Below are 144179 nucleotides of genomic sequence, written 5' to 3'. Positions count from 1 at the left end.
GTTTCCTGTTGAATATGGGTTTCTACACAGTAAAAAGTGGGGACCCTGACTTGAAACTTTCCTATCTCACTTTACCTTCTCTCGTAATATCTTTCAAACAATATGGTGTTCAACAGCAAGCTTGAGGAGGGAAGTTCCATATGATTGGCTTGTTGACATACACTTAAGTGCATCACCCTGTGAAGATCACTGAATCTCAGATAGATGCTGAGGTTGACATAATTTCTACACCTAATACTAGGGAGATCAGGCAGATTGCTGATTGTAAATGATAATTCACAACATCATCTGAGATAGAGGTCAAGTTTCAAACTTGTGTGATAGTTGTTATTAATTATCAACTTCATAAGGACTTAGAACTACTTAAGAGAAAAACCTTTGGTCATATCTGTGACAGAGTTTCTAGATTGGGTTACTTAAGGAAAGGAAGCCCACCTTACATGTGAGTGGTATCACTCCATGGGCTGGGGTACCAGGCTGAAAATGAAAAAAAAAAAAGTAGACAAATGTTAACACTCATTGCACTCTAATTCCTTGCTGTGATAGAATGTGACAAATTACCTCAAGCTCCTGCCTACAGGACTTCCAACCATGATGCACTGTATCCAAAATAAGCCCTTTCTCACTTAAGATGCTCTCTGTCAAGAATTTGTAGCAATGAAAAAGGTAAAGAACATATACTTTTTTTTTCTCTTTGCTGCAGTTCTTCCAGACAGTTTACCAGACAGACACCTCCTCTCAAGGTCACATTCCAAGTGACATAGCTTATGTTCTCATTTTTTCCTGAAAACAAACACTTACTTGTCTTCAACAACCTCATAAACAGTTCACAGATTATTTATATTTTTGGAAATTTTTTGTTGTAAGAGAGATTCATTTTATAGAGGGGGTAACTAAAACAAAACCATCCCCCTCAGCATACTACCTCAGCATCCCCCCTCAGCATCCTACTTCAGCATCCCCCCTCATCATCCCTACCTCAGCATCCCCCCTCAGCATCCCACCTCAGCATCCCATCTCAGCATCCCACCTCAGAAGAACTGAATTTATGAAGAGGCATTTTTACTAGATATATTTTGTATTTACTGTTAATAACATATCTTATAAAATAAGATTGGAGCACTGTGACTTTCTAAAGGTCAGAAAATAATGCTCAAGAAAATAAAACACCAACCCAGAAGTCAAAGTTTTTATCAACCTCTCTGATTTGCTTGTCCTATTGTTATGGGTCTGGGGTCCTTCAGAGATTTACCGGTCTGACAATTAACAAATCTTCATCAAAGAAGAGACTTTATTCAGACACTGACATGGGATACTCACCGTGCTGGTCTGCACCCAGGGTGGTCTCAAGATGCAATACCAAATTACATTAGTTACGAGTTTAAAGGCAAAAATCATAAGTCAATGTACTTCCTGCCTTTGTACAATCAGGGGCAAGCACACATCCTGATACACTTCCTGTCAATGTGTAATCAGTCTCACATCCCCATCTACAAGTAGTCAAGCACACGTCCTGTCTACAAGCTGTCTGGGTCAAGCAAGCTTGTTTGCAGAGCAAAAATACATAGTTTATACACGACCAGGCAATTACAAGAACAGCCCCAAGCACTCTGGGAAGTTGTCTGTCCTTGGGCAAAAGGAGCAAGGTTAGACATTTTTGTTTTATAGGTGTCTTAAGCATGGGACTTTTAAACTTTAAACATAATGTTCACAATCACAGTATGATTCACACCACACAGGTCTGCGACACATTTATTTCAGTCTCTTGAATTGACACTCAAAGGAGAAACTTTTTGAGGTTTTAATTAATAATGGAAAATTCACTAGTTCATGGCCTCCTGTTCCTAATTGTCCCTATGCCAATTAAGCCATTAAAAAAAAAAACAATCTTCTCAAGATGTAAGTCGAAAGTAGAAACAGGGATTTATACAAACTTTAATTAGGCATATGGAAAACCATATCAGCATCTTAAAAAGAGAAACTTAAGAAATGTAGTGCTATTTCATTTGCATTTTTAATAAATAAAGCTGGCCTGAAGTTCAGAGAGTAAAACCTCATAAATCAATCAGCATTCCAGACCAGGCAGTGGTGACACACATCTTTAATCCCAGTAGCCACACGAGTTGCCATAGAAACCAGTTGGTGGTGGTGCACGCCTTTAATCCCAGCAGTAGAGAAGAATTTAAAGACAGGAGGAGACAGCTTTCACACACAATCTCTTTCTGAGTTTCCTGGAGGCAGAATTGCCACTTTGGACTGAGATAGAGGTAAGAGTCGACGGCTGGCTGTTTTGCTTTTCTGATCTTCAGGCTGAATCTGAATTTTTGTCTCTGGGTTTTTGTTAATCATGCTACAAAAAAACAAACACAAATTTCTTCTACTTACTCACATTGCCCTGCTAAGCAATGTCAAGGGAAAGTCAAAACAGTAACCCCTAGAAAATTGGTACAACCTAAAAGAGCAAGTCAGTGATGGTTAACAAAAACCATGCTTCAAGTGAATTTATGCCACAGTCATAATAATAATAATTACTCATTTTTATTATAATGCAAGCTGAATTTCTTCAGACCTCACTACTGTGTGGTTGCAAGGGAGATCACATTGTTAGTCATTATTCAGAAGACACAGTTTTTTTTACACCCTCCCCCCCTATACAGTAGGGTTCTCTGGTCATTCTTCCTAGGTTATTTCTCTTGTCTTGGTTGTGGTCAATAGCAAATATTTTGTTGATACATCTGTCTTCTACTTTATTTTGAAAGGCTATGGAAACTTCAACAGGCTTCAGGCTCTTCCATGGTCTTTGTTGCTGCTTTCCTAGGTGTTCAGAGTTGCCTTCACTGTTGCTTCTGTGTTCATGTCAGAGACACTGAACCAGCACAGCGCCATGGCCAAAGTCTCTTCATGCAATGATGAAGTGGAGGGAGAAGAGTGACTCTCCTCATGGATGATTCTCTGTCCACTGAGTTTGCTGTGACAAATCTCTACAGGATTCTGTTGGAGGAAGATTCAGGAAGCAAACTGAAGTAACAGCTGTCTTCATAGATAGTATTTTTATTTTTTAAAGTTATGTTTTCATACACTTGGTCTCCATATGTTCTGGAATTTTTTAAAAAAAAAAACAAAACTCTCATTTATTAATTCTTGACACAATTTGCCCTCCTTCCACTTTTCCCAGCCCTTCCCCTCACATCTCTTCTTCTTCAGATCTGGTATAGGAGAATGGTCCGTATTCTGTCAATTATGTTTTAAATATATGCTGATTGGCCAATAGCCAGGCAGGAAGTATAGGCAGGACAACCAGACAGGAAATAGGGATGGGTCAATGAGAATAGGAGAATTCTGGTAAGGAGAAAGCCCATTCCTCTGCAGTCCTGTCCCAACCACAGAAGAAGGAAGATGTGATTGCCCCGCTGAAAAAGGTATTGAGCCATGTGGCCAACACAGATAAGAATAATAGGCTAATGTAAGTTATAAGAGTTAATAAGAAGCCCGAGCTAGTGGGCCAATCAGTTTATGATTAATGTAGACCTCTGTGTGATTTCTTTGGGACTTAATGACTGTAGGAACCTGGCAGGACAGTAAACCTCAGACAACACAGACCTATTCCTCTTCATTTCTTCCTTCAAGAGCAGACCTCCTAGGGATATCAGCTGAACACAGCCTAACAAGAGTAAAACTAGACACATATGCTCATATAAAGCTGGATGAGGCCACCCAGTAGAAGGTAAAGGGTCCCAAGATCAGGCAAAAAACTCAAAGATAACCCCAACTTACACTGTTAGGAGTCCCAAAGAAAACCAAACTAGGGCTGGAGAGATGGCTCAGAGAATAAGAGCACTGATTGCTTTTCCAGAGGTCTTGAGTTCAATTCCCAGCAACCACATGGTGGCTTACAACCATCTGTAATGAGACCTGATGCCCTCTTCAGAGCTGCAGGCAGAATATAGGCAGAATACTGCATACATAATAAATAATAAATCTTGAAAAAAAGTAAAAAAAAATAATTAAAAAAACACCAAGCTACACAACTATAGCATATATGCAGAACTACCACAGACCCATACAGGCTTCATGATTGTGGCTTCTTGATTGTCACTCAAGTACATTGTGCTTCTTTTTCTTGCCCATGGTCATGGTCACAGAAGAAAGAAAATCTGCTAGGCATTTGGGATGCTCATGCATCATTCATATTATCCCTAAAGCATTGAAAGTAGGTAATTCTTATTAGTTCTACTTCTTCAGATGAGGCAAGTTGAGATGAAGACAGGTTCAGTCATATGTCCTAGGCTGAGGAATGAACCTGTGCTTTTGGGGGAAATCTGGATCTTAAATTTGAATAAAGATTAAAGAGTCCATCAGAGAAATAATGATTAATGAGGGTAGCTACTGCCACTCTGTGTGTGTGTGTGTGTGTGTGTGTGTGTGTGTGTGTGTGTGTGTGTGTGGTCATGTGCATATATAGAGGCCTGAGATCAATGTTAAGTGACTTCCTCAAAAGTTCTTCACCTTATTAATTAATTAAGTACATAATTTTTGAGACACGGTTTCTCTGTGTAATTCAGGCTGTCCTGAAACTCACTTTTTAGACCAGCCTGGCCTCAAAACCAGAGATCCACTTGCCCCTGCCTCTCAAGTGCTGGAATCAAAGCACATTCCACCATCACCAAGTTTACTGCACCTGGGGCTCACTAATTCATCTAGGTTGGCTAGTCAGTGAAATTCAGGGAGCCTCCTGTTTCTCCTAGAATTACAAGAACATTGGTTTTCATATGGGTTCTGGTGATTGTATATCTCAGCTGAAGCATCTCCCAAAGCCTGCATTATCCTTCCTGCATCTAACTACAAATTTTAATATATCAACCTACTGCTGTTTTTCTTGGATGAATTATTCAAGTTTCAAATTTTAACTTCTTTTTTGGTTGTTTCTTCATTCTTTTTCTTCCTTGTTTGCTTCCTTCCTTCCTTCCATCCTTCCTTCCTTCATTTCTTCCTTTATTTCTCTCCTTGTTCTGTACCTGGGATTGAAGCTAGGACCTCACGCACACCAGACAAGCACTCTGCCACTGAGCTACACCCCAAGAGAAACGTTTGTTGTTGAGTTTGGGAAGTAAGGGGAATAATAATAGACCTGACCTCACAGGTGTTTTTTTGAGGATCAAGTAAGACCATTCTTCTAAAAGACATGGTGGCACAGCTCCAATAGACCTGCACTTTAGAATGAGTTAGCTGTTGCTACTGTTAACAAAATAAGATTCTACCTGTGAGATGGAAAGGTGGCAGTACAGCTCCCAGTAACATCGAAACAAAGTATCCTGTAAGTGGTTAGTGAAATTTCAAAAACTTGAGGCTAACAAAAAACATCTTAAAAGGCAGTTTCTCTAAAAAAGTAAAATCAATGAGAAAGAATGTGAGCTCTTGTCTAAAGGGAGGACAGAGACAACAGGTCTGTGACACAGCCTGCAGTAAGGAAACTGCAATAAAATATTTTAAACAGACTGTAATACTGTGGACAAGGAGGTCAGGAGCTGAAAGGAAGACTTTGTAGATTAGATTTTGGCTAAATAAAGGGAGGCAGCACAGTTTCTATGATCTCAGAAGAGAAATTTTTAGCAATTCTGGCCTTTTTGATATTTGAGTCAGCTTGGAGAAATTCCTTACACTAGTATAGAAACCAAGTAGAAACATAAATGGAAAAAGACAAAGAAGAATTTCACCTTTTTCTTTTTGTCTTTTCTCTTTGACCCTCTATATTTACCTGTATAAATAAGGTTGGCAGTGACCTCTGCATCAATAAAACCATAAATATCAAAAGTGAAGATACTGTAAGGGTATACAGTACTGTGCAGTGTCAGTATTAGGAAAATAAATCTGTGGCTATAAAATGATACCATTGCAACTAAGCGTCTTACTGGATCTCATAAAAGTTCTCAGACTTCACTTAATGCTTGACTTCATTCTGGCTCTCATCTGCTCCCCCCGTCCCAATCTTTGTCCTTTACTGAAAATGTGCTCATGTTTGCCAGTCCGGGGTTCATCATCTCTCTGTCTCTCAGGGCTCATTTCAGGTAACCTTCTCTGGTTACTCTAGTCACTGTAGACTGCAGAGGCAGATTTGGAACAAACCTTGGTTTTACCAGTTGTGAAATACCTCACTTGACCTTTCAGTCCAATTCCTCATCTTGAGAATAATGATTTATAGAATCATAAAACCCTGCCATTATTAAACAAGATGATAACAACTACTATGTAATAGGTTTCTTATTATTTTAAGATCTTATGTTATCATGGATATATGTGAAGACCTAGGCTTTATGTTTTGACCAATATAAACAAAGTTTCAGAATTGGTATGCAAATATTATACAACCACTTAAATTGTATGAAAAGATATTTTAGTCTTTTAAAATTAGGTGACACAGGAGGATGCCCCTGACATGAAGAACATAGGGGTGCACTCCATTCACTTGTGTTTTTCTTTCTTTTCTTTTCTTTTTTTTAACTCATTTTACATACTAATCACAGTTCTCCTCCCCTCCCCATCTCCCTCTCCTTGCTTCCTCCCTACCTCCCATTCACTTTTCAGAGAGCGTAAGGTCTTTTATGGGGAGTCAACAAAGCCTGGCCTATCAAGGTGAGGCAGGACCAAGCCCCGCCCCCTGTATCAATGCTGATCATGGCATCCCATCATAGGGAATAGGCTCCAAAATCTCAGTTCAAAAACCAGGCATAAATCTTGGTCCCACTGCCAGGGGCCCCACAAAAGACCAAATCACACAACTGTCACCTGCAGAGGGCATAGTTTGGTCACATTCAGGCTCCCCAGCTGTTCTTCCACAGTCCTTCCACAGTGTAAGAACTCCCACTAGCTTGGGTCAGATATCTCTGCGGGTTCCCCCATTATGATCTTGATTACACTTCCTCATATAATCTCTCATCCCTCTCTTTGACTGAATTCTAGGAACTAGGTCCAATACTTGGCTGTGGATCTTTGCATCTGTTTCTATCAGTTAATGGATGCAGACTCTATGATGAAAATTAGGATAGTCACCAGTCTGATTCAGGCACCCTTTCCACTATTGCCAGAAGTCTTAGCTGGGATTATTCTTGTGGATTCCGGGGTGTTTCCCTAGCACCAGGTTTCCCCCTACTGCCATAATAATTCTCTATATAAAGATATCTCTTTCATTGATCTCCCTCTCTATCCCTCCTGAAAGTCAACCATCCAGTTCCCTCATGTTCTTATCTTCCTTCCCCTCCCTCCACGCCCAGTTTACCCGGAGATCCTATCTCCTTCCTAGGGAGATCAATTTATGTTCCTCTTAGGGTCTTCCTTGATACCTAGCTTCTCTGTAGCTCGGTTATCCTTTGCTTTATATCTAATATCCCCTTATAAGTGAGTGTCTTCTGCCTTATATTCTTCTCTCCACCCTGTCATATCTCTTCCTGTCTCAACCTGCCTAGTGTTGGTATTAAAGGCAGGTGACTCTCAAGTACAGGGATTAAAGGTGTAATTCACCACTTCCTGGTTCTGTTTCTCTTTGAGACTGGATCAATCTAGTGTAGGCCATGGTGGCCTTAAATTCATAGAAATCTGTCTGTCTCTGCCTCAAGGGTATTAAAGATGTGTGTCACCACTGTCTGGCCTCTGTGGCTAATTAATGGTTCTGCTCCACACTCTGATTTTCAGACAACCTTTATTTGTTATAGAACAAACAAAATATTATCACGAATGTTCATGAGGAAGATTGTTCTGTAATTCTCATTCTTTGTTGAGTCTTTGTGTCATTTAGGTATCAGGGTAACTGCAGCCTCATAAAAAGAGTTTAGTAATGTTCCTTCTGTTTCTATTGTATAGAACAATTTTAGAAGTATTGGTATTAGCTCTTCTTTGAAATTCTGGTAGAATTCTGTGCTGAAATTATCTGGACCTTTAATGATTGCTTCTATTTCTGTAGGGGTTATCAGTCTGTTTAAGTTGTTTATTTGTTCTGGATTTAATTTTGGTGTGTGGTTCCTGTAATTCCAGCCTTGGCCTCTATCTTTGGAGGCCCCTCTCCTGTGCCCCTCAAACCGTGACCCCTCCTCAAGGAGGGTCAAGGTAGCCTTCCAAACCTTGACTCCTCCACGGGAAAGGTCAAGATCACTCCCATAGGCTATTTAAACTGCTTCCCAGAAAATAAACATGTGGTTTTTCCCTTTTCTTTTCTGGTGGTATGTTGGCAGCTTCCTGTTCCCTTGGGGCCACCCTGGAGTGCAGGTGTCTAATTAAACCTGGATATCTTTTAATCTGGTCTTATTTGGCTTGATTGGGATTATTTTTTGTTTCCAGAGTGGCTCGGTTAGGAAACAATCCTAACAGTACCTATCAAGAAAATTGTCTATTTCTTCTATATTTTCCAATTTTGTGGAGTACGTTTTTTGAAGAATGACCTAATGATTCTATGGATTTCTTTGGTGTCTATTGTTATGTCCCCTTTTCATTTCTACATAACAAGTGACACTTTGGAGGCCTAGAGAATAAACAGAGAATACAAGTCTTAAGAAATTTGCAAACTTAGAAGATTCATAAGAGTGCTCCACAAGGTTATATAAACAGTCACAATTACTGTGCAGAAAAGGCTCTCCTTGGTGGCTGCTCAGCTGTCTGCAAGTTATGCAGGTAGCCCTGTGGGCACAGGTTTTCTGAGGTGTGACCCATGCTGTAGTGGCATGCAGTGTTTTTTTTTTTGTGTGTGTGTGTGTGTGTGTGAGTGAGTGAATGTGTGTATGTGTGATGCATCTGCCTTTCAGTCTTCTGTGCTTCTTGAAGTAACATACACTCCAGTGAACAATCCCAATTAACTCACAGTTGACTCAGCTAGACGTGGACGTGGGTGGAATCACCTTTTTTGGCTTATAATTCGCGCTTTATCTGGGATCAGTGGGTATTAGTTAGCACAAACTCTGCTTGAACGTCCTTTGTAGCTGACACTGGCCTTGAACTCCTTATCCTCCTGTCTCTACCTTGTAAGTGTTTAGGATTATAGGAATGTGCCACCATGCCTACAGAAAAACTATACTTGAGGAATTCAATGCATTCTTAGTCCAGCATACATGAAGAGACTTTTGAGCTGTAAGTTGATACTGTGGTGGGGAGAGTTTAGAGCTTCTGAGAGCAGTGAGGGGATTTTAGATTGGGGAGCAATTGAATTTGTTGCAGGCACAAGATAAATGTGATAGGCAGCCTCGAATATGCCCCTTAGTGTGATCCGCACTCTCTGGAATTCATATCCTTTTATGGTTTCTTCCTGTTGTGTGAGCTGAGCTTATCGTCTCACACCTAACAGACAGAACACGGCAGATGATAGAATGCTCTATTACTTTTCCCATCGCCATTACTGAGCATCAGACAAGAAGCAATCTAAGGAAACCAAATTTTTATTCTATGTCTTGGTGGAAGGGCAGAGAAGTTGGAGTAATTGAAAGCTACAGTAGAAGCTTATATCTGCCTGTCCACATCTGTGTGGGTCAAGAATGGGGTATAATAGGAATTGGGGACAAGCTATAAACATTCAGATCTTCCCTATATAGACCCACTTATTCCAGCTAGTCCTCATCATCCAAAGGTTTCACGGCTTCCCTGAGCAGCACCAGTAGCTGAGGACCAAGAGGTCCAATATGGTAGTCTATGGGGAATATTTTGCATGCAGTTTTGCTAATTTTGCTGTCTGTTTGCCTGGGGTTTTTGTCTAAGGGGGAAGTTCACTCTACCTCTTGAATAACTTACCCTAGGGGAAGTCAGCTGCCATGCCATAGGTAATGGCAGGCCCATTGGAGAGAGCCTGAAAGCTGATTTTTAGAAGGCTGCTAAGAGTTCTGAGAATAATCTCAGGAGCAAGTCCTCCCTGAGTCAATCCTTTAAATAACTTCAGCCCGGCAAAGCCTTGATTATAGCTCATGAGGGAACCGGATCCCACAGTACTCAGCTAAGCTGCTGGCCCACTTCCGCTGCACAGAGCCTGTTGGAAGATAAATGTTTTCTGTTTCAGCCTTTAAAGGATGAGACAATAATTCATGTAGAAATGGATAAAAAATACATTAGTGTTTTAGAGGATAGAATATACTATAATATTCTAATTGTTATTACGCAGTGTTCTGTGAGAAAGCAATTTCCATCTGCTCAGTAAGATGACATCGACGAGTTCATCATCCTCCAAAAAAGCTCATCTTTCAATTTGTTCTCTTTCAGCTTCCTGAAACTTTTGTCTTTCTGGTCTGATGCTTACAAAATGATAGCTAGAGGACTGAAAATGTAGCTCAGTTAGTAGAGGAACTCCCCAGTTATGTTTGATAGTCATAACTCCAGAAATCAGACAGTGGTATACATTGGCCTTCCCACTGGGGAAGCAGAGACAGGATCAGGAGTTCAAGGTCATCCTTGGCTATATAGTGACTTTGAGGCTGGTCTGGCCTACATGTGACTCTGGCTAAGAATGATAGAAAGAGGAAGAGGGAGAGAGGCATGAAAAAAGGAAAGGAAAAAGAAGGAAGGAAGGAAAAAAGGAATAAAGGATAGCTAAAAAGGTATGCATGGTCAGAATTGGCCCAAGTTGAATGGGCTGGGTTTTACACATAATTTTTTTAGCATGCTTTACCCTGTGCCAAGAACTGAGCATTGATTGCTGTGTGAGATCACCTTAGACAACTAATACCAACTTTCAAGGGGATTTCCAAGAGTCACACGTTAGTAAGCAGTGGAACATTTTACTATTGCGGTGTTGAGCATCCAACTTAGTGCCCTCAGAGCAAGTCCTTACTATGCGAACCTCCACTGCTGTGGGTCTGAGCTAGCTTCTTCTACTAAGGGTATGAACTCACCACCAATACTGAGGGTTTGAAATTTGAGCCCAGTACTGACAAGGAAGATGTGAGCTTGTCTGCACTGCAGGAATGGAGCAGAGAAGCAGAGTAGGTTGTTGTTCCTGCCCTTGATAAAGACAGCTGTAACTGAGTGACCTCAAATGCTGTTCTAAATGTTGGAGATGCCACTTGCTTTGATTGTCAAGATCCATAGCACCTGACCACAAGGCACAAATCAGAAGGCTGACAGAGGCATTCGACTGAATGTAACGGAAACTCCTGTGTGATGTCTGTAACCATGACAAGCTTGCCAAGGGACAGAGCCTGGCCATATGAGACACCATCATGTGCTGGACGTTTAGTCAATGCCTCACATATTCTGGGTCATCCTGACACCTTTCACAGCTTCTGCTATTTTTAGGAGGTGGAAGAATTCAAAAATGCAACAGGATCTCTGATTTGGTTCTATTTGAACAATAAGATTGTTTTGTTTGCTTGTTCTGTTCTCAAACCGTCATGTTTCAGTATCTTAATTGCTGATTGTAAATTAGAGGTGTACCCAACAAAATGATCTGCTGTTCCCTCCTCTACCTTCCCCCCTATTTTGTTTTGCAAAGTACAATTAATAAAAGTTCAGGGTCAGAAATTGGGGTTCAACCTGAAGATCCAAAAAGCAAAATAACCAGCCACTGGCTCTTACGCCAACATCAGTCTGAAATGGGGATCCTGCCTTCTGGCATCTCATGAGACTGCATCTGAAAGTTGTCTCACCCATCTTATATTCTCCTCTAGGACTGAGATCAAAAGTATATACCACTGGGATTAAAGGCATACACCACCCAGTGGCAATTATGAGGGGCTACTGGGATTAAAGGTGTGTTACCATAATCTGGTCTGTAAGGCTGACCAGTGGGACTGTTTTGCTCTCAGATCTTCAGGCAGTCTTTATTTATTAAAATACTTTTGAAATGCCACTACATTTCCCCTTTTGGTCTAAAAAAATAAAGAAGAAGGCTATAAGGCTATAACTATTATAAGAAAACTAAATACCATACATACAATGGCTATATACAATATATATAGGCAATAAATACATCAACAATGTCTAGTCCATTTGCATTTGACAACATCAAAGAAAATATTTCTTCTCTATCATATCTTGATGAGTCTGAAGTCTTCAACTTAATTTACCTTCTATCATAACTTGCTTTCTGTGTCTGGTAAACTATAATTATAGCTATCTAATCTTCACCTCTCTCAGAGACCCAAGAAGGAAGGAATATTAACTGAGTAAGTAGGAAGTGTAAACAAGTGACTGCCAAAAAATGTGAGTAAGGACAGAAACAGTTGGCTGCTTGGACAGTCACCCAAAGTTCCTCTGAAATGTTGGGGCATCCATCTTTGGACTACATGCCTATATTTGACAGACTTTTATGTGAAGCAGGATATTTTGTATCCTGCTTGTCTAATTAGGACATCATGATATCAGTAGTCAATGCAGGGGCATTTTCTTGCCCCGTGGATTACTTTTGCCATAAAGAAAATAAACTCCAAGTGGAGTTTCTTCTATGGCCATTATCTTCTCTGAAGTAGATTGGTGCTGCCTGGAGCAGACAATCTCATTGTCATAATAATGAATCTAGGTTATTAAATGCTATATTCTTCAGATCTCTAAAGTGTTTGAAGATGGCCTATCTATCTAAATTATAACTTTGTTTGACCTTGAAAACATACCTAATATGACTACAAATTCGATTATAAAATATTCCTTAGTTATCCTAAATAGTTGATAATAATGATTTTAAAGGATTAGAAATTTGCATTACATTGTTAAAAAAGTTGTATAGGTACAATACCTTGAACAAGAATTGGAAATGTATGTACAATACATTTTAACAATGTTAATCTCAAATTCGTATCAATAATACAAAATTTGTATATGATATACAAAGTAAAACCAATGTAAAACATTTAAAACTAATAGTTGGTCTTAAAAAAGTAGATTCAATAATTTATCTTTCTATCCTATTATATTCATATTTCCTTCCCTTTTTTCTTTTTCTTTCTTCCTTTCCTCCTCTTCCTTCCTTCCTTCCTTCCTTCCTTTCTTTCTTTCTTTCTTTCTTTCTTTCTTTCTTTCTTTCTTTCTTTCTTTCTTGAGACAGAGTTTCTCAGTAACTATGGAGCCCATCCTGGAATTTGCTCTGTAGACCAGGCCAACCTCAAACTTATAGAAATCCACCTGCTTCTGCCACCTGAGTCCTGGGACTAAAGGTGTGTGCCACCACCACAACCACCACCAGTCCTTTTTAAATTTTTTTAAACAAGAATCTTGAATCTAATTTTCTTTATTTAGCTTTTTTCCTGACCATTATCCATAACAACCTGTAACCAACACATTAAACAAAAACAAACACCCATAATCCAGTTTGGGGGAATGTGGGTATAGTTTTATAGACTACTTCTTGCTGATTGGAAGCACTAATATGGGGACCCAAAGGAAATTTAAGATTATGGTCAAGTCCTTACTGGAGTATTCTGTGAGGCTGGAGCATTTCAGTCAACAATCTTGAAGCTGTTCTAGATGTTGAACTCAGAGGAAACTGCAATAAATGTACTCTGAAATGCTTCATCATCTGGGTCATCTATTTCCACTGGAGATTTTCCAGGGGCTCTTTTTTGATCAAACTTTATTTTTCTTAACCCAGAATGAATCCACAGCTTCTCTATTCCTGTGGGAAAAGCAAAACCTTTTCTTCAAATTAACATATCTTTTGACTTATATTTTGAAGTCAAAACATTTTGATCAAAATATATATTGATCCTTCCTCAGCAGTCAAGCAATTCAAAGACAACACAGTAACATAGAATATCCAGATTCTCTGTGTATTTTCCATCTTTATATGGAAGCTAAGGTGGGCCGAATGGAAGCTGGGAGTGTTAGTTTTTCTCCCGAACTCAGGTAGCTAGGTTGGATCCAACTCCCAGAGCTGGAATTCCAATCTCAACTGTATCTTGGGCTGTTGGCTAAAAACCTCAGGCAAATGACATTTTTGTAAATTAGTGTCCCAAAACGTTTGACCCCAAATGAAGCATAATTAATAGAAGTTCAGGGTCAGAAATTAGAGTTCTACTTGGAGATCTGAAAAGCAAAACAGCCAGCCACTGGCTCTTACCTCAACCTCAGTCTGAAATGGCTATCCTTCCCCCTGGAATCTCATGAGACTGCATTTGAAAGCTGCCTCACCCCATCTTATATTCCTCTCTAGGGATGGGATCAAAGGTGTGTGTTACCATAATCTGGTCTGTAAGACTGACCAGTGGGATTATTTTACTCTCATATCTTCAGGCAGTCTTTATTTTTTTAAATACATTTGAAATGCCACTACAGTTTTGGTTTTGGTTTGGTTTATTTCATCTTTCCTTTTATTTTTTTTTCAGACAGGGTTTTTATTCAATAACACAGCTGAGTCTGGCCATCATCTGGCCGGAATTCTCTTTCTTTAGGCTCCTAGATTTACAGATGTACACAATAACATCTTTTTAAAAGACACTTTGCACTAATGTAATTTTGAAGTAGGATTTCAGTTTAGCTTTTTAACTAAATATTGATTTTTCATTGTTATTAATTTTACAACAGACTTAATTTCTTTAAAATTAAGTCTTTTATATTTCTTCCTTTTAAATTTGATCATAGTTTAAAAGAATTAACTTTGGAAAACACACGTTTATTATTAGTAGTAATCACTTTTTTATACCCAGGCTATACATTCAGTCACAGTGTGATGAAGAAGCCAAAATTTATCTTTCACACTGGAATCTGAGTTTTTTTTAAAGTTATTTCTAGTTTCCTCGTCTTTTTCTGTTTTCTACATGTAAAGAAAATTATTTATGTTAATATAGCTAAGAAAATAGCCCATGAAAGCATGAGGAAAAGAGTTTGATCTCTAGCAATACCACTTAAGGAAAGAGCCAGGCATGGTAGCATCATTGGAGATGCAGAGGCAAACAGATCCTAGTGCTTGCTGCCCAACCAGCCTAGCCTATTGAGCAAGACTCAGGCTACTGAAAGACCATTGTGGGTGGGAGGGAGAAGAGTGGGAAGAGGAGAAGGACAGAGAGAAAGAGAAAGCAGATCCTCAGACATAATACCAGGAGGAGATTTTTGATCTTCATAGACATGTACACAAACATACCTGAGTATTAGCACAAACAGAAGCTTTGCACACACAATAATACGTATGCATGGGTACACACATGCACACACGCACACACACAAACAAACACACATAGATAGGAAGGAAGGAAAAATTATTGGGAAGGAAATATGAGATATAATCAAGCTTGTCCCATTCCTTTTTCAACTGCTCAGCTCTCAACTGCTCAGCTCTTAACGACGACAAATCTTCATTCATTCTCTATTGACCTGTGCAAAAACACAGTGAAGAAGTGGCTGTTTGAGAGTAGGAAGTAGGTAGATAGAATTACAGAGATCCCTACCAATGTGAGTTGTGTGGAGTCTCTTAATTATGCATGGAAACCTCTTGAAGCTTGCTAGAGAGAATTACAGTTTGGAAGATTTGTGCCAGATTTTAATAGTAAAATTATTCAGGAAAAAGTGCTTCCCTGTAAATGGTCTCTAGATTCTCACAAATATGAGGCTTTGGTGGCAAAAATCAGGACAAAGTTTATATTAGTTACATACTAACACATATACATGACTCATGCATTTAACTATCTATCCACAGGTCCCTCAGATTTATTCTGATCCTGTCCGGACAGTTTCATTAAAATAACTCTACCATTTCTCAAAGCTTGTTACACAAACCATGAAAACAGTGCATGGAAACCCTGTGTTTGCAATAGGTGTTCTGTTACCATAGTAGAGTGACAACTGAAGTAACTCAGTTGGCATTCAGATAACTATATGTCCTTTAAGACTTATTTTATTTGTGAATGTAACACCACAAGTATTTTAGTTAGGGTTTCTATTGCTGTGAAGAAAAACCACGACCATGGAACTCTTATAAAGAGGTGACTCACTTACGGTTCAGAGATTTAGTCATTATTGTCATGATGGGACATGATGGTGTACCTGCAGACATGGTGCTGGAGAAGTAGCTGAGACTTCTACATCTTGTTCAGGCAACAGGAAGTGGTCCAAGACACTGGATACTATCTTGAGCATGCATGAGACCTCAAAGCCCACCTCCACAGTAACACTCTTTCTCTGGCAAGACCACACCTACTCCAAAAAGGCCACACATCCTAATACTGCTATTTCCTTTCGGGGCCATTTTCTTTCAAAGCACCACAGCAAGTAACCTAAATCACATAATATAAAGATAACGGGCATAAGTAAAATAATTTCTGAGGTAGCATGAGGACCTGAAATCAATCTGAACTACTCATATTAAAATCAGAGAACAAAGCTGTTCTCTAATGCAAGCTCTGGGAAGGCATCTAATGCAAGCTCTGGGAAGGCATAGACAGGAGGATCCATAAGGTACACCAGCCAGCCAGTTTACCTAAATTAGTGAGCTACTTTTAGTGAGCTACCCTGCTCAAAAGACAAGATAGAGAGACAAGGAAGACACTTGGAACTGACCTCTGGCCTACACACTCATGCATGTATACACATTGCATCCTTGAACATATGTGTATACACATGTATATGTACACACACACAACCTGTGAAAGCACATCTGAATAATTGTTTGTTTTCTTCAAAGTAAGACTTTGCACACTTCCTACTGAGTGGGATGTCTTTACCAACAAATTCCCTGAGAATATTTTAATCATTAATCTGAAGTATGGGTTGGGAGTTTTTGTTGCTTTATGGGTCTTTCTTCTTGGAAGTTCAAGTGTACTGTTGGAACATTAATTGGAAGAAATGTTATAAATTAGTTATATTTAATAAAAATTATGCTACTAAGCTTTAGCAGTCATAACGTCACAGCACTTGGGATGCTGAGACCAGAGAATTGCTATGGATTCTGAACTAGCTTAGAAAACTACATAGTGAATACTGACTAGCCACAGTTGAAAAGAAAGACCCTGTCTCAAAAATATTAACCAAACACTAGTAATAAAACTTACAAATGATTGGCTATGATTGACCATGACAACCAATGGGCAAAACATGATTGAAAATGCCACTGTCCCTGTCATGGTGGAATCCATGACAACAAATCTGACTCCAGAAACCAGCTCACTTTCTAAGTCAGTAGCCATGGTGTTATGGTACTCATGGCCTGAGAAAGCCACCAGTGTCCTTTATTGTCTCTATTTTAGTATTCAAGTCTTGAATAGTTTCTTTCATATGTTTGATTTCTTTTTCTTGGTTTTCTTTAAGGAATTTGCCGATGTTTTCCTATTCTTCATTTGTCTTTTCTTCCATTTATTTAAGGGAATTTCTCATTTCCTCTTTAAGAGTTTCAAACATTCTCTTGAAGTTATTTTTAGGTAATTTTCTTCTGCTTCAGGAAATTTGGTTGTTCAAGTCTTGCTGTTGTAGGGTCTCTAGATTTTACTGGTGTCATGTTGCTTTTTGTGGAGCTACATGTGTTCTTACCTTGTCTACTCATCTTTTCCTCTTAATTGGTGTGCTTGGGGCTGCCTGTGACTCTGGTGATTAATCTTCTAGGTGCCAGTGGATCCAAGGCTCAGGTGGTTGCTCCTCATGTTACAGTCAGGGCCACAGTTCTAGTTACCCTGTTGGTTACTCCATTCCTGGAGGTAGCTTAGCATTCCTGAGGTTTGTTCTGCTCTCATGGAGTTTACTGTCTCAGGCCTACTCTGGTCTAGGTTGACATCTCAGACTTGTTTCTGTAAATGTCCCTGGCTTGGATCCGCTCCTGCAGAGGTTCCTGGCTTTGGGTTGGTCCTGCAAATGTTTCTGACTATGATCTTCTCCATTGGAGTTCCCAGACTTGGGTGCACCAGGAACTACAAAGGACCTGGCTCAGGCCTACACCCTCAGAGGTCCAAGACTCATGCCCAGTCCCACAGAGGTCCTGGCTCTGGTCTTCTCCCTTGATGGCCCATTTGCTCAGTAGTTGCTATCCTGTACCTGATCCTGTGGAGTTTGCTGTCTCAGGTCGCTGGTTCAGTTCTGCCTCCACAAATGTCCCTTGTCTGGGTTTGTTTCCACTCCCATGGAACTTCCCATGAAACTTCTCAGGCCCACTCCAGCCTAGGTCATTGGCTCAGTCCCACTCCCATGAAGCTCACTGCCTCAAGCCTGTTCTGGCCTAGGTAGTTGGCCCAGTGCTGCTTCCACAAATGTCCCTGGTCTGGATCTGCTCCTGGTCTCATGGAGTTCACTGTCCCAGGCCTGCTTCTGCCCAGGTCACTGGCTCAGTCCTGCTCCTGTGGAGTTTGCTGTCTCAGGCCTGTTCTACAATTCCCATTCTGATAGCCCTCTTTCCCAGTTTTCTCCTCCCAATATGTATCAGAGACTTAGTGGCTATTCATTTGTATTTTAATAATTACCATTTGCCTGGAGATCAGAGAGTAAAACAGCCCCACTGGTCCCTTACAGGCCAAGCACCTTTAATCCCACTAGCCACACTAGCTGCCATAGAAACTGGATGGTGCATGTTTTAATCCCAGCCCTTGAGAGGATTATAAAACGGGAGGAGACAGCTCACAGTCTCAGTCTTAGTCTGAGATTCCTGGAAGAATAATCGTCATTTCAGCCTGAGGTCGAGGTAAGAGCCAGTCACTGACTATTTTGCTTTTCAGATCTTCAGATTGAACCCCAGTATCTGTCCCTGAGATTTCATTAATCATGCTTCATGAAGTAGGAGGAACTCAGCACCAATTGTGTAGTGCTTGCCAGAAAATCTTTAGGTAATGTCTTTTACGAGAACATAAAAGTTGTTAATGTGGCTGGGAGGGGAATAGGCAAGAGAGAGAGAGTCAGTGGAGTGGTGAAAAGAGCAGGGATATCCTGAACTATTCCTATGGCATTCCTGAAATTCCTGAAAATTCTTGACTTCTGTGTCATCTCCATAAAAGGCATACATAGGATGATGCTTGGCACTCTCAGTAGCACTAAATAAACCAGTTTAGAACACGGTGTCTGGAGTCATTTGTTTTTCATGGTCTTTTCAGTGATGGTACTTGAAATTTCTAAAGCTTTGCAGTGGTCTGGATCAGTGACCTTACTTACATTAAGAGTCCTAATTCCTCACTGGCAGGTCTCTATGGTGTGTATGTGTGTTCACCAGATGATAAACAAATAAAAACCTCAAACACAGCACATACTTGTGTTTGAAGACATGAATAAACAGAGTGAGTGTTAAGAATTTTATTTGGCCTGGTAAGCCTCTCTGCCAATATTCTAAATTAGACTAAATCATACCTAATTTAAAGGATGCCAGCAGTCCCAGGTGGCAGTCCGGCAAAACATGGAGAAGGGGAAAGGAGAACTGAAATGTCTACCGGAGAGGGAAAAAGGGAGAATATGTGTTCATTCCCTGGTGGACAGTTTAAATAGCCTATGGGAGTGGTCTTGACCCTCTCTGGGGAGGGGTCACCATTTGGCAGGCTTTCTTGGAGGTGGAGTTTGGACAGAGGCAACTCCCAAAGGAGGGAGATTTGAAACGGAACTTTCCACCCAACATTCCAAAATGGATGCCAGGGGGTTGGGGTGATGCTTCCAACCAAACATTCCAGACTCTTTTTGGATAAGGATGATAGGGGCTGGGTGATTCTTCTAACCAAACAGTGAGGACTTGCTAAAATTTAATCTTTTTTTTTTTCAAGACAGGGTTTCTCTGTAGCTTTGGTGCCTATCCTGGAACTAGCTCTTGTAGACCAGGCTGGCCTCGAACTCCCAGAGATCCACTTGCCTCTGCCTCCCGAGTGCTGGGATTAAAAGCATGTGCCACCACCGCCTGGTTTAAAATTTAATCTTAAAACATTGAGAATGTTTCAAGTTTACAGTTTAATGTACAGGATATACAAGACATTAAGAAGTAGATTCATTACTGTCTTGGCAGCTCCTAGGTTTGGATTTCTCATCATGAAAGACCACTTGAGAAGAGCAAAGGCAGCAAGACAGGGGCTTCGCTTTGCCGGCTGATTCTTTGATAATATTGATACCTGTCTCCTTTCACAATCTGATGCTTTGGCTCCTCATAATATACCACATCTCTTTCTTAGGGTTATTTCATGCAGAAGCCTAGAACGGTGAAGAAAAGACTATTAATCACAAGCTTTCATTGGATATCAAATATGACCCTGGTTGACCTCTTATCTACCCAAAATTGCCTGATTTAATCTCTATGCTAGCTGCTTCTCCTGGCTGGGAGTTTATCTACAAGCAGTACATCAGCAAGGGGGAACTTCTCAAAATACACATTAATTGAAGCTTTTGTGTGAGTACATTTGAGGAGTTTGGAAAACCATTAAAAATGGTATGAAAATGGAATTGATCTTGACTCTACTGGTAGAGTCTCTACTGTCCCTCAGTCTCTGCATCACTCTTACTGTCTCCATTTCTAGCAACCACATGCTAAAGGAGAAAATTTTATAAATTTCCTAGTTTCCTTAGAAATAGTACCTTTTAGAAAATCCATAATTTTTTATAGTCTGCATAGTAATTAAGTTACTGAAAACAGAGAGTTGCTAGACTTGTGCAGTTCTTTGCTTAACACCATTGGATAGATGGAGCAATCTACCTTTTAAAAAATTAAAAATCAGTCAAATTCAAAGTTTTGGGAGTATTTTATGTCCATGATAATACACTAATATAGTATAAATCTGTACATCCTTAATCAATTTCACTTTTCTCTGCAGAAGATTCACTCAGGCTAGGCACATATTCTACCATCAAGTTAAACTTCCTGTCTAAAGTTCTGCTCTAAAAATGTCCATTGGCTTTTTAATAGGAGTAACTATGCTAGCAACCAAGTAAAAGATTGATTCTTTAGATATTTGTTATCAAATAAACTCAGAATAAAACAAAACAAAACATGTGTTATTTGCTAGAGGTGACCCTATGCTATGGGACTGAGTCTTCATTAGACTTCAGTGTGGTGAGGAGTCACCTGTGCTTGCTCCTGTGTCATCATCTACTTAAGCAGCTGTGTGTTTATAATCTCATGCCTGCATTGGATGGTATCCTGGTAGGAAGGTCTTCTCCATTATCTGACATTGAAAAAGAATCAACCGGCATAGATAAGGAGAAAGGAAGGGAAGAGGGGGAAAAAGGGATGGAGAATAACGGATACTTAAAACAAATTGGCCAGCAGTAGCAATCTTGAATCCCTTAGTGATGTGCTATTCTATTTGTATTTATACTCTGATTTTACATGTGAATTTGTACTGGTTCTACTTGATAATGGAGCACATATTTCACTGCTGTGGTTGTCGGATTGTTTTTAATCTAAAGAGTACCCTCTTACGTGGAAGTGATTGTTTCAGCTTGATAGTATTATAACAACTCAGGTTCTTTTAGCCTATTTAAATTATTACAAATTTTATTATGTAAACTACCTTATGACTTCATTTTCTTCAAATTCATCAATTCTGAGGAAAAATATTTTAAATTTTTATATGTAGTCCAAAACTGTTGTTTTCTTCTATACTCTTTTATTTGAGTACCCACGTGGAAATAACTTTCTTAAATTACCATTTGCTTTTCCTTTAATTTGTATTTTTACTTGTCTTATATGTAATATATACACTAAGATGAATGCATGATAATGTTATTTCTTGATTAAACTGCTTTGGAGGCTTAGAGAAAGTGTTACCTTTATGATCACACAGAGAGAAAGTTCTTAGCACCAGAATCCTTTCCAGAATGCTGCTGGAGCATCAAGTTTTCCAAGAAGGTAAGTGAAACAGAAGCTTTGGTCTAATTTTCCATTACAACTCTCTGCACATCCATCAACTACTATTGTAGGCTGAACATGCTGAAAATCTGAAATCAATGTGTTAATTCACTCCCCACCATGGTAAGTAGGAAGCAGTCCTAGTGCTTTGATGCCACACTTGGCAATAGGATTTTTTTTACTGATCAAGGACTGCTGTAATTTATTAGTAGGTAGGGTTTGCTGCTCAAGCATGAAGACCTAAGTGTCTACATCAAACCTGCATGTGTACATATATGGTTGTTACCTCAGTGCTGGGACCAGAGACTTATTGGCCCTGGAGACTTATTGGCCAGCCAGCCAGCCAAAACTGTGGAGGTCAATGAGAGTTTATCTCAATAAATGGTGTAGATAAGTGTTTCAGCTCTCTACCTCTGGCTTCCACCTGCACAGATCTGCTAACCTTCCATTCACAATAATGGCTACTGGTTCTTTATGACAACTGAACACATGAATGTGGCTCCTGTGATTCATCAACTGACCACTAAAACTTTTATATAGTTAAAATTGAAATTCATTGCCACTCACAGCTGGTGGCTGTCATATTGGAGAATACAGCCTTCTAAGTTTTGTCACTATCAGAAACACCTTAGCACTTTGTGAGGCAGAGTGTTGATTTTTGTTTGAAGTTCATTTTATTGAAGACTAAATATTAGACTGCAAAGAATTCATAGTCTTAAGATATAGTACTAGAAAAGATACTAATAAATGACTTGTGTATTGACTTAGACGTTATAGTTTCTTTCAGAGAAAGAGGACTGAAAACTTCAATCATGCAACAGTGGTCTTTGTGGAACCATCTTAACCAAGTGGATGAGTTAGCAAAGGTCAGAATTGTTTGGGCTCTATAATTTGTTTTGATGCCAATAACTACCTAGTAGCATGCAGTATCTTTCCTTGCCATTATCACAGTTATTTGATGTTCACACTAAAGAGTATGGAATAGATAAATTTGACTTTATCGAATATAAATTGTATAACTTTATCCTTGTATTATTGGAATCAAATGTAACTTTTTACTACTTCAGTAATGCGTACAGACACCACTCAAATATTCACTGCCAGGGTATCTTTTATGAAGTCCCTATTTGTTGGGTGAATGAATGCATTTGTTGTCTACTTGGATATACAACTCTATTAGCCCTCCAGTTCTTTTAAAATTACTTTTATTTTCATGTTATTCTTATATTTGAATGTCATTTTCATCCTGCATACATATGTATCACATGTATGTATGTCAGTGCCCATGGATGTAAGAACAGGCTGTTGAATTCCCTGGAATAGGGATTACAGGCTGTTGTAAGCTACTCAACATGGGTGCTGGGAACTGAAGTCAGGTTTCTGTAAGAGGAATAGGCTGCTCCAGTGTTAACTCTCTAATCTTAAAGCTATGTATTTCCTGTACCTGAACTTAAACAGGAGTTTTAAATATGGGTGGTTTGGATGCAGGAGAAGCATTTTGCTTTTGAGTAAGAGATTGGTGAACAGAAAGTTCTTGCTTTGATTTGCTAGAGGTCTACTGCCAGAGATGGCCAGAGATGTGTGGTACTATAGACCTTGGCTAACCTTGAATAAAGCCCTGAGGGTGGTCTCACAGATCTGGAGATCGTGAAAAAGCAAGAAAAAGTCCAAAATGTATCAGAAGCTACATTTCCTAGATAATATCCCGTCCGAAATATACCTTCCACACTTCAGTAGTATTCTCTACTTTGATCACTCCTGTTCATTACTGGAATGAGAGGGGTGGAAATATTCATGTGAAAGCCAGAAATGTTCCATTTTACACTACTGCATATGTTTTGGGGAAGTATCATCCAGAAAATATAATACAGATATCCAAGTCCTGTGCTCAAATGAATCCACAATTGAACATAGCTTAAGAAACAAACATCCTGGGACAGGGATGTAGTTCTATTGGTAGACTGTTAGTTTAGGATGCTCTGGGCTTGATCCCCAGTACTAAGTAAATGAGGTATGGTGGTGCATGTCTACAATACAGCCTGTGGGAGGTAGAGGCAGGAAATCAGAATTTCAAGGTCATCCTCCGTAATATGATAAGTTCTATCTATGAGTTCCAGGCCACCCTGGGGCTGGAGACCTACCAAAAGAAAGAAGGAAAGAGAATGGGAGAGGGTAGAAAAGGAGAGAAGGGTAAGGGAGATAAAGAAATTAATATCTTTGTGCACATGTATGTAGGTAAATATATATGTATATATTTATGTCTGTCGTAAAAAAGCTAGAAAGAATTAACATGAGCAACATTAGAGAAATTTGTTATGAATTCTAACAAGGAGCACATAGAGAATGTGGTATTGAGCACTATAGAGCACATACACAGAAAGATGATTCTGCCATAACACTAGGCTGATGAGGAAAGCAGAGCATAGTACCTGTGTACTGTTGAAGTGTGCGACATGTGCATGTATGTACACAGGAACATTCCCAAACGATTCCTTCATTTCTAAAAATTGATGCTTGTAAAGACTCTAGTCTTGAGATCAGAAATGGGTTTTAATCTCAGTACTTCCACTAGATGTGTGACACTGGCTAGTCAGCAATTTTGTCTGAGAATTCAATTTCTTTTCAGGTCAGCTGCTGTGTGTAGAGGGAGGGGTAAAGTATATAAAGCAGGGTTTCTTCTTGTTGTTTGCTTTTAGTTTTGTTTATTTGAGATGGGGTCTCATGTAGCTCAGGCTGGCCTCAAACTGAAGGTAGTCAAGGATGGCCTTGATCTATGATTCTCCTTCCTCTATTTTCCTGCCTGCTGGGATTACAGGTATAGATTACCAAAAGTGGTTTGGATGGCACTGGGGATAAAATCCAGGACTTCATCCATGCTAAGCAAGTTATCGGCAGGCTGAGTTATGTCTTTAGCCTAAGCAATCCAGGGTTAAAAATCCACGGTGCCTAATGGTTAGTGTGATAAATCTCTTTTAATTGTACAGTAATCTTTCTCCCTGCGTAGACTTCAGAATGATATGAAACACCTCCTCCTACTGAGGGTCAGGTCAGTGTCAATCCACGGCCTAAGCAGGATGTTGTATGGTCTTATCTTAACCAAGAACAAGTACAGTTTGCTCATTACTCTGAATATTTTCTGCCAGGATTTGAGGGAGATGGAATGTCTCCCAAATATACAGCAATTTGAGGGTATCCAGAAATTTACTACACAGCACATGAGTATGTAAAATAAATTACCTTTCTGAATGAAAAACAAAAAGCTAACATTAGAAAATGTAACCTTGCCACTTAGTTGTAGAAACCATAGAGAGCTTGAGAAAATCAAATGAGATTAAAAGGCTTTGTGATGTATGTAGATCTTAAATTACTGAAGTAAATTAGTAACTTGTCCCTGTGTATTACTGCATGTGTAATGGATATTTTAATTGCCTTGGTGTTGAAATGGATGCTTGCATTATTTCTGCCAATTTTTCATAATTCGTATAATCTAAATTGTTTTCTTGAAAATGGTGGATAAAAACATTTTAATTTACATGTTGCTTTGTGAGACACTCACCCCTTATTCTCAAATGGATGAGAATTACCTAGCAAAATGTTTTAAAATTAGAAACGTAGACTAGCTTCACAGAAAGATAATGCTTTCCTTCCCCACTCCCTCCCAAGAAATTCCAAGGCACAAGGACACTTAGCCAGCCACCTGGTGATAAAGAAAAACAACAAGCTATGGGAAAGAGCAGAACACCTTGCACCCATGCCAAGGGGCTCTGAGAAACCGCTTTGTAGTTTCACCTTTAAAAATCTAACCCTGCAGAGGAACTTTAACTTCTCTCTCTGCCTTGCTACCTTGCAGTTTTGGGGTACAGAAGTTCCTGGCTAGCCTGTACAATAAAGAAGTTAACCTTGCATTTTGCAGTGCAATCAGCTCTGTTTGGTGGTCTCCCTCTGAGGGTTGTGATCTGGGCACAACAGCTTTTGGAATTGATTTGTGAGAATATAAAATCTATTGAAATGTTTTTTATCTCAGATGGTTCTAAGTTCTGTTTTGTGTGCTATTTTAATAAAATGCTTATAATAAAGATATTTTCAGTATAGTTGGAAGAGCTGAAATTGCTAGTTGCACATTGTTTATCTTATTGGCAAACCATAGGTACCCTAGAAATAAAAGACACAACTTTTAGAGCTCTTGTGGTCCAGTGCCAGCCTGGATCATAAATTGTTTCTCGGGACCATAGCGGAGGCATGGATTAAAGACACAACTCACATGGCTTTTTTGGGAGGGAGATTCTCAGTGGTCCCTCATGAAATCCTGAGTTCACATCCTGAAAATTCCTTGTGTTTATTCTCCAAACAGCCCTTATATCAAAATGTAAACTGAGGGTAAATTTATTAATATTCTGTTTCCTAGGTAACCAGGAATGTTCACATCTTTCTATGCCCTTTCTGTCATGGCTTCCTTTCTTTCTGCTCTGTATGCAAGCTCTGTCACCTAGGTCAAATTAGCATCCTACAAATTACAAAGAAGAAGCAAAACAGCATTAGCATATCCTGACCCTAGTGACAGCCTGTCTGTAAGTGCTAGGTGACCACCTCCTGTGCTGCAGGGGAAAACTGTGTCCTGAGATTCTGGTCACCATGGAGAAATATAGGCCTACAAACTCTCTTCTTTTATCCAAGATGGAAAAAAGCATATGGAATTAAGAAGTGTTATGATACAAAACTTTGACAAATTAGCAAATACTTGTTTCCAATAGGCCAGGAAGTCTCCAGGAGATGACTGCATGGGAAGAGGGCTTGCTGTGCTGGTAGCATGACCTGAGTTAGAATCCCAGCACCTCAGTATGTTTTGTTTAACCTGGAAAAATGCAAGTGTGGCGGTGTGCATTTCTGTAGCGCCAGTGCAGACGGAGTTTTGCTAAGCTTGCTGCCCATCTTTCGTGTTTGTCTAATGGTATCCTCTCTTCTCACTGATAAAACAAATTCTTTAAAATACTTTATTATACTGAGTAGTAAGTTTCTATGTGTCCTGTAAATGCCTTATATGTTGAGATGATTCACCTCTGAGCCCTGGGGAAGATCTCCCAGATTTACTGAGGGACTCTATTTCAAGTAGAAAGCAATAAAGCAGGACAACCTTTCTTCCTCTGGCATATAAATGTGCTCACTTGTCACAGCCACCCTCGTCCCGCAAGGATGACGCGACCACCGGAGCTCTTCTCACTGCAGTCTTATTCCAGGACTTTTTACACTTCTCTCTCTCTTCCCCTCTCTCCCCGGGCAAACTTCTCCCAGCCCTTAAGTAGGCATGGGCTGCCAACCCCGAACTGCCAGGTGGGCACTGCCCATAGGCTCACACATATGCAGGCAGCTGATAATCATTGCGTGATCATAGCATAGGTCAGGCCTTAGCCATAGGAGTTGATTATCATAAAGAGCACTCGCTTTCGGGATCGCAGAGGGCGGGAGCCAGTACCATCAGGTGGCTCCACGCAGCTCTCTATATTGCCTTCAGGTGTGGCTCTCTACATTCACTGGTACATATTTGCATGAAATCTACACACTCATACACACATGCACACACAAACACATGCATATACACATACACACACACACACACAGGCACACACATACATGCATCTATACATGTACAAAGAAACCAAGACACAGGTATCTGAAGCACGAAGAAAAAGTTCCCTGAGTTTTCTGTGCATCTGTGCTATTGGAAGAAAGAATTACATCTGGCAGACTGACAAAAACAATGCCACGAGCATTCATCAAGAAAGATAACTCAAAGGTGTTTATTAACACCTTCATTTAAGACCTGTGAGCATTGTTTTTCTCTTCTGCCAATATTCATTCTCTGACTTAAGGAAATTTGAAACAGAACGGGACTGAGTCTTCTGTTTCTGGGCTTGATGATGGCATTGGGTCTTTCCTTCCTCAATACCTGAGTATTTGAGTCTTCTCAGGCGTCTTTTGTACTGCCTATCTGGTTTCACTCAGTTCCTCCACTCTCTTTTGTAGAGTCTTCTGAGATGGATTAGGTAGTAGTTAGACTTTAAAATGTCCTTTCTCCACCTCAAAATAATCTATCATGTCACTGCTGACAGGACATTATAACCCTTGTGATTTTCTTTTGACTATCTTATATTTTATGAACCAATTTTCCTGGTGCTAATCAAGTCCTGGTAATTCCCTCCTGTTTGGGGGAAGCCCTTGCCCTACTTGGCTTCCATTAATTCTCCTTAGGTGTGCACATCTGTAGTAGATCCCTTCACATTACATATTGCAATTTTACAAGTTCAGATTTGATTCTGCCATTAGTAAGGAAGCTCTTTAAAAACCTCTTTAGTCATCTATGTGTATTTGGAATGTTGGAGAGCACCTTGAACTTTATCAGCAGACATTTATACCGTTCTCCTCTAAACTACTTTTGATTTTCTTAAAAAAAAGAAAAAAGAAAATCACAAGTCCTTGTACTCTTTCTAAAACTGGCCCAAAATGCAGTGTTTTGATGCTATTTTTGCCTCAAAATTTTGCTAAATGAACCTCTTAACATTTATCTCATCATTTACAAGTGAAAAGCATTAATTTTCAATTCTCATATTTAGCTTAAAAACAGGCTTTCCTCAGATACCTTTTCTTCCTCATTTTATAGAGGAAAACAAAACTCTAGTTCATGGCTGTTTCTCCTTCCATTTTCTTCCCTTTTCTTTTGTGCTTTCTCTTTTTTTTGTCTGTGTGTATGTGTGTGTGTGTGTGTGTATTTGTAAGGTGCATACATATATTTCAGGAGTTTTTTATGATCACACACATGTTCACATGTATCTCTATTTCTACCTTAATACACACAAATGTATGTGCATGCATGTGTGTGTGTGTGTGTGTGTCTGTGTAAAGAGAGAAAGAGAGAAAGAGATGGGGGTTGTTTCACGAGCTCACCAACCAATTTTGCTAGACTGACCCTAGGATTTTGCTGACCCTAGGATTGAAGGCACAAAGTAGTCATACATTTTTACGTGAATGCTAGCAACCATATCTGGGTCCTTATACCTGCACAAGAAGTGCTCTTACACACTGAGTCACCTTTGAAGCCCTAAAGAAATGTCACAGTAGTGATTACTGATGGCCCCAGCTAACGCTTCTCAACGTGTATCATGATAAATGTATGAAAGCACCAAGAAACAGCTCAGATAGGCATGGAAACAGCATTAATGTTCAAAGCAATTAACAAAGGTAGTTAATCATTATAATATAAAGCTATAGACCCTTAGTTAATCAAAAGTTTTATCCAAATTTATGCTAATTTTCTGAAATGCTTTGGTAATCTAATTCTCGTCTCTGGCTAGAAATAAAAATGAACAGGGATATTATTTAGAAACAGCACAGGTTTCTAGGTCAGCATAGGATTTTCCAATGAGTTCTTCCAGGGAGGGATTTCAAGGCTGTATGGAAAATGGCCTCAGTGTCCAGCTAAACTGGAATTTGACAACTTCTGTCATATCTGCTCATTTCTTTAAGTGAACCCTGGGAAGTTTTTCTATTCACAAATGTGACATCAGCAGAACAGAAGTCACCATAACAGAGTTGGGAAGAATGACCAGTTGGCTTCTCTATAACCACAGCCCCACAGGCATCCACATCCCATTCTTCTTTGACTCTCTTTGCGATCTTTTCAGATCTTAGAATCAGGCCACCTGATGCAGTTTGAGAAGAAAGAGAACAGCTCTATATTAAAAATCTGTGCTGATTTCTGAGGACATAGCTATATTGCACATGGCCTTCAGACTATTCCAGAGATAGAAGATGGAGAATCACTGAGGAACAGGAGCTGGTCAAGCACTGTTTATACACGTACCTGTGGCCTCAGGACCGTTGACTATTCTGACCTTGGTTGGGAACTAGGATTGAGCCTTACTCAGACTCTGTGGTGTGATTTTCCCGATTGCTCCTGACACTGTGGCCTAGCTCTGATAATTACCTCTACATAATAAAGCCTGGCATTTTAGCCTTTCCTGATTAGTGTAGTATAGGACATTCTTCACCTGGAGAGTTTACAGGTACTTCTAAAACTTGTAGATGATGGACTCCATTCAGGACCATTGTATCACAATATCTAAGCTAGTATTAAAAAAACATTTGACTCATTGTAGTTTTCATTTCCAACATCATCCAGTTTTGGGTTCTCTTCAGAAATTCTCTCTACTTTTATATCTTGGAACAATGTCCTTATTTTATTTACCTTGGATTTTATTTTTTTTTCACATGTCTTCTTAGGATTGCTTAAACAAACTTAGAGTCATTCCTTTGGAATCCTTGCCTAGTTCTTCCAATTAATTTTCATTAGGTACAGTTATTATGGGGATTAGTGACTTGAAGACCAAGACATGCTATCTTGGTTTTTCAGGTTCTTTCTGTTTCTGTGCTATTATTTGCACATGTGGAGTTAGTTTTTCTTCTTTTGTGTTTTTTTTAAAAATTGTAATTATCTCTTTTCTTTCAGTGATGGTACTTGAAGTGTTCAACTTGGGGTGTAAGTCCTATTAGGGTTGAACTGCCCTTTCCCTCTATGGAATTGGTATTTAGCACTGGGGCTCTTCCTCTGAGGGTCAGGTATTGCCTCATATCACCTAGTATCACCTTGTTGAATCTTTCTCAGTGAGTTGTGGATCTCTCCATATGCCTGTGAGACTCTACCACAGTCAGATCCGGTCCCCATCCTGGATACAAAGCTTTCTCCAAATCTACTGCAAACTGTGAATTTCCCCTGGCATCCATAAATCTTAGCCTGTTCTGGACTCGTCCACTCTGTGTCCTCAGCAGCTGCTGGCGCTGCTGAGAAGTGTGGGGCTTGCAGCACCTCTGTGGGGTGATTGTTGATTGATAATTGATGTAGTAGAGCATGGCACACTGTGAACAGTGCCATCTCTGGGCAAGTGGGCCTGGGCTATATAAGCAAGGTAGCTAAAGGTGAGCCTGGGAGAAGTCAGTAAGCATAGTGTCTCTGTTGCTTTCTATTTTAAGATCATGCCTTGACTTCTCTTGATAATGGAGTGTAATCTGTAAGATGGAAGAGATACTTTTCTCCCCCAAGTTGCTTCATTCATTATGTTTATTACAGCAACAGATAAGGAAACTAGAACAACTATACATTTGAGATAATTTTACAAAACCATCTAATATTCTAACTGGAAATATATTTTGCACTGCATGTTGACAAAATTTAATCATGTTATTAATTATACCCACACATAAGCATTGCTAAATGCAACACCATTGTAGGGCAATTAATTTTCACCATTATAATAATAATTAGTTATTTTTCTCAGTAGGAGTAATTAGTATGATACATACTAATAGCAACTTAAATGACAACAGTAATAATAGTGATTGCAAGATCTGGAATTTTCAAGGTATCTTTCTCTAAAGAGCCTAAATATGATGAAATAACTGAGTGATGTTTTGAAAAACATTTACTTTCCATCAAATGACAACCATATTTATAAGAAACATATATTTGGCCGGGTGATGGTGGTGCACACCTTTAATCCCAGCACTCGGGAGGCAGAGGCAGGCGGATCTCTGTGTGTTCGAGACCAGCCTGGTCTACAGAGCTAGTTCCAGGACAGGCTCCAAAGCCACAGAGAAACCCTGTCTCGAAAAACCAAAAAAAAGAAAAGAAAGAAACATATATTTGCCTATAAGATGCCTCTGTGATGAAGAAACTGTTTACTCCAAACTGAATGAAAATTGGAAAATTAGCATGGGCTTTACCTTATGTCAAATCATATAGTTGTAATATAGTTTGATAAACAGAAGTAAGAGCAAATGAAATTATGTTCATTGTGCAATAGTCAGAGCTGATTCTAGCAAATCCATTTGCAATGCTGTGGAGGTTAGGCTGCAATGTTGTGGAGGTTAGTCTGCAATGCTGTAGAGGTTATGCTGCAATGCTTTGGAGGTTAGGCTGCCATGCTGTGGAGGCTAGGCTGCAATGCTGCGGAGGTTAGTCCGCAATGCTGTAGAGGTTAGGCTGCAGTGCTGTGGAGGCTAGGTTGCAATGCTGCGGAGGTTAGGCTGCAATGTGGTAAAGGTTAGGCTGCAATGCTGCAGAGGTTAGGCTGCAATGCTGTAGAGGTTAGGCTGCAATGCTGTAGAGGTTAGGCTGCAATGCTGCAGAGGTTAGGCTGCAATGCTGTGGAGGTTAGGCTGCAATGCTGTGGAGGTTAGGCTGCAATGCTGCAGAGGTTAGGCTGCAATGCTGTGGAGGTTAGGCTGCAATGCTGTGGAGGTTAGGCTGCAATGCTGTGGAGGTTAGGCTGTACAACTACAGATGAAATTGCTGCAAATGTTCTTGTGCCAAGACTGACATGAATTTGGACTGTGGAGTAACAATATACATTCAACAAAAAGACAGATTGGAAAAAAACTTTCTTTGTGGCTCTAAATCTGAAGAGGAGTTTATTTTTCCTTTTATTGAAAACAGATTTTTTTCTCACATAATTTATCACGATTATGATTTCCTTTCCCTCTACTCTTCCCAGTTCCTCTCCACTTCCCCTCTGATCCAGATCAACTGATTTTCTCTCTGTCATTAGAAGAATACAAGTTTCTATGAAATAATATTAAATCATGACAAGAGAAAATATAAGATAAAAAAACTATGACATAAAAGTAGGTTGGGACAAACCAGCAGAAGGAAAAGAGTCCAAGAGAAGACACACGAAATCAGAGACCCATTCATTTGCTTGCTCAGCAGTTTCAGAAAAACATTAAACTGAAGGACCTGATGGAGATCTCTGCAGGCCCTGTGCATGTGGCTTCAGATTCTGTGAGTTCATAGGAGCTTTGTTCACGTTGATTGAGAGAGCCCTGTTTTCTTGTCCTCATCTCCTCTAACACTCACTCCCTTTTTGTCTTCTCTTCTGAAGGGCTTCCTGATCTCTGCAGGAGAGATTTAATGGAGAAATTCCATTTAGGGCTGAGTATTGCATGACCTCTTTCACTTTTTGTGTAAAGTTTATGGGTTTCTATATTTGTTCCCATCTGCTGGATGCAGAAGCAAAAATTAATTTTATACCTTTATTATATGTAAAGGATGTTTCTGTTTTCGTAAATGATACTTACTAAAAATATCATAACTCACATGTATTATCACTGAACTGCTTAGAGAAATGTATGAAGTTTTCTCACTCAAATACTATAGTAGTGTAAAATGCAGCAATACTAAGAGTCCCTACTAAGATCTATTCCTCACATTGAAAACTTCCGATATCAACACACACACACACACACACACACACACACACACACACGGAAAAAGGTAACTAGAATTTTTAAATAAAAGTACAAAAGAAAGGGAAATTCAACCAATGAAGTAAGTCCACTTCTGGGTCATCAAAGCTCTAGTGAAACGTAGCTTTGTATTCTGAAAATTTCAAATATCTCCCTATTAAATATTTCTTTATAGGTAGATTATATTGTTTGTGAACACATTACTATTCTCTAGACACACTTTAATGGCTGGGTATAGTTGTAGATAGGACATACAAATTTGTTTTTAGAAGTTACAATTCAGGATTAGAGAAACAGATCAATGTTTAAGAATACCTACTGCTGAGTTTTATCTCTAGCTTCCATAGTCTTTGCCACCATCTTCTGGCTTTTCTAAGCATCCACACACTCTTGATCCACTCACATACTCATAAAAATAAAAGCAAATCTTTATAAAACAAAGTGGAAATTATTTTTATTATAACAATAGTATTTAATTTATAATATTTGTATGCATAATTTTCCTATCCTTGAGATTTACTTTTTAAAATGTCTTGAGCAGTATGATTTTCTTCAGCACTGCAGTTCTGAGATTCCTGCTTCTATTGATCATTGAGTATCCTTGTTACAATAATCAATGGTTTAACATAAGAGAAGATTTTCAGAAAACCTGCTATGTGGTTGAAAATCAACAAATGTGTCTAGACTGAAAATGCACAACTGTGGTCCTTCAAAGCACAATTGAAATTTCTGGGTTAGAGATGTTTTCATTCACTCACTTGCTCATTCCTCCAGTATTAGTCATCAGCTTCCATGAGAAAGGTACTATATATACAAGGTGCATGAGTCAAACAGGAAAGCAGCCTTAGAAGACCTCAATGAGTACATAGCGTCAAGAAAGATGCATTCTACACCAGTACCAGGAGGTATCTGTAATAAGACATCATAACCAAGAAGATGCTATCCAACTGACCCTTTAGCATATGTTCCTGGTGCTAAGTGCAGCATCACACTGTGACTGACCATGAACTTTAGAGTCAGGTATTTCCATTAGGCATACTGTGTGGTTTATAAAAACTATGACCTAGGGAAGCTATTTTGTCTCCTTTTTCTTGTTTTCAACAGCTGTGAAATAATGGTGTTGATCATTGTGACAAATCTCAAACAGGTTAACCTATCATTAGGTTGAGCCATCCAATATTGCTGACTTTATGATTTTTGATTGAACAAATGACATTTAAAATTCTCTTGCTGTTGTAATTAGACTTCATTAAAGTTTTTCAGGAAAAAAAGCTATTAATGTGCCAAAATCAAGTCACAGAAAAAGGGTCAGTAGGAACAAGGCTCCAGTTACAATATCAGAAGAGCCTTGAACTTCCCATGTCTACCAGGTATGAACAGGCACAACAATAACCCATTCAACGTTGTCTCTTACCCATGATGAGAATGAAAGCTTTTAAGAGTTCACAGTCAAACACGCAGTGGGAACCTCTGTATCAGAACAATCATCTCCTTTGTGCTCCTCTGAGATGATGGATATATTTCTGTGGCCAGTGTAATAAGGCTTAAGAGGCAGTTCTATCAAGAGGGGTATTACTGCCTTAATCATCAAATTGAATCCAGACAAGTGCTTATTATGGGCACCAACATGAAGGACCTGGAAAGTCGATCAGCAATCATGATTCATGTCCAGAGTTTTCAGTCTCAAAGAGAGGTGTCCTTTACCTGTCAGTCTCAGTTGTCCAAATGGCAGGTGAAATGCCCAGACAACTGACAATGAAAGCAGTCAAGGAAAATGTAACAAGGGTCATCAAGGGCAGTCAGTCCAGAGTGACTGCAATGGCCATGTTCACTTTCACATCTACATAGCTGGAATGGAGTTTGAGCAGTCCAAGTGATGGCAGAGCAATCAGATGCTTAAAAGAAATCTCCACACTAGCTCAGAACTGAGAGATAGATAGTTATTTAGGGGGGAAACTTACAAATCGGGATTATCTGCTTGAACGGTGGATGGAGATGGGATCCAAACAACCAGAATAAACAAACAGAAATCAGGGGGAAGGAGAGAAAAGATGGCCTCTGCAGTGACATCCTGGTATATAGTGTAAGAGGCCATGCCCCAGTAGAAAGGTAATTACAAACTATAAACCTTCCTATGGCACCTCCCCCTTTTGTTTAAATAAGAGAGTTCTAGACCTAATACAAAATTATATACAATAAGAACAAATATCTATTCTAACTAGCTTAAGTCTCGTATAATAAATAACTTGGTCAAGTCATGAGAGGAAAGTAACTACACGCTTATCTAGTCTTCAGCCCCATTGAAGATCCAAGAAGGGAAGTAATGTTACCTGAGTGAGTAGGAAGTGCAATCAAACAACTTCCAAAACATGCAACAAATCACAGAGACAACTGGCTACCTGGACATTTTAGCTTAAACCTAAATTTTAGAGAAACTTCTTTTTCCAAAGGGAAAGATGCCTGGTTTCTTTTTTATTTATTTTTTTCATTTATTTTACATACCAACCACAGTTTCCCCTCCCCCTGTTCCTCCCATTCCAACACCTACCTCCCTTCCACCATCCCTCTCCATCAATCTCCATTTTAAAAAAAGTACAAACTACCCATGGTCATGGGAGTCAACAAAACATGGTACCTCAGGTTGAGACAGGGCAAACCTCCTCTCCCTGCATCAAGATCAATACTGAGTGAGGCTTGCCAACACAGGGAATAAGTTCCCAAAAGTCAGTTCAAGTACCAGGAACAGGTCCTTATTCCACTGCTAGAAGCCCATAAAAAAGATTGAGCTACACAACTGTCACACACTTTTAGAGGGTCCAGGCTGGTCCCAAGCAGGCTCCCTAGCTGTCAGTCCAGAGTTCCTGAGCACCCAGGAGCTCAGGTCAACTGTCTCTATGGGTTCTCTTCTTATGACCTTGACCTCCACCCTGTCTAGTTCAATCTTCTCTCTCTCTCTCTCTCTCTCTCTCTCTCTCTCTCTCTCTCTCTCTCTCTCTCTCTGTGTGTGTGTGTGTCTGTCTGTCTGTCTGTCTGTCTGTCTGTCTGTCTTTCTCCCTGTGTCTCCTACAGGACTCCAGGAACTCCCCCAGTTCTTGATTGTGGATCTCTGTATCTGTTTCCATTAGTTACTGGATAAATGCTCTCAGATGACAATTAGGATAGTCATCAATCTGATTACAGGAGAAGGTCAGTGCAGGCACCCTCTGCACAGAGCTCAGTGACTCCTTTTCATATAAAGCAAGGATGTCACTGGAACCATTTCAATTGTACAAAAAGCTTACTTAGCCCTTCCTTCTCTTCTTTGTCGTGCCTGAGTTCAACTTTAACTAAAGAGGAATATCAAATTGCAAATAGTTGCTTTTGAAAACCATTTCCTGGTTGCCATGTCTGGGAGGCAATTCCATGAGAACCCTCCATGAGGAGTCTCCTAGTGCATGAAGCTTGAACTGGTGACATCACCAGTTTCAGAGACTGCTTTCTTGAGTGGGTCATTAGGGCTGTTGGAACTCTAAATAGACAGCTTGCCACAGCTTCTTTCCACTAATCCTTTTGAATTCAGATTAGGTCATATTAAAAACCAAGCAGAATTACCAGGTGAGTAAGACATGTTCTGGGTTTCATACCTGGTAAGTTGCAGAAACATGCTTAGCTTCTCTTTTGATAATGGAGATCCCCATTCCATAACACTTGCTTGCAATTATTTAGGAAGATGTAGGTCATGGTAAGGCAAACAGCCTGGGAAGCTTAGAATTCAGTGACTTGAATAGCTTTATAGAATAGCTTTGGTTCTGAGGGTGATTAGGAGCCAAGAAAACATATTTGAAAATTATGAGCCCCACTTTCACCCCAAGGAATCCAGGCAGAATTCTGGCTTGGGGGGCTGTTACTTTGCTAACAAAAGGAATGTTCCTGTGTTCTTTTCCATTTCTGAAAATTCAAACTACTCACTGTAGGACAGGGCTTCCTTGCTAGTCAGCCAGATCCAGATATAAGAACATGAGAAAAGGAAACCAGGAAAGATGCCAATTAATCCAGTGTTTCTATGAACTTTTGTGAATTTTATATTCATATGTGTATATCAGTTGAACATTCAGTTTTATGTTATCAAACTATTTCCAAAGTCCTGGAACACTTTGCTACTAACTCCAGTCATGCAAGGGTGATTCAGTTTACTTAGCCCTGGGGATTTTATATAGTGTATTTCAGGGAGAAATGCTCACTAGATTATTAGCATTTTAATCTTTCAGAAAAAAAATGTTCCTCTTTTTCTTTAGTATAATCTTCAGTTCATTGAACTAGGACTACAGGATTCAAAAGGGGCAACAGAAAGATAATTTTACTCAAGGACTTCCAATTTCCTAGTTGAAACAGACCTATAAAGGATAAGCATAAAAGAATAAAATTAGGCAATCTATTCTCTTTTTGTAAATGTATAGTGTAGGAGTTGCACAAAAGGAGGAATCTGTGAGTCATCTTGGTTCAGTATTCCCACACTAAATGCATCACATGGTCCCCCATAAACATATGTGTGTGTGTGTGTGTATAGCCATAATTTATCAAAAGTCAATGTAAATTTAGCAATAAATTAATTCAAAGTGCTGAAAGCAATTTTATGAGCTGCTTTTTTTTTTTAAAAAAGAGTAAGTACAATTAAAAAATAAATAAAATAGAAGTTAAAAATGTTCAAGATGTCTGGCATAAGAAAAGTTTTGTGTGTGGGACTTTCATGGTAGCACACAACTGAAAGTCAGCATTTGGGTGGTAGCAATAAGAGGATAGAAATTAAAAAAGATACTAGCGTACATGAGATTCTGTTTCAAAAATAAACAAATGAATGAACAGCGAAAATAAAAATTAAAAAAAGTGTGTGCTAAGCATAACAAGGATATTTTGATGAGATTAAATCCCTGGAGGAGTTGAAGCAAGAACCCACAAAGAAGAGTCAATAATTTATTAAGGGGGTACAAAGGAAAAAGAGAATCATGAATTCAGAGCAAGATAGATGCCATTACTGATCTAGTTGCCATTTTCCTGGCATTCTGCTCAAGGGCAATGAGGACAAATTACAAGGCTTGTTCCTGCTCTGACTACCCAAGAGAGAGAGAGCACGTGTCCCCTTCTCAGTTTTATCCAGCCATGTAGTTAGAGAAAACCATGCCCATAAGGCTAATCATCTCAAACACCACTAGCCGAAATGGATCGAATTTCCATGATACATTTATGTTTAATTAAGAAGGTTCCAGTCTTAATATAAGGCTATATACAATAAAAACAACTAATAAGCAGTTTCCAAAAGAAAGTAAAGGTAATAACAAACAAAAATAAAACTATAACCAGCAAGAACAATATCAAGCAAGAAACACATTCTAAATGTCCAGACCATGGGTAATCAGCAAATTAAAGATATTAATCCAATTGTTGTCTTTTCCTAAAGAGTCTAAGACTTATATATGTAATTAGCTTATATATATATATATATATATATATATATATATATATATATATATATATATATATAACTATCTAGCCATGGTATACAGAGGAGTCTCCAAGCCTTGTACAGTGGATTTACTTTTGCTAATACAGACAAGAAAGGCTAAAAGATACGCAGTAAAAGTGGTCGGATAGAAAAACCTTTTAAGAGATTCCAGTGTGTTTTACAATGTGTGTAGGCTTAGGAAAGAAAGAAAGAAAGAAAGAAAGAAAGAAAGAAAGAAAGAAAGAAAGAAAGAGTAGTCAATTATAGAAATAAAGAAATAATTTAAAAACAACAGTCCTTAAAGAGACAGTAAAAGTGTACATAAATATGTAAAATACACAGGTATTCTGAACCCTATATGTTATTGTGTTGATATTAAATTTTTTGATGGCTGATGGGCAAGAGACAGCTGCTTGGAGACATGGAATTGAATGAGAGACTGATGGAATGTAACAACCTAAATATTTTAAAAATGCCTTACCTTTAAAAAAGAAGTCAAAAATATATTTGTAAAATGGAACTGAAAAGATGCATTACTTTGGAGAAGAGATTTTGTTTTTGTTTCCATAAGAAACAGGCTATGGAGTTGGTCCAGGTTAAGATGGATGAGATTTGATCAAGGGAGACCACTTGAACTTTGACAGGTAATATCTTTCTACAAAGGTTATAACTGGTCTTCCCAGGATTGGGCCATTATATCAAATTTTCTCAGAGTCCCCATAAGATTGCCAGTGTCCCCAGTCAGCAAGAAGTAGTCTAGAAAACAACACCCAAGTTCCCAAAATATTGTTTATGCATGTTTGGCTTCATATATTGGGGATTTCTTAAAAATAACTAATGGTCACAGTCTATTTCCTTCTACTTCTTAAAACATTTTAGTTTTCATATTTTGTATGTCTTTGAAGTATTTGAAGATTATCTATCTAATGGAAATATGTTTTGTATACCTAAAAACATCCTCCCTAATATGACTATAAGTTTGACTCCTATAGATGACTATTAATCTGTATTGATAAGAAGAAAGGAAGATATGATATAAAAAATGATGGGGAAAAGGGTAGATTATTATGATAAAAAGGGGGTTCAATCATTGAATCTATTTTAATTCTACTTTAAATCACTAGCTGTTAATCTTAAAGTACTTCACATTGGTTTGAATTTTGGTTCATTGATACAAATTTAAGGTAAATTTTATTATAGTGAATGTATATTTCTACTCTTGTCTAAGTATCATATTTATGCAGTTCTTTTAATATATAAGTAAGAAATATAGATTGTCATCTATAGGAGTCAAAGTTACAGTCATATTAGATAGGATTTTTGGGTATACAAAAACATATTTCCACTAGATAAATAATCTTCAAACACTTCAAAGACATACAGAATATGACAGCTAAAATATTTTAAGAATTTAGACTTTTCTTGAGTGGCACATGTCTGCTCTTGGCAACACCAATTACTTCAAAGACAATGATGGACATTGAGGAAGCTCCTTACGGAGCTTTTGGTCAAAAAACTACTGTTGCTTGGACTGCTTGACGGTATGCTGCATAAACTGGACATGCAGGATCCAAAGGAAAATGACTACTAAACTTTGCCAAAGCAAGGCAGGATGGTCCTTCAGGTTCCTGCTTCACAGCAGACACTACCAGACATTCTTCAGGACATATGAGAAAGCAATTGTTTCACTTTGTCAAACTAGGCATGACAGTCCTTCACATTTCATGCTTTAATGAAAAGTCTTCCAGATATTGTAGGCTGAAGATGAATGCCCCAATGTTACAGAAGAACACTAGGCAATGTTTAAGTAACCAGATGTCTCTCTCATTTCTAGAGCTAGGGAAGTTGCTTGCAATACACTCCTGTCTTTTCAGGTAATACTATCTGCTTCTGGGGTCTTTGGTAGAGCTGAGAATTAGATAATTACAATTATAGTTTTCTTAGTTATAATAAAAGATAAATTAGATATGAAAATTTAGACTCACAAAGATAGGAAAGATGGTGGAATGTTGTCAAACACAAATGGACTAAATATTATAACTGTAATTCTTGCTTGATAACTGTTTTGCTATATGCAATTTTATCATGTTCAAGTTAAAACTTTCATTTTTGATTAGACAGAAAGGGGAAATGATGTGGGATATTCTTCTGTACAGTGTAAATATGTATTGTTCTCACTGGTTAATAAATAAAGCTGCTTTGGCTTACGTCTAGGCAGGATAGAAATAGGCTTAAAATCCAATCAGAGATACAGGTGAAAAGGGGGGTAGTCTGGGAGACTCCAGACAGCTGCTGAGGAAGGAAGATGTGTATCAAATGAGGTAACGCCACAGCCACATGACAATACATAGATTAATAGAAGTGGGTTAACTTAAATGTAAGAGCTGGCCTGAGCCATCAATCAAACATTTGTAATTAATATTAAGTCTCTGAACTGTTATTTGAAAAATTGCAAGTGGAATAGAAGCTTCCAGTTACAAGAAGTAGATGATTAAGTAGAAGGATAAAAAAAAGAGCTAGAATTGAAGAAAGATCATGAGCTGTTGGAAGATTCCATGAAGGAGCAAAACTTTGCTACGTTTATAACATGACATCATTGCATTTTAAGCCACTGACAAAACTGGAATGAAAACTCAAGTGATCAAAAATGAAGAGACTTGTGCTGAAGCAACTGGTATAAAGGAAGCATGGGATGCTGAGAACAGGGCTCCCTGCAACAAATAATACAAGCTGCAAAGATGGGCAACAAATTTGTATAACAAAAATTTTACAAATGTTATTTGTAGTTATTTCTAAGAAAGATGACTAAAGGCTACTTTTGTTTCTTATTTTTTGTTTTTTTTTTCTACTCACAAGCAGCTTGCTATATAAAGCTGTAATGTTCACCTTTTAATTTATCTGTAGCCTATTAAGGCATCTTTTATGTATGTATATGACTGATCTGCTACTTGACCATTTGTGGTTTCCACCTACTACTGTAAAAATAAAGCTTCTTTGGTGAGGGGTGAAAGCCACACTTACTTGTAGAATAAGGATGAGTATTTAGATTGCAATTAGAAATTACACTAGTTTAAGAAAGTGAAATGTTGGGTTTTATGGCCTCACTAATCATGGGTAGTTGGCTGATTCTACCATACCAGTCATATTCACTGTACTGACAAGCAGATATCTATAATCATCTACAACTAGTATAGATCTGTTGCAACTTTGCTTTGCCCTATTCTGCCAGTTCTTGCTGATGATTCTATGAGAATCACCAATAGTCTGGTCCTTCTTACCTTCACTTGCCTAAGGAAAGTTCACCATGGAAAATAGCCATATAAGCTTTTTAACAATTTCATCACAAGATTTGAAGAGTTCTTCCTCTTGTCTGTGTAAAGAGAGCAGAGCGTTAGACATGCCCTGCCCCATCAACTTTAAGAAAATAGCTGGACATAGTTTGACTTTTCCAGTTTGAAGAGAAAAATTGCTACAATGTTACCAATTTTAAATATCATCTTGAAAGCATACATGTTTTCAAAATTGTTAGCTATATTTTAAGTAATAGAAAAGGACCAGTGATAACAATATTCATTTCATACACTATGACAGTTATTTTTTTTAAAAAGGGATGTTAACAAGAGCATAACAATATGTCCTGCTAAACTATGTGACTCTTTCTCACCTTTCATCATGTGTAAACTAAAATGTCTAAGCTGTCTCAAGTAAGACATAAACCTTGAGTTCTCTGCTTGAGGATTTGAGTTGGTATAAGTGTAGAGAGCTGCGTGGAGCCGCACCTGATGGTGCTGGCTCCCACCCTCCGCGATCCCGAAAGCGAGTGCTCTCTGTGATAATCAACTCCTAATTATGGCTAAGGCCTGACTCATGCTATTAACACGCAATGATCATCAGCTGCTTGCATATGTGTGGACCTATGGGCAGTGCCCACCTGGCAATCCGGGTTTGGCACCCTGTGCCTTTTTAAGGGCTGGGAGAGGTTTGCCTAGAGAGGAGGGGGAGAGAGAAAGAGAACAAGGTCCTGAATAAACTGCTTGCAAGAAGAGCTCCGGTGTTGCGTCTTCCTTGCTGGTCGAGGCGGGCGCAACACAAGAACTACATTTATTCATTACTGCCCCTGCATAGGTATTACAATTGCATCACTCTTACTAACTCTACAAAATTTCCTAATGGGAAAAATATCATCCCTCATCTTACAGTGGACCAGTTCTCAAAGAGACTTTTCAGTGGCAAGCAACACTAACTGGGTGTTTCTACAAGGCTCATGAATTTTCACAGCATGCTATAGAATTTCAACTAGCACTCCTCTCACATTTATATCCTTTTCTTCTATTTTTCATTTTGTTTTTTTTTTTGAACCATTGTGCCTTGCCAGTGTTTCCAGAGCAGGTATTGGTGTCAATCAACCCTTGAAATAAACTCACTGTGAGTCATTCACTATGAGTGATTCTCCTGAAGTCAATGAATTTCTCTTTTTTGGTAGCCCTCCATTTCTAATAGCTCTCCTGGGAGGAATAGATCCCAAAGACTTCCTTCACTATCTATGACTGACTGTAGATGGATCTGGTCATATGCAGGTCACTGTAGGTCACCACAGCTGCTATAAATTCATGACCTTAGTTATAAAGCTATGCCCTTATGATAGCATTTCCCACATTCTTCCCCAACCTTTGACTTTTGCATTCTTTCTACCTCCTCTTCCATGTTTCTTGACTATTAGAAGAGGTGATAATAAATGGTCCTATCGAAGGCTGAGCACTCAACAGTTACAATTACTTTTTCTAGCACCACAAACAGTCATGAATCTATATTAATCACTCTTCACTACACAGAGTTCTTTGAAGAAGGTGTGGTATGTACTATTAACTAATTTTTCTTGACAGATTTTCTTTTCATTGGCTCCATTAATTTTTTCTGTACATCTTTTCGACAATTTATAATTTATATTTTGATTTTATTTAATAAAATGTTTGGATATACTAAATAACTAAATGCAAAAGAGTTGAATCAGGACAACCCTAAACACATTATGAACTAGTATTGGTTGTTGGAGAATTTTGTAAACATGAATCAACAAAAGAAACAATGAAGAAGAAGCATAGACTGAGGTACAGCCTCATTTGAGCCTTTAGCTTCTCAAAACATTTCCCAAATATAGTTGCATAAGCAGCAATTATGGAACAGAAAATAAAGTAGTTATCATTCTGAAAAACAAACCCATAATGTCATTCCCCCCAATTACTTTTGCTATTTTATATTTCTTCTTCTCAAGAAATAATTGTCAGAGTAACTCACCAGCATATGCCAGAGCCTTTGTAGAAGCAGGATTTAGAGAAGTTAAAATAAAAAAATAAATAAACTTTAAAACTTATTTAATCTCTTTAATAAGGGAGTAGATTATTTGTGTGTTACCATAGGCTGGGGCACTTTACTATTTTTGTTTTTCTTTTGGATATGAAGGTGTATGTTGTACATGTGCTTGTTGTATGTGGTTGTACATGTATGTGTGGGTGTGTACATGTGGAGACTGGTGATCTTTAATGGTGTATTCTATCACTTTTATTTTTAGAATTTCATGCATGCATATTATCTTCATTAGGGTTCTATTGCTGTGAAAAGACACCATGACCTTGAGAACTCCTATAAATGAAAACATTTAATTGGGAGGGAGGTTTAGTTCATTATCTTCACTGTGGGACAAGACTGCAGGCAGGTTCACATGGTGTTGGAGAAGGAAGACGGAGTTACATCATGATCTCCCAGGCAACAGGAAGTGATCTGAGACACTGGGTGTGTCTTGAGCATATATACGACCTCAAAAGCCCACCTCCATAGTGACACACTTCCTTCAGAAAGGCCACACTTCCTAACAGTGCCACTCCCTTTGAGCTTATAGGGGCCAATTACACTTAATCTACTACACATATATAATGTCTGTTTTGATTAAATGCACTCCTATTTCCTTCCCTACAGCTCCTCTCTTATCCCTCTTCACAGTTTTTCACACAACTTCAAGTTTCTTTTCTCAAAATCCACAGAGCCCTTATTACTGTAACGTTCATGGATGTAGGGCTCTCTATTGAAGCATGGGTAGCCTTTCAGGGGATCACATCCTGAAGAAGCTGACTATCCCTCTTGCCCCAGTAAATACCAATTGCCAGTAGCATCTAAGGTAAGAGTGGATGGAAGTTCATGAGCCCCTCCACAAACTATGCTGGAATCTTGTCTGACTTGACCTTTCACAGTCACAACTCTGTGCATTTGTGTGTACACTTGCCCTGTTAGTTGAAAGCACTGTTTATCTGCATCCATTCACCCCTTCAGTGCCTTAAAGTCTTTTCACTCCCTTGGGGGAAGGATCCAGCTCAGTTTTTGAGACAGTGTCTCATAGAACATGGAGCTTATCATTTCTTATAGACTGACTTGTCAGCAAATCTCCAGACTCTCCTGTCTCTGCTTCCCTCCACTATGGCTATGGACACATGCCACTACACACATTTTTATTTTTATATGGCTGCTGCAGATCAGAACTCAGGTCCTCCAGCTTGCTCAAGCAGGAAGCATTTTCTCAACTAAGTCATCTCTCCAGCCCCATGCTAGAACATTTTAAAGTGCAAATGAATGAGGCAGACATTATCTGTGATCATATATCTCACAAACATGATCTGTTATCAAATAGATGAGCTGCTGTAAGAGTTAAAGCTAACCTGTAAACCCCACTTGCCCAAGATAATTTCTTGGAGTGCAGGTGCTGGGGAGAGGGCTATTGTTTATGTAAGATAACAAGTCACATATTTTCACTTTAATAAACAAGGTTAGCTGCTCCAACCCCACAGGATGTGTTTGTTAACATGTAGGCAAGAGATATATTGGCAGGAGCTAGGTCAGAATATGTGCTTGCTCTGAATTGGACTAAGGCAGAAAGTACGTAGTTTGTGGATTTGGTCTTTATAGGCACCTGACTGACCTAATTTGGTATCATTTCTCTGGGAATCCTGGGTATGCAGGTCAGGGTCCAACTTCCGGGCTATATTAAATAAAACTTGCTTTAGTTGGACAATCATGAATTTATTCTTTCTCCTAGCAATTTCCAGGTTTAACAATACGTAAAGTCTATCCAGTAGGATTTAATTTGTGTAAAGTCCACACACCTTGAACAGTAATGTGCTGGAGACATGCATACATGTCTTAACGCTATACGGAAGGCTGAAATTAGAAACACACAGAACAATGTTGTTCAGATTACTTCTCCTCAACCCTCACTGCACATTAGAAGGACATGGGGAGCTTTTAAAAATATATTGATGTGCAGAACCCAGCCCAAAACAATTAATTTAGAATCACTTTGCTCAGTGGCTTAGCTAAGACTTAACAGTAAATAGACACTTACAGTTTCATTGAGGAAATTGGGGTCACCCTTTCTCAGTACCTCAAAGTCTCTTCTGCAATCATTCACTCCCTCTCCTCAGCATTTATTTTCCCCCTCATCCCAGGGTTACTCTTTTTGTAATCCATGTGCCTTAATAATATGGAGGAATAAAAGACAATCCCTGGATATGGTATCTTCCATCCTTGTCTACTAACCTATTTTTCACTGCTCTTAAAACCATCATCCTACAGCCAGTCCGAGGCAACAGGCCTGACCAGGTGATGGGCATGATTACAATGCAAGTATGAGGTAGAGAGACGGGAAAGACAAAGAAGCAGAGCAGGCCAGGTGTTGTGGAAAGAGGCAGAACTGGAGGTTTGGTGGAGGTGAGGCTGATATGAGAGGCCTGCACTAAGGTTGTGTGATGTCTAGGCCTATACCATGTCTGAGCCCATGACCCTACTGCAGCCGGGGTCTGTATTCATGTCCACGGCTTTTGTTTTCACGTAAGGTCATATGGATGTCCATGTTCTATGTTGCCACCTGGGATCATGTTGATGTCTGAAGTCCATGCTGTCTCTGGGGACATACTGATCGGAGTGACCTGCACTGCCGCCAAAGGCTTTGGTGACATCTGGACCCATGCTGCAGCCAAGGGCCATGTTTCGGTCAGTGGTTATATTGCAGGCAGGTCAGTGTTCATGTCCATGTCCCATGTTACCACTAAAAGTCATATGGATGCTCATGGTCTGTTCTGCCACCTGAGATCATGTTGATGGCTGGCAGTTGTGCTGAGGTGGCCCTGTACCTTGCTTGTCCTAGGAGAGCTGGCCCAGTCCTTCATTGGAGAGCTGGGCTCAGTGGTGTAGGTTGGGAAAAGCCTGCCCTGTCTGTCATGGGGCGGGGCATGACCTAGTGGCTTACCAACCCAGCTACCCCAAGCCCACATCTAGGACGTTAAGTTTGCCTATCCAAACGTATATCCCATCTAAAAGGATGAGTTTTGTGGAATTATAGCTGTATGATCTCCATGAGTCCAGGCAACAACAAGAAACTAGAAAGGAGAAAGGTGAGCGTATAGTATTACATAGCAGAAACCAGGGGCTTTGATCCATACCCACGCATGACTCACAGCAATGAACATTTACAAGTAAAGCTGTTTGGACAAAAGGGTTTACTGCTTGACACACTAGGAGAAGAAGGAAAGATGGAAAAGTTTTGTGTTTTATTTATAATTTTATTTTTATTTTCTTCGGGATTCAGACATGAAAAAACTGGAAAATGAGTGGAATTGGGATACATGATGTAAATTTCCTAAAGAATCAAAAAAAAATCTGAAAGCCAACATTTAAGACAAACAAAATGAGTAAAGAAACAACTCATTGTTCTGGAAATGACTGCTTTTGCCTCCTCTTTCAGCTTGCTATTCTACTGTTCTCTCAGTCCATTCAGGCTTCTGGGATCTTTCCACATTGACTTCAAACTATGGGTGTATATCCATTCTTAGTTATCAGTGAGGCTGATTTCCTTCTGTTCAGGGATGAGCAAATTTTTTGTGTGTCTTTCTTCCCACATACTGTTTATCTGTAGTTCTGATGCCTCTTCTCAACTTGGTCTTAAATTCCCAACTATAAACACAGACAATCTACTGTTTAATCCTTCCTTGCTTCTTTTATTTCTCTATTTCCTTCTCACTATTGTAGCCCAGACAAGCTTCAAATTTTGATTGCTTCTACCTCATCCACTAAAATGCTACATATATTTGGATATACTTGACTAGAATTTCATTCTAACCCTAAACTAAGTCCTATTATTCTCTCAGTTGCTAAAGATACATGTAAATGGCATCAACTCATGCACAAATATTCAATTAACCTTCACTTTAAGCAGGGCAGTGCCTCCACTATCTCTCCTGCTGCCACCTCAATTCTCTTTCATCTGAACCAAGTCAGTAGCTCCAGAATATATTTTTTCCTCCTTCTTGTTGTTGCTGCTGGTGTTTTGTTTTGTTTTGCTTATTCTCTTCATTTACCTCTAATTTTCCTAAAGTGGTCCTTACTAGTTGTCTTTCTTGTATAAAATAAAAACAACAAAATAAATACTTTTTGGCTCTGTCTCAAGGTTGAGCTCCTCATTTTTAACCTATAGAGATATCTGACCACTCACACTTTGGAGGTAAGGTTGCAAACCAACAGTCCCCTGACCCCTAGGCATGTCTGGTCATGTCTGGACGTTCTCATCTTGGTGTCTAGAAATCAATTTTTTCTTTTCTGTTTCTATTCTGAACTGCTGACATATCTAGCTTCTATCCTGTGAGTAACTGAGGTCTCAGTTTCTCAAGTGTATCTCCTTCCTCTCCATAGTAGCTCACAGGACTCCTGCTCCAGTATACACTCGCACCACACCCAGAACTCCGACCTTTTTCTGTTGCGATGACTGTACTGCAGCACACAATTATGATTTCAGAAATAAATGTACTCATTTTTATCTCATTAGACTACCAGCTCCCAAGAGGGAAGGATTTGTCTTCATTCCTAATATACGCTTAATACTTACAGCAGAGCTTAGCAATCATTAGGGTCACGATAATGTTTTGATTGGATAAAATACACTAAATCAAATGAAACTTCTTATTCCTTAATGTACGAGCTCTTTGAGAATCCATGTTTTATTTCTATACTGGGTTAAGTTTCTTTTCTCATTTTATTTTATTTGCAAACTTTCGTGATGATTTCATAAATCACTAGAGTCACATCTCATTTCCTGAATACTAAACATTCAATTTACTGTAATGTTGCTCCTTTGTGGAAAACCATAACTGAAGATATGTTTCTGAAGCCTTTTCTCCCATCTTTGAGGTCACAATCATTAATTAATTATAGGTACCCATTATGTAGGGTTTTTTTTGTTTCTGGTTTCTACCACAAAGCCCTATTAGACTTTTCCTGGGGTGCCCTGATGCTCTTTCTCATTTACTGCCATTTTTGCTCTCTCACTTTCCTATCTTCTCCAGTGGTCACTTTTGTTTTCTTCAGCCTTCAGGACTCATATTCTGTATAAACACTCATTCTTTTTGACACTCTAAAATCAGGAAATAGGATATTCTGCTAGATGTGTGCTCCTTTCCCAGTGTTTGAAAGCATGGACTCATCTTTTGAAAGAAAGTATAGGTATCCTGGAGACACCCCCATGAGATATTTTATTGTATGTAGTTCTGGGATCAATGAAGATATTAGCATATCTGCACACCTGCATGCAGATATCTGTATGTGCATGTTTATGTGCAAATGAAGGCCAGTGTTCCAGGTCTGCCACCTTATTTTGGGGGACAGCATCTCTCACTGAATCTAAAACTCACTAACTCAGCTGGTATGGCTGGCCAGCGTGTGCCAGATATCTCTCTTGTCCCTGTTTCTCTAGAACCGAGACTACAGGTTTGCAATGTGATCTCAGAGCTTTCTGTGTGTGGTAGAAATCTGACCTAAGGTCCTTGTACTTGCATTGTAAGCACTTGAGCAGTGGAGTTGTATCAACAACCCAGCCACCACGGTTGTTCTAACTATCACACAAGATCCATCACATGGTTTGGAGATTTGAATATGATGTCTCCCATTGCCTAAAGCATTTGAATATTTGGTCTCCAGTTTGTGGTACTGTCTGTGGTGACCTAGGAGGTGCAGATATTTTGGAGGAGGTATGCCACTGGAGGTGGACTTGTGACACTTCAGTTTTACTCTGTTTGGGGTTTCTGTTAAAGATGTGAGTCATCAGCTTTTGTTCCAGTTACCATGCCTGCTGCCTGCTGCTTCTTCTCCACAATCATGAATTCTAACCTCTTAGAATCATAAAGCCAAATACACTCTCTTATAAGTTGCTTTAGTCATGGTGGTTTATCACAGTATTAGAATAAAAGTAACCAATTATACATGGCAGTCCGCTAATGAGACTTTATACACAGGCAGTGCTTTGGGTGAACAGCATTCTAACTTGAGCAGAATACCAAGTGTTATTTTAAGACATAAATGTTCCTAATTTAAATGTTCCCAAGTGAGCCAAGTGGTAATTGTGTGTTCCTCTTAGAGAAAGGATTTACACCTATGTTGCAAATTATGAATGAAACATGCAGCAATGTTCTTATCACTTACTTCCTACTGCTTCTGTTAAAAGTTCCCAGAGAACCACTTAGAAAATACAAGCAATGGACTTATAGTACATATAAAAGATATAAAAAGATCACATAGAAATAAAAATAAAATGCAATATATATTTAAATTATAAAAATGTTATTTCAAAGATTATAGTTAATACATATTTGATAGCTATTTTTTATATTAATGTAAGATTTCTTCCCACATTTCATAGTGACATGTTAAAAGGCAGTGTTTAATATCACAAATATTTTTTTCTGGGTGATTGAACCTAAAATGTCAAAAAGCCAAATGTCACCCTTGATTTCAGGATTGTGATATTTAGAAACAAAGAAATTACTGAGACTGCCATTAAGTTGAAAATATTAATATGTTGTAATGAAATACAGCGAATTATGCTAGAAGTAACAAATTACCCCAATTTTCTGCATTTGAAAAGTAGATGTGAGAAAGAGTAATGCTTTGTGCTGAGTACAGTGTTTCTCTATAACCATCTTGAGTGGCCTAACAAGCAAGCTTTTGCTCAGGAACTAAAGTCCCACTCATCACCCAAGCTCAGAAAGAGTGAAGTTGTTGACTCCATTTGTCTTAAGCTGATGCCTTCTAACTTTGTCCTTTGGATTATCTTACTCTTTTTCCCCCTACTCCACCCTTGTTTTGGATAGCTTTTTTATTGGACTCTTCCAGGATATCATTACGTTGAGCTCATATTCTTCATAATTTAAAGGGATCCAATAGGGAAGTGACTACCTGATTTGTCTGGTATGAAATACTTGCTGATAGCTAGGGCCCCTTGAAAGTTAGGGGTGAATTGCATTGATTCATCTAACATTGCCTGTTAACGAGGGATCTCATGCTGGTCAAGTGGCTCTATAATTCTTTTTTTTTTTTTTTTTTTGATTTTCGAGACTGGGTTTCTCTGTAGCTTTTTGGTTTCTGCCCTGGAACTAGCTCTTGTAGACCAGGCTGGCCTCGAACTCACAGAGATCCTCCTGCCTCTGCCTCCCGAGTGCTGGGATTAAAGGTGTGCGCCACCACCGCCCGGTTATAATTCTTGATTAGAATAAAAAGTTAAACAGTGATGGTCACAGAATGTTTTTTAATGCTCAATGCATTACCTCTGTGGAATAGCAAGGAATTCCAATAACTGATGGAGTCATTGGTAATAATAGAGAAAGAAACAAATTTTATTTTTATTATTAATTGTATCATGATCATCATCATCATGAGAGACAGGGTCTCACTGTATAGCCATGGGTGGCTTGGGACTCACTATGTAGACCAGGTTTTGCTTGAATTAACATAGATCCTCTTGCTTCTGTATTCCTAGTGCTGCGATAAAAAAATGAACCACCATGCCCAGACTACTTTTGAATTATTTTTAAAATTTAAATATGCCATTAGAATATTAAAACCATTGAAAATAATTTATCATGGTGTCTCAAAATCCCCTATCAATGTATAACATAATGTTTGTTTGGTTTAATAAAGATTCACATGCATGAAGTGTCTCTTTTAGTCTGTGTTTTTGCAGCATGATATCTGTGTAGGAGTCTTCAGGAAAGGGCTAGAGATTATTTTGAATTTACATTATCAGAAAAAAAAGAGGTCAGGTGGGAGGATAAAAAGGAATGGGCAACTCAGCCAAGATGGGGCATTGAGTTCATGCAGGGCCGGGTATGGGAGTCTAAGATTTCTGCCTTTGATTTCTTCAACTCTGATTCTTCTGACTTATTGACTCGAGGAGCCTGGGTGATATTAAACAATCTCTGTCAAAATATTCTGTTTTTCTTCAACTGCTTCTAAATGAATTCCTCAGCATCCTCTAATCCACTTCTAAGCTAGTTTAAACACTTCCTAGATGCTTGCAGAGTTCTTTGCCTAAATTAACCAGAGATGGCAGATCTACAGATATCACTGGTACATTTGATGGAGCAGACTGAGAGTTAATATCTTCTGAAGTTTCCCATGTCTTGGTGTATGGGTTCATTCTACTGTTTCTTTCCATAATATATCTTTGATGACAAAAAGAATGTTTGTTCTACAAAGATACCCAATGATCTTGTCTTTCTTCCTGTGTCTCTACAGTGTTGTCTAATATGTCTCCTATATTTTCTATAAGTTGGGTTATAAACTCTAGAAGCTTGACCAGATTCAGATTTCAGACTTGGGCCTTATGCAGCACTCATATTTTATTTTATACCAATTGTCAGAGAACACAGGATGTGTCTCAAATTTCTCTCTCTCTCTCTCTCTCTCTCTCTCTCTCTCTCTCTCTCTCTCTCTCTCTCTCTCTTTTCCTCTCTCTCTCTCTCTCTGTCTCTCTCTCTCAGTGCATTGTTATATGTATTGATAACTTCTTGACTACAGCTGACAGTCATTGGGCCTTATACAGCACTCATATTGTAATTCTTTATGTTCTAGCTTTGGTTGAAGTGACAATCCGTTATCAATTGAAACCATTATCTGAATCAAATTTTCATTCATCTATTATTTGTTTATAGAAAAGACAGGAAAAAGACATCTTTTCCTTTTTATTTATTGTAATAAAAAACTAGATTTGCTTTATAGAATTTTCCAGAGTTGACTGATGAAAATTTTGCTAATTTCTTTATGAACATGCAGATTTAGATAAGGTATAGTTGATCCACACCACAGAATCATTGATCATTATAACATAACTACTTATATGTTTCATCTTTGCAAGTAGAAGCTTCTGCAACTAGTTTTCTTTTTAATGGTTTACTTAATTTTAAAAATGTGTTTGTGTGTCTATGTAGGGGTATGTACCCATGAGTGCAGGTATCTGCAAAGGACAGAAGAGGGCATCAGACCATCTGTATGTGGAGTAGCACGTCTTAGTGGGCCATATGATGTGGGTTCTGGAAAATTCTGGAAAAATAAGATGTGCTCTTACACAAAGTGTCTTTCTAGTCTTGATTTTTAAGGGCTATTAAAGGCTATTACATATTTTTATCATGACAACAATGGGATTCTTGGTTTCTCTCCTAATAGGATGGCTTGGGCATCACATATTTTTCTAAAACAGGAGTCATTCCTCACCTTCATAGAGCATGAGCATTAAGGTGTTGTACTCAGCATTTTGTTTATAGTATTCACTTCATGGCAAACAACTTGTCATTACTTGACTAACAAATGTTCAAAAGTTAAAATTAAGGCTAAAAAGCAATTAAAATGTCAGATTTCTACATTCTGCCAAATAAACAAGGAAAATGCTTATATTTATATAAAAAATTGCTAAAGCACAAACAAAAGCAGGATATATAGACAAAATAATATGGGAAACAGTGCTTCTTGGTTATAGACAGAAGTTTCCATCCTGCCTGGTTCCACAGTTGTTCAGTCCCAAATAAACACCCAGAGGTTTATATTAATTATAAACTGCTTGGCTTATTAGGCCCTTTCGAAATTCTTTTTAAGTGTGAGCTTATTTTTCCATTTTAAATTGCCTAGGGAAAATTAAAGAACTTTCTCAAGGAGGCATTTTTACAAGAAGAGTATCTTTCAAAATGTAATTTCCATAGCAATTTAAGGCAATGGTGTGGAGGCGGAACTAACAGCTAAGTAGTGGAATAATTGCTTTATTCTGACAGGCTGTGAGAAAGCTGAACAGCTGCACATGCACATTCTTAACGTCCACATGCTTCCAAAATGGCGTCTTTATTCAGTAAAAATATTCTAAACATCCATGAATAGTTACTTTGGAAGTGAGAACTGTCATTACAGTTCAGAAAAAGCCACAGAGCACAGCAATACACAAGCATACATATATACATACACTAATACTTACATACTTAAATATGAACATATATACATACAAACATAATTTATAGGCTCCATGACTAAAGTTTCTTGTAACATCAAAGCAGTTTTAAGTCACTCAAAGATCACAAGTTTCTTATTTCATTAAAACTTCAAGATGTCACAATAAAATCAGATCATAACCATTCACCAAATTTGGTTTTTGTTTTGTCTTAAATGCTGGAACTCTGACATGCGAAATACAGTAAACATTGAAAATGTTTCTGGATTACAGTCTTCTGTACACTCATCTAGGTTTGGGAAAGAAATTCTATGCCTTACACAGAAAGAATGAGGCAGAAAATACTTCCACAATGACAGCCTTAAGACTGGATGAGAAAGCAACAGAAGCATGTCATTTGAAATCAGATCCCGTGGGTGGGGAATCTGCCAAAGATTCAAAAGGGATGGAAGAGCTCCAGGGGTCTTTCTCCTTTTCTTTGTTTTTATACTAATAATGACCTCACTTCACAGGATTGCCATGGAAACCAGTATCAACACTGGTACAGCTTTTCCCACAGGACCCCACTATGTGACAATTTTGATAAAAACTTACAATTGGTTATTATCCACAAAGAAACACACTTTGTTTTCATTTTGTCTTCCTTGTAAAGTAGATGATAGTAACTTATTTGATAATAAAACAAAGTGGATCACGTGGTGGCTGATGCTTCCTGACCAAAACAAACAAACATAACCAAAACAACAACAGAAAACTAATCAACTTTATGGAAAACAATATTAACCAAATTACAGTTTTTGGTTGACTGGACAACCTGTCTCAGTAGTTTCTATATGAGAATAGCCTGAAATTTAAATTCGGAACTAAATATGTGCTAATCTTGAGATCTGCCAGAGATAAACCAACTCCAGACTTTTGGGTCAAATTCGAAACAAGATTTACCAGAATGGACTTTAGTCAGGACCACTCCCTGGAATTCCCAGCTGACTCACCCCAGGACGTGTCTTATAGAACATTTTTAAAGACAAATCCATGAGGCACTATGGCTTGGGTGTTATTTTCCAAGAACTCCTAGCATTCTGGAAGATTACCTGGTCCTTGGAGACTTAGGCATAGGAAGTATAAAAAGAGATTTCCTAAGTAAATTAGGAATGTAGGGATCATGTGAGAGGTTAGAGAGGGGAGGGGGGAAGAAAAAGGGGGAGCAGAGAAAAATGCATAGCTCAATAAAAACAATTTTAATATACTATAAAACAAATGCGAGAGAGAGAGAGAGAGAGAGAGAGAGAGAGAGAGAGAGAGAGAGAGAGAGAGAGAGAGAACACTATAAGGCCCAGAGGACCAGGACGCCTCATGTGAAATTGTGTCCTTTAGACATGACAGGAAAGTTGTACTCATGAAACCTCAACAATATAGTTGCCTAAAATGACACCAATTGACATTTCAATTTCACAAGGCTGAGTCCTAGACAAAGAGGTACACTCTATTAATAGCTGTTGAAGGTGGAAGAATCAGTTTTCTCCAAGGACAAGCCCCCTGATGGGTTATCCAATTTCAAGTCATCAGCCCTAGACACATGTAGGTAAGAACAAAATTAAATGTACTCAGTCAGGGATGTGTGTGTGTGTGTGTGTGTGTGTGTGTGTGTGTGTGTGTACTATGCGCATGTATGTTTATATGTGTTATGTATTGTGTGCATATATATGTATGTATGTGTGTATGTGTGTGTATGTATGTGCATGTATGTGGGGGTAAGGTCATGAATCTAAGAGGGATAGAAGAAAGGTTGGATATGATATAATATACTTGTGTAAGAAATTCACAAAAAATATAAAAGTTTATATGTTTGGAAAAGATCAAAAGAGAAACCCATTTTCTAGCATGTGAAAAATCACATGAAGGTCATCAGAATTATTGGAATGTTGCCACCTAGACTTTTTTGATGTTATCACTGTCTGCTTCTGCAGCAGCAACCAGCTGCATGATGGCACATGCCAAGCAAGGCAACAGAAGCAAAGTAAATAACCCTCTTTGTAAATCAACTTAATACCAGCTCAGAAAATACATTTTTATCCCTTACTGTTATGAAACAATTTTTTCACCATTATAATAACAAATAGCCTGATATTATTTTTAAGATGTAAGAATCTCAAAAGTCCACAAATAGTGAGTACATTGGCACGATTCACTATAATATATTATATCACAGCAGCCAAACTCAGTCATTTAATTTATCTGAGAATGTTCAAGTAAACATACAACACAACTAATACCAATTAGTACCAACCTTAAAAACAAAGTACAACACTGATACATGTACTGTGCTTAGTGATATATATTATCTTATAAAGACTTGTATTTGAGGCTCAAATTCTAATACAGGTGGGGTATAGAAAAATATGCCTGTTGTGCTGGGCCAGCTTTATCTGTTGTTGCTATGAAACCACTGAAGACTATTAGATATTGGAGTGATGAGATCTGGCATAAGCAAGGACTCAGCCAGTGAATAGCAGAGGTGTACACAGGAAGAATAAGGGGAATGTCTGCAAGGAAAGGAAAGTTCAGGGTGAAGTGCCAAATGCAAAAGGATAATTCCTACAATTCTGGAATTTAAAAGATCCACTGAATTGTTCATTTAGGGGAAAGGTCTTTTAAGACTCAGTGAAGGCCAAGTTCAGTGAGTGTAGAGGTCAAGCTAAAATGTGGTAAAGAGTAAACTAACAAAATAATAAATTATTTTTATTAGAGATGTGGGGAAGAAGAAGAGAGAGATTAGGTAATTGCTTAATAAAAATGCGAAGTTAATTTTTTTTCTATCTTAAGGAAGATATAAGCAGAAACACTCAAATATATTTAAAAGGCTGGGAACAAGCCTGTGGAAGTGTGAGGGAGTGGTAAGAGGTGAAAGGTGAGAAGCTAAGCAAGCAAGCCTTGGCAAAAGTGAGTGAGAATGGAGCCTTCAAGACAGAGTTTGGGTTCCAGCTAATAGAAAGGAAGTATGTCAATGAAGCCTAGCTTGGAGGACCTCAAGTAACAGGATCTTGGTGGGGGTCCAACCAGCATCCCTGCTTCTCTGGAGGAGGGTGGCAGGACTGCAAACTAAAGTAGATGAATAGGAATGAAATGAAGCAGAGAAGAAAGATTATTTTCACAAAGTGTAGATGCCCCAAATGAAAATTCAGAAACTTCCTTTTTCTGCCTCCTCTACCACCTAAACATCATGGAGTTACCTCTAAAATCTGCAAAGTGATGCTCTCAGAAGGACCAGTCTTAAAACATCTACACCCACCATATAGAGAGTATCATCATTGTGGTATTTGTTTTGTCCTTTCTCTCTCTTTTTCCCCATTACCTTCCTTTTATATGTTTTTATAAGTGTTATGTAACTTTGGGAAGATTTTCCTTTTTTCATGTACCTAGCTCAGCTTCCACTTTCAATGGCTGCCTAATTCCCCCTGGGCTTTCTGTTTGGGATTGTCATTCTGTCACAAGCACCTTTCTGTGATTAGATTTCCCTCTGCCCCCACCCCCCCCTTCCCTCTGCCCCCCCCACACACACACTGTTTTTTTTTTTTTTCTACTTTTATAGGAGGATTGGATCTAAGGACTTTATATTAAAGCTCTAATCATGGAAACAATCTTCCATTTCTAACACTCTATTGCCCTCTAGAGTACAAGAAGATAAATAGCAACAAATGTTGGAAAGTTGCAAGATAATAATGGAAAGACTTACTCTGAAATGGCAGTGATCCTGATTTAGTAAAATATCCATTAATAGGAGTGCAATTTTATTAAAGTCATAATTGAAATAAATAACTAAAATTTCATAATAGCCACATGGGAAACTGAAAAGTCTCTTGTCACAGACTTAACTATAATAAAAATTTCCTGAAATAAGTTGGGCTCAGAAATAAATGGCCATTGTATTGTTTCAAGTTTACATAGTGATATTTCCCTGAAAAACTGAAATATCTAAAGCAACAAAAACTGCTTTATAGATTTCTATACATGTCAAGAAAAGCAGAAAGTGATGAGTTAGGAAGGCAAGTGCTATTAATATTGTAGCAGAAAGTTAAATAACTGGAGCTCCTTTCTCTAGGCATTCCTCCCTGTTCTTTATGCCTGGAATTTACAGATGAGATCAGTGTCTACAAACTGAGATTTTTCTGATTCTCAGTTCAGGGTTTCCATTGCTGGATGCAGTCTTTCTAACCAGGGCAATAACTGTAGAAAGACTTACACAAGGCCGGAGTGACAATTGGCTGTGGTCCCCAAGACGATATGAGGGAGCTCTGGAATCCATCAGGGAATTCCACGTACCATTTTTCTGAAACATTAAGTCTCTATGGGGGCCACTCTCATTCAAGCCACCACATTTTCCAGAGTCAATGAAAGTGCAAGTATTAAAATTTTAAATTAAAAATAATAACTAATTTATTCCTGCCCTTAAGGTTTATTCTTCACCTCAGAGTTTGCTGGGTTAGTTATAGAAACATGTATGCCTAACAAGAGGAAAAATATCTTTACCCAGAAGATAAATTACTCTCAGTCTCATGATGTAAAGGTCTGCATTGACAGAACCTGGAAAAATAAGGGAAGCTAGAAATTTTCTCATGAGCAAATTTCAAGAAAATTTTATTTAAAAGGATTCAATGATAAACTGACATATTTGAGTGTCACAACACCGAGAAGACTCTCTTTTTAGTTACTGTTTTTGCTTGTTCTATGAGACTAGAGGAAAAGAAATTGCTTCATGCAGATTGTCATTCATTCTTTCCACTGTATGTGTTCACATAGAGGAGAGAGATGTCAAGCTGTAGGCTGAGACTCAAGAGAGAAAAATACAAAATAATAGAAAGATACAGAGATAATTCATCTGCGGAAAGACTGCACACATACTCCTGAAATTGAACTTTGTACAAAAAATATCAAAGAAAGGTTTGAAGTATGGCATAAGCCTCATAATGCAGACATGTATACACAACATTTCATTAACAGGAAAGCTGCTGGCAAAGCTAAGTGCTTCTTTTATACGGATGAAACAAAATGCCAAAGTCTGGATAATTCACAAATAACAGGAGGTAATTTCCTACCATTTTAGAGGATGAAAATCCCAAGATCCAGGTCCTAGCATCAACTACCTTCTGGTAGTGTCATCTCTGCAGGATAGCAAAGTGGTTTAAAATAGAGGAAAGAAGACCCACTTTCAAAAACCAATTCTGTAACGTGGCATTTCCTGAGGATATATAATCAAATGCTTATTCACCTCAGATATGATACCAATGACAGACCTAAGAAATGATGACACTTGAGCCTTCCTTGGCAAATCAATGCTGTTTACCGGAGTTACTGATGGGAGCACAGATAGTCACTTACTAAATTGTGGGTGATTTAAGGGAAGTGATGTCACTGAAAAATCCCATTTCAGCATGGGGTGTGGCTCCCCGAAGTTGTATTCCTTGAGTTCCTGCCCTATTTGAGACAATTCTACTGAAGAGTCCTCTCTTTCCTAGTAGATATTACTGGTGTAAAACCTGTGTGAGGACAAGAATCTTTTAACTTTCTAAAGTTCCAGAGTCATGTAATCTTATGAGTCTCCCTCCTGCCCCCCAGGACAGAATGTACCATTTCAAAGGAGATGGCACAGCTAGTAAGGAACTCAAAGCCTAAATTACCTAAAGACATCCCAAGAGACTGATCTAACACTCTTGTGCTAGAAGTTACATGAATTGGGGGAGATACCTTAAGATTATATCTTGGGAAAGATGTTTTGCACAAAATCCAGGTCTTGGAGAGAAGGTTCAGTATTGAAAGCACTTGGTCCTTCTGCAATGGACTGAAGTTTGGTTCTCAGTACCCATATCTGGTGGCTCACAACCACATATAACTTGAGCTTCAGGGGATCAAAGGCACTTTTCTGGCCTCCATGGTCACATGTGCACATATTGACAATCTCTCACACACCTGCAACTAATTAAAATTCAATCAGTAATTTTCAGGGGCTGGAAAGATAGCTCGGGGATTAAGAGCTCTTGTTCCTCTTTGAGAATGGATCGGTTCAGTTCCCAGCACCCACACAATGACTCCAAACTACCTATAACTCCAGTTCCAGGGGAGGGAATGCCCTCTTCTGGCCTCTACAGGCATCAGACATGCAACTGGAGCACATACAGCAAAATACAGGTAAAAAATCATGCCCATGATCTAAAAGCAAGTAAATCTTAAACCAATAAATATAAATAAAAATACATAATTTTTTGATTTTTATTGAGCTCTACATTTTTCTCTGCTTCCGTCCCTACCTCTCCCCTTCTTCCTTCAACCCTCCCACGGTCCCCATGCTCCCATTTACTCAGGAGATCTTATCTTTTTCTACTTCCCATGTAGAGTAGATCTATGTAAGTCTCTCTTAATGTCCTAATTGTTGTCTAAGTTCTCTGGGATTTTGATTGCAGGCTGCTTTTCTTTGCTTTATATTTAAAAACCACCTATGAGTGAATATATGTGATACTTTTCTTTCTGTGTCTGGGTTACCTCACTCAAAATGATGTTTTCTAGCTCCATCCATTTTCCTGCAAGATTCAAGATGTCACTATTTTTTTCTGCTGTTTAGTACGCCATTGTGTAAATGCACCACATTTTCCTTATCCATTCTTCAGTTGAGGGGCATTTAGGTTGTTTTCAGGTTCTGGGTATGGCAAACAAAACTGCTATAAACATAGATGAGAACATGTTCCTGTGGCATGATTGAGCATCCTTTGGATATATACTGAAAATTGGCATTACTGGGTATTGAGAAAGGTGGTTTCCTAATTTTCTGAGAAATCACCACACTGACATCCAAAGCGGCTGTACCAGCTGCATTCTGACCAGCAATGCAGAAGTGTTCCCTTTCCCCACAACCTCTCCAGCATAAGTTGTCATCAGTGTTTTTGATCTTGACCATTCTTACAGGTATAAGATGGGATCTCAGAGTTGTTTTGATTTGCATTTCTCTGATGACTAAGGATGTTGAACATTTCCTTAAGTGTCTTTCAGCCATTTAAGATTCCTCTGTGAAGAGTTCTCTGTTTGGATCTGTACTCCATTTTTTTACTGGATTATTTGTTCTTTTGATGACCAATTTCTTGAGTTCTTTGTATATTTTGGAGATCAGACCTCTGTCTGATGTGGGCTTAGTGAAGATCTTTTCCCATTTTGTATGCTGTCGTTTTGTCTTGTTGATTGTGTCCTTTGCTTTACAGAAGCCAAGTTTTCGTATTATGTCTATGACTGGAATATTTTGTGGTACACTTTGAGAGCTCCTGGTATAATACTGTAGGAACATGATATGTGAATATAAAATAGCCACTACTTATTAACTTTTTATGGCTTGTAGTACATTCCACACATTCTTGTGCATTTAGTTCTCTCAATTACCCTATAAGGTCAGTGTTACAATATGCATTTCAGAGATGTAGAAAGACAAACTTAGTGGGGTTAAATAACCTCCCTCAAAGACTTGTAAACAGAACAGAACTATAACAGAAACAGGACTCAGACTAGAACTTTAGACTTTAGTTTTAGATTCTATGATGTTTCCAGTAGGAAGGTAATCATTAAGAAGAAAAAAATTAAGTTTAGGGCATTTGTAATAACTTTCTAAGGAGTTTAAATAAGTTCTGAGCACAGTCTCATTAATCACTCAGGATTTCATGGGTTAGCAAGAGTTCTTGCTTTTCCATTTTGTAGAAATTTTTTTTCTGTTTCTGTTTTTGTTAGACCCCAAACAACATTTTCAGGAATACACACAACTGTTGTAACTGATAGCTTTGTTGTCTGATCTGCATTGCTTATCCTGAATGTCCCTGAATGGCCTGAGTGAGAAATGGACATATTGGTTACCAATGACAATTACTCACTGAAGGGATTCCTCATTGGCCCACTGTCCTCAATGGGAATCAGAGCCTGCATCTATAGTCAAAATTCTCCTCAGAGAGAGGAATAGCCAGATCAAAATGTAAGTAAATAAAGAACATAAAATAATCTTTATTAAGAAGAATGATGGTGGGCTGGGAAGATGATTAAGTCAGTAAAATGTTTTCCTTAAAATCACTAGGAACTTAGTTCAAATACACAAAATATACATTGAAAAAATAATCTTGTAATTGTAGTACACATTTGTAACCCCAGAGCTGGGGATATGGAGACATCAGATCCCTAGGGCCTGTTGCTTAACTGAATCAAGTACATGAGAGACCCTGCTCAAAGTAACAATCAGATGGTACCTGAGAAATCACACTCATGTTTATCCTCTGACCTTCATACACACACACACACACACACACACACACACACACACACAAATAAATAAATCTTTAGTCTTAATATCAGCAAAAAATTAACGTTCTTAGAAATGTAAGAACCTACCCTTTGCTTTGTTTTCACCTCAGAGATTGCCAGGTTAGTTTTAGAAACATGAATGCCTAAAAAGAGCAAAAATATCTTTACCCAGAGGATAAATTACACTCAGTCTTGTGTTGTAAAGATCTTTCATTGACATAACCTGGAAAAATAAGGGAAGATAGAAATTTCCTCATAAGTAAATTTGGATAAAATTCTATTAAAAATGATTTATGTGTTCATCTCATGAATTATGATGAAAAGAAAGCATTGCGATCCCCTGGAAACATTAGAACTCAGGGGATCTGTACTTCTCCAACCCTGGGCTCATCACTGGGGAAGATCAACACTAAGACACAGCTACAGCTGCAATGAGCATATCTTTTGTTTGCAGCAGAAATTAAATGTGAAAAACACTGCACACTGGTGCAGTGAAATGAGGAGTTGGTAATGGGATTCTTTGATACAATTTTCCAGTAGACCCAAAATTCAAAAAGGTTGTCTAAATGCTCAGCACCTCCCAAGACTCTTTGGGTCTTTGTAGGTTACCAGTGTTTAAAATTCAAAAGGAATATGGAGTTAGCCACGAGGTTCTAAAGTTTAGGAATCTGATTCCTTCTGCTTAGTTTTCAGAGGAAGCAGATAGAAAGCATTTACAGAACGTTCCAGACCAGATTTGAAAAAGGCAGATAAATAAGCAATATCATCCTAAACCTGATCCATGACCTCCTGCAGAAAAAGGGTCATTATTGAACAGCAGCAGCCACACCAGCACTGGCAACGTTGAGCTATGATGGTTCTTGTAGGGGAATGTGTGATAGTAGTGGTGCAGGGATAGCCTTATCAGGAAGCCAAGATAGACATAGAGCCGCAATAGGACAGCTCTAGAGGCTGGAGTTTCAATGGGACAGCTCAGCCCTGGAGGAAAGGAGTCCTGTCTATCAGGAATCCAGGCTACCTGAAGCTGGGGCTCAGTGAGGGATTCCAGAATCTTTGGGTATAGGGGTGCTGTTTCATGCAGGACATGGGACGATGTGGGGGAGAGGAAGGGTTAGGAGTTGGTAGGTTCATGCTCAGTGGGATGTGTGGTTAGAGAGGCATCCAGTTAACTGCCATTCTGGAGAATTCAGGCATCTGTTCCTTGAGAAAGCTGAGAAGGCCAGTTGCTAGGAGAAAAAATAGAGTGTTATTATTGGCCCTATGAATGGGGGTAGCTATGGGAAGAGTGATTAACTGCCAGAAAGAATGGGATGGAGATGTTCCCTGGTATAGGAGAAGCACGGGTAAATAATTGAGACATGAGTGTAGATATGCCCCTTAAAATCAGATTTTAAGTAGGTGTCCATTTGAACGTGAAGTGTTGGTACCAATGGAGAAGTCCCAGGACCTGGTGCAGGTGCTGGCACTATCTAAAGAACCCTCTGTAGGTTGGTCTTATCCCAGACAGCACGAGTGATCTGTAAAATATGCCCAAAAATGGGTGGGGTCAAAACAGACTCTGGAGATAGTTGTTACCAGACCAGATTTCTTGATACAACAGCAAACATTTTTCAGGAATTTGAAGGTATCTGTAGGACAGCTGAAAGAGATTTACATCTTGGTATCATAGCAAAAAGTTATGGCTTTAGGCATGAACATTTTAGAAGACAAAGGAAATTAGAAACTTTGAACCTCTGTGGAAGAGGCACACCTGTCTGTATTTTTAGCAGGAAACTTAAATATTGAACACCAAATGCCTTCAGACATATCTGAGAGGGATAAATAAATGAGCAGAACTGAGACCATTTTTTTTTCAGCTATGCAAGCAATCCCAGGTCTCTCCATAGTCTTTGGCACACACCAATCTTAGAAGCAGTACTTGCTTTAGCTCCTGAGCCCAGGAGGCCTGATGGATTTTCCTGTGGGTGTAGCGTTCAGTCTATCTGTCTTGGCAGAATGAGATGATTGATCACCTGGTATAGTATCCAGGAAGCTGATGAGGTGGAAGGCAGCTTTTTACTGTGTGCATGGTTTTCCCATATCCAAAGGCAAGTCTCCAGTTGGAGGAACTGTAGAATCCTGCAGGAGCTGTCATGACTCTCTTTAAGAAGCTCTTTTGTTAAATGGCATACTCCCAGATCTGTAATGGCACTTGAGAGTTAGGGTACCATAACCTATCAGGTATACTTAAATTAGACATACGTTAAATTTGGACATATATTTTACCTAGTCATTTGCAGCTTACCAATGTCAGTAGAGGCAAGAAGATAAGAAGGAATATTTTAGTAAGTACTGTAGGGTTAAGCCAGCCCCTTAGGGGGCGGGCTTGCCTTGGGCAAATGTTTACTTATAAATAGGGCGCATGGTTCCCACACGCCTCTTCTGCTTCCTGTTTCTCCGTGGGAACCGTGGTACTGTAAGTCTATTTCTACATTAAAGCTGTATATATTTTTTTACAATCTGCCTGCATTCATTTTACGTCAGTACAAAGTACATTGGAGGTGCAATGTCTCTGGTAGGTCAAGCACACATGGGTACTCTTACCAAAGATGATTGAGGTTTCTGCTTTGACCTTAACCAACAATGTCATCTGTTCATTTTTTGTATTTGTATTTTTTCAGAGCTGTTGTAATCTGGAGTTACAAGTTTTACAGATCTTAAAACAAACACACATACACACACAGACATAAAACAAGCATACTATGGCCACATTATTTATACATATATATTAACAGACAGATGAGCAAAACATTTTCTAGGTAACTGTGTCAGCTGACAAACTTAAAAATTTTGGAGTAGGCTGCAGAAGCCAGGCAAGCACCCAGGTTATCCCATTGAGGATAAGGACAGAACACCTATTCAGCTTAGAGTAAGAGGGCAGGGGGAATGGATCTATTGTAGAGAGAATTTCAGCATGACCATATTACATTCCAGAAATGCAGGCAAACAGCAAACAATGAGAGACGTGAGAAGAGGTTGTTAGGTAGGGAGAGTGGGAGCACAGTATCCAGAAACCATGGGCATATGGGAGGTTTGTTTCCTAGTTCCCAGGCTAGTAAAAAAAAAAATAGGCATTAAGGGATGTATAGTGTCAGATAGCCCCAAATTAAAAAGATTTTGTAAAGGGTAGCCCAAGGGCATATGAGGATTAGGCCTCAAATTGTAGGTACCCAATTAGCAAGTCTATACCAGGACCCATAGCCTAGTGCAATGCATCTATTGTGGTAGACTTTGGGGGGAAAAACCCAAAAGAACAGTGTGTGAGGGACAGAGGAGGAGAACAATGATGACAAAGCCAAAAATTACTCAAGCTACCTGTGTCCTACCCTGGAAGCTTTCTGGCTCTTGCTGCTTTCCATGGCTTTGTGGGAAAAGAGACTTTCACTCTGCATTAAAGAATTAAAGAAACTAGAAAAAGAGTGATAGTTTTTATTGTTGTTGTTTTTCTTTTGCTTTGGTTGATTTTATGATATCAAGACTCTATGGGGCATCAGCCTACAAAAAAGATAGACACACCAATTTGGCAGAAAAAAAATGTCTTTTTTTTAAATTCCTAATTTCATGTCTCTGCCTCTTGAATTCTCCAACCTACTGGTTCAGGATGCAAAGCTTCATCTTATGTCTATTCTGGGACTCCAGATTCCTTCCTTTTCTACTATGAGTACTCAGTTATGTAGCAGATTGTCTGTAACTTTTCAAACCTAAGATGAGCTAAGAGCACCTGGACAAGCAGGTGTTAGCTATCAACTAGGGAAGAAAGGGACCTAGGGCCTCATTTTTCTCTGCGACTTCCTGATAAGATTGGTGTTAATCCCGCCAGTGAGAGTTTATAGACAACCAGCAGGGATGACTCCTAAAAGTACCTGTATCACCAGAAAGCTCACCCCAAGACCCTGGAAGTTTCAAAAATGCTGCAACACTGGATCTCTCTGCACAGCTTGCAGACTGCTCCATGTCCCAAACTGTTCTCTCTGCTATTTTCAGGGTCAGTCTCCCTTCCCCCATTTCTTTGTTTCTTTGTGTACTGTTGGAGAGAAACCCTCAAGAATCCTCCTGGATTTCCTCCTCCCAGTTATGTGACCTTTTGTTTACCTACTGAGTTGCTGGAGTTGCTTGTTCACTCCTAAAGGAAATGTATCAGTTCCAAGGAAGCTGCCCTAAACAGGGTTTTACAGATGCCTAACTTTATTTTTCCCTGAGGGGAGATGTGGCACTGTTTTTCTGCTCTGTATAATACATAGTACATTAGATTATATATTACATTTTACATGTTAATTTCAGAATATTCTACAATTATAATTATGCTTGGTTTACTCTTTAATCTAAGAACAACTTAGAGTGTTTTTTTTAATAATTTTTAAACTCAACTAAAACACACAAATCAGTTTCAGTGTGTGATGAAGTTTGAGAATAGATTCTTCCTGTTCAGGCCTCTTTAACTGATAACTATACCCAATGGGCATGAGAAGTGAGATTACACTCTAGGAGCAAATTACATCATTTTAGTTAATTGATGTGATGGTCAGTTTTAAAAGTCAACTTGACACATCCTAGAATTACTTGGAAAGGGAGTCTTAGCAATTATTTAGATCAGTTTAGCCTATGAGCAAATCTGTGGGGAAACAGTTTTGGTTGTTAACTGTTAACTGATGTAGAAGACCCTACGGCAGAGGATCCTGTAATATGTAATATGTAGCACAAGAAAAAGCTTGAAGAGAGCAAGCAACAAGCAGGCAGCATTGATCCATCCATTTCTCACAACTCTTGACTTTAGGTATGGTGCAATTAGCTAGAGTTCTGGTCTTAATATTCCTGAAATAAAGTGTGACATGGAGTAGTAAGCCAAATAAACCCTTTCTCCCCAAGGTTGTCTATGGTCATGGAAATTCATCACAGCCATAGAAATGGCAGAGAAAAAGTGCACAGTAGGAAATGATCTGGAAAACCTCTCCCTGGTGGATTTGAAAGTGCTAATGAGATTTTACACAAACGCCCTCCACCACAATCTTATCATATAAATTCAGTGAAAGCTGAGATTCTTTGTGTTAAATTCTTAGGATAAACCAGGTGGGCATAGAGACAGTTGACTGGGACAGGAAGTTCAGTAGCAGGGTGTAAATCAGTCAGCAAAGAACTCAGGGAAGTGTGAAGGTGGTGAAATCGCCTGGTTTTGTCCTTGTAGAGACTTGCTTCGAGGTTATGCTAAGGGACAGCTGACTCAATTTTCTTCTTAAACAATGTTAGACTTTGACCATGTCCTCAGCTAAAGATCAACTTTTTGTCTGACTCTTCTTCAATAATTTTCTGTTTTACATTTTAAATCGTTTCCATTGTTCTGTGAAATGACTGACTGTAAGATGTTTCATGGTATGTTAAATGATCACAAACCAATAACATATGCCTTTCCTGTGGTCATTTAAAAAACTGTAAAATTCTACTTTTAATCATTGCTCACTTGGTATAGACTACTTTGCCTTTTTGGGGTGGGAGGGGTGTTTTCATTCCCCTATACTATGGTAGAAAGCATCAGCTGACTGAATTGTGCAGTGACTTCCCCCGTGCTTTCCATTAGACCCATGTTTCCAGATTATATTCTGATTTGATCCAGTTACTTGACTGAAGGCAAGGTATTCTCTTGTTTGCGCAATTTCTCTCTCAGCTATCAGTCACCATTAGAGGAGGTATCATTTTCCACACAGGTCCATCTTTCTCAGTCCTGTCCTCTCCTTTTTCTTTCTGTTTATTCACTCAGCTCCAAGTCATCATTTCACTGTAGCTCATTTACAGGGCCTTTTTAAAAATATGACTGAGAGTTTCCTTGTCTTTCTTTCCTCATTCTTTTCACTTGGCAAATATGGAACTTTAGACATCATTGGTAAAAGCGCCTAAGCAAGAGAGGAAAGCTTTCCCCAGGTAGCTCAGAGGGCCATACTCTATTCCAGAGTTCCCAGGCTTTGAACATGATGATCCTGTAGCTGAGCTCTGTTTTATATATTATATACACATAAGATTGCTTATATATCACACAGTGTTTACCTGTGGTATTAGTTTTCATCTTAAATACAATTATGACTTTCTACACTTCTGGGTAAGATCAAGGGTAAATAAAATTATGAATGTACTTTTAAAAGAGTCTGGAATACAATAAAGTCTCAATGAGTAACAACCACTCCTCCCCTCAAAAAATATAAAGTTGATTGGGTTGGGTGTGTTGAGGTGGTTTAGTGGATAAAGTGCTTGTGGTAAAAGCATGGCATTCTGAGTTCAGATTCTTAGTACCCTCATAAAAACTAGGTGTGCTCATAAATACACATATCCCCAGTGCTGGGTCCCAGGTATGGAAACAGGAGGATCATCATCTTGACTGAAAAATGACAACAAATGAGTTTAACTTTCAGTGAGAGTCCCTGTCTCAAGGGAATAAGGCAGACAGTAATAGAGAAAGACAATGAACTTTTTTGGTCTCTATGAACATGAATTTTATAATTTTTAAATAATTACTTAGATATTCAGAAAAGAACTTTAACTTTCAAGGTCACAAATATGTAAGAAATAATAGTCTTTTTAATAGACACAATTAAAATACAATCCAAAAATAACCTTTTATTTAATACCTACTTTTATTAAGATTTACATCGTAGTCATTACATAGGAAGAGAGATGATATACAATGATGGATACATAAATAACAGTATACAGAATAACAGGATTTATAAAGTAAGAAACAGACCTTCTATATAAACAGTGGCTGCAGTCCTTAGGATCCCAGATGAAGTGACTGGGATGAAGTGAATTTATGAGAACATGATTTCCTCACGTTCACTCTTGTTTTGTTTGCCCTACACCAGCCGGTATTGTGTAGACATTCCCACAGAGTCCTACAGTCTCACACACTTCATCTCAGACTTAGAATTCTACAAGATCTGATAAATCTTGTCTTTAGCTGATATTGAAGGAAATGTTGAAAAATTGGGTTATTCACCTGCAATTGCACAAATATTTATCAGAGAGGCAGGTTTCCTACTTGAGTCTCAGTTCCATGTATAATAAACTATACTGTAATTGCTGGAGAAAGCCTCTTGAGTATTTTTGTATGGGCTTGTTCTATCAAGAAAAAGCAATATTAAAGAATGTTCAGCAAAATTGAAACAAAGGAATACAATCATATTACCTAGCATAACTTTTTCTGTTTCCCTGTGTATTCCCCAATGGTATTTATCCAAAAGATGCTGACTTTATTCAGTTTTAACCCCATTATTTGCTCATATTCATAATCTTGAGCTATTGAAAATGTTACCAAGTATTTATGAAGACATTTTATTTTAATGATTGCATGATAGTTAATCCTCATAGGACAATAACTTTTTATTTCATTAATATTAGAAGTTTAAGATTTTTAAAAACAATTTAGTACATAAAGGTTTTCTTTTTTCATTTTGTTTGAATAATTCTTTGAAACACATTACATTCCTATTAATGAGACACTTGAATTAAGAATGGGAATTTCACAAGAAATGTAGCACACTTATTAAAATTGACCTACTAATTTAATAATATGATGTTTTCCCTCAAATCCTAGTTTTTTTGAAGATGTCCATCTTATATTCAAATACAATAAATATTTAGATAATTTAAACTATGTTATTCTTTATTCATTCATTCTTCCATTGAAGGGCATCTAGGTTGTTTCCAGGTTCTGGCTATTGCAAACAATGCTGCTATGAACATAGTTGAGCATATACTTTTGTTGTATGATAGGGCATCTCTTGGGTATATTCCCAAGAGTGATATTGCTGGGTCCAGGGGTAGGTTGATCCCGAATTTCCTGAGAAACCGCCACCCTGCTTTCCAAAGTGGTTGCACAAGTTTGCATTCCCACCAGCAATGGATGAGTGTACCCCTTTCTCCACAAACTCTCCAGCAAAGGCTATCATTGGTGTTTTTTATTTTAGCCATTCTGACAGGTGTAAGATGGTATCTTAAAGTTGTCTTGATTTGCATTGGACTCCCCACAGGGCAGGGAACCAGGTCTGCTCTTCAGGCTGATGAGAGAGGGGGTGTTGATTGGGGGAGGGGGAGGGATATGGGAGGCAGTGGCGGGGAAAAGACAGAAATCTTTAATAAATTAATTAATTAAAAAATAAACTATGCTATTATAACATTTCATATTATTTCCAAAAATTTTAATTAAGCACAAAATAGAGAGAGAGAGAGAGAAAGAGAGGGGAAAGCTTACTCTAAATGGTATCTCTCTATATATTTTACCCATTATCTTTTTTTCTACCATTTTCTTTCCATTGTTTTTTGGTTCTTGTACCTTCCTTGAGCTATACATGATCATCCTTCTTCTTGGTGAATTTTATGATTTTTAAAATTTTTCACCTGTAATTTTTTATTCTGGGTGTGCACAAAAATATCTTAATGTTTATTTTTGAAATATTGATTGCTTTGTTAAGAAAATCATAAACTGTTAAGAAAAAAAGTAGACATTGTTTTATCATTAAAATCTATACATCTGACAGAAGGTTTAAATGAAAATGGACCTCATAGGTTTATAGATTTGAATCTTAGTCCTCAAGTGATAAATTGTTTGAGAAGGTGTTTTAATTAGGTTTTCTATGCTGTAATGAAACACCATGACCAACATGCAAGTTGGGGAAGAAAAGATTTATTTGGTTTACACTTCAACATTGCTGTTCATCACTGAAGGAAGGAAGTACAGGATCTCGAACATGGCAGGATCTTGGAGTCAGGAGTTGATACAGATACCGTAGAGAGGAGCTGCTTGCCGGCTTGCTTCTCATAGCTTTCTGTGCCTCCCTTCTTATAGAACCCAGGTTCAGCAGTTCAGGGTTGGCACCACTGACCAAGAACTATGCCCTCCCCATTGATCAATAAAGAAGACATTGCCTTACAGCTGGATCTCAATAATGCATTTTCTAACCTAATTCACAGTCCTCTGATGATTCTAACTTATGACAAGTTAATACAGAAAACTAGCTAGTGCAGAAGGATTATCAGGTGTGGCCTTGTTGGGGGAGGTATGTTACTGGGAGTGGCTTTGGGAGCTGCAGATATAAAGCTCTCAGTTACTGCTCCAGCTTCATGCCTGTCTTCCTGCTGCCGTGATCATAATCATAATGAGCTAATCATTTGAAACTGTAAGCAAGTCCCCAATTAAAATGCTTTCTTTTATAAAAGTTACTTTGGTCATGATGTCTTTTCACAGTAATAGAACACTAAGATAGAAGTTGGCACCAAGGGTGTACTGTTGCTATGACAGGCCTGATTGTTGCTTGGAGGAATATGGAAGATTTTGAAATTTTGGACTAGAAAAACAGTTCAATGCTTTAAGTGGGACTTCATGGGCCATCCTAATTGGAACATGAAAGACGGTGATGCTGAAGGCAATGTGAATTGTGGGGCCCAAACCAAGAGGTTTCAGGGAAGAATATTATAGACTGGCCTAGACTCCTTTCTTGTGATATTTTGGAAATGATTGTAGCTTCTTTGTGCCCTTGTTCTAAAAGTATGCTTGATGCTAAATTGAAGTTATGGAGAAATGGTATAGGCAGAGGAAATTTCAAGGCAGCCTAGTAACGATTTTACAACATAGTTATTATTGATCACTATTATGCATATCTACAATGAAAAGCATCAAGCTGGATGAAGAAATTCATAGTTTGAGTAGAATAGGAATACCAGGAAATGTAGTGTTGAAGCCAAGTCCTGTTCTGAAGGAGATAGAAAATTTATAGAAAGAACTGATGCTAAATGAAGTGACGATGTTCACCATGCTTAGACAACACAGAAACACAAATTAAAACTACTATGAGATGTCATCTTGCCCAGTCAAATGGATAAAATTAAAAGAAAATTATGATGACAGATAAATGCTGGTGTGGGACAGGGGAAACCTGTGATCACTGAATGAGTACAAACTGGTGCAGGAACTCTGAAAGTTGGTATGGAAATCCTTCAAAAAATCTAGAAATAGGTTTATTATATGTTAAGACCCATTATTAGATACTTATTTATTGGGTGATTTATATGAATCATTGTTTGTATTGCTTATTTCAAAGCAACTCTTCATTTGTTTCCTGGAACTGAATGACCTAGAAAAATTGATGAAACAATGAGATATTGCCCTTAACTACTTGACCAATCTCTGTTTCTTGCTCCTCCCACCTTCTAATTTTCAAAAACAAAAGGAGAATACAAATTGAACCCAATAACAACACCTTTTAGGAACTATCATAGTTTGGGGCTACTGCTGACATCACCTCTCTTCTGCTTACAGTGGTGTCAGAATGCTTATTTCTAAAAGATTTCTGAAACTCATTATCCAGCTTTATCACCCTTGGGCATAATTATAGATATACTTGTTCCTCCATCTTTGTTGTTATGCTATTTGCATTAGCCAGGAAATGGAAACAACCTAGATGCTCAATTAACAGAAAGTAAGATAATAAAAGTGTGTCACAATTATATAATTGAACATTATTCAACTTTTAAGAAAAAATAAATTTATGACTAGATAGAGTTGGAAATAATCATTCTAGGTGAAATAATCCAGATCAAAATGATATATTTTATGCCCTCTCTCATATGTAGATACTTGCTTTGAACCTTTAAGTATGTGTATTAAATTGGAGTACACATAGAAATGAGAAGCTAGTTGTAGTACAATTAATAAAAACCCAGGGACAGAATTTGGGGTTCAATCTGAAGGTCAGAAAAGCAAAACAGTCAGTCACTGGTTCTTACCACAACCTCAGTCCAAAATGAAAATCATCCCTTCAGGGATAATAAGACTATATCTGTGAACTGTCTCCTTTCATCATATATTCCTCTCTAGGTTGGGGATTAAAGACATGTACCACTGGGACTAAAAGCATGCACTGTCCAGTTTCTATGGCAAACTAGTGTGTCTACTGGGATTAATAGTGTGTGTTACTACTACCTGTTCTGTAAGGCTGACTAGTGGGGCTGTTTTATTCTCTGATCTTCAGGAAAGCTTTATTTATTAAAATATCAATGAAATATCACCTCATTTCCCTGTTTTGTCTAAAATAAAAAGAAGACTACAACTAATATAAACAAATTATATACTCCTGCCAACAATATGTAAGTGTTTACTGTTCCCCCACTTCCTCACCAGCATTGATCAGTTGTTTTCTGAATCTTAGTCTTCCTGACTGGAACAAAATGAAATCTTGAAATAGTTATAATTGGCATTTCCTTCATGGCTAAGGATGATGGACATTTAAAAAATAATTCCTAGCTATTTGTGTTTCTTCTTCTAATACCTCTCTGTTCATATCCATAGCATTCTTTCCTATTATTCTTTGAAACTGATATAATATAAAAATACACTCTAAATTTATATCTCTTTACCCATAGATTAGTGTAGCACTAAACCTCCTTAGAGTAACAGTCAAAATCTAGAGACCATGAATGAAAACAGATGATCCTGTGCTTATTAAAGGTTTGAGGAATCATTATCCTGAAAAATGTACTTAAAAGTAGATCATTAATCCTACCCCTGAACTCAGTTTCAATTTAATTTGAGAAATTATTATAGTTTTAGGGACTTGAATTTTCCGAGAGAGTTAATACTGTGTTAGTTGAAATCTCTCAGAAGTGTGAGGTTTGATTCTATCAGAAACAAGCAGAAGGGAAAGAGTCATTCCAAGAACCACACCTTGAACTCACAGTGATCTGTCTGCCCCTGCATCTCAGGTATTGGGATTAAAGGCGTACATTTTTCAGGATAATGTTACTCACTTTCAGCTTCTGTACAAAGGACTTCCAAATGAAAAACAACTCCAAACTCATGACACTCCATGACAAGCCTCCTGAAAGGTCCTACTGAAAAACACCTAAGTGAATGGCTGGGAAAGATACAGGATTAGATTCTGTTTCTCCTTTTACCCCACAAACTTGTGCTTGGATCACTCTGGTATTTCCAGGCTACTCCTCTAATCCACCCCTACTACAAGAACTACATCTCTTTCCATGACTTAGCACAGCACCAACTATAAAGATGTCCAGTAAATATCTTTCCAATAAACAATACAGGAAGAACAAGTGAAAGCAATATTCACAGGAAAGTATGGCCTAAATAAAAATATTTTCAGTGTAGAGGGGGAATGTCACACAAAAGATAACATACATATATAATTTTATGAGATATATTAAGTTTGAAACTAACACTGTAAGAGAGAATCATTCCAAGATTTATATATGTATATACATATATAGGTTTATATATGAATATATACATAAATATGTGTATATATGTATATTCTTGAAAACTTCAGAATGTAACATGGCCCCAGACCTTAGTAGACTCCAAGATGGTAGCACAACTAACTCTATTCAGGTCATAAAATTCAGCATGTAGACAATGCTACCTCTCAAGACTAAAACAAAGGACTAATCCACCAAAGGTCGTAGTTCTGGGAAAGTTGCTAAATATGCTAACCTTGTTTTTGCCTTCTGTAGTTCTGCTTCTGTCTAACTGTTCTTGTTAACTGAAGTATGTTAATCCAGTATGTAAACCCAGAATATGGTGTTTGTGTTTAAATGCTCACCCTGAGAAAGGTTCAATGCTACATTGGGATCCTGAAGACCCAATGTAGTCACTGGCCAAGTAATAAAGACGTTCTATTGGCTTAAACCCACATCTGCACAGACTTTTCAGGTGAATGTCCCACATCAAGAATTACCTTCTAGTTATCTCAAACTATTATCTCTAAAGAACTACTTCCTCACATCCTCATGTCCTGGGCAACATACTCCAACTGTGTTTTTTACCCTACGACATTTACCCTCTCCTCTTGCCCTCCTCCACTTTTTCACAATCCTTTGCTTGCTCTATTCTTACTACCTGCTGTCTAACCCCTCTCTGTTTATGCTTCTCTGCATTTTACATTCAGAACATTATGTCCCCTGATTGCATCACATTGTCTCTCCACAGCTCAACCTCTTGGAATTTGGGTTTCTGCAGCTTCCATTCCCTTCATCATGTTTCTGATGCCAGTGCTCTGGCTTCCACACAACTTTGGGTCTCACTTATATTCACATTAATCTTGAAAATGTGGCAAGTCTTTAAAAGCCATTGAAACCCATTAACAACTTTCCAGCAATCTGAAGCAAAACTCACCATTCCCTCCCAGAGAAAAACATAGTAAAAAATCTAAAAAGTCTTGCCACCTACCACACCACACAAACACACACCTTCTACCATACACCACCGCCACACGTACTCATAACATACACACACATAACACCACATCACACACATACCCATCATATAACATACCCATCACATATACACCATCTCACCTATCATACTACACCACACACACACACACACACATGCTACCACCACAACCACCACCAGCCCACACACAAGGAGATGTCAGAGCATAAACTCCAGCAGCTGCCTCTCCTAATTAGCTTAATGCACTCTCAACAGCTTCTAGTGCCTTCTCTAATTGTTTTTACTATCCCTTGATGTTTCTAGAGGCAACTGATTTCATTTTTATGTGTTCCTTACGTTGTATTTCTAGTCTATTCCACTACATTTATTTTCTACTTACTCATTTCTGCTTACAAATATCCATATATTTACAAATATCAAATCCACTCTACACATCAGGCCCATTCTTACTGGAAAAAAAAAGTTGATTCCTAAGCATTCGTATTCTCTTGACTAATGGTAAATGAGATTGTTGTCTTAATTTAATTTTATAGAAAGTTGGATTGAACCAGAGTTACACTCTCTAGACAGTGCTGGCCTAGAACTCAGGATGCATTCCTGTCTGCCCTCAAACTTGCCTCACTCAGCATTCTGAATGCTAAGATTACAAACTTGAGTTACAACACCCAACTTTAATTTTTGTTTGTTCATTGCTAGTTTTTTAAAATACAAAAGCTTTTTTTTATAATGATTGCATTTGAAGACACTTTGTTCAACTCTTTCTTAGCTCTGATGGCTTGATTGATACCTTAGAGCTTTGTAAACACAAAATTGTGTCCACTACAGGTAGAAAAAGTTTGAGGGTTATTTTTCTTTAGACATTTAAAATTCCTTTTTTTCCCCCCGAGTACAAAATTGGGTACAAGCTGAGAGACCAAGGGTCCTTGTCTTGTTCCTGATCTTAGGCACAAATCATTCAACATTAAGTGTGACGTTAGTGACTTTTCAATACACTCATAAAAATAATTTTAACGAGTGAAAGTCAACGAACATATAAAATAGATGAAAATCCACTCTTTTATTTTGTGCTACCATGGAATTAATTCATATCATCTATGACCCACAGCGGCTCTGTCAAATTTTTATTTAGTTCCATAAAAGACAAGGAAGTGCCCTGATTCTTCCTTTAGAAAGAAGGGAATGGGTGGAGGAAAAAAGAAACAATTAAAACAAAAGAAAAGAAAGAATTTTTGTCTGTGCAGTAAATAATGTTGTTTGAGCTCACCCAGCGCTCTCCTTCTTCAGGACCCTCTCTCAGGGATGCTGGGTTCCAGGCCAGGTGAGCCTGCTTCTGGTAGGTGACACTGAGGGACAGTGGCGTCTTGTTTTCTCGGTCAGAATCTACCAAATATTTACTAGGGGCGGGCTTAGAGGGAAGGCAAATCCGGCCTCAGAAACAAGGGAGCGGCAACGCCCCTTTGCTGTAAAATTTGAACTGTCTCGGCTTAGATTCCAGCTGCAGGCAGCCTGAATCCCAGGCAGCGGTGAGGGACAGAGACCTGACAGGACTGCACGCAGCTCTCAGCTCCACCTCGCCGACGGTGCTGAAAGTGGATGGAGAGCAGCTAAGAGAGACAGAGACTTGAAAGAAACCCGGAGCTGGACCACTGCGACGGTGAGTCATAGCCGATATCCTCCCACCTTGGAAAGATCGCTGGCAGGAAGCAACTTGATTGCAAGGGTCCTGGGAACTGAGGGGCTCCAGCACATTTCTTTCAGTACCCTCTCTAGAACTGGTCACCTTCCTCAGAGGAGAAGAGGGACTTGGAGGATGGTGTGCGTTTCTTTGAAGTCTACTCCAAATTGCAATGTTTAAGAAACAAGCCAGCATTTTTTCTCCTCCACCCAAGTGAGTCTAAACTGTAACATAAAGCTTGTGTAGACACAGGACTGCCATGTGAAAGTGATGCTGCTTTTAGGTAAAGTTAAGGAAAGCTTCGTCCTCGTCCCTTGCTTTTCAGATATGCCTCTCCTCTCCCTTAGCTCTCTGGGTCCTTGGCATCAGACCCTGGAAGTGCCTGGGACAAAATTAGGCCCTCTGAAGTATTTCCAGAAGCCCTTTGATTCACTGACAGAGATAAAGAAGCACAGATACTAAACCCAATTGATGCAAGGTTGGCCTTTGCACATCTGCTATTGAGGTGAAATTTTAGTCAAGGTCCATTTCATCTAGCATCCCATTTTCAGTTCTTTGTCTGAACAGCCAGCCAGCTGTGGTCTCCAGGCTCCAGCCAATTTTCCCCAAGGGCTTTCTTGTCTTACTGTCTTTGAACAAGTATTAGAGACCTGAACATTGACTTCTTGTTTGCTATCCCCTCATTGAGTCTCAATATCCCGCAAGCCACACATCCCTTCTGTCCCCTATAATAATATGCAGGAAGTTAACTATATTTAGTTTAATTACAGGAAGAGAAAGTAACAGAGGGGAAGGCAAGAAGCCTCCCCCCCCCCCCCCCGACCCTTTTTATAACCTTTCGGCCACTTGTGTCACCTTTAGAAGATACTTCAGCCCCCAAATGATTCTCCTAGTAGTTGCCTCTGGAGAGGCTCCTTGGTGAAGGTGTTAGTTTTCCTCCCATTTTCTGGGTTTTAAAACAAACAAGCAAGTAAAACAAAAACCACTTGCCATGCCTGCCATGGTGTTTTCCTAGCTATAAATACCTCATCCATCTCCTTCTCAGCAGGGCAATGCGGGGAAGCAAAGGGGTGAGAGAAAGAAGTCCTCTGAACCAGCTGTGTGATGGGAAAGATGCTTTTTTCAGCAACTCAGCCCCTTTCTCTGCTCTTAAGATCTCTTTTTAATTTTTAGTAATTAATAATTTTTAATAATTAATTTTAACAATTTAATTTTTAAAAATTACTCTGTTAGGCAGTCCAGATTTGGAATCTTCAAAACTCTCTAGTTCTGGTGCTATATTGTCTACTCTGGGTAAACATTCAGTTTTCTAGTGCTGGGTATAAATATCCATACCCAAATTATGAATGGTAGTTCCTATGATGCAGCTTATGGTCCAGGCGGTAACCCAGATATGGAGGTGTCAGCATTGGCTAAAGTGTCATGACTTTAAGTTTTAAGTCTACAACCTTGTCGACTTGAACTGCATCCTTCTTTGATCCCTTCGTGGTGTCTTGATTTCTAGTTCTGCTCACTTTAAACTGAGGAAATGCCTCATGAACTCCCAACTCAGAAGATCGTCTACTCTAGGCAAGGCTGTTTTACAGTCTAAACTCTAGTTTCTAGAGTGTCATTCCGCCACTATTGCAGTCTTTTCTCTGTCTTAAACTGGATAATTGCTCAAAGAATAAACTAATTTATGAATCACACAGCTCTCTCCTTTTGCTTTTCTACATTGGAGTCAGGCTGTACTTATGTGTCCATGTGAATTTGTGCTACAGGGGCTCACCACTCTGTTACTACTATGAACAGTTAGTAGCAATAACTTATCTGTGTTGTGTTTGAGGGACAGTAGAAAGGAAATGGTTAATCCGCTACTTGCAAAAGCCAGGGTGAAACATTTAGCCAAGAAGGAATCTGAATCAGTTTCACTGCCACCCATTAGTCTGCTCTGTGTTCTCACTGTGTACTTTTCAAGAAAACAGCAGAGAGGTGTTCTATTTTACATCCAACCTTGTACTATCACCAGAAATTTAACCTCTCCTTCATTTGTATTTTTGGCTGCCAAGTGCATGCTCCAGTCTTCATGCCTCATGGTTACCACTGAATCTAGTCCTTTTGTTGCTTAATCCCAGCTGGTGAATATCAAAGAAGTTCCCAAGCAAGCTAGTAACTTAAACTTTTTAAGTATATATATTGCCATAATTAAAAAGCTGACTTCAAGGCACATAATGAGGAAAAACAATAAACACAATGAAAATATCAAAGATCTGTTTAGAAGTGTTTTATTCATTTTAATGAATTATTATTACTATTATTAATTTTATTTACATCCCAACCATAATTTCCCCTCCCTCCTCTTCTTCCACCAACCCCTATACCCCTATCTGCCAGCCTCCCTCCCTCATCCCCCATCTTGATCCACTCCTTTGTTTCTATTCAGAAAAGGGCAGGCCTCCCATGGATGCCAAACTGCAATGAGAATAGGCACCTTCTCTCCTATTAAGGCTAGACTAGGCAACCTGGTAGGAGGAAAGGGTCCCAGAAGCAGGCCACAGAATCAGAGACTGCCTCTGCTCCCACTGTTAGGAGGCCCACAAGAAGATCAAGCTATACAACTGTCACATATATGCATAGGGCCTAGGTTAGTCTCATGTAGGCTTCCTGGTTGTTGTGTCAGTCTCTGTGAAACTTTATGAACACAGGTTAGTTGATTCTGAAGATTTCCTTGTTGTATCCTTGAACCCTCTGGCTCCTCCTCCTTTTCTTAGAATTCCCCCAAGCTCTGCTTAATGTTTGTCTTTGGGCCTTTGCTCCTGTTTTCTTCAGTTGCTGGGTGAAGCCTCACTGATGACAACTAGACTAGGCAACAATCTATGAGCATAGTAGGCATAAAAGAATATCAGTAAGCATCATTACATTGACTTTTTTTTTTGCCAGTGGTGTTTGGTTTTATCCTTCTTAGGTCTCTGGGTTGTCCATCTTCTGAATCCTGGTGCTCTAGGCAATGTCAGAGGTTGGCTCCCTCTGGTGACATGGGTCTCAGGCTAGACCAGTCATTGTTTGACTTCTCCCAGAATTTCTGCAGTTGCTTTGCCCCAGGACTTCTTGTAGGCAGGACAAATTGTAGGTTGAAGGTTGTAAGGCTAGGTTAATATCCAAATCCCTTCACTGAAAATCTTGCCTGATTACAGGAGATTGCCAGATTAGATTACACATCTTCTACTGCTAGGATTCTTAGCTAGGGTCACCTTTGTAGATTCCTGGGAGTTTAAATTGCACTAGGTTTTTACCTCATGCCCCAAATGCCCTCCTTTTCCTCCTCTCTTCTGGTACTGCCCCCATCGCTCCTGTTGTCCTTCTCGTCCAACTCCAGTCCACTCAAGAAATCAGGGAGAGCCAAGCATCTGCCCCTTGAGCCCCTTTGGAATGTTTTGATTCCTTGCTATTTTGCAAGATGGACGCATGGACATTTCAATGCTTCACTGCTGGAAAGCACTATCACTTTTCTCCAAAATAGTTTAAAAGGTATTCTTAAAATTATCTGAAGTCATTGGGTGAGACGGCCCGCATTTTATCTCACATATTAAAGCAGTGCACTAAAGCTCTCATAAACCAAAGTAAGCTGTGTTTAATTTCTATCATATATTTACCTATGTGTACAATTTCTATTGCAATCATGGTTTGAATATTAGCTTGTTAAAATAACTTTTTAATTAATTACTGTGTAACACTGCTTTAACTCATTTCTGTCTACAAAAATCTAAAGTAATATTCAATTTGACAAATAAATTCAATTAGCTTACCCTTGTTCTAAAATACATAATTCTGTTATGGTTACCCATAAAGAATCATAAACATTTCAGATATTTCATTAAAACATTGTTCCTTTAATGCCAGTTTTGAGAGTTGTTGAAAAAAATAAAAAAAAAGAAAGTGAGATAAGAACAGTTATTGGTATGCCAAATCGATATTGCATTAAAATTACACGTTTTCATTTCTCATCAGATGTTCATAAGGGAGAATGCTCATTTGCATATGAAAACTAAAGAAAATGTTGTGTGATTGCTTATTTTAGATTTTTTTATAAATCAATTAAGAAGAATTTACTTTTGTTTTGGTTTTATTTGCTCAGTTCCTAAGTAGGCCAAAGAGTCTCACAGGCAGGCTAGTAAATTTAGAATTTTGTTTAGAAGTTTAAGTCTAAATATTTCAAAGATTAAATAGCTGTCTTGAGGACAGCATCTTGAGTCAGAGTCGATGTCTAGAATCTGCTGGTACTGGTCAAGCTTTCTTCCCATATGCGAGAAAATGCTACGTTGCTTGTCCAGTCTGCCTTTTAAATCCCTGAGGTTGCTCCAGCTGCAGTGTAAACGTCTTAGCTCTACTGGCAATGTCTTCTAATTTTAAATTGCAGAATTAATAATTCTTCATTTTGGGTCAACTTCATGATTTCTTATGCATTTTATGTACATAAAATATACTTTGATCTTTACTAAACTATTGTAAATATTCTTTGGATCAATCAGTTTAAGAATCAATGACTAACTAAAAGGTAAGAATGGTTGTGCGCTCATTCAGAGTTCATGATTGCTATTGTGTCCATGCTGATTTGAGTTTTCTCATTTTATATTAATCAGAGTTCATTTTCTCTGTTTTGCAAAATTGAAGAGTTATGCATGTGAGATCTATGTGGTACCCAATTCTTACAAAGGGAATAGTATAGATCAGATGACAAGATGGCTCTTAAAGGAGAAGAGTGGTTACACAGTTGTTGGTCAAGCTAAGAATACATTTAGAAAGAAAAGTTTTTAAAAACCACCACTTCTCTTGTCCTACCTGACCTAAAGCCAGAATGAATGTGTACTATGGTTGTATTGTTTAGTTCCCACCACTTTTGTAATAACCATTGCTTCTTTTATATCTAAGATTGCCACTCCTTCAGTAACAGAGAGCACAGCAATATATCTTCATATCACCCTCACAAAGTTACTGCTTTGCCTTTTGTTTGTATGTTGATTATTTTCAGTGGCAGTCTGAAAAGCGTTCAATGCATTTCCAGAAGATAAATGTTACAGTAAAACTACCTTTCTAGGGTCATCTGGGTAGATTGTCCTGTTATGAACAATAAAATTGCTTAAAGCTGTTGCTTCAATCTTACCCAAAGGGAAATTAGACATCATTTATATTTTTCAGTATGAAGAAATAATAGCAAAAGAAAAGCAAAAATAATACATTTTCAAGGGGTATAGAGAATGTCTCAACAGTTAAGAGCACTAACTGAACCTCCAGAGGGACTAAATTTGGTTCCAAGCACCCATGTCAGGTGGCTTCCAACTGCCTGTAATCCAGGGGATCTGGCACTCTTTTCTGGGTTCTGTAAGCACTATACTTGTGTGCATATGAACACACAGGCATACACATACCTATGAATAATAATAATAAATTGTATTTTAAAGAATTAAACCTTGAAACCTAAATCAGTGATTCTTTATATTGAGAGGCAAGTGGAGCAAGAATAACATAGTCTGGAAAGATATTAAATCTCAACTTATCATGAACACCTTCCTTTCTATCAAGGTTTTGTTTGTTAATCATGGTGCAATATCACTGGTATAAACTTTGTACTAAAAATGATTAACTATAAATGTGTAAGTATAACTTTGATCTATTGCCATATTCTTTTTTAATTTAGTGTCCATGTCTCCAGAGAGCGTTTAGAATAAAATGACATTGCTTCACAAAGGAACATTCATTTTTTTTCCAGTTCTGTGTGAATATTTGGAAGAATGCTAACCAGGAAAAGAACGAGAGTCCCATGACAGCCATTGAAAATATCTTAACTCTATATAAGGAAAAAAAAACATGTTCTTAGAGTGTCATCAGTGATTTTATTCTTTTGCAAAATGTTCTTACCATGCAGTGATAAGACATTAGAAAACCACGACCCCTCTTGTCCTACCTTTCAAACCAGATGGAATGTGTACCATGTTTGCTTTTTCAGTTCCTACCACTTTTATAATAATCACTGCTTTTTTCCATATCTCCTAAGCCATCTACTCCTTCAGTATTAGGGATCATAACAATGTAGTATTAACACAGCACAAAAGCAAATCCCTTACCTTTCGATCTGTGGGTTGGTTGTTTTCAGTAGCAGCGTGGAAAGCATTCAATACATGTTCACATCCTTGTGTTAAAGAATACAAATGTGATAGTGAAACTGCATTGCACATGTCATCTAGTTAAATTGTCAGTCAGGATGTGTTGCTACACTTGCTGTCAACAATTTTGAGCAACCTCCAAACTCTATGACCATCAGACAATGTGGGAATAGGTTCACATTTTTGAACCTTTATAACATTTTTAAGTATTTCAAAACTTTTTATGAAGTAGCAGATTTCTTTCTGGCATTTTTATATATACTTGATTTGGGGCACTTGCCCCTACTTCCTGTCTGGTAGCTCCCTGTCTTCTCATCCCTGATTGAGTCTTTTATGCCAAGATCTTCCTTTTCCCCTTCATATCGAATGTGTTCTAGTATTCTCCCCTCTCCTCTTCCTTTAAGTCTGTTTACTCCCTTCTTTATGGGTCCCTTTCTACTTTCTTGACCTCTACACACACTCACTCCCACATACATCAACAGGAATAAGAATCAAAAGCTAGGATCTACATATTTGAGAGACCATGTATGTTTGTCTTTCTAGGCCAGGGCTACCCCATATTATATGGTACTGTATCAGGAGGGCATGTGTTCTTTTCCTGGCTGCCCAGACTCCCCTAATAATCTTTCAGAAACTAGATTATATAAACCACTGCTTGGCTAATCACTTAAGTGTATTGCTAGCTAGCTCTTATATCTTTGGATAACCCATTTCTATTATTTTATATTTTACCATGAGGATTGTGGCCAACCAGTAAGGTTCCAGCTACCAGCTCACATATTTCCCCTCTTGGTGCTCCATGGTTTCTCTCTGACTTCACCTTCTTTCTCCCAGCATTCAGTTTAGTATTTCCCCCAGCTCTATTCTGCTAAGCCACTGGCCAAACCAGGTTTATTTATTAACCAAAAAAAGCAACAAAAGGACTTTCCACATCATCGTACTTCCAGTTTCATTTATTTTCCCCCAACTTTAAGTTTTATTTATCTTTATGCTTCAATAAAATCTCATTGTGTCTATGTATTGTATTTCATTATCTGTTTGTCTTTTGATGGACATCTAGGCTGATTCCATTTCCTGTCTCTTGTACATAAGAAAGCAACAATCATGGATAAGCAAGTGTTTCTGTAGAAGTATTTGTGTCCTTTGGATTATACACTCAGGGGTGGAGTGGTTGGGTCATATGACCCTTCCACTTTTAGATTTTTGAGACACTGTCATACTGGTTTGCATAATGTCTGTATCAGCTCATAGTCCCACCAACAGCAAATAAGGGTAAAATTATTCATGGATTTAAGACACTCCTCGACAAAATCCTGATACTATTCTTCATAGAAACCAATTCATATTTTGATAAAATTAAAATTAGCTGAACTGATGTTGACTTTTACTTAATCTTCCTAAAAACTCTCTGTCTCTACTTTGTACTCATTTTATTATCTGAATACTGAAAATAAAATAAATAGTTTTCCTATGCATAAGAACTGATAAAGTCAAAATTTATACAATAATTCTAATCCCAAACTCTGTATTCTTGGCTTCCGCCCACTGTCTATTCTGTACGTAGGCAACCTTTGTTTTAATGGAAGCTAAATATTTGAATACTGAAAGCTAAAATTTGAAATCAAGTTCTATTTTACTTATTTGGAAAAAGAATAACACAAGATCTACTGTATTTTATTTAAAATATGTGACCTTATGTACACTAATAAAAATTTGTTTTATTTGGAAAAATACTAAAATTATACAAATCCATTCAAATTCATTGGTGGCTGTACACTTAATACATTGGTCAGGTTGCAGGGAGAAGGAGGAATGTGTGTACAATAGTTTACCTTAGTTTGGCTTTTTGAAAAGAAATGGTAGGTGGCCCCAGCATCACATGTCTAGCTTACCTACATGGGAAATGGAGACAGGAAGATACCTTTAGTTCAGCAATTAAAGATAACCCTGGGCAACTAAGAACAATATTCTAAAACTGTTAAAGGAAAATAAATGATGACATAGTTTAAACATTTTTATTATCTCAACTAAAATTTACTATTTAACTTTTAGGGATCTGAGGTTATAAATTTTCCTCTTGGGCAAGTCACATAAACTGTTGACTATGCCGATTTAAATTAACAATTGCTTTTTTAAGTTGTTACTATAAATGCTCATTTACCTCATGCATGATTTTATAATAAATAAATAAGCCATAGTTGGTTACAGCTCCTCAAGCAAGTGATGTCTTATTTAAGTTCAAGCCTTCCCAATGTTCAGTCTCTGAACTCTTTTTCCTAGTACAAGCAAGGTTTCTGGAAACTTTCAGATGGGCCTGATTAAATGGTTCTCATTTTGAAATAGACTCCTTGGTAATTGTCAAAATACTAAATTGTACCTAGATCCCTGTAGATCATTGCTGAGGAGAGAGGTGTGCCTTCACACTAATTACTTATCATTTTCTGAAAGATAAACTTTAGCAGGTATTGGATCTGGGACATTGGTATTCTGGAATCACTCACAGGTATGTAACAGCTAAAACTTAAAGGAAATCATGTTTTATAGGGAAATGTTGAAGGGAAATAGCATCAAGGAGAGTCTGTGGACAACAGGCAAAGTATTAACAAAATGAGAAAGTACAAATGATCATCCTTGCTTTGGCCATTTAGAATATCACTGGACTCACTGAGCCCAATTGGTCATCATAGATAAACACAACCTGTAGAAAGTTTATTTACCCCAACCAGGTTGAAAATAAATTCATGTAGAAGTGATTCTTCCAGCAACTGCCATATACTTACAATATTTTTATAATATTTTTTTATTTTTCTCTCAAATACTTCTTGATATTAAATTTCAGTGTGCTATTACATGCTTCTAAGTCAATGTTGTATTTCTCTAGTGATGGAGGTGGGTCTTGTATCTATCTGTTGCTTTCATTGGTTAATTAATAAAGAAACTGCCTTGGCCCTTTAATAGGACAGAAAATTATGTAGGCAGAGTAAACAAAACAGGATGCTGGGAGAAAGAAAGCCAAATCAGGCAGTCACCATAGCTCTCCTCTCCAAGATGGATGCAGGTTAAGATCCCTTCTGGTAAGCCATCACCTTGTGGTGCTACACAGATTATTAGATATGGGTTAATCAAGATGTGAGAGTTAGCCAGTAAGAGGCTAGAGCTAGTGGGCCAAGCAGTGTTTAAAAAAATACAGTTTCCATGTAATTATTTCGAGGCATAAGCTAGCCAGGCAGCCAAGAGCCAGGGTGGCAGGAACGCAGCCTGCCACTCCATACTACAGAGTGTCGCCCAATGTGGTAAACTGGATCCATGTAAAACCTGAGAGAGATTAATTTTAAACACAGAAAAAAGCAGAGTTTACCACAGCCTTTTGCTATTTGCTAGGGCATGCTGTAGAGAGATTTTCCTGATTCAGCGACAGCAGCAAAAAAAAAAAAAGCTGCATCATTTTAAAGCACGACTTCCTGGGGCTGTGCCTCCTCCAGTGCAAACTCTGGTTTTAAAGCATTTCAATGGCATTTATGGGATTGGATGTTTGTGTTCCCACTTGGGATTGGAAGGAGAGTGCTCTGAGACCGTGATGATGGCTCAGCGCTCCCCACCTGCACCTGAGCAGAAGGCAGAATCAGGCTTAGGCAGGCGTACAAGCATGGTGGATTCCTGCCACCATACAGAGACATGTTTCCAGGCTGTGCAGTGCTCTGCATGTCAGATTTGGCTGAACTTGGATGAAACTTGGATGAAAAGGTTTTCTGTGCCTCACGCTCAGTCTCAGAGTTAAAGTGCTGAGTGCAGCTCCTACCTGGCAGCCCCAGAGCTACTAGAAAATGGTATGTCCTCCATTTTGATATTGGAGAGAGGTAGAGCCAACATCCACAGCAGATTGTATTGTATACCAAAGTTGGAGGCAGAGAGATTGGCTAGGTTTGGCATGCACTTATGAAACCTCAAAGCCCACACCCACTGACACATCTCCTTCAACAGGGCCATACTTCTTAATCGTTCTCAAAATAGTTCTACCAATTAGGGACCAAGCACTGTGTGAGCCTCTGGGGGCCATTCTCATTCAAATAACTACAATATTTACTGGGAAGATAAGCATAAGTGACTAGAGCAGCATACAAAATAGAAGTCACAAGCAACACTCTGTTTTTATGTGTCTTATAGATTCTTTTTTTGTTATTTATTTATTAAAGATTTGTGCCTTCTCCCCGCCACTGCCTCCCATTTTCCTCCCCCTTCCCCAATCAAGTCCCCCTCCCTCATCAGCCCAAAGAGCAATCAGGGTTCCCTGCCCTGTGGGAAGCCCAAGGACCACCCACCTCCATCCAGGTCTAGTAAGGTGAGCATCCAAAGTGCCTAGGCTCCCACAAAGCCAGTACGTGCAGTAGCAGAGTGATGTCTTATTGATTCTTATCCAAGGCCTATTAGACTCTGACTTGGTATTTTAGTGAAAGGAACTGAGTCATTTTTTCAATGACTTATGACCTAAATCATTGATTAAATTTTTAAATGTTCAAATAAAAGAAAGATTAAAACAAATATAAAATAACTGTGAAACTTCTGAATATTATAATTTCAGATCAGAATTTCTAGGTTTTTCTATATGTCTTTAGTAATTTCTTATTTTTCCTTTATCTTTCTCACTTTTCATTTATCTTGAGATTACTAAAGTATGTGCATCTATGTACTAATGGCAAACCACACGAGAGATCTACAGCACTTTGACAGAAACTCTTTATGGTAGCAGGTCATTGCTCTGAGCCACATTTATGTTGCTATGTAAAGTTTGGAAAGACCTTCCAGAAAGTGACTGTGTTCCTCCAACAAACACAAACCAGAATTTAAGTTTTGGACAACAAACACTTGAAGAATAGTACTACAAATCTAATCCTTCTATATTTTGTTTTCCTGACGTTTGGTAACACCCAGAGCCTTATTATATTACTATTTTATAAGAGAATCCACCTTATGGGAAATACCATTTGATAATAGGTGTAAATGTCAAGGTTATTTTACAACACAACATTGTGATAAGAGTAACAATATATAGTAATATATGTGAATGTAATGTTTCACTTACCTGTGTGTTATTCCCTTTAAAACTCTTTTTTTGAACACCTGATTTTTTTAATTTCTCCTTTGATTAAAAGAACTATCTTTTTTCATTTTACCTATCAATCCCATTTCCCACTCCTTCCCCTCCTCTCATTCCCTTCAACTTCCCCCTTCCACCCCATCCTCCATCCACTCCTCAGATATAGTAAAGCACATTATTTTCATGGAAGAACAAAGGTTCTCCCTACTTTATCTAGGCTGAGCAAGGTATCCCTTTGAAGAGCTTCCTTTGGTGAGCTCCCATTAGATCAGCCCCACCGTCTTAGTGAGTGGAAGCACCCCTCGGGGTCCTGACTTCCTTGCTGATGTTCTCTCTCCTTCTGCTCCTCATTTGGACCTTGGGAGCTCAGTCAAGTGCTCCAATGTGGGTCTCTGTCTTTATCTCCATCATTGCCAGATGAAGGTTCTATGGTGATATGAAAGATATTCATCAGTGTGGCTATAGGATAGGGCCAGTTCAGGCACCCTCTCCTCAGCTGCCCAAGGAACAAGCTGGGGACATCCCCTTGGACACCTGGGAACCCCTCTAGAGTCAAGTCTCTTGCCAACCCTAAAATGGCTCCCTTAATTAAGATATCTGCTTTCCTGCTCCCATTTCCACCCTTCCTCCATCCCAATCATCCCATTTCCCCAAGCTCTCCCCATCCTCCCTTCTCATTTTTCTCTCCCCATTTCCCCTTACCCCCACACCACCCCACCCGCAAGTTTCCAATTTTTGCCTGGCAATCTTGTCTACGTCCAATATCCAGGAGGATAACTGTATGATTTCCTTTGGGTTTACCTTCTTATTTAGCTTCTCTAGAATCACGAATTATAGGCTCAATGTCCTTTATTTATGGCTAGAATTCACTGAGTGAGTACATACCATATTCATTCTTTTTGGATCTGGATCTGGGTTACCTCACTCAGGATAGTGTTTTCTATTTCCATCAGTTTGCATGCAAAATTCAAGATGTCATTGTTTTTTTTACCACTGAGTAGTACTCTAATGTGTATATATTCCACACTTTCTTTACCCATTCTTCCATTGAGGGGCATCTAGGTTGTCCAGGTTCTGGCTATTACAAATAATGCTGCTATGAACATAGTTGAACAAATGCTTTTGTTGTATGATAGGGCATCACTTGGGTATATTCCCAAGAGTGGTATTGCTGGATCCTGGGGTAGGTTGATCCTAAATTTCCTGAGAAACCGCCACACTGCTTTCCAAAGTGGTTGCACAAGTTTGCATTCCCACCAGCAATGGATGAGTGTTCCCCTTACTCCACATCCTCTCGCGCAAGACTATCATTTGTGTTTTTGATTTTAGCCATTCTGACAGGTGTAAGTACCAGGCTGTTTTCAGGACTGTACCTCTGTAGTAGAGTTTGAAGTCAGGGATTGTGATTCCTTCAGAAGTTTCCTTATTGTACAGGATTGTTTTGACTATTCTGGGTTTTTTGATTTTCCATATGAAGTTGAGTACTGTTCTTCAACAGAATATTCGTTCCTCCCTCCTCAAAAAAAATCCCACTTTTTATTGGAGTTGGAAAAGAAGAGAAATGCTATCTGTTGATTTAGATTTTTCCTGAAAGTACCAGTTTGTACCTCAGCATTTGTCACAGTTTTAATGAACAAATTATACAATTTTCGCCATCCACATGTCAGTCATCTTTAATTAAAAATATTATTATAATTCTTACAACCAGTCTGGTGAGATGTCTTAGTTAGTAAAGGTACTTACTGCAAAGCTTGGTTATATGAGTTCAGTTCCTGGAGCCCACATGGTGGAAGGAGAAAACTGACTCCTGTAAGTTTTCCTCTGATGTTTTCGCGCATGTGTTATGAATGCAAAAATTTAATATAGGTAATATAAACACCAATAAACCCATAAATAATAAGACAATAATTATTAAGATACTTAAAATTATAATAACAAATTCTACTGAGTTTAAAAATTAAAAATTTACCCAATCTTTAAAGTGCAAAGCTGACTTTTCTTCATTTGACATGACATGCCCTTGAATAACCTTATAAAGGGTTGGTTGTATTTTCAATGTGTATTTGTCTTCCATCCTTCTCACTTTTTACCTGAAGTAAATATGAAGCAGAAGTGAGAACAGATGGTGACATTCCCAACCATCTCAGCACCTTGTAATGATTAAGGAATGACAAAGCAGGAGATTGAATTGCTGCTTAGAGGTGGCTAATGAGTAAGTAAAAGAACAGACTCTTTTCTGGAACTCCAGTCTGGTCAGACTTTACTTGAGCCCTACAACTTCCACACCATTTTAATATCTAAAAACAAAAGCAAAACTTGGGGCTAGAGAGAAGTCTCAGCAGTTAAGAGTACTTGCTGCCCTTGCAGAGGACTGGTCCAATTCTGAGCACTCCTATGTCAGCTCACAAACCTCAATAACTCCAGTCTAGGAGATCTAACTCCCTCATTTGACTACAAGGGCTTGCACAAAAGTGATGCAAGTATATTTGTGCAGGCAAAGCATTCATATAATAAAATAAATAAAATAAGTCTAAAAATTTAAAATTTTATAAAAAGAACAATGTATGCAAGAGCTTGATTCAAAAAAATGTATCTATGATAAAATTATATAAGCTGAATGTCCTTCATGACATTCATTCTTTGAGGACAGCAGGTCATGAAGTTCTCAAAATACTGCTGGTTGAGTCCTTCAGAAGCCTCATGTTGTTGTGAAGATCCCTACTCATCACTCACCTCTGTTTTCAACAAGGCAACTGAGCCATATTTACTAATTGTAAAACTAAGAAGTTGTACTTTGCCACAAAGAATCCATGACTGTGTTCCTTTTCCTATGAGTTATTTTAATATCACAATGTGCCCAGCTTTTGTGGGATAATGTAATCTTGACTCTCTCTTGCAGGCCATGCTTTTAATTTTCTTTGTCAATCATAAACCATTATTTTCACACCCTTTCACCTTGTAGCAATATTAAATAAACAGGTGCTCCAGAGAGCCTCCAAATTTTGAGCTATAAATGGAATAAAACAAGCTAATCCAGGTAGGACATACTTGTCAACTCAACTTCATTATCTTAGGATCTCGACATAGAAAGAGCTTTTTTTTTAGTGTAATTTTATAAAAAAAGGAATGAAACTATTACTATATAGATTATATGTAGAACTTCTTTATTTATCCTGAAAGTCTTTTGATGTTTATAATTAAAATTTTGATGTCTTGTCTTCAAGCAAGGTTAGAATTTAAAATTATAAATGAAGAACTGACTTGATAATGTATTCTGCTTTCCAAGCCAAGCTGATTTCATCTTCAAAAGATGCATATCCTTTAAAAACAAATCCAAGGAATCTCGTAAGTGTATAATCTCCCTTGAGGATACAGAAGCCTAGAGAATTGAATTCTGAATTAAGTTCACCCACCTATCAAATGGGAAAGCCACAATCTGAACTTCCCTTTTGTCCAGAGTTGGTCTGAAAACTGTGGTTAAAAGAATATTCCTTTTGTAATTTTTAAAAAATTGAGCAATGTGGGGAAATGTATGCAGTATATTATATATTTTCTGCTTTTAGACTTAAGCGTTATAGCTATGTGGTTTGTGTGTTGAAAGCATTAACCTAAAATTATTGTCATGCAGACAATAAAATGTCTAGCAGAAAACTCGTGATGCATATACATTCTATAGTTTCAGCAGGGTCTAAATCATCACTGTCTTGCCTGATTAGTCATGTCTTTCTTTTAAAATGAGGTTTTGTTTTAACTTCCATTAAGAAATTTTAATGTAATCATTTCTTATTTTACATAGCTATCCCTGTTCTCACTCCCTCCCCTCTTCCCACCTCACCCTTCTCACCCCCATTCACTCCTCAGAAAGCAGAAGGTTTCCCATGGAGAGACAACAAAGACTGACACTTCATTTTGAATCAAGACCCAGGCCCTCCCTCCTTATCTAGGCTGATTAAGGTATTGCTCCATAGAGAATGTGCTCCAATGTGCTTCCATAACTAGGGCTAAATCCTGGTCCCACTGCCAGTGGCCCCACAAACTGCCCAAGCCTCACAACTGTTCCTCACATTCAGTGGACCTAGGTTGTTCCTATGCAGGTTCCCCTGTTATCACTCCAAAGTCAGTGAGCTCTCACGGGCTCAAGTAAACTGTTTTTGTGGGTATCACCATCATTGTCTTGTTTCCTTTGCTCATATTATAGCTCCTCCCTTTCTTGAACTGGTAACAAGTAGCTTTGCCCAGTGCTTCACTGTGGATTTCTGTATCTTATTCCATCAGTTGCTGGACGAGGGTTTTATGATGATAATTAAGATATTCATCAATCTAATTCACAAGGGAAGGCCAGTTTAGGCGCCCTCTATACTGTTGCTTAGAGATTTAGCTGGGATTATCTTTGTGGATTCCTGGGAATTTCCCTAGTGACAATGTTCTCGCTAACCCATTGATGGCTCCCTCAATTAAGATATTTCTTTCCCTGATTTCTCTCTGTTCTTCCATCTTCTTTAGAATCCTATTCTCTCAAGTTCTCCTCTTCCCTCCCCTTTTCCTCTTCCCCTCCTCTTGCACCCTACCTTCTCCCTCTCTTGTTTTTTTTCAGAAGACCTTGTCTCTTTTCCCTTCCCAGGGAAATTTACACATGTCTCTCTTAGGGGTCTCCTTGTTATCTAACTTCTCTGGAATCATGGACTATAGGCTGATTATCCTTTGCTTTACATGTAATATCCACTTATGAGTGGTCTTGAACCCTTTGCTCGTATTATCACTACTCCCTCTTTGGTCTCCAAAAGCTCAGCCCAGTACTTTACTGTAGATCTCTGCATCTACTTTCATCCACTGCTGTATGAAGGTTCTATGATGAAAATTAAGGTAGTCATCAATTTGATTACACTGAAGGCCAGTCCAGGTACCTTCTCAACTATTGCATAGATTTTTAGCTGGGGTGATCCTTGTGGAATAAGGGGAATTTCCCTGGTGCCAGGTTTCATACTCAATGAATAATGGCTCTCTCAATTGAGATCTCTCTCTCTCTCTCTCTCTCTCTCTTTTTTTTTGCTCTACATTTCTGTCCTTCCCCATCTTGACTATCCCATTTCCTCAGATTTTCCTGCTCCTTCTCCCCTCGCCTTTTCTCTGCCCTTCCTCCCCCCCACAAAGCTCCCAATTTTTTCAGGAGATCTTGTCTATTTTCCCTTCCCAAGGCAATCAATGTGTGTCTCTCTTAGGCTACTCCTTGTTACTTAGCTTCCCTCGGGTCATTAACTATAGCCTAATTATCCCCTGCTTTACATCTAATATCCACTTAAGAGTGAGTACATACCATGTCTGTCTATCTGGGTCTGAGTTACCTCACTCAGATTTTTTTTCTAGTTTTATCCATTAGCATGCAAATTTCAAGATAATATTGTTTTTTGTACTGCTGTAAAGTAGTCTATTCTGTAAATGTACCACAGTTTCTTTATCTATTCTTCAGTTGTTTCTAGGCACCTAAGTTGTTTCCAGATTCTGGCTTTTACAAATAGTGCTACTATGAACACAGTTGAGCAAATGTCCTGGTATAAGTATGCATCCTTTGTGTATATGCCCAAGAGTGGTACTGCCGGGTCATGAGGTAAATTGATTCCCAATTTTCTAAGAAACCACCACACTCATTTCCAAAGTGACTGTACATGTTTGCTCTCCCACCAACAATGAAGGAATGTTCCCCTTTTTCTGCATCCTCTCCAGAATAAGCTATCGTCAGTGTTTTTGATATTAGCCATTTTGACTGGTGTAGGATGGGTCATTTTGATGTCTATTTCCATGATGGCTAAAGATTTTTAATAATCTCCTAAGTATCTTTTGGCAATTTGCAATTTTTCTGTTGGGAATTCTGTTTAGATCTGTACCCCATTTTAAAAGAAATTACTTGGTAATTTGATGTCTAGTATCTTGAGTTCCTTGTATATTTTTGAGATTAGTCCTTTGTCTAATGTAGGGTTAGTGAAGATTGTTTACAATTCTGTAGGCTGCCATTTTATCTTAGTGACTATGTTTTTTGACTTACAGAAGCTTCTCAGTTTCAAGCAGTCCCACTTATTAATTGTTGACTCAGGATCTGTGCTACTGGTATTATATTTAGGAAGAGATCTGAAGAAGGATGATAAAAGAAATCCCACACTAGCTTAGTATTAGTAAAGTAGAGGGTTATTTATTTAGTGGTGGACTCATAAGTCACAATCCTCTGCTGGAATAAACAGCAACTGAATCCCATGCCAAAAAAAGAGGCTGGACACATGCTTTACATTGCTATAAATGGTATAAGAGGCCACACCCAAGTGGGCAGGTAACTTAAAGGCTTTATCTATAGCACCTCCTTTTGTTTAAATAAGAGAGTTTTAAGCCTACTAAAAAAATTATATGAAATAAAAACAAATATATCAAGCAAGAAACATGTGATAAATGTTTCAATAATTATCTTATCCTAATGAGTTTAAGTCTTGTATAGTAAATAACTTGGCCAAGTCAAGTGAGGAAAGTAACTACAACTATCTAGTCTTCAACATCATCAAAAATCTGAGAAGGGAAGTAATATTACTTGAGTAAGCAAGGAGTGCAATCAAGCAACTTCTAAATATGTACAACAAATGACAAAGACAATTGACTACCTGGACAATCACCCGAAGTCTCATTTGCAGTATTGAAGCAACCAACTTTGGCTAAGGCCTAATGTAACTGACAGACTTTTCAGAGGCAGAAAAATTTTCAAAACCATCTTACCCTGTCTTGGCAAGATTTGACAGTCTGTTTTCCTTGTGTCCTGATTATCTATTTCTGGATACCATGTACCTTGTCAGTGGTTGAGGCATGGACAGTTCCTTGCCCAAAGGCTAATTGTACCAAGAAGAAAACAAACTCTGACTGGAGTGTCTTTGGTGTTCAACATTTTCCCAGGAATAGATTGGTGCTGTCAGGAGCAATCGCGTATCATGTCAACAGAATCCTAAGTTATTTAAATGCCATATTCTACAAGTCTTTGAAGTGGTTGAAAATTACCTCTCTATAGAGAATATAAACTCTATGTATCTAAAGAACCTTATTAGTCTAAGTATGACAAACATAGATGATTGTTGATCTAAAATTCTTAATACTGATATAATTTAAAGACTAAGACTTCATATTAGAATATTAGACAATAATCAACTGTGCAACAAATGAGGACAATGACCTCAAAATGTAAACAATGTATAAGTATCTTGATCAGAGGTAGAAATGTACATTGCAATATGATAAATATATCCTAAAATTGTATCAATATAGAAAAATGTTTTAAGCAGAGGTAGAAGCGTGCATAAAATATGACAAAATAACTTTGCCTAGATATACAAATATTGTAAACAAAATAGGAACATATTCAATATAATCTAAGTTTGTATCAATATACAAGAATCCATACCAATGTACATTGCCTATAAATAATAGCTCATGGGTATTCAGTTTATTACTCACTATTATTATTTGTGTGAGTAAGCTCATACTAATCTATTATCCCATTTAATTCCCTCCTTTTTATTTCTAAGAGATCCCTGATCCTACATAATTTCCACCCCAATCCTGAACCCTACACTAATTATAATCAACCCCTAAATCATGTCCCTAACCCTGAGGACACACTTTGTTGGGAGAGGGCACATTGTTTTCTAGAATTACCTCCAGCTGTCATAGGGGCAGTTTTCTTTCTATGGGGTCCAGTGAAAGTAAAATGATGATTAAGTTAGAAGATTATTGTCTGGTATAATTGCAAATAGTCTCTGAGTATTTGGTAGGGTTTTTCTGAGGTTCTGATTTGAAGTTATGGCTAGAACATTGTAAAAGATGTGCATCATTTCAGCTAACCAAGTTGGAACCCACCTTGAGCAGCTGTACCCAAAACAGGTCTTATAGTAGAGCTATCAGCATCATGACATCATATCAACCAGGTGGAGTTGTTATTGTGGGGCCCCATCCTATTCCTGTAAACTTCAAAGATTACTGAAGGAAAATTAATTGTTCATTGTGGAAAACTTAAACATCATTTATATAGACATATACAGAAATACATATTCAATGAAAGTATGATAGAAACAAAAATAGGTATGAAGAAAGTAATTTTTTTCTAAATTCTTTTTCTGTCCCATATCATAGCTCCTGACATGAAGCAGAAACTCTGAATTTTTATTTTAACAGCATGCTTGGATTTGGAGAAGGACAGAGCCAGTGTCCAACTCCAAAATTGCTTTGATTTTTAAGTGAATCATGTTTAATATTCTTGCTTGTGTTTTTGAGATTCTTACCCTCAGATGACCTTTCCTAATAAGTCAAAATTCTCTTTGCTTGGTGCTCCTATATGGATAATTATATTTTCCACTTTAGAATAGCTAGATGTCCATGGTCTTTTGACTTTTTGAAGATGAGTATGTTCTGACAAGAACCCTGCCTAACACCTATGAGATTTCCTTACCGCCTGTATTATTGTCATTTCTCTTTCTCCAGAGCTTTGTCTTTTTCAAACAGAATCTTAATTAATTTTGATGGTACCATAGTTTTTGTTCTCCTGTGGCAACAAACCTCTTTCCCAATGTTGCACATCTCCTGGCTTCCATTGTGAGATTAACACAACCTTGAAATACACTGGCTGATTTAATCCAGCAGACTTTTATATTATCCAATGTCTCTTTACTGCTGGTCTCCCTTTCTCATTAGCATTAAGAAAATTCAAGGTCAATAAAACATTATGTAATTTATTTTTGGGGGTATTTTCCACCCCTTTCTGTTTGTTTAGCATATCCTTTATAGTTTGATTTGATCTTTCTATAACGGCCTGATCTGTAGGATTGTGTGGTATACCTGTAATATGCATAATATTATAATAAGCAAAAAACTGTTTCATTTTCTTAGGGATATATGCCAGGCAATTTTCTTTCTTTATTCATGCAGGTATACCCATGATGGCCATAACTTCTAATAAATGTGTGATTACTGAATCAGCTTTTTCTGAGGTGAAAGCAGTTGCCCACTGAAAACCTGAATAAGTGTCAATGGTTTACATATTTTAATTTCCCAAATTCTGCAAAGTGGAACACATCTATCTTCCAGATTTCATTCCTTTTGAGTACCCTTTGGGCTAGCCCCAGCAGGTAGCAGTGTTTGGTTTATAGAAAGACCGAGTAGGACCCCTCTTTATAATCTCCTTAGCTTGTTGCCATGTAATAGGAAACTTTTTTTTAAAACTTTGCATCCAATCAATAATTGATTAATTTCTACATTACTTAGCACTGGGGGATGTGGCAGCCCCATGTGGGATCAGCTGTGTGTTGTGCATATAGGACAAAGCCTATTCGTGGTTATGTCTTGCACTTGGATAAATAATAAAGTCAATTCTGTATCATCTGGAATAAATTCAGTGGTTTCAATATGCAGGACAACTCTTTCTGCATATAATGAATCAATCACTATATTAAGAGGTTCTTTGAAATCACTTAACACCATGAGAATAGCATGTAATTCTGCCTTCTGGGCAGAATTATAAGGGCTTTGTTCCACCTTACATAATTCTGCTGATATGTAACTTGCCTTCCCTGATTTATCTGCATCAGTGAAAAATGCACAGTTTCCAGTTACTGGAGCATCTCATAAAATTCAGGCAAGAATCCAAGAAGTTCTTTTTATAAGGTTAAGTCTATTGCTTTTGTGATAATTGCTATTTATTTCTCCCCCCAAAATAGCACAAGCTCTTTCCCAGGGTTCATTGTCTTGCATAACTTTTTTTTTATTTTATCAGTCGTAAAGGCATTATAATCTCTTCTGTGTCTATACCTGCTAATTGATGAATTCTCAATTTACCTTTTATAATTAATTCAGAGACTTCTTCTGCATAAGTTTTTAATTTTTACTTGGTTAATGTGGTAAAACAATCCATTCGAAGATAATATCATCCCAATGTATTAAAATTCCTGTAGAAGAAATTTTGTAGGGCAATATGACTAGAATATAATTAAGATTTGGGTCACCCTAACCACATGTGCCTCCCGTAATTTCTCCTCAACAGTTGTCAATTCCTTTTCTGCTTCAGCTGTTAATACTCTGGGACTATTCAAGTCTTTATCATCATCTGAGGTTTGTTTAAATGAATTATTAAATCAGGTGATATCCCAATATCTGGTCATAGACTGGAACTGTCACCTAAAAATCTTTAAAAGTCATTAAGAATCCATAATTGGTCTCTCCTAACTTGTGCCTTTTGTGTTCTAATTTTCTGTAAACCTATATATCCATTCATCCTCTGGTCCTCATTCTGCACATGTATGTGATCCCAAAGTCTGAAGTTTAAGTTTCTCCTTTAAAGACAACACCTCATCCTTAGACATTATTTGGATAGTGTGCAGATTGCCATCTAGGAGAGATATTCTATCTGCTAACTTATCATAACTTTTTAACAAGTTTTGATTATCAAATCCAACAGTATGAATTCTTTTAGATAATTTCTCAATATCCCTTAAACATGGATTCAATTTTGTCTGTCAAATTAACATTACTCTTTTCAATAGTATTTTTCCATGTGATTTTTGATTTTCAATGGTATTAATCCTGTCAACTAGCTATTCATTATTAGCCTGTAAAGACGGTATCATTTCTAACAGTTTCACATTCTTTCTTAAGGTTATAATATGAACTCAAAAACTGAGTCCCAATATCGATTAAATGGATGTATAACCATATAAGCCTTGCAGAATATAATCCATAGTATTAGCAAAAAGTTCATTAACAGTTTCAATATTAATGTAGTCTTCCCTATTGATTTATTAATTACCTGTTATGAGATCTGGTAAATTGTTTTAGGTGTAATAATCTTTATTGTCAAGCAGGTGTCATGGTTGCAGAGTCGCTACAAGCAGGAATGCAGCCGGTGACCACCAGAATGGTCCTGATCTGCTTTAGATTTCCACCTTGGTACTTGTTAAACCCTGAGAAATATGTTTTGATTGACAAATTAAAAGCATTTAAATCAATTTCACACACAGAGCAAGAAGCCCAGAACTCATGGGCAGGGAACACAAACTGGAAGCTGCACAAGAGATGCCATGCAGCAAGGAATGTGATAGTGGGGGTGGGGGACGTGCATGTGTTTGGGAAGTTTCCAAGTCGCCACATGCAGTTAGCAATGCTGTGGCAGGGGTTCTACAAAAGACCACTGGGGTAAAGCAAGCTAAGTGGGCAGGCTTGGAATACTTTCTGGGCTTTAGGCTGTCCACACAGTAGATGTGAAGTCTGAATCCACGTGGGGTGCCAGATGAAGAAGGATGCTTAAAGAAATCCCACACTATCTCAGAATTGAGAATAAAAGAGAGTTATTTATTTATGGGTAGACTCACAAGTCACAGTCCTCTGCTGGAACATAGAACAGCAACCGAATCCCACACCAGAAAAGTCATTGGATGTGTGCTTTACATTGGCATAAATAGTATAAGAGGCCACTCCCAAGTGGGCGGGTAACTTTTAGGCTACTGGTTATAGAAATTCCCACTTTCTCTTTAATGAGGGTTGGTGTAGCGGGATTTATGCTAAGGTCTTTTACCCATTCTGAACTCTCACTTCTCCTCACTGCTTAACATACAGACACTATTTTATGCCAAAAACAAAATAGTGTGACAGAGGAAAAGTTTCTTTAAGCACAATATTTAGACTTCATCACATATATTTGATTGCTGACATTATCTTTTTCTTTTTTAAATAAAAGATAAGCAAAATGCAACCAAAAATGTGGAATATGCTATGTGGTAGTGGTGCATCCCTTTAATATCAGCACTCTGGAGGAAGAGACAGATGGATCTTTGAGTTCAAGCCCAGTTTGGTCTACAAGAGCTAGTTCTAAGGAGGAAAAAAAAGGCTGTTACACAGAGAACCCTGTCTCGAGAAACAAGAAAAAGAAAAAGAAAAAAAGAAAGACAAAAGGAAAGAAAGGAAGGAAGGGAGGGAGGGAGGAAGGAAGGAAGGAAGAAAGGAAGAAAGAAAGAAAGAAAGAAAGAAAGAAAGAAAGAAAGAAAGAAAAGAAAAGAAAAGAAAAAAGGGGGAGTTGGATAATTGTGAGGAGGCACTTGAGACACGTTTTATTTTGACTATAGTTCAAAGTAACTAGGGTTTTCCAGATAAAGGGATTTATCTTATTTCTGAGAAACTAAGATATGGGATTAATATTTTACTATTATCAATATTTATATCCCAGATTGAAAGTCACTCCTGCATTTCCTTCCGTAGAGTCTGAGCCAATGAGATAGTTTAGTGGATAAAGCTCTTGGCACCAAGCCCAATGATCCAAGTTAGATCATCAGGATTTACATAGAATGGAGTTTCTTAGGTTGTTCTCTGACCTCCACTTGCATGCTATGCATGTACACGCACATGCACACATAAACACACACACAAATGCAAAGCTTGAAGCATTCAGATAGGTATTCTTAATACATAGTCAGTATGCTTGAGGTCTCTCTCTCTCTCTCTCTCTCTCTCACACACACACACACACACACACACACATACACACACACATGCACACCCATAAAGCTTGAAGCTTTCAGACATACACAGTCAGCATGCTTAGGAAAATAATGAAGGCACAGCAGCATTATTTTGCTTTTCTTTTTTCATTTTTGCTTTTGTTTGAGACAAGGTTTCTCTGTAGCTTTGGAGCCTGTCCTGGAACTAACCCTTGTAGACCATGCTGGCCTCAAACTAAGAGATCTGCCAGCCTCTGCTCCTAAGTGCTGGGGTTAAAGGCATGTGCCACCACCACACAGGCTTGTTTTCTTTTTTAAATAAACTAATAGAGACAAAAATTTAGTGCCAACTTCTATGAGTTAGTGAACTCACAAAGAATAATTACTGTCGGTTGTTCCTTGAAATGTTGTTGGAGAAGACGGACACATAGAAACAGAAAGGGCTGCTTTCTAATGTCTGATTTGTAAAACAGACACAGGACAGAAACTGGGTTTTGAATAGGATGGTTTATTGAACTGTCTAAACTGCAAATTACTTGTAAACAGCTATATTTCTCTTATATATGAGCTATTCCAAAAGAAGAAGAATTGAAAATCCAACTGTTGGATCTTTAACCTCAATCATTATTAGCATAGGGAACTATGGAGTATGTTTTCTCTTTAGAATGTAAACTCAATAAAAATAAAGCAGCACACTATTTAGACAGGTGTTGGATTCCTAAAAATTTAAAGTATTAACAGTCTGATCAGAAGTATTAGAGACTTTTTTATATTAAAATAAAAGAATATTCTTTTGTCTTCTGCTTGCTTCAGAGAAGCAAGGAAAATGTGAAGAAATACAAATACATACAAGAACAAGCAGACTGAAGGTCCCCTCTGACTCATAGCAAATTTGTTCAGCTGCTTCCAATTACATTTTACCCATACTCCTTGAAAAACAGCTTGGAGTTTTTAAACCTTTTACAGGAAACATGAGAAATTTACCACTGATAAACCTGTTTTGTGTTCTCTCATGTTTCCTTACTGATAGGTGTTCTGAGTCAATTCTTGCCTTGCATTAAAAAAAAACAGTATATAGTTTCAAGTAAAATATTTATTAAACACCATTTGAAATTAATGCCCAGAACTTTCACACAATCTCATTTAATTGTATGTTTTGTGTTCAGAGAGGATCATTTTCTGTCTTACAGATGATGAGATGAAGGCTAACATCCAGAGAAATTGTATGACATAACCAGAGTCTCACTGTTCTTGAAGGGACAAAGGTTGATCTATTTCTGGTCCAAACCCTTCTTCCCCAGACTACTGAAAAATGGCATATAAAATTCCTGTATACATCAAAGGCAATAACATGACCTAAAATTAAACAGGCTTTCCTTTGACTCTTTAATCCTTATTGAAAAATTTAGCTGCCACATAAATCCAAAAATTATACATATGACTGTATCCATGGTGCCATAGTATTTCAATATGTGTACCCATTGTGTAATGATTAAATGGGGTTAAATGTTTCTCTCTCCTCAAATATTTTTCATTCTCATTTCTGTATGAGAAAAATTTGCAGAGTCCTTTCTTCCAGCTTCATGAGATGTACCATACTCAATCATCATCCAAGTGACCCTACTTCTGCCTGACTGTCCCTTAATACACAGTTGGTTATTACTATTGTCAGCATTCTTAATTTTCAGAAACCAGCTCAGAGGGTGAGAACAGAAATGTAACTGTTTTCTGTGTCTTACAGTTTTCATTTTCTTAATAATGTCTTTCCTCCTTGAGATTCTTGCCCAAATAGCTTTCTTTTTGCTTCAAAGTAAAAAGAGCCCAACACTGCTCTAGGTACCTATCACACGAGTTCCGTATAAACCGTTGTTCTGTGGCATGGTTAACAGGTTTTTATTGTGGATAATGAAAGAGATAATAACCAGAGGTATATAAGAGAGTCTAGAGCAGAGAGAGACAGAGAAACAGAGAGACAGAGAGAGACTGAACATGGCCAAGCAGACTGGACCTGGTCATGAAAGAAGCAGGAGAAAAGCAGAAATAGTGATAAAGAATAATAGAGAAATGAGGGAGAGACAAAAAGAGGGAAGAGATAGAGAAAACAAGAAAGAGAAGGGTAGACAAAAAAAAGAGTGTAGAAGGGAGACAGAGAGCATATCTAAAATAGCAGGGTTTTAAGGTTATGAGTAGCTAAGGAAAACCCATGAGCTGGACAGAGTTTAAGGTAGGGGAGGAGAAGAGAATGGCTAGGATCCTCGTATGGCCTTTGGAATGTGTAATGGATTCTTGAAGTATCTTGAAGGAGCCTGAAGGCCATCATGCACTTTGGTACATTAATAGTACCACAGAAAGTCATTTGTCCCTCCTCTCTTTTGAAATTTTAGAAACAGTTTCCCTTAGACCTGACAGTTTGATTTTTCATTCATCTTAAAACTCAATGTTACCCTAGGAAGGCTTATCAAAATAATATGAATGCAGAGCAGAGAACCTCATTGCACCCTCCCATTCAGAAAGACAGTGCATATTTGGAACAACATTTTGAAGAAGTTATTCAGCATCTGTAAATTCACAGCAGCCAATTCCCATAGATGTGTTGTAGGCATCCATAAAGAGGAAAAAGTACAAGCTGGAGCTTCATCTCTACTACCTTTTGACTGGCCAGATTGCTACTTTTAAGTTATTACTATTCTCTTTTTTCCATACCTTCTATAATATAAATGCTTTCTCTAAGTTCCTCTCCCCCGGCGTGACCTACATTTTTCACCAACCTGGGTCAACTATGAACAGAGAACTTCTCACATGACCTGGAACACAATGAAGATGATTGGATCTCGAGGGATTGTTTCCCCTGCTAGAAGTGAGCACTGTAAAGGAAGAAGACTCTGCTGTGCCATTTGCATACTCGACAAGATATGTGAACATAGCTAGTGTTGGGGAGTGTGGTAGATAAGTGAGAGCTTGCAGAATATATCTATTCATATTTATGACCCTTTTTTCTTGTCCCCTAAAGTTCTTCTCTCCTTGTATTCTAGCCTCAAGTATGAGAGATGTGTTTTCTTTGTTAGGTAATAAGTCTTAGTCATTATTCAAATACTCGTGGACATGTTCTGATTAGTATATTTTGTCCTGTTTCTAGAGTCTTTCAAGTAATACACTCATTAATTAATCAAGACCTCAATAAAATTTCCAAGGATGTTCTCTGTTTTAGTCAAAGTTTCTATTGCTGAGATGAAATATCATGGCCAAAGCAGCTTGTGAGAAAGGGTTCATTTCATCTTACAGCTTGTAGCCCATGTTCCAGGGGAAGTCAGAGCAGGAATCTGAAGGCAGGAACTGATTTATAGGTATTAGAGGGGTACTGCTTACCAGTTTGACCACCCACAGGTTGTTTAACCTTACAGAGCCCAGGGCCATCACCCACAATGAGCCACATCAATCACTAATTAAGAAAAATGCCCTACAGACTTGCCTACAGGCCAATCTTTTAGAGACATTTTCTCACTTGTAGTTCCTTCATCTCAGATAACCCAATGTAAATCAACTGAAGTGCAGGAGAAACAGCTCGTAAATTGGGATTCCAAATTCATTTTAATAAATTTGTCCTTTTAAGTGCAGATGTTTTCCCTTTATGTTCTAAACTGAGTAATCTCAGACTAGTCAGTACAATTTTACTTACTCCAAACAAAATTAATGGAACCAACTGATTTATGTGAGTCAAAGCAGGGTCAAGAGGGTAAAGAGGGAGGAGGGGAGAATTTTTTTCTTGTTCTAGAAGCTAAGGGCACCCAAGGGATTGTCATACTTTACAGGAATGTCTTTCTATTTTTTGTTGTTCTTATCCTCAAGCCAAACCAAATATTCCAACTCTTGGTATAGAATTCACTTTGGCCTCTTTCATTTTTAAAACATTTTTTAACTTTGACATTTCTAAATATTTTCTTGAACAAAATCCAGCTACTTTGAACTACATCTGAGAGTAATAACCAATAAGTAAATTAATCCCTACTAAGGTATGAATGACTACTAGCCCATAAAAGTTTTATGATATACTTGACTTTCATAGAGAATATTTATCTAATGAAATTATACATTTAGATTGGCATAAGGTCCAGAACAATAATGAGAGCAAAGCAAAGGGAATTCCTCCTAACTCAGAAATAATTATGCTTATTTCCCTCAGAGTCATGGGTTCTGTCAAATATTTTTTCCTTACAACTTGTACTGTTTTGTAAACCACACATCTATGGCTTTTCTGCCCATTGTTTTCATTTTCCTGTCAATATTGTCAAGTTGACACTGTATTTTTTCTATGAGATTTCATGAGCAAGAGCATAAATGATAGCTGATGAAGCCTATAAAAGGTGTGAACACTCAGAATATCTCAACCACTTGACATTTGCTCATGCATTGTCTAATAACCCAACCTTCATTAGCCAAGTAGGGAGAATATTCCAAGATCCTCAAAGTGTCAAAACACATGTCCAAAGTTCCAAGACCACTTGGAGAAGTTGAGAAGACATCACAGAAAATATGACACATGGAGTAGGATATGCTTATATGTAACTGATAAAATCAGTTAAAGGAGGAAGAGGTTCAAATTATATAAAGCTGAATGCAAAGGGAAAGATAATGGGAGTGGAACTAGACCCATAAAGAGAGACAATAGCTTTAACTACCAGAAATATAAAAAGATCTCTTTTCCTCTAGACTATTATCCCCTCAAATCCAGCAACTGAAGTTTTCTGCTTTGTACTTTGATAGACAAAAATGCAGATGCCAAACACATCTATAATGGGAAGAACAATAGAGTTATATCCCCATTCTTTTTCTTCCGCGGGGTACACTGTCATATCACAATGCACTGCCAAATGCTTGTAGCAATCTGATTATGCCATCGTGACAGAACCTGTGTAATTAACACCATTGCCTGCCAGGTTACCCTTACCTCAGAGAACTCCTGTTCCACACCTTGCTATGCTACTCTTATAGAGTATCAATGTTCCTGGTGCATTTACATAAAACAGAATGTATGGAATTTTAAAATCACATAAGTAAACAGCTTGAATTTTGATCATGTGAAATGTTGGGAAAATATCCACAAAAGTCTCTTGGAACTCCTTCCCAAGCATCTAAACATCTGATTACAATAAACAACTGTCCTCCAATTCTTACTAGAGATATGTCTTGGAAATAATTCTAGCCTAACCTGTTCATTTGACACTCTTACTACCCAAATAGCAAATTAAATAAATAGTTAACTTCAGCATGAAGTCCAGAAAAAGACACTAGGAATGAAAGTCCAAAAAAGTCTTTTGGTAGATTGAGTTAGGAATTTAAAAAATAAATAGTTTCATCCTAAAGCAGCCTGGAAAACCATGGAAGGAATTCTATTTCCCAAAACACTGAACCCTTCTTACTACCTCTTTTAAATCTATTCCTACAGTGACCAACAGCAGCTGACTACATAAGGAAGAATGCCAAACAAAGATTGAGAGATGAAATAAATTGGTTAAAGAGTAAGATATGTATGCACCACACTCTTAAGGTAAAAGATCTGTTAATCAGACCTGCTCAGCCCAGTAACAGCTCTCAAGTCATTCAGAATAGTTAATTTAGTTTGGTAGTTATTTCCAATGCTTAGATTGTTATAAGGCAACTTGGAAACTAAAATTTACCAACCTACAGAGATTTATGATCTAATATTTTTTCAAAGACTAAAGGTGAATTACTGAAGTTGTGATTGATAATTAACATTATTTTTTACAACAGAAACTTCAATTTTTAAAAATAAATCTTTGCTTTCTCCAGGTGTGTCTTGAATAGTGTCTGAGAACAACTCACCCCAAAGAGCAACATGACCCTTAACTCCTCTAATGAAGATGGAATTAAAAGAATCCAAGATGATTGTCCCAAGGCTGGCAGGCACAACTACATTTTCGTCATGATCCCTACTCTCTACAGCATAATCTTCGTGGTGGGAATATTTGGAAACAGCTTGGTGGTGATTGTCATTTACTTTTACATGAAGCTGAAGAATGTGGCCAGTGTTTTTCTTCTGAATCTTGCCCTGGCTGATTTATGCTTTTTATTGACTTTGCCACTGTGGGCTGTCTATACCGCTATGGAATATCGCTGGCCCTTTGGCAATCACCTATGTAAGATCGCTTCAGCCAGTGTCAGTTTCAACCTCTACGCCAGTGTGTTCCTGCTCACCTGTCTCAGCATTGATCGCTACCTGGCCATTGTCCACCCAATGAAGTCTCGCCTCCGCCGCACAATGCTGTTGGCCAAAGTTACCTGCATCATCATCTGGCTTCTGGCTGGCTTGGCGAGTTTGCCGGTAGTCATTCACCGAAATGTATTTTTCATTGAGAACACCAATATCACAGTTTGTGCTTTCCATTATGAATCTCAGAACTCAACACTCCCCATTGGGCTGGGACTGACCAAGAACATTCTGGGCTTCCTGTTCCCTTTTCTGATCATTCTCACCAGCTACACTCTAATTTGGAAAGCCCTAAAGAAGGCTTACGACATTCAGAAGAACAAGCAGAGAAATGACGACATCTTTAGGATAATTATGGCAATCGTGCTTTTCTTTTTCTTTTCCTGGGTTCCCCACCAAATATTCACTTTTCTGGATGTGCTCATTCAGCTGGGCGTCATCCGCAACTGTAAAATCGCTGACATCGTGGATACTGCCATGCCTATCACCATCTGCATAGCTTATTTTAACAACTGCCTGAATCCTTTGTTTTATGGCTTTCTGGGGAAAAAATTTAAAAACTATTTCCTCCAGCTTCTGAAATATATTCCCCCAAAGGCCAAGTCCCAGTCAAGCCTGTCGACAAAAGTGAGCACTCTTTCCTACCGCCCTTCAGATAACATGAGCTCATCAGTCAAGAAGCCTGCATCTTGTTTTGAGGTGGAGTGAGGGGTTCAAAGCTTGCTAGTGAAGTGATCCCCTGAGAGAAGTCAGAGCAGCATTTGGTTAGACAGCTCACTACAAAAGGAATCTCCAGCCCTTTCAACATTAAGGCAGATAAGTCCAGATTTGGTGGACTGTACATGTTCTCTGAATTGCTAAACAAAAGCTTTCTTTCCCTTTAAGACAAATAGGAGCAAAACTACTGTTCACCACCTTTCTCATCGATGGGATAATAACTGCTCTAAGGACATTTCAGAAACTAAGTGACTATTGATTTTGAAAAAATATGTGTTGGCAGAAAAGCAATGTTTCCTGTCTCCCCTCATTCTGTTACTTTTGTATTTCCACATAAAAGTATTTAGAATGTGTTAAATCTGTAGATAGGCAAAAAGGAGATGAGAGGTCAGTAGTTCCAAAAGACAGAAAAACTTTCCAGCTATCTAGCTACTAAAGACTATGACATCATTGTTCCTAAGATTTGCTAGGCCATAGTCATCAAGTTTCAAAACATTTTGTGGAGTTCAACTAGTAGTTTGAGAATCCATACTGCCCAAACAGTGTCCACAAAACAGCTTACCTATATAATGAAAACAGCTTACCTATATAATGTTGTTATAACAGTCATACACCAAAGTTGAACCATGTGTAATTCTGTCTCCGGGGTTTGTGTTCCCTAGGCAGACCAGTTTTATTTCACATCTGAGAATTGTATAGTCCTTGTTAAGCAGATTTGTCATAAAATATGTCTTACTGTTCTAAAAATGTACATATTCTATGTGTATATGTAAAACTATATTTCTAAGCTGTTGTTTGATTAAAATCTAGTAAATATACTTATTTTGAAATAAATTTATCATAATGTATTTAATCTTCACTACTTAAAATATACATTTATTTATTTTTAATTAAATCATGAGTAAATATGAATATTATTTTAAGTTTGATTTAATTATAACTACATATTATATAAATATGTGTAGTTATGAATTTTAAACATTTTTATCACATTTATTTATTGTAGGGCACATACCCACCACAGCACACATATGGACTTCAGGGGATAACTTGAGGAAATCAGTTTTGTCTGTCTGCATGTGGGTTCCCTGGATTCAGCTTAAATCATTAGTGTTAGAGACAAGAACTTTTAACCACTGAGCCATTTCAGTAGACACTATATATTTTTAAATATCACTTTTAAAAAGATCTAGAAGAAAACACTTTATTATAATCAATAACATGAAATGAACACATCCTTTGGAAATTTTCAAAATTATTCTGTATAACAGAATACTTTATGTTCTTTATAATATAAAATAATACATTATTTTACCTATAATTTTTAATATTGGAATTTGACTCATTTGTACATGAACACTGTAAGAAATTTAGGAGACATATAAAAATTATAAAATAAAAGTCTTATTCAGTGCTCCAATGCAAACAAAAAATTGAATATGTTAATATTTCAATTCTATTACTTCTGATATTCTATGCTCAGGTACATACATATATTTTTACACTGAATCATAATAAGCATAGATCTTTATGTATTTCACTCAGGATTATAGCACAGTAATATATTTTTCTCAATCATTGCATATTTGATTGTTATCAAATAAAGACATACTTTCATGTTGTGAGTTAATCACCAAATTGAAACCTTTTTTCAGCATTTTAAGTTTAAATAATATGAACTTTCAAGAACATGGATATGCCATATTTCTCATCCTCTTGTGCAAATGAGTATAAAGAATATCTAGTTGTAGACATTACTCAGTGTCTTCTTCTTGTGGAAACTCCCTCAGCCAATAGCCTTTAAGATTCCAGCCTACTTTGAGTGTGGTCTCGTGTACTATAAAGGCAGACAAAAAGTGTGTGCAGGTATCTTGACTACTGGATTCAGTTTTAGTTCCTGTGCATGCAGAAGGCTGCAAATGGCTACCCTTTCTGTAAGTTCATTCTCAAATATAAACCTTTGTTATACTCCATTCTAGGCTATTGTGGAACTCTTCTGGAGGACATCAAATTGGAGCCCATAGGGCCAGATTCCACATCATTGCTGGGCCCTGCCTAGAACTCCACAACCACTCCCCCAACCATCTACGGCCTATTCCACTCCATACAGCTGAACTACCCGTCTGGTGCACAGCACCAGATTTTTCTGGCCAGTCGCGTGGTGACTTAACATTTCCCAATGACCACGCCCCCATGTGCCTTGGTTCTGCCTACTATGCCACTGACTTACTGCAGCACACAGTTTTTTGCCGACACTCCTCCACAGGCTTCTCTGGCTTCGACCAGGCCTACTCTGATCAGTCGTAGCTCTGACTGCAGGGGCAGTGGCTGCTCTGGCTTGTGTTCCCAGTTCAGATCTGTGCTATTGACCGGGTGAGTCAATAACCCCATGACTCGTTATTGCCTGCAAGCTCTGTGTTCCTTGATATTTAGCCCAACTCAAACCTTCTCCATATAAGGATGTGCTGTTCTTAAGTAATTAACTTTGTTAGTAATTAAGTCTTAGGTAACTCAGGTAACTGATCTCAGACCTGCCTTACTTCAAGAATCAGGAAGAAGAATTGAATCATATCCTAAGGTAATGCAAAGCCCAAGATAACCCTTTAGTGACTTTTTCAAAGGTTATCTAAAACTGTACAAATGGGGGTAGCAGATCAAAGAGCTAGATAAGTACTTATTGAATCTCTTCCTTTTGAAAATGCCAACTTAGAGTGGAAAAAGATACTTGGGCCTTTAAAGGTCAGATCAGCAGCAATGGATGAATGGATCCTACACAGTAAATGTTGAATCATTTGACTATAATATTGAGGTGTGGGTACAAGAAACAAATTCCAAATGTATAAAGCGATATCAAAATACCAAATGTTTGAACTGTGGTAGAATAGGATATCTGAAAATGGATTGTAGACAAGTCATTCTCATAACTAATGTTTCTTCTGGGTATGACAAAAACAGATGGTCTCAAACTTCTGAATAATGTAGAAGATGCAGCAAAGGCCAACATTGGACCAATGAATGTAGATAAATAAGAGACAAACAATACAACCTGTTACCATTGGGAAATTCCTTGGGGGAACATCTCACAGACCCCCAAGTCAAACATGGTCCAGTAATTTCCAGTCACTGTGAAGGACACATCACTCTAGGAAAATGAAATTATCCAGTGCCTGTGTTAAAACAACAACACTGTTCTAGATGATAAAATAAACAAGGAGGATGAATCAAAAACTTCAATAGAAAATAGAAAACTTATATTTGAAAGACTTTTATAAATATTCAAAGATCAAAGCTGAGAGTATGAATAAACAAAAATGTAATTGAAGAATTACTGGACACAGGTACAGATGTGACTATTATTACTCTATAATAGTGGCATCTAAATTGGCATCTTCAGGAGACAAATGTTCAATTCCTAGTAATTAGAACCCTATCTCAAGTAAAACAATGCATGAGATAGGTTGACTGCATAGGATCAGAAGGACAAATAAGAAGGCTGAGGCCATATGTGGCTAATATACCAGTGAAACTATGAGGTTATGATCTGTTGCAGCAATGAAGTACCCAGATTAACATTTCTGCAGTCTGAGAAATAGATCATAAACCAGCTCATGTTTCTGGGAAGAATATAATAAGGTACTATTAAAAAAAACAGCCACCAACCATTCAGGCTGTTCAAAAACACAAAACAGCTAGCAAACCTTTTGAGGTACCAATGGTCCTAACTTTAAACTGGTTAACTAAGGAATCAACATGGAGTAATTAATGGCCTTTAACAGAGGAGAAACTGTAGGCTTTAGAACAGCTGGTACAGGAGCAAATAGATGCTCAGAATATTGAATAATCAACCAGCCCTTGGAATTCTCCTGTATTTGTTGTTAAAAAGAAATCTGGAAAATGGAGGATAGTAACAGATCTAAGAGCTGTTAATAAGGTGATTCAGCCAATGGACTCTCTATAATCTGGAATTCTTTTGCTTTCTTATTGCTTAAATGATGGACTCTTATAGTTATTGATTTAAAAGATTGCTTCTTCATTACATATTTACATGAAAAACACAAAAAAATTGCCTTCATAGTGCCTAATTATAGTAATTATCAGCCTGCTAAAAATATCAATGGAAGATTCACCTATATGGAATTTAAATAGCCCCATCGTGTGCCAATATTTTATTGTAAATTAGACATTAGAAATGATACATAAGCTGTTTCTTAAATCTATAGACTACCATCATATGGATATCATTTTGCTATCTGATTCAAATGTAGTTATTTAGAAAGAATGTTCAATAAAAGAAAGAAGAAAGAATGAAAGAAAGAAAGACAGAGAGAGAGAGAGAAGAAAAAATGTTTGAAGAAGTAAAAAAGTTTCACTTTGTTGGAGATTACAAATTTCTCCTGAAAAAATACAAAGAGGAGATTCTATCAATTATCTAGTTTATAAAATAGGTTTACAGAAAATTAGAACATAAAAAGCACAAATTAGGAGAGATAGCTTGCGGACTCTTAAGGACTTTCAAAGATTACTAGGAGACATTTCCAGTCTATGGTCCACTTCTGAGATAACAACATATCTAATAATTCATATAAACAAAACGTTAAATGAGAACAAACACTTGACGAGTTCCAGGGAATTAACAGTAAAGCTGAGAAAGACTCAACTTTTATTGAAGGAAAATTGCAGGAGAAACATGTGGCTCATGTGGGTCTGAATCTTAAGGGCATTCTGGTCATATTACCCTTCAAATATTTCCCTACATAAATTTTGATGCAGAGGAAAGATTATCTTAGGATGGATCATTTTGCCATATAAACCAAGTAAAAAATTAAAATCTTATTTGGAAAAAGTATCTGAATTAAATATGAAATAAAAAGGAAAATTAAGACTTTGTCAATTATCAGAAATAGACCCAGCAGAGATTATAGTACCTTATACTATAATAAAATTTAAAAATTATGGGAAGACAATGAACCCTCGTGAAGAGGTTGAGTTGTGGGAGACCCCTCTGTGTGCCGTGATTACCATTAATGAATAAAGAAAACTGCCATGAGATGTTGATAGGACGGATAGGCCAGTTGATGTTGCTAGATAGGTGGGGAAGACAGAACTGAATGCTGGGAGAAAGAAGGGCAGAGTCACTAGTAACCAAGACACTGCAGTAGTATCTTACATTAGACCAAAAGGTTCATGGAAAATAACTGGAAGTTCAGAAATGGCCTCATGGCATGCATGGCGAATACATTTTGACAAAGAATCAAAGTAATTCATCAATAAAAGAAAATTGGATCTACTGTATACCCAAATATTTAAAAATTAGTTAACACTATACGAAAAAAAAAACCTAAAATGGCAAAGCTTCTGTAAGAGAACAGGGGAATGTATTTGAGATCCTAGCATAGGCAATAATCTCTTTCAGGAAAAGATAAACAGACTCTAATTATAAAAATTGGAAACAAATGAAACTTTAAGAAAACATAAATTTTTTATATATCTAAAGAAAACATTAAAACATGTAAACCCTGTTCCAGCAAGAAATGTTTGCAACATAGATTTCCAACAACAAACCTGTGTTCAGGGCCCATTAGATGACTCAGAAGATAAAAATCACCTGCTGCTATAGCTTAATGACCGGTCTTTAATCCTCCTAACCCACAGTGGAAGGAGAGGAAAGACTCCTGAAAGTTATCCTCTGACCTCATATACATTACATCATGCAAATATATGTGCATACATATATACAAATAAAAATTTAAAAATGTTTTAAGCTATATAAAGAAATCCTACACACAACACAGCTATATAAATAAGTCCTACACAAACAAACACATACACACACACAGCTGTATGTGCACACTCACAAATAAAAAATTTTTTAAAGTACATATATTCAAAATTTATAAAGAAGTCCTGACAAAAAAATGAAGATAAAAAAGTAAGCAATGGATTTCTTTTCAAAAGACGTCAGTAGATACTTCACAAAACTAGATTCATAAATTATCATTAAACACATGAAAGGGTCTTGAGCATTTTCAGTTTTGGGGAGGATGCAACCTACAATCATTTTGAAGTCACTTCACAGTTACTAGAATTAGCAGAATGAAAGATGACAAATGTAGAGAATTTAAAGCAACTAGCCAAAGCTTAAAGTCATGTAAACACTATGGAAAATGCTTGGTAGGATCATGGTAAGCCTGCATCCAAATTATTATTCATCAATTTCACCCAAATGGAAGTATGTCAACAAAAAGACTTGTGCAAAATGTTTGTTCAAGTGTTATTTATAGTAGCACAAAGTTACAAATGATAAAAGCAACTAGAAAAATTGGAATACGCTCACAGTGAAATGGTGATTATGTGTAGAAAGACATTAATATTAAAAGATGATTAATCTAAAAAACAAAAGAAGTTGTTATACAAAAATGCACATGGTAAATACAATCTCATTTACATGAAGTTTGAATAGACAAAATTAATATATAGTTAAAACTTCAATAGTAATTTCTTTTGAAGTTTTAAAATATATAAGACAAGGTGCTAATGGAATTCCTTAAGCTAGAAAATGTCTTCTGCCTTTGGGGGATTACATATTTGCCAAAGCCAATTAAACATACTTTAATTTACCTGATTTACTGTATGTAGATCTCATTTCAAAATGAAAATTAAAAGACTATAACATAGATTTTATTTAATCCTTCCCAATGGTTCTAGGTTTAACATGCAAACTAGTTCCGTGCAAACTGGAACGTGAGATGATTTGCTCTTTCTACAGGTGTTGAGAAAGATAACTTCTTGGACTTTATATGCCTACCAAAGTAACTGTGCCAGGAAAATTACTAATCAGGATCTGATAGTGCCCCCCTCCCTTTTAACTTGGAGAACAGAAAGAACGCTCTGGATTATAAAAGCAGGTGGGATCCTGCTGCGGAGCTGTCTTAATCAGATACAATGTTGCTGCTACTGGTTCTGGTGAGTGCGGCCCTGGCTCAGGCTTCTCCGGAGGACTTTGATGGGTAAGCTCATCCTTCCTTACCAAGAAAGTTTGATAATTTCAGACACATTGCTGAAATTTACGTTTCTATTCATTATTTTCACCATTTAGCAATCGGGTGTTCCGTGTCAGTGTACCTGATGAAGATCATATCAATTTAATTCAGGAGCTGGCCAACATCAAGCAGGTAAAGTAACAGTTCTCTGCTTTACACTAACTTTAAAGCCTGATTTACTCTGATTCTACCAAAGAGAAATGACAGGAATTTTAGATACAAGACATAAAACTTGGAAAGTACTTAATGTCACAATGCTTTCTTTTGCTGCTTAAATTAGATTGTAGCAAGCCCTGATGTGTAATAAATCCATGCAACCTTTTAGAAGAGCTGGCAATGCCAGCTTGATAAGTGGGATCTGTCCTGAAGGTCATAGAACATCTAACATGCAAGTCACTTCCCTTCCAAGACAAAGGAGAAAAATGACCAATTTGGAAATGACTGGAAAACCAGGCTTTTTTCCAACTTCAAATTCATTTCCGTAAACTGTGTGTCATATTTCCCTTTGATTTTTCTCTCATTTCTAATTACAGAACTTGAGTTTCTCTGACCTTGACTGTAATGGCCTTAATTGAGAGAGAAAAAGAAGATAAAACTCACAAGTGATTTCCATAATAATCTTTTGCTTTAAAAAAATAAAATCATGCTACTCAAAATATATCCATGAGGTTAGAATTTACATTTTTTCTTCTGTGTATAGTGTGACAGCAATCTACTTCTGAGTACAAGTAGTATCATCTGGGTCAATGTTATTTATTCTTGGGTATATGAGGCTAAACAATCTCCTAGCTCTTAGATGTCAGTCTGCCTATCCATCCACCTATCCACACTTGTATCTATCTGTTCATCCATCCATCCATCTATTTATTTATCTATCATCTAAGTGTATCATTTCTGTTTTCACTTTTAAGGTAGATGTAGAGAAATGATGTAAAAGGAAAAAGGTGACATAAGCATAAAATGTGAAGTTTGAGTTCAAAGAGAACATAAAGTCATCTACTCTAGCCTTTCTTTCAAATCTAGAATTTTCTGCTAGGAAGTAACATCCCTACTTGCTAACGTTGATTAGTAATTGCTTCTAGGGACAGTAGGAACATTTTACAAACCACCCTGCTGGTTTTCTGTAATATAACAAGATGGAGGTGCTTTCCTTTTAACTTGGACTCGTTAGAAGCAACTGAGTCAGATACCAGTTAGCTCTAAGGTTTTTCTTCTTTGCTTTTCTATCATCTCTCCTTTTATTAGCTTACAGAATCTGGAGCATTTGGGTCACCTCTGGAGACAGTTAAATCTTCCTATTTTATTTTGAAAGTTTATCTTTCATAATTGGCAGTGGGCCTCCAGGAGCACCTTGATGGATATATATATTTCAGGACTATCACTTGCCTTCATTGGATAACAGACATTTATTACTCTGGTCTAACATACTTTTTCAAACCTCAGCGATACTAGAGCACATTCTACTTATACTAAACTTGGGTCAAATATGAATCATTTTTTTGTCACACAAATTACCCTCAAGCAAGTAGTCCTCTCTTTTCAGTGCTCACCTTAATATAAATTTGGGATTTTAAACTTGCCTTGCAACATTTACATTTATAGTCTGTTTCCAAACATACTGAAATTCTTTTAAGAAGAGTAGATCCTCTAGGACTGGAGTTACAGATGGTTGTGAATCACCATGTGGGTACTCAAAATCAGATCCGGGTTGTCTGGAAGAGCATCCAGTTCTCTTCACCTCTGAGCCACCTCTTCAGTGCCCCGAGCATGTCTTCTTGATTTATGCTTTTTATGGGTGAAGAAAATGTTGAGTAAGTAAGGGGTCCACACAAAGAGACCTTCATTATAGTTCATTTAGTTAATACATTTTTATCATCAGTCTCCAATGTACCATGTAGGGCATTTAAAATGAAAATGATTCACCAGCTTGCTCTCCTTAGGATAAGTATGCTCAACTACCTTATATAAGCTTTGTATTATCTAGAGATAGCACTGTGTAGCTTTCTGGCTTATAAAAAGACATATCAGGAGAAATAGTTTATCAAATGCTTCAGAGAACAAGGCTAGTAGTTGAATCTTCCACTTATCAGATTAAATTAACTGGGACTTTAACTCATGATGTCTCCCAGAGATCACTCTTCCTTTTCCTGAGCACTCACAGCCCATCTGCTTCAGGTTGGTTCTGTAGCTTATTGGCATCAATCCTGGGTCCCAGAGGCTACCATTTCTGCTTCATCTATTTCCCAAGGAACTTCTGCACTCCCCCAGTGATCCCCTGGACCGTTTGTATTCCTCAATATAGCAATGCTATCCAACATACTGTTTTAATCATCTGAATTCTCCCATTTTACTGTGGTCAAGCAGAGGGGCTGGTCTCAGATTCACCAGGCTTAGTTTCTGAATATACTACTTGTAGCTAGTCTTGTGTTCCTCTCTGTACCTCACCTTCCTCATTTGTGATGGTAGTAATATTGTCTCCCTTGTGGGCTGTTGTAAGAGTTCAAATAGGAATATAAGTGTGTCATTGGATCGAGCTTTTGAATACAATTTCTATGACAGTATAATCACTTCTCTCCTCATCTACCTTGAACCTCAATGTTCTCTTTGGAAGTTGAAAAATCTTGGGAAAGATGGAAGTCATAGGAAACATAAATAAAACAGCTTTCCTGCAGCTGTGGCAGCACACTCTAGCTCAACACAGGAAGCCGCATGTTTCTTCTTTATGTTTTTCTTTATTTCCAACATAAATTTTCAAAAGGTCTAAATTCTGTTTAGTGCAGTGGTGCAGTGTATTGTGGGATGTAGCCTTCCTGATAAGATCATCAAAGGAGCATCTTAGTCTTTTAATTTATCCTTGGTCAGTGTGTCCTTCCTCCCAGCTTTTGAACATGTCCTTTCAAGAACTGGATGTATTGAAGCATCAGAGCTACAGTGTGCTTCAGCACCTTCTGTTTTGTGATGTGAAATTGCAGAGCGGGGGTTTTATTGTACCCCTTGCAATACATTATAATTGGTCCTTTCAATCAAGACATTTATAGTGGCACTCTCTGTCCTCTGAGTTTTCTTTGGATTCTCTTTTAAGTATATTTTTCTATGTATAAAGTAAAATTATTACTATCTCTTTTATTGTTGACATATCAGAAAGTTCCTCCCTGCTGTCTAAATTAGGCCTAGAGTAGAAATTGTTTTACTTTCGAGTGAGAAAAAAAAAATCCTCAAGATAAATCAGAGACTTGCTTGTTTGACTCCCAGTCACTCACAGTGTGAAACAAACAGGGCATATTTGTGAAAACTCTAATTCCCCAGTACCAATAGTTTTGCTCTTATCTGCTAAGCTTACCTTCCAAGGAATCTAACAGGAAAGAAAGAAACTCATGTTGCCCAGGCGCACCTTGAATATGCTATGTAGCAGAGGACAACTTTGGATTTCTTATCTTCCGGTTTTTACCTTCCAAGTACTTAAGATTACAGGCCTTCACACTCATGTACGGCTTTATGCAGTACTGGAGACCAGATCCTGAGCTTTTGGTCTAGGCAAGCACTGTACCACCTGAGCAACATACCCAGCCTGAGTTTCAGATTGCTACATCAGTTTATCTTGCCTTTGTGTACTATATTTTAGTGGGACTCAAGTTACCCACATCTGATTGACTAGAATTATAGTCTCACAAGATTCCACTTAGAGATAGTCATTTATAACTCAACAAATGTTCCATGTGGATCTCTGTCACTAAGTGCTCTATAATATAATGTTATAGTTTTAGTTTTATAATACTGACCAATATAGCTCATTTTCTCATATTTTTTATCTTATATATCACCTCACTTCCTTAATTCTCCTTCACAAGTCTAACTCCTGAAATTCATTCTCCCTCCTTGTGCTATTATTTGAGGTTCTCACTTGTAACCACTTTGTGATTGGGAACCACTGTGAGGACACTGTGTTCCTTCTGTTTCCCTGGTTCTGAAGAAGCAATGGGTCTGTCTCCAGGACTGCAGGTCCACATGAGTGGATGTTAACCACACCAGCTGTCTCTATGTCAAAAGAAATGTTCTGGTGTTTCGTTTTGTAGGGCTAGGTGTCAGATGGAGTGCAGAGATTTCCCTAGAGCACATAAGCACTCCAACACTGTGCTCTATATTTAGCCTTTCAAATTGAAAATATTTAACAGCCTCAAATTAGGCCTGTAAGTGTTGTTCAACATTATATTAATCCCTCTTCAAGAATCCATCATTCTTACAGCAGAAGTTCAAGAAAAGTTATACAAACACTTCTATTTTTCCAATATTTAGCAGAGCTAGGAAAATGAGTAAGAAGTGAGGAAGTCAGAAAAGGTAATTTACAGGTTCATAACAGAAAGAGAGGTTATGTTAGAACCATCCTCAAACATATCAAGCAGGCATTTGTTGTTTTGAGCAGAAAATTAACATCTCGATAAGTACTCTTCCAGAGCAGACCCAGAATCAAGACTGAAAGAAAAATAGCTCATTAGAAAACACAGTGAGCATCATGAAAATATGGGGGAGGGGTGATACAGAGCCAGGAACATAGTCAATGCAGCATTAATAAACCACTATCACAAAGAATAACTGGAGACTGACCCACAGGGAATCTCCAGGAAATGGTACAAACCACACATTTCAAAATTCTTTCACCTATGAAACTAATGGGATGAAAACCTAGAAGTTATTTCCTAAGGTCATATGTTCAATAAGTTCCCTGAGTTATTTTTGCAGCATCCCATGTCTACTTAGATCATATATTTGTCTTTTCATGATTTTGGAAGAAAAGAAAAGATATAGTTCTTGAAAGTGAGGTCCTGAGTACACTAAAAAGTCACAGTAATTATGCGTGTGACAGGCACTGTCAATGTTGGCCACAGACACTTTGAGGTCACCCATGTTAAATCCCTGTTTCTATAACTAAGATGATATTGGCAGGTCAGAAACACAAACTTAAAGTTAGTGTTCAAAAACAGACTTTCTCTTCTATCCTCATCTTTTCTCTTTATAGTGCTGGCTTTGTTACTTCATGCCGGCTTCCTCTGTGTTTGCTGTGGTCTACCTTTATATTGTCACCACTATCATTTTTTTAATTTATTTATTTATTAAGGATTTCTGACTCCTCCCCGCCTCCCATTTCCCTCCCCCTCCCCTGATCAACTCCCCCTCCCTCATCAGCCCGAAGAACAGTCAGGGTTCCCTGACCTGTGGGAAGTCCAAGGACCGCCCACCTCTATCCAGGTCTAGTAAGGTGAGCATCCAAACTGCCTAGGCTCCCCCAAAGCTAGTACGTGCAGTAGATTGCCATTGTTCTTGAGTTCTCAGTATTCCTCATTGTCCGCTATGTTCAGCTAGTCCGGTTTTATCCCATGCTTTTTCAGACCCAGGCCTTGGTGAATTCCCGATAGAACATCCCCATTGTCTCAGTGTGTGGGTGTACCCCTCGCGGTCCTGAGTTCTTTGCTCCTGCTCCCTCTCCTTCTGCTCCTGATTTGGACCTTGAGATTTCTGTCCGGTGCTCCAACATGGGTCTCTGTCTCTGTCACCTTTCATTGCCTGATGAAGGTTAATATTCAGGAGAATGCCTATATGTTTGTCTTTGGATTCACCTTCTTATTTAGCTTCTCTAGGATCGCGAATTATAAGCTCATTGTCCTTTATTTACGGCTAGAAACCAAATATGAGTGAGTACATCCCATGTTCCTCTTTTTGGGTCTGGCTTACCTCACTCAGGATAGTGTTTTCTATTTCCATCCATTTGTACGCAAAATTCAAGAAGTCCTTGTTTTTTACTGCTGAGTAATACTCTAATATGTATATATTCTATACTTTCTTCATCCATTCTTCCATTGAAGGGCGTCTAGGTTGTTTCCAGGTTCTGGCTATTACAAACAATGCTGCTATGAACATAGTTGAGCATATACTTTTGTTGTATGATAGGGCCTCTCTTGGGTATATTCCCAAGAGCACCACTATCATTTTAGCTCCAATCTGTATCCTCCCTACTTCAACTCTGAGTTATACGCTTTAACCAATCCTCTCCTACCTACTGTTAAAGTAACTGATTAACTGTCTGTTATATTCACACTCACACTCTTTTTCTAAGATCCCTCTCATTGGAATCACATGTCCTTCTGTCCTGGCATCCTCTATAGCCTGCGCAGTGGCTCACCATCCAGTGGACTAGTACTGTGGTTTCAAGTTCATCAGGGCCAGGTATAGTCACTAGATTCCATGCAAGTGCATCAGAAACTTGGTTGCCTTAAAACCTTGCCTCTTCAGTTTCTGGCGGACAGCCTCCAAATTTGTCCTTACAAGTTTCTCAAGAATGGTCCCACATATCAGCAGTAGTCATATATTACCCTGAGTCTAGCTTACAAACATCTAGCCATGTATTGAGTGAGACACAGTAGCAAGGCAAAACCTAATGTCAGATTTATCACAGACTTCTAGGCCTCTGTCAAATTAAAGAAGAAATAGAAAAACATCTGTACAACAACCTATTTGTTATCAAATAAAAATATCAACCTATTTGATATTTTTCCATGAAAATAAATATTTGTGATGATGTATACATAAATAAAAGCATTAGAATAAACAATTGTGCCAGTCACACTATTATTTCCTACTTTTCTCTAAAGTTTCCTAAAGAAGACAAAAGTCATATTTGATTCACCCACTATTGTGTCACCAACCTGAAGCCCATTATGTGATATGTCCCAATAACAGTTATTGAATAAGATAGAAATCTCAGTATACTACAGATAACCCAAGAGTATTTTGTTTCTAAGCACTCTGGAGAACACATAGGGATGATGCTCTTGGACTCATAATACTGTGACTTCCACAGAAATAAGTTCCAAGATTATGAAAGGGAGGCTCAATTTCTCTTTACTACCTTTTTGATATGTAGTGAATTTACTATCACTCAGCAGCTTTAGCAATTACAACAGAGATAGTAATATATAATATTGTATACATATTATAAAATATAATAATATATAGTATAATATATAATAATATAATAAGCAAGTGTTCCAAAAATTGGAAAACAGAAAGGGACAGCTAGATTATACTGTAATAAACTAGTATTATGGAAAAAAAATTATGTTCTTCATGCTTCTTGTTAATCATTGTTTTAATTTTGTATATATGTCTGTATGTATTTGTGTGTGTGTGTGTGTGTGTGTGTGTGTGTGTGTGTGTGTGTGTATAAAGTTTATGTGTGCCTATGGTTGCTTGCTGCTCTATATACCCATCTGTGCACACAGAGGCCAGAGGTGGATGTCAGATATCTCATCTATCATTCTCTACCTTACTCCCTTGTGACAGGATTTTTCACTGTGCCTGGAACAAGACTGGCAGTCATCCAGGGATCATTCTATCTTTTCTCTCCTTGCCCCTCACTAAACACTGGTGTTATTGGTACATGCAACTACACTCATATTGTAGTAGCATCAAAGAGTTCAACAATAGCCTGGAATGGAATATAACAAAGGTTTATTTATTTGGGGATAAACTCACAGTAAGAGTAGTGAACTGCAGTACTCTGCATGTGTTGGGAACTAGAACAGAATCCAAGAGCAAAAAAAAGGGGGGGGGGAGCCGTGCACACTTTTCATCTGGACTTATTGTACTTGAGATCACATTCAATGTAGGCTGGGCTCTTAAAGGCTATAAGCTGAAGAAGTTCCCAAAACACAGCTTGTTTTGTAGCATATGTTCCGGACATTTGAACTCAGACTTCATGCTTATGCAACAAACACTCTTACACACAAAATCATCTCCCCAGCCTTGTACACATTTTTATTGGCATAAAACTTGTTGATTCTTACTAATTCAAATTAGATATTTATAGATTTCCTGAAGATCGGAAGTTTTAAGATAATTCTATGAAGTAGAGCATTCAAATGCTCTCAGATACTAATTTGAACTATAGATGTTTATTTCATATTCCTTCTTGTTCAGATTGATTTCTGGAAACCAGATTCTGCTACACAAGTGAAACCTCTCACTACAGTTGACTTTCATGTTAAAGCAGAAGATGTTGCCGCTGTGGAGAAATTTCTGGAGCAGAATGAATTTCACTATGAGTAAGTTTATACTTTATAGCTATCAAAATTCTCTTCCCTTTTATTAAGTCTGTGAATAACCCAGGGAAACTAAAACAAGAAGAAGGGAGTGTTTTCCCACACAGAGTGGTAATGGTGGAGCTGGCACCAGACCCATAGATTAAAATTTAATGGCTTAGTGAAAATGTTTTTCAGTCTCTAACCAGGCAAATATGTGGCCACTACTGCTTTAAAAATGATATAGAGAGCCAAGGCCAAGTCATAGGACATTGTTATCAGTTATCATCTGGATCTAGATTTATTCTCTACTCCTCTCTCTGGGTGGCCAACCACACCTCTTTTGGGCAGTGAGGGTTCTTCATGCTCCTGTAGTTTAAAACTAGAGATAATATGTCCTTTTTAAGGACCCCCACCACCAGTATCAGGAGTCATGAAGAAGAGTCAAAAGAAAAGAACATGAACTCTAAATAACAAGAGTGGACTTGGATTTTAAATTTGTTAGATTGCTCTCCCCAAGTACTACATTGTTATGTCTACAACATTCAAGTGAGCGTGCCTTTTAAAGAAGAAAAAGTTGTTCATTGGCTGACAACCCAAAATAGATTTAGTATCTGGGTAATTAGATACAGAACAGGGAGACTAGGACTTTACATCCATTAGGAGAAGATTAACTTCAAATGAGGGATTGCAGTGGTGTCAAATAGTTACTGGAAAGAGCAAAGCACAGGGGATTGATCAGAATGGAGGAAATGTATGGCTCATGGAAGGATCACCAAAAAAAAAAATGAGATTTTGGTTGAGAACTGAAGAGTATGTAGGGGTCAGCCAAACTACAACATGGAAAAGCCATCCTGTAGGTAGAGAACAGATGACAGGCTACAGCTTAAAGTTAGGAGAGAACACGCTGACTCCGCGGCATCTCCAGGAGAGGAAGAGAAGAAACGATCCTGGGACAACACAGATCTCTTCCTTCAGGGATGGCTCAAGGAGGAACAAAAAGTTCTTGAATTTTAGTCTAGGATGTGCAAATGCTTACCCATAAATCCCTGATCAAACATGTAAATATGCATTACGTTTTGAGAAGATATTAAGTACACAATTTTAGCATCAAAAATTATTTTATTGGGTTTTAAATCTTAAAAATGTAGAAAATAGTGTCTGTGTCAAGGAACATGTCAGAAGTCAACTATAAAACTTATGCCATTATCAGAAGTGGCATAGACAACCAGAAAATGCTTTGGAGAAAACCACACCAGTGTCTAGCACTGGCTGCTCTTGCTGAGGATGGAGCATTTGATCCCCAGCTCCCAGATGGTGGCCCACAACCATCTGTAACTCCAGTTCCAAGGGATGCAATGCCCTCTTCTGTCCATAGGCACTGCATGCACATGGTGCATAGACATACAAGCAGGCAAGACACTCATACACATATTTTTTAAAGAAAAATCTTAAAAAAAAAGTATTGTGCAGGCAAGTGTCTTTGAGTAATAATGACCAAAAAATTAGTGATTTAATAGTCCAGTTTCCAGAATCTGTGGGGGCAGGAGAGGAGGTAAAACTATACCATGTCTCCCTTTCCTTTCCAGCTATAATATTCTGTATCTTATTGAGAATCACAGTGATCTAATTTGCTTGCATGTTTTAAAAAATTAAATGAAAACTGGATGGCATGGTCATTAAATCATATGAAAGTATAAAGTATGTATGTCTATGTATTTTAGAGCCTCAATGACACCCTTACTATATAAAGAGGCATTGTTTTAAGCTTTTTACAATAGTAACTAACTAATAGTAATATTTAATAATATTTTGTATAATAAAATTTTGTTCTAAATCTAATAAAGCCAACAAACTAAAACGCTGCAAAGCATCATCTGAGGTGAACCCCAGCCTTCAAGCAGTTAGCATTGCATTTCAATCTAATCAACAGTAAAAGTCTTCCAATGCTCTTTCCCAAGGTGCAAACGGACATTTTTATTATTGAGCATCATCTTTAATTCAAATTGTTTTTTAATAATTTGTCATCTGCATTATTGATAAAAAATGCTTACAGTCAGAATTCTAAAAGAACGTCTCTTTTTGCAACGAAACACTACCAAAAGCCTTTTATAGTTGTTAAGTCTTCTCTAATGTCATTTGAACTTGAGGTTGGCTGTGTTAAAAGGATAACTACATGTTCTATGAGCTTCATTGTTTCATCCACCTAACGCTGATTGCTGAATACTAAAAATGGCTATGATTGCAGCTTTAAATAAGAGATGTCTACTGAAAGTCTTAAGGCAGTTAACTTAGGATATATTTTCCTCAGATACCCAGTAAGATGCCATGTAACTTACATATTTTCTAGCATGTCTTATGAATAAAAAACTAGGGATACAGCTCAACTGTATGTTCACATTGCATACGTAAGGCCCTGGACTTAGGCCCAAGTATGAATAAAATAAAAAGTTAAAGTATACATCACCTGTCATTTCTACTGGATCTTTCTTCCATTCCAAGTATTTCGCCTGTGTTTGGCAGGATTTCTTTTTTCTTTTGGATGATACTGAAAAAAAATGTTTTCTTAAAGTTTTCTGTAAATTGGTTCCTTTTCATTTTCAGATTTATATTTTTCATTTTTGTTTGTGTTTGACTACTTTTTCACTATCAATTATCGTTGGAGATAATTTTCCCAGTGTTTTTCTAGATGAAGGTTTAATATCTCTGTTTTCTTAGTTTATAAAGGTTGTAAACACAGAGTTTTTACTTTTATTTCTATGTAAAGGACCAAGAACAATGGATTTAGTTCATCTTAGAATTGAAAGGCATATTGAGTATCCTCTAATCAAAAGCCCCATTCTCAAATCATGAAATTAAGGTTCAGGGAGCGCATTATTTTTCTAAAGTTCATAATAAATTGAGCCAAGCCACTAATTTGACCTTTTTATTCACAATTCACAATTCCTTCTACTTTCCTTTCAAATTTTTGAACCTCTAGTAAAAATGTTGAGTACAAAGAAAGAACTTGCAATTTTAATCTTCAAATGTCTTCATACTCATCCCCAAGTGACTGAAATCGAGGAGTCAGTTTGCTCTAGCTGGCTTTGTAGGTGGAGGAGGTAATGTTAGCCAGGGATCAGTTCTTTTCTAGAAGCTCCAGAAAAAAATATCCATATTGATAACCTTTTTGTTAGCCCAGTGAGACCTATGTGTAACTCTTAACCTCCTGAATTATACTTTAATAGACCTATGTGACTTTAAGCTATTAAGTTTGGGGTGATACACAGAATACTAACTCATTAACAAAGTTTTGATGACTATTCCAAAGAAAATTTCTCTGCTGAAATAAGCTGTAAGATTTACTTCTTTTCATCTTTTAAAATAGTAAGAAACTTAAGTTTTAAGAAAGAATTTACTAAGAACTCCAATTTAGCATTAATTTATTGCATCTTCTATGAACAGACACATGCTAATACCCAAATTCACCAAATGGAAGGGGACTACATTTGAGGTTCAGAGGATATCCCTGATAGTTTTTCTTGGGTACAAAGGGGCAAAATAAGATGATTGATGGGTATCTACAATTCTCTCGTGTCACATAAAACCACTGCAAAACTTAACTGTGAATGAGAGAAGTTTTCAAACTAGCCTTGTTCTGTCTGGGATATTCAGAAATAAAAGACATTGATCCTCAGATGTTTTTCCATTCTAAGCATACTTTTCTCTCAAAGTAATAATGAGAGATAAAGATAAATACACATACTCACTACACAAACATATGACCCTAATGTAGAAATTTTCAACTGAATTTATAGGAATAGGCAAGCATCTAGGTTCTGCCTGGATTGATTCTGTCTGATTCTGCTTGGATTATCAGGCCAACAAAACAGTAAAGAAACACTTGTTTTTTCTTTCTTTTTTTAAAATTACATTTACACAACAGAATTTATTCAGCTGTAAAGACAACGACATTATGAAATTTGCAGGAAAATGAATGGAACTCGAAAATATGATACTGAGTGAGGTAACCCAGACCCACAAAGACAAACACCACATGTTCTTTCTTTTACACGGATCCTAGCTTAAAAGAATTTTAGATTTGTATATTTAACGTGACATCTCAAGAATCTTAAGCAATTTTTATGAACTTTTTTTATTTTTTATTTTTTTTAAAGAGAAGAATCCTGGCTAATCAGATCTTTTGAGATACGTTTTTGCTTATTCTAAAACATTTCCTTACATAGTTTTTGCTTTGGAAGGCTCTAAATAACCAGTCTTTTGAACTTCTTTGCTTGCTTGCTTATTAATTTCCTTAATTATTTATTTAAATAATAAATAATTTATATTTAATTATTTACTAAAGGGTAAGAGAATCATAGCTTATGCCACTCAAAGCCAGGCAGGAGCTAACTAATATTCTAGAACAAACATTAGTTCTTTAAACCTAGTGTCTTTTTACCTAAAAATACTTCGTACTGTTCATAGTTTTGTGGTTTTCTAACGAGTAAGTTGCTTTCCTAAAATCCTGAAAATTTGCCTTCAGTGGCCAACTCTCACATTACATAAGGAGTAGGTTTCTGGGACACGGGGCTTTCAATGCTAAAATTTTGGAAAATATCCAAAATTCAAAAAATAAAATAAAACAAATATATTTCAGATATGTATTGTGTGGATGCCCATGATCCTGAGGCAAAGGATATCAAAGAAAACCATTTCTGTGTTTAGAGTCAGTAAAGTATTTGAAGCATGGGCCCTGTAAGATTTTATCATACTCATGCTCGTTGGGGTCCTCAGTGTCTCACATTTTGCAATTTATAATAGAATTTCCCTTAAATAACTCAGTAAGGGAATGTGTAAGTCAGTGCAGGTACTGCAGCATCCACTAAAGCTGTGGCTCTGATTTTCGTGTGTGTCCCCTGAAAGGAAATATACTCATACTAAGAAACACCCACTTTGACTCCAACAGGGTATTGATAAGCAACGTGAGAAACACTCTGGAAGCCCAGTTTGACAGCAACACCCGTGCAACTGGACACAGTTACACCAAGTACAACAAGTGGGAAACGGTATGGGTACCCTGATTCTGATTCTTTTTCGGGAGTTTGGGGCTTGAATCAGCAATTTCACATTAATGCAAGAACAATTCCATTTGGTAGATAGAGGCTTGGATTAAAGAAGTTGCCAATGATAATCCAGACCTCATTTCTCAGAAGACCATTGGAACCACATTTGAAGGACGTAACATACATCTCCTCAAGGTAACTATCTTTAAACATGAGCTGAGTGGTTTAAATCAATGAATTTTGATTCACTAGCATCTGTTTCATAGTTTTCATGCTTATCTAAAAGAAAAAAATCCTCTAAAGCTCAGATTTATTGGATTCTTTCATTCTATGTGCATTTACATAATTACTTTTGATTGATTCAGAAAGAAAATATGAGAAGTCTTATAAATACTACCACACACCTGTAAGCATCTAAGTGATGAAATTCTCCTCTTCCAGAAGGGCTTTCCAAGTTCATTTGCAAGTTGCAAGGTGTTGTTGGAATTCATCTGTAAAGCTACTCTCATTTACTAGGCCACATTATAGTAAAAATCAACAACTTGTTTCCATCATCCTCAATGCCACTTCTGATCTGCAATTCCACTGCCAAAATTAAAAGACAAAATATAAGTGGAGAGAAGAATTTTTTTCATAAAATTAACAACAATCATAATTACTTATAATTAGTAATCTGGTTGTCATTGTCACATCACCTAACAACAGTAGTTGAGAATAAGTGTTTGGGAATATAGTTTAATAGGGTAATCAAGCTTCTTGTGAAAATGTAGGTTTGATAAGTCTAATAATAATGCAAGCTTTTAGCTTAGACACAGTGAGAATCCAAAGACAAAAACAGTTTGAGTGTCACACATTGAAAGGGAATGGAGGTTAACCCCTGAGTGCTAAGAGATGGATCACATTTCTTCCTTGCTTTTTTTTTCACAATAGGTTGGCAAAGCTAAAGCAAATAAACCTGCCATCTTCATGGATTGTGGTTTCCATGCAAGAGAGTGGATTTCTCCTGCATTCTGTCAGTGGTTTGTAAAAGAGGTGGGTCCATAGTATGATTTTTGACAAGTAGAAGTAATAATTTTAGTTAATTCCTTTATAATCTAATAACATGAGAAAGCAAACACACACACACACACACACACACACCACGCGTGCTCACACAAAAGCCAAAATTCCCAGTTCCTATTGAGGGAAATTAGTTTTAACATGTGTCAACAGATCTTTGTCAGATGCATCTTTATGTTAGAAAAACAGTTTTATTTCAATTTCTCTAAATTGCACTTTCTCACTTGCCTTTGTCGGACGGACTGACAGCTAAAAGAGTGAGAATTCCAGCCAATACATGCAAAATATTGAACAACATTGCCTTTAGAATATCATACTAATAAGGATTTCAGTAAGCCCTCTGAAGGCTACAAAGATTAGATCATAAGACTTAAGGAGATATATTAGGGAAGTCTAGATTAAAATGTGTAGGAACTCCCTACACTATTTTTATAGTTCTTCTGTAAATCTAAACTTCATACATTGATATTTTAAAAATATACAAATTTGTTATATGAAATCCAATTTCTTTTGTTCAAAGAACTTCTGAATTAATTTGTAATATTTTATCCAAAAAAGCCCAGGGAAAGTTTGAATTTAAATGTAGGCTGGCAACAAGGCAGAGAATCCTGCTTCTATTACCAAAGTCAACATGCATACAGGTCATTAAATTTTGATAGCATCATCCCTTTCATCCCATGAAATCCCACAATGTTATTCATATACAGGCTGTTCGCACCTATGGACAAGAGAGCCAGATGACAAAGCTTCTTGATGAACTGGACTTTTATGTTCTGCCTGTGATCAACATTGACGGCTATGTCTACACCTGGACAAAGGTACATAAATTCAGAAAGACTTATGGAATTCTTACCAGTTACTTCCTGTGATATTTGATCTAACTGTATCATCTACTTTCAGAGTCGAATGTGGAGAAAGACCCGCTCTACTAAGGCTGGAAGTTCCTGTGTGGGTGTAGACCCAAACAGAAATTTTAATGCTGGTTGGTGTGGTGAGTATCTGTCTGACTAACCATTTTTTAGACAGCATCAAAAAGTGTAAGAGGTAAAAGTAGCATAAGAAAACAATAGGTAAATATTCAAAATGAGAAAAACTATAAAGTAAGTTTGATGTTTTAGAATTTTAGCTTTCTCAAAGCACAGAAAATAGTTTATTGATTCATTTGATTAAAATGTATGAAACAAAATTCTGTGATATGTTCTCAGAACATATTTATGTTAAATTCTGAAAGCTCACAAATGACATACCTGACATAATCCAACAATGTGTGAAATGTATTTACAGAATCTAATCTAATAGCCATTTAGACACAGTTATTAAAAATAATCATTTAATGAAAATTGTGATGTGATTAAGTGATCATAGTAACATAGGATTTTTCATGAATATGATTAATAAAAACCAAACTATTAATTTTCCTATATTGTCTTGATCTCATTGTGTATACATATATACAGTATAGACTGAAGTACAGTCAAAACATACAGATACTACTTGTCTTCATAAATACTAATGTTAAAAAAGGCCTATAATGGAAAAATATTAGTGATTTCATGTGTAATTCCTTATTATATTTGCTTAAAAACATCCAAATATATGCATAGATAGATATTCATTAGATAGATAGATAGATGAATAGATAGGTAGATAGATAGATAGATAGATAGATAGATAGATAGATAGATAGATAGATAGATAGATGATAGATAGATACATAGATACATAGATAGATAGATGATAGATAGATAGATAGATAGATGATAGATAGATAGACAGCAGATAGATGAGAAATCATGAAGAATTGTTGTAAAGACTCCTGACATAATGCCTTATATTATCTTGGTTCCTAATTTGAAAATCTGAAACACCTAACATCTCCTATGAGAACTTCAGTAGGTGATCATGGGCCACTAATAGAAATATACACTTTTGCAGAAGTGGGAGCTTCTCGAAGTCCCTGCTCTGACACTTACTGTGGACCAGCTGCAGAGTCTGAAAAGGAGACAAAGGCCCTGGCAGATTTCATCCGCCAGAACCTCTCTTCTATCAAGGCCTATTTGACAATTCACTCGTACTCCCAGATGATGCTCTACCCTTACTCCTATGCCTATAAGCTGCCTAGTAACAATGAGGAATTGGTGAGTGCTTGCAATGTGGGGTGAGGGAGGAGACTATTTCAGTGTTGAAACTTTTTATTCTGATTCTGAAAACGTTGTCAGGACAATTTCTGGATGTTCACTTTCTAGTTTTCGGAGTAAAGATTGCGTATTGTGTGTGTGTGTGTGCATGTGTGTGTATGTTTGTGTGTGTATGTGAGTGTGTGTAGCCTGTATGAATATGTATATTATATATTAAGGAATTGAATTGTCTGAATAAACTGAATAAAAGAGATGGAATTTGATACAGGAAAAAATTTCCATTGAATGTGATGTATTTACTAATATTCAAGATGACTGTAGTTGCCTCTAGCTTTTCCAAGATAGTGATTGCATTAGTCCCTTTACTGTTGCTGTGATAAAAAAAAATACCCTGACCAAAAGCAAGCTAAGGCAAAAGAGAATTATTTTGCCTTAGAGTTCCAGAGGAAATAAAGTTCATCATGGCAGAGAAGGCAGGTCAGGAGCATGAGGCTGCTCTGGCAGTTAGAAAGCAGAGAGGACACATTTTATACACACATGGGGGGAAAACCCAGAGAAAAGGAACACAAGTGGGGACAAGCTGCACAACCACAAAGCCTGTCCCTAGTGAGATGTTTCATCCAGTAAGGCTCTAACTCCCAAAGATCAAACAGTTCCACCAGCCGGAGACTGAGTATTCGGACACATGAGCATATGGAGGACATTTCATTTTCAAACCACAACACTTATCAAAGGACTATTAGTCACATTGGAGATAACCAACAAAGTCCTTGATGGCACAACTCATTTTTGTCAGTGTGTTTGGCTAAGCTGCTTGATGTAGATCTGACTTGAACAGAATATGGCAAATGGCATTAAGAAATTGTAACATTGAGTGGTTTTGTTACCTACTGTGAGATCCTAAAATTGTTTGTTTCATTGTTTGATCAGATAAAACAATAATAAATCATTCCATGATCAAATAGTATGATTGAGGCTTTCTAAATATAGGGAACAATTTTTAAAAGTTTAAGTATCTTTGACTCAAAATATTAGCAGTATTGTTCAACGATCAAGATATAATCACAAGAGAAATTAATTACTATAAGTTCATAGAAGTCACATTAGTATCACACATCAATGCAAATATATTTTAAAATCATGTTTGAATCCTTCAAATATATATATATTGAATATATAAATATTTTTTTAAGTTTCTGGCCCAAAAGAGCAAGACAGGATTGAGAGCATTTGAATTGGTAACAAACATACACGCAAATTAAAACAAAAGTAGCTCTATAGATTAAAAATTACTTCTAAAAATACATCTTCAGAGGAACAATAAAAATGCAGGAATAGTAAGAATATGTGGAATGCAATTTGTATTTAGCCATTTCATATAATTTAGAAAAAGAACACAAAGTGCTCATAATTCCTCTGGACTCACAAACCATCCAGTCCCTCTTGTAGACATCATAATATAATGCTATTTTATGTTCAAATGAAGTTTAAGGCTCAGAAATTATACTTGGATTTTCAAAATTCTAAAGGACAAGGAAGTATAAACTTTGAGATTTATTTATGGTCAGAGGAAATTAAAAACTGTGAGACGTAGAGGAAAATCTCTCCAGTACTAACCATAAGACTGCATATACCAGTTGTGAAAAATTTTCAAGTCCTTCGTTGACACACATAGACTAGTTAGCAACAGTAATAAATAATATTGCAATAATTCAAAGTGAGAAGCTAGAAGAACAGCAGCTAAGTTCCTTATCCCACCTCACGCACTGAGCCAAAAGAAAACAGAGTAAATCCAACACTGCCAGTCCAGGACAAAAGGATCTTTCAACATTAGAAATTATAAGATAATTTAAGAAATTCTCTGGTCTGCTTCTTATTTTCCAGCCTAGACATGAAGGCTTAGAGAAGCTGAAACTAATAGTAGGGGGATGGTAACCATGAGCCTAGAGATAGTGGCTATTAGAAATTTTTTTAGTTTGCCACCATATCTAAGGACTTTTTCCCTTTCATTGAAAATAATTTTTTTCTTACACAATATATCCTGGTTATGATTTACTTCCCTCTACTTTGCCCAGTTCTGCTCTTCATCCCCTCACCCAAATCCACTTCCGTTTTGCCTCTAATTAGTAAACATAAAAGTTCTAAGGGATAATTATAATATAACAAAATAAATTATAATAAAAATCTATCATAGCCGGGCGGTGGTGGCGCACGCCTTTAATACAGCACTTGGGAGGCAGAGGCAGGCAGATCTCTGTGAGTTCAAGGCCAACCTGGTCTACAAGAGCTAGTTCCAAGACAGGCTCCAAAGCTACAGAGAAACCCTGTCTCCAAAAACAAAAAAAAAAAATCTATCATAAAGGAGTTAGATAAGACAAACCAACAGAAGGATAAGAGACCAAGAGATAATTGAAAAATCAGAAACCTGTCCTTTTGATCCCTCAGGAATTCCATAAAAATACTTACCTGGAAGCCATACTCTATAGAGGGTGTGGTACAGAACTGTGCTGACCCTACGCATTCTGCTTCTGTCTGTGAGTTCATGACGTTTCATCATTTTGATTTAGAGGCTCTTGCTTCTTGTTCTCCATCTGCTCTGGCTCTTACACCCTTTCTGACTCCTCTTTATCCGGGATTGCTGAGCTCCAGAGGGGGCTGGAATTGAAGGAAACATTCTAAGTAGAGCTGAAAATTTCAAGGTCTCTCACCTTCTACAAAATGTCTATCTGTGAATCTCTGTGTTCCTTCCCACCTTCTGCAGGAGGAGACGTCTCTGATGGTGGCTCAGCAAAGCACTGATCTATGAGTGACAGAATATCATTACAAATCATTTTATTTGTATTTTTATAGCAGCAGTATTTAGATTTACCCCATGTCCCTGAGATATCTAGTCTTCAGTTCTTGATCGCCCAAGCAACGTTAAAATGGATTTTATCTTGTGGAGTGGACCTATGTGAAATTAGATATTAGTTGGTTACTCCCACAAGCTTTCTGTTGACATTGCCCTATCATATCTTTTAGGTAGTACACCATTTTAGATCATTCCACAAGGCTGTCTTTGTGTTTACATTTCTCTTCTTATAGTAGGAAGAGTACCTTCATGTACAAAAGATGCTAAAACATAGGGTTAAAGGCTCTTGTAGGCACAAGCTTAGCTTCTCCATGTTCAATGAATTCTGTAGGTGTTGTCCTCAGAAATGGGAACCTGCTGTCAGTTTGTAGAGAGCAACCTATTGTCTTGCCAAAGTCTGGGTGGTTTGGGAATCTCCACATGTCTTACAGTATTTGTAACTCCCAGTAACAGACTTCCCCCAACAAGACAATACCTACTCCAAAAAACCATACTTCATAATTGTCAAGTAGCACCATTCCCTATGAGAGTACTGGGGCTATTTTCATTCAAACCAACACAACATGGGACCCAGTAACTCAATTATATATAACCAAATCTCAGTACCAGAAGTTTTGTTTGGTGACAAGAAATGGCAGGTTGATGCACGATATCCCCATTATTTTTTTTCTTTTCAGTTAGATCACCTTCATATACATATTCTAGAAAGTACTTACTATATTTCCATATTACCTCTCAAATATCCCTGAATTTTAACTGTCTCTTCTCATATCCCCTGAATCATATCCCACTCCATTCCTCTTACCTACTTGATCTTTCCATTCTAGCCCCTCCATGATCCATCCCTAACCATGCATTCTATTTCTCTGTCACCTTGTAGGCCCTTACTCTATACATAACCTCTGATTCCTGGTTACCAACTAATATCCACAAATAATTAGATTCATACTTTTTGTGTGTTTGTGGGTCTCAGAATGATTTTTTTTTCTAGTTCCATACATTCTCTTTTGGATTTCATGATGTCAGTTCTTTTAATAGCTGAGTAATAATCTATTATGTCAATGTACTATATTGTCTTTATCCCTTCTGTTGAGGGACATCTAGGGTATTTCCACTTTCTGACTAGGATGAATAGAACAGCAATAAGAGCAACAAGTTAAACAAGTGTACTTTTGGTAAGATGAAGCATCATTTGAGTGTATGCTTAGGAGTGGTATAGCTGAATCTTAAAAAAAAAAATGATTCACATCTTCCTGAAGGATCTCCACACTGATTTCCACTGTGGCTATACAAGTTTAACTCTCACAAGCAATTAAAAGGTGATCGGCCTATGCCATATTCTTATGAGTTTGAGCTGTAATTTGTTTTATTGATCTTAGCCATTGAGACAGGTATAACATGAAATCTCAAAATTGTTTTAGTTTTGATTTTCCTGATAACTAAGAATATTGAATATTTCTTTAAATGCTTCTCAGTCATTTGGATTTCCAGTATTGAAAATTCTGTTTAGATCTGTACCCTATTTTTAAGTTGGTGTATTTTCTTGATATTTAGTTTCTTGCAATCTTTATATATTTTGTATTTTAGCCTTCTATTATGATGTGTAGTTGATAAAAATCTTTTCCCATTCTATAGGCTGCCATTTTGTACTCTTAACGATGTCCTTTGACATGTAGAAACTGTTCAGTTTTATGAGTTTTAATCAATTCATTAATTGCTCTTCTTAGTTCTTTTGCCAGCTGTGTTCTGTTTAAGGAGTCTTTTCCTGTGCCAGTGTGGTCATGGCTGTTCTTGAACCTTTTTCTTCAGTCAGATTCAATGTACTGGTTTTATGGTGAGGTCTTTGATGAATTTGGAGTTGAGTTTTGTGCAGGGTGATAAGTATGGATCTACTTGTATTTTCTTTCTCCCCTCCTGTATGACCAGCACCATTTGTTGAAGATGTTATCTTTTTCCCATGTGTATTTTTTTATTTTTAATTTTATTTTAAAAATTAGGTTTTCATAGGTGTGTAGATTTATATTTAGGTCTTCAATTCAATACCATTGACCAATTTAAGGCCCACATATTTCTTCACATTCTACTATGGTACACCTTCAACTTTCTTGAGGAAATTCATTAAAAATGTTTTGCATTCGACCTGTGATTACCTCTGGCATTGTGTATTACAAAGTATTAACTTAGATTGACTGATAGCACTTACTTCTCAGAGTAAAATCTTAGATCTTGGACCATTCTTTTGATGAGTATATATTCATTATCCAAGAGAAGAAAGATGACAATAACCAGAAAAAAAATGACAAAACTCTGAAAAACTGTTAAATGTAACCACAGATTAAAAATACCTTCCAATTCAATGGGATGTCACTCACTGCTTCTTCATAAAACTTTAATTAGTGAGCTACAAAAATAGAATCCTGTCAAGCTGAGTGTGTTAGTACACATTGTTAATTCCAATTTAATTTGCCTCAAAAAAAGGAATCTTGACACCTTACACAAGGGTGTCTGACACCTTACACAAGGATGTGAATGAAATGTAAAGTCACATTTATACACAAATGTAAAGATTAAAAAGTAATGAATGTTAATTAGAAGATAGACAAAGACAGTGCTATGCACAGGCCCATCACAGCTGATACTATGTGCCTGCCTAATGGCTAGATGAGCAAGGGCATAATCCCACAGTCAATGGGCTGCTAAAGAGAATAGAGGCTGGGGCATAAAGTATCTATTTAAAGTATTTTCTCGGAATCTCTCATTTCAAAAACAAATAAAAAAATACTACACAAAAAGTTTTAGATGAAACCATAAAATGTCTTTTAACAGAGAAGCTTGTTGATGATATACCATTACAAAGTTCAGGGGACTTCCTGGCTTGATAAAACTCTCCTCCTGGGACAATAGTACATGACTTAACAGAAACTGTACTGAGTGCATACTAAGTTTCATAAATTAAGACCCCTGCCATTTGAAAACTTAGGGTTTTACTGAAATTCAGAGGCAGGAAACTGTACAGTACATAACCAGAAGTGCACAGTTGCACGGATTTATGAGAGGGGAAATGGTAACAAGTGTTACATATTCTTTTTTTTACTTTTATTTTTTATTTATTAATTATTTATTAAAGATTTCTGCCTCCTCCCGACCACCGCCTCCCATTTCCCTCCCCCTCCCCCGGTCAAGTCCCCCTCCCTCATCAGCCCAAAGAGCAATCAGGGTTCCCTGCCCTGTGGGAAGTCCAAGGACCACCCACCTTCATCCAGGTCTAGTAAGGTGAGCATCCAAACTGCCTAGGCTCCCACAGAGCCAGTACATATTCAATAAGAAAGTAGATGTAGCAGTGGTGCATGCCTTTACTCTCAGCATGAAGGCAGTGGAGCCATGTTGATTTCTGTGAATTCAAAGCCAGCCTGATCTACATAGGGAGTACTAGGACAGCTAAGGATAAAGAGAAAAACCTTATCCAGAAAAGCAGGAGGAGGAGAGAGAGGGTGATGTGATATTTATTCTAAGATTTAAGGCTTGGACATGATTCAGATGGGCAGGGAAGGAATGGAGCATTGAAAACATAGAATATAACCATCAAAAGTCAGGATGAAAAACAGAGTTAAGGAGTGTTCTTGGTAGAAAAAGGTGGGTAGTAAAGTTGAACATCTTGGGGAATACCCTGGATGTCAAAATAGGAGCTTATATCACAGTAAGCCATGAAGCTAGAGATGTGGTAAATACTAGCCAGGTCTGTTACATGACTCCCCATTTATTTTAGTTTTCCATAAAGTCACTTATTTTTACTTTAATAGTGTCTCAAATCCTCATACTAGAGCAATGTCCCTAGTTTATTTGAAATTTACATTTAATTGGGAGTCTATATGATTGCTAAATCTATTAATCTTGATGGCAAGATGGTATTTTGGGGAACCAAGGTGCTAGAGGCATATATCTGAAACATCATCATCAGAGACACCTTCAAAATCTGTATCTTCCTTTTTAACTTTTCTCCTAAATTCTCATCTGCCGTAACTGTATCTTTGACCTCACTTTGTACTAATTTTCTACGCACTCATACCCAGAGAAGACATTTGGTATTGTTTGTGTGATATTTTGATTGGCATACTATGTGAGCTTACTGACATATTCTGGTAGAGGACAGAGAATGCTAATAAACATGCAACAGTGTCTGAGGAGACCTACCTTCCCCCCACATAAACACACAGTGATCCAGCCAAATACCAGGAGAGCAGAAATTGAGAAACTTCTCTACACTAAGGTAAGAGCAGAGTCGCATTTCTGGCCAAAGGCTCTTGGCTTTCACAGGATCTTATATCTTCCTCAAAAATAAAATATGATGTTCCACGAATTTTAGTTGCCAAAGGTTACCCCTTTCCTGTGTTATGCAATGTTTATTTTTAAAATGTACTTGGGAGAAACACCATTTTTATCAAAAGAAAAACTCTGCAGACTGCAAATTCTACTGACTCACACTTTGTGTTTTCCTTGACCGTCAAAGAGTAAGAAATAGGCATGCAGGTCAAGAGAATGGAAAAGTTGCTTCACGTCAATGGTAGCATTCCTCTAGTCCACATTGCTCCTGGGATCTCGGGGAGGCAGCAGCCCAGCTGGCCTACACCAGTTGTTTCCTGACTCCTTTCTTCACTGCTATTGTTCCTCAGAACCAGGAATTTACCAGGTCCAGTGCTTTCTCCTTGGTGCCTGCTTGAAGCTAAAGACTTCGTTATGCAGCAAAATTATAAAAGTAGCATTTCCTACTGGCCCCATGGTATAAGTTGAGATGATCACAGGACAGGAGGAAGGAAACCAAAGTTAGAGATAATTTGAGGTTCCCATTATCACATGTGTTTATCGACAAGGGCAGTTAAATTCTGGTCAAGTTAAATTTTCTAGAATTATTTCATACCTCAGACTTGGTTGTAATATCTTGTTTTCCTATATTGCAATAATTGGCTCTGGAAAATTAGCCCAACTCTAGCAGTGTGCAAGGACTTGGAGTAAATGTCATGTGCAGAGATGTTTTTAGCCTAAGGTCTCTGGAGCACAGGTCGTTTGAGAAGAACTCTGTCTGCTGTTCATCCCAGTAGGCCCTAACAACCTAGGGCCCAGTGACTAGTGTAGTACATTTTTCTCTCAGGCTTTGAGTTACATATGACATTTTAGACTCTGTCTTTTTCTCTAGATGCTCTTACATTAAGAAAACCTGCATAAAATATAGTAGGAAACTCAAAGCTAAGGATTAATAAAGGCCATGTTTGGCTTTATCTATGCTGATGTATATTAAACTCCTCCTGTTCTTGGCAATCAGTAAATCAGCTTCAAAAACACTTCTTTCAGACTAAATTGAAAGAATGTCATAGCTCAAGCTAGCCACAATTGGCTACATACCCTTGGGCATGTTCTTTTAGTCCCTCTTCATTTTGCTTCTAGCTGTTAGGAAGAACTCTTTATGAAGCAGAAGGTTAATGTACTATATACACATTAGTCATTGTTTCAAACCCTGTTCCTCAAATGGCAGATTTCAATGAAAGTGTCGTTAATTAGAGTTTTGAGTTGTAGACTCTATGGTCTTCTGCATCTTTTTTTGTTCTTTGGTTTATATATGGGTTATAGTCCCATATATAAACAAACATACTTTATCATCAATACTGATGATATTGGGAATACAAATGAGTACTTGTGGTGAAATTATTTAAATTTGTCAAAAGAAAAGACCTATACTGATTGTAGGGAATTTTGTTAAGATAATTGGAATTTAACATACAATATTTTAGCTAATTAATATTATTCTATCTTTTTTCTGTCTTTTGGTTTTAAATGAGTTAGAAAAAGAGTCTAGGTTTCTCCCTTTGTAATAAATGTCAGCATCTAAATATGACAGTCAATCAGCCATAAATACATGATATCACTGCCCAGTCCCATACCCTCTTTAGTCTCTGCTTGCTCAGGAGATCACAATCCATCTTGAAAAGCTTGGTACAATGTGACCCACCCAGATATGGCTTATTTATAATGTCCCCGAGCCCAGTACAGGACTCACTCAACCAACCTGTACTGAGTGGCCTGCTGAGGATAGAAATGAATATCCTAGCCAAGGCATAAGAATCTTAAGTTCAATATCAACTGGCCTATATATAGAGAACACAGAGCAAAAAAAAAATTTTTTAAAAAGACTAGCCACAAATCCTCCAGAGAAATAATATAAATAATAGATGCCCGAACAACTAATTTCAGCAGGCTGAAGGAGCTCTGATAGACAGGAATTACTGCAAAATAGAGACCAATGCTCTTAAAGAGAGTGAGGGAGAAAAATTCACAAAGATAACATGAAAGTACATCTGAGAAATGATTTAAAAACTCTGTTTAAGCCAAGAGGGTGAAGGGCATCCAATGAAGGAAGAAGAATACCTAAAGTCAGCAATAAAGAGAAGTTGAGGGGTACAGGGGCCCAATTATGAAATTCTACCTCAGAAAGAATATGAGATGAGACTTGAGACAGACCTCTGAGATGAGTTCACAGTGAGTCTTGTTGCCAGAAGAGGAAGTTAGAGCAACTGAAGATGGATGATGAGGTAACTGTAAAATGGTTGTGAGGAGATAAACATCCATATGAAGGAGCAGTTGAGGACAGGCGCAGGAGAGGCTGAGGCACACACTAAATGCTCCTTTAATAGTGATAACAATAAAAGAACAGCCCTTAGAAGCCAATGTCTGTCTCAGACAGGAAAGGACTTCAAAAGACAGTTACATTTTCTATGCAATCATTGTGTGCTCAACTGCTAGTACTCCGGCCCTAAACCATACCATCTTGTAATGACTCAGTGTCTGATCTTTACCTATCACATGGTCAAGTCATGGTTGTTTTGTTTGTCTTTTCGAGTATTGTTCCTGTGCAATGACATCAACAACCTTTGTCATAGCATAAAGCCTTCCCGGCCTTTGCTTTGCACTGAGGAAGACATCCTTTCTCAAGATTTCCTTGTTAATTTCAGCATTGCTAAACTGGAAAACTTGAAATAGACATTGAAAAAGTATAAAATATTAACCCCCAAATGTGTCATAAATATCTTCTTTTTTTCAAGTGTACAGGGTGTGTGCTTGTTTGGCATGGTTGCTTTCATTTTTTCACTTCCTGATGATTCTTTTGCAGAATGCCCTGGTGAAAGGTGCAGCCAAGGAACTCGCCTCTCTGTATGGCACCAAGTACACGTATGGTCCAGGAGCAACAACAATCTGTGAGTCCGTGGTTCAGAACTATGCAATGAAATCATATGTCTAGGAAGGAACAAATGCTTCCCACTGCATTTCTTTCCTCACCATTGAAAACATATAACTTTGCCACACAGTGACTTATACATTCAATATGTATTCTTCTACTCAGTAGACAGATAGAGAAATAAATATTCCTTCCAAACCACATTTCCATATGCATCTCTTGGGCATCCCCTGTGTGCCAAGATCTCAGTCGGTACTAAAACAAAAAGGAAGGAAAAATACAAAGTAGAAAAGCAGGAAGAAAAGAGGGAGCAGGAGACAAAGGCAATCTTCAAAGAAGCCACCATAGTGAAGCACAGAAAGACACAGGTGCTAAGAGAGATGACCTCAATATTGCAAAGTAAGAACACACCCAGACCAAGTGTCCTGCGCGCTGAGGATATTGTGTCCAAGGTGGTGACTCAGATGCCTAGCTGAAGGATCCTTGCAGGATGAAAACACAGTAGTAAGTAATTTCTCCATTAAAAGAGTGGGTAGGAAAGAGGGTTGCTTGAGGAATAAGCCACTCTTCAGAGGAATCCAATTTCTCCATGTGTGTAAACAAGACACACACACACAACAAGATACTACAGTGGAATTTTATTTAGCCATAAAGAAAAATGAAATCGTACAATTATAAGAAAAAAAATGGGTGGAACTGGAAAATGTTACATGGAGTAGAGTCACTCAGACTAGAAAAACAAAGACTACATGTTCTTACTCATCGGAGATCTTGGCTTTACATATGTGTGTATTTGTTCCAGAGCCAGTGTATATGAATGACAGGAAACTAGAGAAGGGCCCAGGAGATGAGGGTAGGGAAGAGGTCTTAAAGGGAAGAAGAAAGGAGGGACTACACTATGAGAACGACACTGCTTTTACAAAGAACCCTGGTTCAATTCCCACTACCCACATGGTTGAGTCACAACCTCCTAAAACTCTAGTTCCAAGGGATTCCGGACCGTCTTCTACATAATGCAACATGCATGTGTTCACGCGAGCATGCGCGTGAGCACACACACACACACACACACACACACACACACCCCACACACACCAAAACAGAAAGAAAAGGTTTGAACTAGACCTCAGCATTATGGTCACTGCGGAGTTCAAGATTACCTTAAAAGGCACAGTCCTCAGAACCAATTTTGGGTTTTGGTCTCTACCTTCCTCTCCCCTCCATTGATTTCTTTTTGCCCAAATTCTGAAAGGATTAGAAAAAGACACAAGGAAAAAGACTCAGTCCAGTGTCATCAAAGGGCCTCCACTGCAACTGAGGAGACTCCAGCCTTAGCTGCTGCGTTTGTTAAGCTAACAGTGGAGTAGTACCTTCTGTGGCCTCATTTTGTAAGGTGTCTTCTTAAGGTGGTTCTAACAGAGATGACTTACTTGTTCACCAATGTTTTAAACCATGGGTTTATTCAGATGAGTTAAATTATGTTTATCTTGCCACTGTCAGCAAGCCAATAAGGGACAGGGACAATATCTCTTCATGTCCCAGTATCTCTAGAGATGAGCACGTGGTTTGCAGCTCAGTGGGAGATGTTCATTTCTTGATTTAAATCAATGAACAATAATAAACAAGCATATTAGTGACAACAAAATTATAATGTAATGAATCAACTGAATGAATAATTATGCCAGGCCAGTTGTTAGACACCAAAGATAAAAAGTGCAAACCTAGATAGAGAGTAGGGGTAGCATGCCTTGGTGTTAAAGGCCTTGCCTAACATGAGCAAAACCCAGGTTCAATCTCCAGTAGTAAAAGAGAAGAGGGGCACTCTTAACCCTCATGTTGCCAAGTTGCATAATTCTTAGGTTTCTAGAAACTTGGTGAGCTGTCCTCTTTCCACTCAAAGGTGCTTATGCTTCCTTGGAAGACATCCATTCTTTAGTGAACTGTTCCTAGTGCGCTCCCCCACCACATATAAGTGCACTGAGACTTTCATCTCACTAAAAAGTCCTTTCTGAGATCATTCTCATGAAATAATTCTAGGGCAAAATTTGATTGATTTTTTGAAATACTTCATTTTTCTTTTGAATAGTTAGTTAGTCTAGCTATAATATTTTTCACAGTGAAGAATTTGTGGTTAGAGAGAAAAGCTGCTGATTTCTTTTTCCGTGTTTTCTCATTTCAGATCTTGCTGCCGGGGGCTCTGATGACTGGGCTTATGATCAAGGAATAAAATATTCTTTCACTTTTGAACTCCGGGATACAGGAACCTATGGCTTTCTCCTTCCTGAGTCCCAGATCCGCCCAACCTGTGAAGAGACAATGCTTGCAGTCAAATACATAGCCAATTATGTCCAACAGCATCTGTATTAGTGAAGATCACAGCACACCTTATTCAAAGTGCTCACTGTTCTTTTTTTGTTTGTCCTGACTTTTTTGTTTGTTTGGAGACTTTGCAGATTCTAATATTTCTTTTAACCTTCTGGGTATATTAAACTACATGGACCTCTAAAATTCATCCTAATAAAATCATATCATCACTGGAAAATATAGCAGATTACCTGATTTGGGAAGGAGGGTGACTGAACAATAAGCAAGCCAGCTGGGTGCTTGTGCTGGTGTGATCCACTATGGAGAAGCTAGTCCTTGGAGAACTCGCTTACACTGACAGATATTCCTAGTATAATGGGAAGCTTATGAATAAGAAGAAACACAGAGGGAAGTGAAAGATTGCAAGACAGTACAGTTGAAAAGACTTAAGTTTTATCTCAGTTCATTCAAGTGACAATGAAATATCCATAGCATTCCAAGAGTTTTAGTAAGCAATTGAAGACAGAACAATGAAATAGAATGATTATACATCTTCCTATTCTGTATTTATGGGCCATTAGATAAGACAGACATTTAACCAGTAATCAACTAAAATAATTAGTGATTTTAATTGACAAAATAACAAAACTTTTAAAAAAATAATTAGCTGTTTGAGTTATACTGCTCAAAAAGAACATGTAAGCTGTGTACTTCCTGCTGTGGAGAGAAGGCTTTTAAGAAAT

At 37.7% G+C, this 144179-nt stretch overlaps 2 protein-coding genes across 2 annotated transcripts; both read left to right on the top strand.

Moving 5' to 3' along the window:
- Positions 1-76829: 76829 nt before the first annotated feature.
- Positions 76830-108561, top strand: Agtr1 (angiotensin II receptor type 1). The gene is made up of 2 exons (XM_075950561.1): positions 76830-76997; positions 106568-108561. Exon 2 carries the CDS (start codon positions 106614-106616, stop codon positions 107691-107693), a length of 1080 nt encoding a protein of 359 aa, XP_075806676.1. The 5' UTR covers positions 76830-76997; positions 106568-106613; the 3' UTR covers positions 107694-108561.
- Positions 108562-114613: 6052 nt separating this feature from the next.
- Cpb1 (carboxypeptidase B1) lies at positions 114614-143674 on the top strand. Its single transcript, XM_075950802.1, has 11 exons — positions 114614-114709; positions 114799-114874; positions 122714-122838; positions 127763-127862; positions 127953-128054; positions 128790-128891; positions 129626-129736; positions 129819-129909; positions 130854-131056; positions 141067-141151; positions 143312-143674. The coding sequence occupies exons 1-11, from the start codon at positions 114645-114647 to the stop codon at positions 143497-143499; spliced, it is 1248 nt and encodes a 415-aa protein (XP_075806917.1). The 5' UTR covers positions 114614-114644; the 3' UTR covers positions 143500-143674.
- Positions 143675-144179: the final 505 nt, after the last annotated feature.

The sequence above is a fragment of the Microtus pennsylvanicus genome, chromosome 16, assembly GCF_037038515.1.
Source record: "Microtus pennsylvanicus isolate mMicPen1 chromosome 16, mMicPen1.hap1, whole genome shotgun sequence".
In the NCBI taxonomy this organism is placed as follows: Eukaryota; Metazoa; Chordata; class Mammalia; order Rodentia; family Cricetidae; genus Microtus; species Microtus pennsylvanicus.
This window is presented reverse-complemented; position numbering and strand designations above follow the sequence as displayed.

What these genes read in the sequence shown, in the direction of transcription:
- Cpb1 (XM_075950802.1), top strand. Translation starts at nt 114,645, where the DNA reads ATGTTGCTGCTACTGGTTCTGGTGAGTGCGGCCCTGGCTCAGGCTTCT. An exon ending in CAGAATGAATTTCACTATGA is followed by an intron (nt 122,839 to 127,762) that starts GTAAGTTTATAC and finishes TGACTCCAACAG; the next exon opens with GGTATTGATAAGCAACGTGA. An exon ending in AGTACAACAAGTGGGAAACG is followed by an intron (nt 127,863 to 127,952) that starts GTATGGGTACCC and finishes TCCATTTGGTAG; the next exon opens with ATAGAGGCTTGGATTAAAGA.
- Agtr1 (XM_075950561.1), top strand. Translation starts at nt 106,614, where the DNA reads ATGACCCTTAACTCCTCTAATGAAGATGGAATTAAAAGAATCCAAGAT.